The sequence below is a fragment of the Aricia agestis genome, chromosome 7 (assembly GCF_905147365.1).
Source record: "Aricia agestis chromosome 7, ilAriAges1.1, whole genome shotgun sequence".
NCBI classification, from domain to species: domain Eukaryota; kingdom Metazoa; phylum Arthropoda; class Insecta; order Lepidoptera; family Lycaenidae; genus Aricia; species Aricia agestis.
This window is the reverse complement of record NC_056412.1, coordinates 11,577,222-11,721,400: the sequence shown is the minus strand read 5'-3', so window position 1 is coordinate 11,721,400 and position 144,179 is coordinate 11,577,222. Positions and strand designations below refer to the sequence as shown.

At 36.5% G+C, this 144,179-nt stretch overlaps 9 protein-coding genes and 2 long non-coding RNA genes across 15 annotated transcripts; 6 read left to right on the top strand and 5 right to left on the bottom strand.

Moving 5' to 3' along the window:
* Nucleotides 1-16,019: 16,019 nt before the first annotated feature.
* On the top strand, nt 16,020-23,026 carry LOC121728531 (uncharacterized oxidoreductase YrbE-like). The gene is made up of 7 exons (XM_042116680.1): nt 16,020-16,061; nt 16,292-16,393; nt 20,887-21,138; nt 21,283-21,590; nt 22,188-22,427; nt 22,595-22,750; nt 22,846-23,026. Exons 2-7 carry the CDS (start codon nt 16,314-16,316, stop codon nt 22,983-22,985), a joined length of 1,176 nt encoding a protein of 391 aa, XP_041972614.1. The 5' UTR covers nt 16,020-16,061; nt 16,292-16,313; the 3' UTR covers nt 22,986-23,026.
* A 35,429-nt stretch (nt 23,027-58,455) lies between these two features.
* Nucleotides 58,456-59,296, bottom strand: LOC121728834 (RNA polymerase II subunit A C-terminal domain phosphatase SSU72). Its single transcript, XM_042117141.1, has one exon. The coding sequence runs from the start codon at nt 59,086-59,088 to the stop codon at nt 58,510-58,512; it is 579 nt and encodes a 192-aa protein (XP_041973075.1). The 5' UTR covers nt 59,089-59,296; the 3' UTR covers nt 58,456-58,509.
* A 2,105-nt stretch (nt 59,297-61,401) lies between these two features.
* On the top strand, nt 61,402-61,852 carry LOC121728838. The gene is made up of 3 exons (XR_006035874.1): nt 61,402-61,437; nt 61,552-61,710; nt 61,796-61,852. It is a non-coding gene; the product is annotated as an uncharacterized LOC121728838 (long non-coding RNA).
* A 2,199-nt stretch (nt 61,853-64,051) lies between these two features.
* Nucleotides 64,052-65,621, top strand: LOC121728832. The gene is made up of 2 exons (XM_042117139.1): nt 64,052-65,181; nt 65,287-65,621. Exons 1-2 carry the CDS (start codon nt 64,138-64,140, stop codon nt 65,557-65,559), a joined length of 1,317 nt encoding a protein of 438 aa, XP_041973073.1. The 5' UTR covers nt 64,052-64,137; the 3' UTR covers nt 65,560-65,621.
* Nucleotides 65,622-65,718: 97 nt separating this feature from the next.
* LOC121728831 (coiled-coil domain-containing protein 22 homolog) lies at nt 65,719-69,674 on the bottom strand. The gene is made up of 8 exons (XM_042117138.1): nt 69,606-69,674; nt 69,197-69,368; nt 68,824-69,082; nt 68,499-68,755; nt 68,081-68,302; nt 67,823-67,962; nt 67,480-67,645; nt 65,719-65,970 (listed from the first exon to the last, which is right to left on the bottom strand). Exons 1-8 carry the CDS (start codon nt 69,653-69,655, stop codon nt 65,743-65,745), a joined length of 1,494 nt encoding a protein of 497 aa, XP_041973072.1. The 5' UTR covers nt 69,656-69,674; the 3' UTR covers nt 65,719-65,742.
* A 3,517-nt stretch (nt 69,675-73,191) lies between these two features.
* On the bottom strand, nt 73,192-74,359 carry LOC121728836. Of its 2 annotated transcripts, none has more exons than XR_006035872.1 (2): nt 73,710-74,359; nt 73,192-73,397 (listed from the first exon to the last, which is right to left on the bottom strand). It is a non-coding gene; the product is annotated as an uncharacterized LOC121728836 (long non-coding RNA). The 2 variants fall into 2 exon arrangements; XR_006035873.1 differs by having other exon boundaries at nt 73,874-74,359.
* A 4,675-nt stretch (nt 74,360-79,034) lies between these two features.
* On the bottom strand, nt 79,035-80,421 carry LOC121729074. The gene is made up of 2 exons (XM_042117462.1): nt 79,444-80,421; nt 79,035-79,043 (listed from the first exon to the last, which is right to left on the bottom strand). Exons 1-2 carry the CDS (start codon nt 80,419-80,421, stop codon nt 79,035-79,037), a joined length of 987 nt encoding a protein of 328 aa, XP_041973396.1.
* An 11,939-nt stretch (nt 80,422-92,360) lies between these two features.
* LOC121728833 (ethanolamine kinase) lies at nt 92,361-110,090 on the top strand. Its single transcript, XM_042117140.1, has 7 exons — nt 92,361-92,643; nt 92,725-92,846; nt 92,928-93,111; nt 93,765-93,853; nt 95,352-95,578; nt 108,523-108,748; nt 109,870-110,090. The coding sequence occupies exons 1-7, from the start codon at nt 92,509-92,511 to the stop codon at nt 109,937-109,939; spliced, it is 1,053 nt and encodes a 350-aa protein (XP_041973074.1). The 5' UTR covers nt 92,361-92,508; the 3' UTR covers nt 109,940-110,090.
* Nucleotides 110,091-110,388: 298 nt separating this feature from the next.
* On the top strand, nt 110,389-111,067 carry LOC121728835. Its single transcript, XM_042117142.1, has 2 exons — nt 110,389-110,612; nt 110,932-111,067. The coding sequence occupies exons 1-2, from the start codon at nt 110,459-110,461 to the stop codon at nt 111,039-111,041; spliced, it is 264 nt and encodes an 87-aa protein (XP_041973076.1). The 5' UTR covers nt 110,389-110,458; the 3' UTR covers nt 111,042-111,067.
* Nucleotides 111,068-121,967: 10,900 nt separating this feature from the next.
* Nucleotides 121,968-132,329, bottom strand: LOC121728830 (heat shock 70 kDa protein 4). 2 transcript variants are annotated; one of them, XM_042117134.1, is made up of 16 exons: nt 131,996-132,329; nt 131,482-131,722; nt 131,255-131,396; nt 130,887-131,023; nt 130,595-130,749; nt 130,125-130,327; nt 129,762-129,880; nt 129,389-129,535; nt 129,026-129,143; nt 128,601-128,920; nt 127,903-128,016; nt 126,809-127,018; nt 126,223-126,365; nt 124,538-124,706; nt 123,892-124,069; nt 121,968-123,549 (listed from the first exon to the last, which is right to left on the bottom strand). In XM_042117134.1, exons 1-15 carry the CDS (start codon nt 132,109-132,111, stop codon nt 123,938-123,940), a joined length of 2,466 nt encoding a protein of 821 aa, XP_041973068.1. In that variant the 5' UTR covers nt 132,112-132,329; the 3' UTR covers nt 121,968-123,549; nt 123,892-123,937. The 2 variants fall into 2 exon arrangements, with proteins under 2 accessions (XP_041973068.1, XP_041973071.1); XM_042117137.1 differs by having other exon boundaries at nt 121,968-123,550; nt 123,897-124,069; nt 127,903-128,034; nt 128,673-128,920.
* A 1,232-nt stretch (nt 132,330-133,561) lies between these two features.
* Nucleotides 133,562-136,807, top strand: LOC121728865 (probable transaldolase). 3 transcript variants are annotated; one of them, XM_042117185.1, is made up of 8 exons: nt 133,562-133,580; nt 133,872-133,992; nt 134,335-134,458; nt 134,820-134,927; nt 135,009-135,140; nt 135,637-135,762; nt 136,110-136,335; nt 136,615-136,807. In XM_042117185.1, exons 2-8 carry the CDS (start codon nt 133,896-133,898, stop codon nt 136,798-136,800), a joined length of 999 nt encoding a protein of 332 aa, XP_041973119.1. In that variant the 5' UTR covers nt 133,562-133,580; nt 133,872-133,895; the 3' UTR covers nt 136,801-136,807. The 3 variants fall into 3 exon arrangements, with proteins under 3 accessions (XP_041973119.1, XP_041973118.1, XP_041973117.1); XM_042117184.1 differs by lacking the exon at nt 133,562-133,580 and adding an exon at nt 133,586-133,643; XM_042117183.1 differs by lacking the exon at nt 133,562-133,580 and having other exon boundaries at nt 133,766-133,992.
* Nucleotides 136,808-144,179: the final 7,372 nt, after the last annotated feature.

Sequence of the window (144,179 nt, the reverse complement as noted above, 5' to 3'; positions counted from 1 at the left end):
CTTCAATTAGCCCATCACCCTCTCATCCTTAAATTACATACCCTCTCCCAACTTTTTCACTCTTCATCTTATTGGGCTCATAAAGACTCTCCATGTCTTCTTAAAAGTTTTCAAAAATGTACAAGTTTGCCTTGTCCTGTGTACCAAAGTAAGTTGCTGCCAATTTATGAAGTCCCTTATAAATCCTTGGTTAAATTTCCATGTATTACCCTTGATTCCGGCATTCTCAAAAGCTCCTATGCTGCAAACAGTCAATTTAAGGATATGCTCAATTCAATATATAAAAACTGGTATCATATTTTTACTGATGCTTCTAAACTGGATTGTGAAGGTTGTGTTGGCTCAGCGGTATGGATACCAAAAGTAAATGTAGTATTAAATTTTAAATTACCTGCTAAGTCCTCAGTATTCACCGGGGAAGCTATTGCAATCCTTGAGGCTCTATCTTTTATTGAATCACATCGCCTTAACAACTCTGTTATTTTTTCGGACTCACAAAGCTGCCTCCAGGCCATTTTGGCCAACCCTTTTCGATCAAAATTCAAATATCCTTTTATAACTAAAATTAGACATATTTTATTTAAATGCTTTTTGCAAAATATCCGGGTTGAGCTAGTTTGGATTCCCAGCCATTGTGGTATAATAGGCAATGAGAGCGCTGATTTTTATGCAAAACAAGCCATTAACACAGGTGGTCCTGGTTACTCCAAACTTATCCCATTGTAACCATGCACATGACGTCAGTCAATTGAGCTCTTTTAAAATTTTACATCTGTATTTGGAAGCTTTATATACGATTTTATAATAATAGTTAAAATTTAATGGTATTTTCTTCATAAGCCAAATTGAGAAAGGTCCGCCGACACAGGCGTTTGCAGGCTCCTGAAATCTTAATTACTGCCAGCGGCTAAATGCAATATGAATCGTTACTTCGCTAGTTAACCCGTTTAACGCTTTCATAATTATTCCAAGGATTTCGCGTATAAATACATACCACGTTACGTGCAATTAATAAAAGTGGGGGACTATTAAACTCATTTAATGTTCGACTTAAGTTGGCAGTTAGTAAGAAAATAGGTCGTTTGAGAAGGACCAACTTGCGACTACTCCAAAGTTTAGACATGCAGTTAAGTACGTAGGTTTCATTAAATCATCGCATTCCTAACTCGTGTATAGTAAGAATATTGAAATTGTAGCCGTTGCTTTTGGCGAATTTGTAATACTAATTATTAAATAAATAAAAATGAATAAAATAAAAGACATTTTATTTTATTCATTTTTATTTATTTAATACAAAATTGACCGTCTCCATGATGATGTTAGAGCAAGTAATAATATTCCAGTTACAATATTAAAGAAGATAAAATAAACTAGCCTTATAAAATGTACCAAAACATTTCAAGTATTTTCGTATAGTTCTAAATCGAAATACGTCAATCCACTTTTCGTTTTATCAGTTTGTAGTATTGTGAATTGTTTTAGCAGTACATTTCACCATACTAACTGTAATAACGTTTGTTCAAGAAATTCAAACGTGAAACTATGCGTCTTCAGGAGTTAGGGAATTGCGAATTCCACTTTTCCTTGTGCTTTGTTTTGATACTAACTTATTATTTCGATTGCTAGATTTTTAGGGTTCCGTAAACAAAGGGTAAAAACGGAACCCTATTACTAAGACTTCGATGTCTGTCTGTCCGTCTGTCTGTCAGCAGGCTGTATCTCAAGAACCGCTATAGCTAGATTTCTAAAATTTTCACAGATTGTGTATATCTGTTGCCACTATAACTTGTTGTTATAGTGGCAACTAAAACTACTAAAAGCAAAATAAATGAAATTCCCATACAACAAACGTAATTTATGCTCGATATCAATAATGGCAAATTGAAATGTTCACAAAATACTCAGTTGTATTTATACTTTAATAATTAATAATAAAATAAATAATTAAGGTGGGCTTCCATACAAAAAAAAAAACACATTACCTTATTTTGCTTTTCAATGGTACGGAACCCTTCGTGCTCGAGTCCAACTCGCACTTGGCCGATTTTTTCAATTTGAACAAATGAATAAAACATGAGAGTGGCTCATGACTCGGACTATTAGTTGGGGAGGGGAAGAGGGGATTTCGGGAGAAGCTCGAGCGTGTCAGATTAAGCTTGTATAGGCTTCTGAAATGTGTCTAGTTATCATGGTATAGAAATCAGATTTCTTACGTGGTGGATTATTTTTTTATATTGAAATCATTAAATTGTCATCGGATCTGTCAGATTAAGATAGGGGATGTTTAGTATACCCCAAAGAAGCTTCCATACAAGGGCGTCGCCAGCCGATGGCACAGGTGGGGGGGCAAGTTGACTTTACCTACTACAATTCATACTTTTCTCATTCTCTATGAATGAGAAAAGTAGGTATGAATTGTAGGTAAAGTCGACAGCACATGAAGCTTTTCACTTGTACTACGAGCCTTACATCTACAGCGATTGTAATAACAACAGTATGTTAGTACTATATACATAGGTATATATTCTGTGACAGTACAGAGTCCAATGTGTAAAGCTACACGAGCACGAGCTCTTGACTATGCAATAAAAAACTTGTAAATAAGTTATAATAACATAATATATATATATTTGGCAACTTTTTTAGAATCTCTGGGGGGGGGCAGCTGCCCCTCCCTGCCCCCCCCCCCCTGGCGACGCCCATTTACCATTTCAATTCTGATTACACAATGTTGGCTTTCATCCCTCGTGCAAGTCGCACTCCGGAAATCTTTTGTGATTCGGCGTTCGGTTATTGTGCCGGCATACTAATATGACGTATCTCGAAGGTGACGCGGCTAAAATTTTGACACGCGCGGACCGCGGGAAAACTCAATCATAAATTCGGTTAACCGAAATGTTGATTGGGTTGGCACTGGCCAGTGGATATGGCGGGAAATATTAATGAGACAGTTTAAGGGTTCCATATGTTAAAGTAGTTTTTGTTATTTTAAGTCTACCACGGTCCACGGTAAATGTTTTACGTTACACGGTAAATATAACGAAAGTAAAGGTAATAAAATGACAAATACTACAACGAAATAAAATAAGAGGAAAAAGAATCATGTATTTGGACGATTTATCATGAAGTCAGTGTAAGAACCCTTCAGAGCATCATGATGCTAATAAAAAAAAGATCGTAGGCTGTGGGATTTGTTCGAGTACGTTGAATCTCGCCCGGCGTGTTTCAGTTTTGATAAGAGCGTGAGGGTATAAAATAAAAGTTCACATCGCGGGGGAAACGTCGGGAATAATATTTGGGATCCGTTTTATTTGACTGCAGACCCTCGGCGAATGGAGACAGAGATTTCCCGAGATAGCCCTATCAAACATTTATACAGTACCTCTATAAAAGGACAACACTTAAGAACACTTTCAATAAGTGTCCGACATAATAGAGCCCCATCTGTACACTATTGTGACGTGTTTCACTTTGAATTTATACTTCACGTATTCTCAAAATTATCGTACCTTATTTTGTGTCGGTAAGCATTTTAAGATTATTTGGCAGTAGGGCTCAATTAATTATCATGAGGCTATACCATATTTTATTGTACTAAAAAAAAATAGCATTTTTTATTGCCCAATTACACTTAAAAAACTAAGAAAGATTAAAGAAATACCTTTACTAGCTCTTTTTTTTTTTTTTATGAAAGAAGGGGGCAAACGAGCAAACGGGTCACCTGGTGGAAAGCAACTTCCGTCGCCCATGGACACTCGCAGCATCAGAAGAGCTGCAGGTGCGTTGCCGGCCTTTTAAGAGGGAATAGGGTAATAGGGGAGGGTAGGGATGGGAAGGGAAGGGAATAGGGGAGGGTAGGGAAGGGAATAGGGTAGGGGATTGGGCCTCCGGTAAACTCACTCACTCGGCGAAACACAGCGCAAGCGCTGTTTCACGCCGGTTTTCTGTGAGAACGTGGTATTTCTCCGGTCGAGCCGGCCCATTCGTGCCGAAGCATGGCTCTCCCACGTATATGCTGCGTATAGCTGCTCATAAAATTACTATCTATTATTTCTAGTCGTACCGAATAACTATTTTGTGGCAAATTTATATATCAATCAGTTCTCTCTTTCGTTCAGCTACTGATGATGATAAAACAGAACAGCGCATAGAAACCTCATTACAAGGAGCTCAAAGCAGATCGTTCGGATATTTAATATTTAATGTGGAAAACACTTTCTTTATCACATCGTTCATACAATATTTATAGATTGTACAAAAGATCACAAAGAAATTCCATTTTGGGGCAAATGCGCAAATAGTTCGACGTTTGAATTTCCCCTGTGTAAATAGTACGTGAGTGTTGCAGGCGAAACATTTCGCATTACGGCCGCCTGCGTTCGCTTTTGATGGCGCTTGTCGCCGTGTAACGTGTTATTGGAAGTGCGCACTAAATTACAACAATCATTGTTTAAGCCGCAGATGGAGACTCGAAAAAACTTCTTTGTATTATAAGAATCACTCGCGATCTTAAAACAGGCCATTTAGCCGAAACTTTTTCGTTTTCGCTTCGTTATAGAATCGCCGATCAAAATGTATGGAATTGACATCAGACGAATCGAACGTCTACGTCATATTAACGAACGCTTATGTCAATTCCATACACTTTCATCGGCGATTCTATAACAAAGCAAAAACGAAAAGATTTTGGCTCACCCCCCAGGGCTATTTGTTGTAGCGATTACAGGTACCATATTCATCTATAACGCTTTTAAAATATCTGTGATTATGGAGCTGTATCTACCGCAGCTAGACTGAGTAGCTAGACTAATGTCTAGCTACTCTGTCTAGCTGCGGTGTAATGACCAAATTTTGCGCCCAATTTGAGAACAAATGTTTTAGCGCACAAATTATGTTTATGGTTTAAATTTAAAATGCATCCAGATGAAATAAATCACCCCCCAAGCATCTGCACAACACTCCCATTTTTTTCTGGGTCCTACACCGCCCCTCTTCAGACCTCCAGCGTCCACAAGGTGGCGTTATCGGTCACTTTGGGAAAGACTGCATTAGACCGTAGAAGAGTGAAGACTGGACACATAAAAGCTGTTTCATATTTGGCATTTGTAAAATATTTACGACTAAGCCGTTGCAATATAATATCGCAGACGGGAGAATATCTTAAGGACGTCACCTCGGAAAGTGTCCGGCCACGTCGGCGGCGGCCGAGTGTACATTATGTAGATGAGGCACAGGTGCCAGTTATGTGAGCGCACCGTCTACAAAAACTTCGCTGAACCAAACGATCTTTACTGTTTCTATTTTATAATTTTCTTATTTATTAGCCGCTATCTGCAGTTGTATTTTCAGTACGTACATAGAAATGAAATGTTTTTGGTCTAGCGACAACGGAATCCTCGTGTTGCAATATCTTAAAAAAATTGAGATACTATCGTATCGTACGGAGTAAATATTGATATACTAGCTAAAAGCCGAGCTTTGTGAGGGCTCGCGTCGTCACACCTTGACTGACTGATAATAACATATTATCTACATATAAATAAAAATAACTATCAAGAGGCATGATATTTTTTCCGTAAAGTCAAAAAAGTGCTCAGGTCGTGGTACACTTTACGGAATAGGTACTAGGTTGGCTTAGTAGTAGGTAGGCTTCACTCGCCCTGATTATATTATATTGTTTTGAGGATTAAATTAATCGATCTACAATCATGAAATTAATCATACTGTAGTAAATAAAAACTGTTCAATAAAATTGAAGCGTGATATTGCACAATACAAATGATCGTCTAGACGCCGCGCCGGCTAAGGTATTGTAGTGGTTTAGGCTCTGGCTAAACAGTAAACATGCTACTTTTTATCTCCAAAAGTTAATAATAAATAAAGTTGCCTCAATTAAATTTAAAATACTTAAGGCTAATATAATATATACTTTTTCGCGCCTCGACCGGCGGACGCGCAACACGCACTTTTGTGTGCTCCCGTAATTTAAAATAATTTTACAGTGAAAAAAAACAATTATTTGACTTTTATAATACGATTAACCTCACAATTGATGAATATAGTTAATAATAATGTGTTAAAATTACATGAACTACAGTGTTTATTTTAAATTTGTGTAAAAGTGAAAAGGACGCCTAAAAGAAGCAACGCGCCATTTTGTGATTTGAAACTTTTTACGAGTGTTAATTATTTACGGTGCCGTATTTGAACTACAGCGATTTGCAGCTGGAAATACCAATATTGTGGATGTCTAAACCCTAATACCTAATGATCTTATAAATACCTCGTACTTCCGACTTCATGTCCTAACAGTTTTTCCAAGCTTTTCTTCTTTTAACCATTTTTTACAAACACACTGAATTTAAATTATATCAAGATGGATAACATACAGAAAACCATAGATGACCTAGCAAAAGTATTCAAGGTTGGCATGGACGGTTTCCAGAAAGACCTAGCCCGAGCCAGCACTGCTACAGTAGTCACCTCCGCAACCTCCCACATCGCTGCTGAGTTTGAGTCCTTTAGGGCTTTCATTTTGACAGCGATTGAAAATCTTCAGTCTCAAGTTGCTCTTCTTGCAAGGCTCCATGACCAAGAACAGATGCGCAGCCGAAAGAAAATGCTTCTTCTCCATGGAATACCAGAAACAGGCAAAGAAGACCCTTCAGCAGTTGTGTTATCCACTGTCTCCTCACATCTTGGTATTCCTGCATTTGACTCCTCCTGTATAAAGCGCTGCCACAGAATAGGGAGAGCTAAAGAAGGTATTCCCCGTCCAATACTCGTGAAATTCCAAGACATGGAATCGAAAGACACCCTGTGGTTTGCCAAAACACACCTAAAAGGCACAGGTATTACCATGTCGGAATTCCTAAACAAAAGCAGGCATAATGTATTTACTGAAGCAAGAAAAATATTTGGTGTTACAAATTGTTGGACCCGTAATGGTATTATAGTTATATCTGCCCCTGATGGTAAGCGGCATAAAATTACAACCCAAGAAGAGCTCCAGAAAATCTCTCCTGTTATAGAAGCTAGTGTTCTGCCACAGTCCCCTGAACCTAACGGAATATCAAATCAGAATGATGCCTCCGCTGGTGCAACAGGAGTAATTAATAGGCCAAAACGAACCATCAAGAAATATACTTGGTTATTAAAATAGAGATTATTTATCTCTATTTTAATAACCAAGTATATTTCTACTCCTATGCTAACATAAGCTTATCCTGTGTGTTTGTTTCGAAGTTGAACAATTTAACTGGGTTGCTCTAAAATAAGTTAATTATTAATACTATACATATTATGTAAGTGTGTTTATTTTCAATTTTACTTCTGATTAGTAAAGTTTATCTTGATAATGTTTTACTTCTAAATAGCCAAGAATGTTTAGTATTTAAATCCAATAAGAGTTGTGAGTTTTCAATTATTACTGAAATTTGTATTTCATATTTTTACTATCCTATGTTTAGATTAGATGTCTCGCCATACAGACCAATTGAAAAGTCTAATTATACCTAATAATATGCTAACTATTATACCTAAAAATAGAATTTATTTAAAATTCTATGTTTTTTATGATAACAATGTCTATAGCAACATCAATAATCCTAGCCAAATGTCAATCTGAGCTTTTTATGTAAGTAATGATGTACTTTTCTTTAGTCCAACTCATACTTTGCACTTTTCTCATTAACCATATCTTTAATGTATATCTAGCTAAATTTGTATTAATTAACGTAAATTGTAACAAAGTGTTTAAAGTTAAGTAAAGTTTAAAATTGTAAAAGTAAGAACGTAGCTCGCTGACATTGACAATTGCACTCCTCCTTTTTTTGGGTCGGTTTTTTTTTTTTTTTTATATTAGCCAACTCAGTCTATGGTTTGTTTATTTTTAGTTTAGTGGTTAACCGTATTGTTAGTTGTTAGATACACCTTTGTTATATATTTTATAAAGATATTAAGTATGTATGTATAAATACTTTTGAAGTTGGTTTCTTTCTGACGATTGTATGTGATTCAGTTTGTGAAACTAACAGTAATGAGCAGTTGTAGGCCATTTAATTTAGTTTGTCGTCATACCTTGCTTTCTTAGTCAGAATTAACTGTAATGACTGTAGCTTCTTTTATAGTAAACGAAGTCGATAGGTACGTAAGAAAAAAAGAGTTTATATAAACTTTTATTATTATTTTATTTATTTATTATTATTATTTTATTTATTTATATACAGTTTATTTAAATATTGAAGTACATATACCTACACCATTTTTATTTTATTTTTTACATTGTAATAATACACTTCGAAACCTTTACGGGTTTTATGTCACCGTCAAATCTATCGCTTGATGATAGTTTCTTCTCTTGCTCTGAGTCAGATAGCGGCGATGAAAGCTTTTACAGTACCTCTTCTAATACATTGCTTTCTACCCTTACTTCTCACCTCTCTATGAAACAGAATAACTTCAATTTAATCCATATAAATGCTCAAAGTATTCCTGCACACTACTCCGAACTCCTTAATTACTTTGATTCTCAAACCTTTTTACATGCTATCCTTGTTTCTGAATCCTGGCTTAAACCGTGTCTGTCCTCTACATCCTACTCCTTACCTGGCTATCAACTTATCAGGAACGATCGAATTGGTAGACCTGGTGGCGGTGTAGCTATATACCTCCGATCTAATATCGGCTATAAAATTCTTAAATCTTCTACACAACCACCACCTGCTGATGAGACGGAACATCTTCTTTTAGAAGTGACAAATGGTTTTTCAAAATTACTTTTAGGAGTTTTTTGTAGCCTAATCTTTCCGTAAATTACTTCCTTTCTTTCGACAACATCCTTGACGAATTTTCTCCTTTATACGACCATGTTATCTTAATGGGAGACTTTAACACATGTCTTCTTAAAAACGACAACCGGTCAAAAAAACTAACTTCTCTAGTAAACTCTTTTAACCTTAATATCCTTCCCTTACAAGCCACTCATCACTATCCCCATTCCTCACCCTCTCTCCTAGATCTGATGATTGTGTCGTCTCCTCACCTTGTTGACACGCATGGCCAGCACCCAGCAGAAGGTTTTTCCTATCACGATTGTATCTTTCTATCGTACAAATGGCGAACACCTAAAGCTAAACCCAAGGTTATTATGCAAAGAGCATTTAAAAATATGAATTTAGATCATCTTCGCGCGGATGCAAACAATGTAGATTGGTCTGAGATTTTCAATGCCCAGTCGATTGATAACAAAGTAAATATTTTCAATAACATTATAACAGAACTCTTTGACCACCACGCCTCCTTGCGACCAATTAAAATCAAACACTTACCTGCACCCTGGCTAACGGAAGAAATCAGAACACTAATTAATAAAAAAAACAGAGCCAAAGTTAAATTTAAAAAATCGAAATCAGATTCTGATAAGTTACTTTACAATAAACTACGAAATCGTTGTAACACTGCTTGCAGGGATGCGCAAAGGCGCTATATTCATTCTTCTGTAGATAACGCTGACCAGGCCAAAGTTTGGAAATTTTTAAAATCGTTGGGTGTTGGGAAGAACGCAAAAGCATCGGTTCCTTCTAATTTAAATCTAGAACACTTAAATTCCCATTTTGCTAATACACCACGAATCTTCGATGCTCACAAAAAGGCTCAAACCTTACACAATCTGACCACCTTACCTTCTCCCGATAATGCTCCTTTCTCCTTCAGAGAGCTGTCTACTACAGAAGTTAAAAGAGCTGTTATGTCAATCACATCCAGGGCTGTGGGCAGTGATTGCATAGGTCGAAACATGATTGTTCCCTTGTTAGACATTTTAGCTCCGGTCCTGGTCCATATCGTCAATTACTCACTTTCTACTGGTTCCTTTCCCTCCTCCTGGAAAAACGCTAATATAATTCCTCTCCCCAAAAAACGGAGTCCTAAAAGTTTCTCTGACTATCGTCCGATCTCTATTCTACCTTTCCTTTCTAAAATCTCAGAACGTTCTGTACAACATCAACTTCAGACCTTCCTTAACTTGCATAATTTATTAAACCCGCTACAATCTGGATTTCGTTTCGGACATAGTACCTCCACAGCCCTGGTGAAAATCACAGATGACATTCGTCTGGGGATGGATAGTCATCATTTAACTATACTCACGCTCTTAGACTTTAGCAATGCCTTCAACTCCGTAGATCACGATATACTATTACTTCTTCTCAGCTCACTCAACCTATCTCCTATCGTGCTCAACTGGTTCCGTAGTTTCCTTCAGGGACGCCGGCAGCGTATCAAAATTGACAACACATCGTCAACTTGGTGCGATATTTTCGCCGGTGTCCCTCAAGGCAGTGTCTTATCTCCTCTCTTGTTTTCAATTTTCATTAATTCTATTTCTCGCCATATTTCCTCTTCCTATCATTTATTTGCTGACGACTTACAGATCTATATCCATGTCCTACTTCCCTTACTATCCAACGGTATTGCTCAAACAAATGCTGATTTGAATGAAATTTTGAGGTGGAGCAATGCCTATGGCTTAGTCCTAAATCCTAACAAAACACAATGTATAATCATTGGCAGCCGACAGCTAATTGCGAAGGTGGACTGGAATACCTTGCCCAATATTGTCCTTGATGGGATTACCATTTCCTACGGCTCCTCAGTGCGTAATCTTGGAGTCTATTTTGACCGCACTCTCTCTTGGAATATCCAGATCCAACAACTCCGCAAAAAGATGAACGCTGCCACAGCTTCCCTTAGACGACTGAGCAACTTTTTGCCAATCGCAACAAAAATAAAACTTGCTACTACTTTACTTTTCCCTATTCTCGACTACGCTGATGTCTGCTACTGTGACATAAACGAAAATCTTCTTTCTTCCCTTCAACGCCTTCAAAACTTATGTATTCGTTTTATTTTTGGCCTTCGAAAGTTTGACCATGTTTCTAATTATCGATCTCAGCTCGAATGGCTCCCGATCAAGTTGCGTCGAAACTCTCACATACTTCACTTACTGTATAACATCCTTTTTAGTCCTTCTACTCCTAACTACCTCAAAGTAAAATTCAATTTCCTCGGTCATGACAATCCTATACTTCGCTCTGCAAACAAACTGACTCTTGCGTTTCCTTCTCACAATACTTCATTCTACGATTCTTCTTTCACCATCTCCGCTATTCGTCTCTGGAATTCCTTGCCCGATTTTATAAAAAAATCGGAATCAATTAACATCTTTAAGAAACGTTTGAAAGCACACTACCTAGATCAGGCTCAGTCCTTGTAAAACTCTTGGTGTTTTTTGTACAATTATTTTAATGTTCCTTTATTTTTTATAATGTAGGTTTTTAATGTAATGTAGGTAATTATATCAACATGTCTTTTTTAACCTTATTATATCTGTGTAAATTTGTGTAGTTCATTTGGCTATTTTATTATGTGTAATATATTGTATTTAGTGTATGTGTATATATGTGTGTATATGTATGTATGTATGTGTGTATTTTTTTTTCTTTGTTTAAGTTTAGCACTTTAACATTATTTTCTGCCACCATATTTTGGTTGCCTGGAAGAAACCGCTGAAAGCGGTAAGGCCGCCTATTTGCTATGTTCCTTGCCTAATGTTGTTTTTGTTATTTTATATAGTTTATAATGCAAATAAAGAATTTATAAATAAATAAATAAATAAATATTTATGAATATCACTTGAGGATTAGGTCGATAAGAGCGTCATTATGAAACGAATGAGGAATGAGAGTCAGAGAACACTTAAGAGGGCGTAGGAAGCAAAAGTAACGATTTTATAATTCATTTTTATACTTGACTAGCTGTCCCGGTGAACTTCGTATCACTTTAAAACCTTTCCTGGACTTCTACGAATATTTTAAGACTAAAATCAGCCCAATCCGTTCAGCCGTTTTCGAGTTTTAACGCGACTAACACATTTGAAAATCCATTTTTATATATAAGATGATAAACCACGAATTGTTTTATTTTTAAAATATACAATGTACATGCGCATGGAAATCTTCAATAATTGTTGTAATCACGAAAAGACCCGAATTTATGAAACGTAAGAGCCCCAAACAATGCACTTGCATTTTGCGCGGCGTTACCATGGTAACGTCCAAGCAACGTCAGGCGCCGCTACGTCGCTGCAAAGCGCTGTTTTTCTTAAAGTTAAGTTTAAAACAGCGCTTGCAGCGACGTCTTTGACGATCGGGAAATACGACCGTTGCCGAAAAATTACGAAAATCCTATGCGCATATATAGAAGAGAACCGCAAAGATGTATAAAATTTTCAGCATTCATGAGAGTCATTTTAATTCCTAATGTATAATAATTCTATAACCGAAGGACATCGTCCTTCTCTCTTCACACTCACGCCCGTCTTTCATATGCCAGGTGAAAAAGGACGACGCGGATTCATCGTCAAATTAGTTTTTTCTCAATAACTCGATGAAGATACAACATTTTAAAAATCCGCTAGGTCGGTTTCTCAATGATATAATCTTATACAATGTGTTAAAATATTAACTTAGTTCAATGCACGCTTATGGCAATAAATGAAAAATTCGTGAAAATTAGATGCATTTTTGTGATTTTTTTCTATCGAGAAAATTATAAGATATCGTGTTTTTGCTCAGATCTAATTTCTGGAAATATAATGTAGTATCTAATTTTAGAAAATGGAACAATTCGGGGCTTATTTTCAAATATAAAAACGAATTATAAAATCAAACATTTTGGGTTAGTCGCCCCCTTAAGAGGATACACCAGGGGCGAGAGAAATTGAAAATAGGTATTTAAAAATGTATTGCTGTCTCACCAATCTCAAGTCTCCCACCGCAGAGCGCGATAGAGACAACACGACAAAAGTTCTAATAAAAGAACAGAAAATCTTCGATTCGTTGTCCGCTGATTGCTTCTCCAAAACTTAACCGATTTAAGTACTTTTTTCATTAAGAATTAAAGCAAGGCTTGAGCTGTGTTCCTATGTTTTATTTTTTTGTATATTTTAGCCAGTTTTGTTTTCTGGGTGTTTGAACACAGAGGAAAATCTTGCAATTTTTTTGGGTTTTTGGACGTTCTTATCTTTTTTAATAATAAAATTATGAAAAAAAAACAGGGACATTGTATTAGTGGCCGTAAATATTCAGGAAAAAAATTATAACTCTACTAGCATTATCCAGGGAGGAAACAGGGGACAGCGTTTGTATAGAAAAACGACGGTGTGGACTCCTCTTAAACGAGAACTCTACGTCGCGCGTCGGGTGCTTCTACTATTCGGTACGGGGCGGTTTACCTCCGCCGGGGTGCGACTGACGTGTGTTTTATCCCATTAATTAGATACACAATTTAAAGGCTAATTACGTGTAAAATATACACATAATAAATGGGAACGTTTTAGAGTGTACGGTGACAAATATCTCTATTATAAACACGTGTTACAAGTAATATAAAATTTATTAAGCCAAATGCTCCATGCTTTATCATTGTTTTCAGCGAAAAGTATAGTAATATTCGATAACACAACGTGGGGTTAATGCCGATAGAGATATCGTTTAATTAGTTATTTTGTCAAAAAGAAAATAACATAATAATTATCTCTGACGTACGTTGATTAACGGCCGTTCCCAATATTTGATCTATCTCTGGTTTTGCCCCACTAGAGATAGGAATAGCTCACATTAGACATTAGAGACATATATTTTATGTCAATTGTGAGCTATTCCTATCTCTAGCAGGGCAAAAGTCAAAACCAGAGATAGATCAAATATTGGGAACGGCCGTAAGAGATATTTGATTATCTTCATGTCAATCTATTTATTGTAATGGGTATATCCCACCAAAACATTAAATGTAAAAAGGAGCCAAGCAAAATATTGCATAGCCATGCAATATATCTATCGTAAAAAGTTTTTAGATCACATTCAAGCCAAGCCTTCAACTTATTTTGTAATTTAAATCAACATTAAGTGAATTTATCAATAGTTTTCTTTATTTTATAATTATTATAGTGGCTCGGCAACGAGCACAAGAAAAACAAATATAAAACTTCATATTTCGTTTAGTTCATACTTACACAAACGGCGTGTTTTTTAGTATGTAACGAGTCGTTAACTAACGACGCATGTGGACGATGGTACCCAACAAATCCAATCAGTCGCTGATTATTTCTCTAGTGCTCATTGCCAAGCCACTATAATAATTATAAAATAAAGAAAACTGTTGATAAATTCACTGAATGTTGATTTAAATTACAAAATAAGTTGAAGGCTTGGCTTGAATGTGATCTAAAAACTTTTTACGATAGATATATTGCATGGCCATGCAATATTTTGCTTGGCTCCTTTTTACATTTAATGTTTTGGTGGGATTTCATTTCTTTTTTTAAGGTTTCTTTTCTTTTCAGGTCACGTTAAAACTTTTCTGTATTTAGCTTAGCACCCATTCTCTATCTCTAGGTATATAATATTGTAGGTCGTAAAATTAATTTATTGATAATAACAGGTAGGTACTTATACAAACTACTAATTCCATGACGATAGCCCAACAACTTTTGAACTTTGAGGTTATTCGTGCACCGATGTTACTTTCTATTGAGTATTACGACCTATCCCCTTCGATCACTAAGTGATCGAAGCCTATCCCGGATTTTTTTAAACCATAATAATTATACTCCGCAAACAAGCGATACCGCGATATAAAGGGAGTGCTACACCATCTATCGAGCGAGTATGGAGTGTACATCGTAATTCGCAGTTCTGATTTCATTTATATTTTAATCTAATTTATTTATCATAGTTTCAGTGTTAACTTTGTTAACACTATTTTTCCTTTTGTACGTAAAATAATGATTATGAAGTTGAAACTCATTTTTAATGTTCTTGCAAAGCCACAAACATAAAAATCTTTTCTTTTATTTAATAAAGTTAAGTATATTATACTTTTCAGTATTTAGGTTTTCTTGTCCAAAGTATGAAATCGGGAGCCTATTCCTAATGAGTCTAGACTTCGCTGTCTGTCTGTCGTCCGTCCGTGTGTCACGAGGCTAGATCTCGAGAACCGCAATAGCTAGATATTTTAATTTTTTACAAATTATGTACTTTTGTTGTCGCTATAAAAGCTAATAGTCCAACTAAAATAAAATAAATGATTAATCGGGGGTCTCTATATATCGAATACAACAAACACGTTTTTTTGCCCTTTTTTGCTCTATATCCATAATGGTAAAAAAGTTTGAAAATTTCAGAAAATACTTAATTGTATTTCAACTTTAATAATAAGTAATAAAAAGTACATAAACTTGCGATTTAAGGGGGGCTCCCATACAAATTTACGGTACGGAACCCTATGTACGCCAGTCCGACTCGCACTTGGCCAGTTTCATAATTTTTCCTTTCATTGTGGATAACGACCTACCTTGTTTACCGCCAAATTTCAAGGTTCTAAGTCTTGTAGAAGTACCTTAGAATTTTGATGATCTGTCAGTCAGTGAGTGATAAAATGTAGTAACTTTGATCATCCGTAACTATTAAACTATTTATCGAAATGTTATGTAATTTGGAGGTTAAGCTAGTTTTAATACTTGCTCCTAGTCACCGAAATTCTAAATCCCTAGCTTTGTCAACATCGAAGATAAAGGGGGTGTGAAAAAGCCGCGAACCGCTTCGAGAAAAGTATGCTACGGCCGTGCCTTTGCTAAAAAGCTTGGCTGGAGCACTGCCGTGCTCCCAGATTCCGAAAGAGGCACTTCGGAGGCACCAACTACTAAAGAGTAAGAATTATTTATTACTTTTTAGATAATAATTTGGCTATGTTCTAGGTATTATTTAGTTAAGTAGTATACTAGAGTACGGAACCCTACACTAATAAATATACTATTACGTACTTATTATTATTTTACAACTGACCTGTGATAGATAACGTTATCTGGTTATGTATTGTTTTATAATTCATGTTTTGAACTACATAAGTAGGTATACTGAATGGAGATAACGCGAAGATATCTAAGTATATAAATAAAGCCGAAGAGGAGATTTATTTACCAGTCTCCCTGCAACTAGAAGGTAGGCTATTGCTATAAAATATCGTTAATAGTATTATCTTCTAATATTAAATTAGCGAAAAATACCAAAACAAACACGATTTTTTTAATTCAATTTCTTCATTCGCAAAATTTTTGTTGGTAACGATATTACTAAGTTAATATTAAATTGTCTAATTAAACAGGAAATTACATTTGCCCGAAGAGTAACTATGTTAGTATTATAATATATTATTACATGTATCTGTTCAGTGTTCAGGTTGAAAAGCAAACAATGGCGACCAAGAAGTTTGCTGGACCATCCCCTTACAAGCTGGAGGTTACGTATCCCGAAGTCGACTTCCGACACACCGAGTGAGTAGTTCAACTAAACAGTTTTCCTAATTGAAAAATCAAGAGGAAAAAATATAAAATAAGTATTTTATTATCATGCTTATTAAAATTTTTACTTATTTAAATTTTTTCGACTTTCTTACGCCGGTTCTTCTCACAAGGTAGTTCCCGAACCGGTGGTAGGTTAAGAGCGGGCTGTCAAAAATATCAAAGAACGCTAGCCCCGCCTACACACCATTCATACATTCCAGAATCGTGCCCCCGGACATTGTGCTTTGCGCTGCAGCTAATAGTGAACAATATCGCGTTACAACGGTTTCCGCTTTATAGCACGAAAGTAAAGGTCGCAAGTCCCAAAAATGTTTTTGATGATTACTTAAAAATTAAATACAATACTAATTATTTCCTGTAGCCATTATTTTATAAAGTGTGTGATTTTTTTTTTTTTTTTTTTTTTTTTTTTATGAAATAAGGGGGCAAGCGAGCAAACGGGTCACCCGATGGAAAGCAACTTCCGTCGCCCATGGACACTCGCAGCATCAGAAGAGCTGCAGGTGCGTTGCCGGCCTTTTAAGAGGGAATAGGGTAATAGGGGAGGGTAGAGATGGGAAGGGAAGGGAATAGGGGAGGGTAGGGAAGGGAATAGGGTAGGGGATTGGGCCTCCGGTAAACTCACTCACTCGGCGAAACACAGCGTAAGCGCTGTTTCACGCCGGTTTTCTGTGAGAACGTGGTATTTCTCCGGTCGAGCCGGCCCATTCGTGCCGAAGCATGGCTCTCCCACGTATATGATTGTAGTAGTGCAAGTTATTTAAGGCCCTGTATTCCCAGAAGCGGACGATTTTCAAGATTTAAAAGTGACACACACACAGGTTCGGCTGGTACGCTTTCAGTCACACACTTTGCGCCTGCTATTTTATAGTTTTTTGATCGTCGTTTTTTTATACATCAATTAAATCGAGTCAAAAAAACGAATCGCTCTAGATATATTCTTTGTCTTTAATTCAGTGCAAAAATTATCTGAAAATTCCAAATAATTTGGACACAGTATGGACATTTCGTTAAAAGCAGAAGTGGGTTTGGGATTTTTTTCTATCGAGTGGAATTCATGATATTGTGTAATGGAATATAAATTCCACTGTGTTAGATCCTTAACTAATACATATATTTTTTTCAGAATTTAAATTACTATATTTTTGTGTCTACTGTCACTTTTAAATCTTGAAAATCGTCCGTTTCTGGGAATACAGGGCCTTAATGATAGTAACTCAATAAGTGTAACAGATATTTGTTGAAAAGCCCAGAAAGAATCATAATTTCGAAAAATACAGTGTGTTTGTGTAAACACCGTTATCCTTGAAACCATCAAAATATGAGCTCGTCAAAACGAACAACTTTTTCTATGAGAACAATGCAGGGAACTCAAAAAAATCTGTCTTCATAGCCTAGTAAACGAATGCCCAAAATGGGGGTCTGCTTGGAAAAGTCGAAAGCAGAAATTTTAAATTTGGTACTTTGTTTAGAGTAGTTAGGAGATAAACATACTAAAAGTCCTGACCCCTCCGAGGTGAGCCCGAGGGAGGGGGGGGGGGGGGGGGGCAAAGAAGGTCCCGTTTTTGGTTTTTTGCTTACTCATCAAAAACGGTGCTTCGTACGAAATTCTCTTCTATGACATAATAAAAGCTAATAAAATTCTCTACAACTTCGTCCTTTACACTTTGTATCTATCTTGTATATTATATATATATATATATATATATATATATATATATATATATATATATATATATATATATATATATATATATATATATATATATATATATATATAATATTGGCCGATTTTCAAAAGTGAGTTTTTTAGGGTTTCGTACCCAAAGGGTAAAAACGGGACCCTATTACTGAGACTTTGATGTCGGTCCGTCTTCCTGACCATCTGTCCATCTGTCTGTCCGTCTGTTTATCCGTCTGTCTGTCCGTCTGTCTGTCCTTCTGTATGTCCGTCTGTCTGTCTCGAGGCTGTAACTCAAGAACGATAATAGCTAGAGAGTTGAAATTTTCAGAGATTATGTATTTCTTTTGCCGCTATAACAATAAATACTTAAAACAAAAAAAAAATATTGTAGGGGGGCTCTCATACAACAAACTTGATTTTTCTCATAAAAAAAAACAACAAAATGTTGAATATCGAACCTTTGCCTAATTTTTTCGTTTAATATCACTTAGGAGAAATTGTTTATAATTAGCAAAACTAGCGTATGGTGCAATAATAAAGGGTATTTTTTTATTTTTTAGGAAAAATAAAACACCCTGTATTAATGCACCATTTGCTAGTATTGCTTATTATAAACAAATTCTCCAAGGTAACGATGTACGGTTAAATCCAGGAAAGGTTAGATTTTTAATGTTTTATTATTTTTCCATACATTTCTTAAAAATATGATACAATCTACGAATAATAAAAACTAAGGAAAAGTAGTAATAATATACACTTTTCATGCACTTTTTCCACTTTTATTATTACTGTGAAACATGAATTTCCACCAAGAAGTTACGGTACATTCAATATCATATATAAGGAAAAGTAACTCAGTCAAAAAACATGCTCCACAATACTTGTCAAAAAAGTGTACCTTAGGTACACATTTAAATACATTTGCAATATTTAGATGACCTTGAGCGGTACTAGGCTGACGTTACATGACAGATCAAAAGGAACCAAATTTAAAAACGGTAATAGTATGGGAGTTACGATTCCTTAGTTTTTATTATTCGTAGGATACAATATACTAAAATACAACACTTTTCTCAAGTTTGCCATATACAATTACTTTCCAGAAGTCATTCCTTACCAGCAACACTATAAATTGATGCAATAATATAGGGTGTTTTTATGTGATTTTTTCTTACCTTTATTTTTTTCTCCCATGGCTTAGAGATTTTTTGTCATACAATAAAATGTTCAACTTTTCAAGACCTTTCATTTGGTGTATGTCTCAAAGTGCTACATTAGTTTGGATGATATGCCCCTCCTTCTTTAAAAATTAATTATTAATTATTTATTTTATTTAAATTTTATTTTTAATTTTTAAAGTATAAATATAACTAAGTATTTTGTAATGATTTCAGCCTACCTTATGCCATGATAGATATCGAGCAAAAATTGCAAAAAAAATCAAGTTTGTTGTATGAGAGCCACCTTAAAATATTAAATTTCTTTTGTATTTAGTATTTATTGTTATAGCGGCAATAGAAATACATAATCTCTGAAAATTTCAACTCTCTAGCTATTATCGTTCTTGAGCTATAGCCGGAGACAGACAGACGGACAGACAGAAGGACAGACAGACGGACAAACAGACGGACAAATAGAAGGACAGACAGATGGACAGACAGAAGGTCAGGAAGACGGACATACATTAATGTCTCAGTATAGGGTCTCGTTTTTACCCTTTGGGTACGAAACCCTAAAAAACACACTCGGCCAATTTTAGAAGCTCATAGCGAGGCAATAATTAGAGATAGATACAAAGTGTAAAGGACAAAGTTGTAGAGAATTTAATTAACTTTTTTTATGTAGTACGAAGCACCGTTTATGATGAGTAAGCAAAAAACCAAAAAACGGGACCTTCTTTGCCCCCCCCCCCCCCCCCCTCATCGGGCTCACCTCGGAGGGGTCAGGACTTTTTGTATGTTTATCTTCTAACTAGTCTAAACAAGGTACCAAAGTCAAAATTTCTGCTTTCGACCGACAGTATATATTAAGTCTATAGTCACAATAGTAATTCTGTCTACTCTGGTACAGTGCTCGATAAACAAAGGAGAATGAAGTAAAGTGGTCCAAATTTCCACCACTAACGAGACCCATACTGACTTATTGTCCATTAAATATAGAGTAACATTCATTATGAGACAAATTAAAAATAAGCTGTGTGTAAAAAGTTATGACCATATGAAAAATTATTTTGTGAGTGAAAATATTGATATTGGTATTCATCTATTTCAGTGAAAACCTAAAAAGAAATGCCAAGCGGCTTGACATAACATAGATTTAGTAGCTGTTAAAAAGTGCAATGGATCACAATTAACACTATTTTATCGAATAAAATGGTAGAAAATTTTTTCATTCCGTCATAACTTTTTACTTACAGGATATATTTTTTGGTTGCGGTCCAGTTATGATGGTTCCGTGTTTAGCAGACCATTACGTAAATGTTATTGGTTGTGGACATACATAATGTTAAAAAACATGACTTTTCATTCAGCCATAACTTTTCACTGACAGGGTATTTTTGATTGCGGTCTGGTTATAATTATTGAGTATTTAGTAGACAATTTTACCATATAGGTCTCGTTAGTGGTGGAAATTTGGACCAGACTCCATACATTTAAAAACATACTCCTTTCTATGGGAACATAACTATGTTCCCATAGAAATTAGTTTATCGCGCACTGTACGTACGGGGCCAACATTTAGTTTACAAATATTTATCAATACTAATATATTTTACTAGGTACCTGAACAATGTCAACACAAAAACAATGGGTAGGGCCAAAAAAGCACCAGTCGTTGGTGCCATGTTCGGGCTCGGTCGCGCCGGCTCCATCCATTTGGCGAGCATCATCAACAACCCTCGCATCACACTTAAGTACATCGTCGACGACCGCAAGGAGAGGTTTGCGGACCTCAAGTCCTACTGGAACCTCAGCGATGACGTCACCTTTCTGACGTCTAAGGAGAGCGATCGCGTCTTCAAGGACAAAGCGTGAGTATACCGACTTTGATCTTGTCATTTCATTTTTACCATTGCCTTTTTCGAATCTCTATATTCTATCGATAAGATATTTTGATACAACATTACTACAAACGGGTTGTTCCATACAATTAAGTGTAATTAAATTGATTTCAGCGTCAACGCCGTGTTCGTTGGCTCCCCGACATTCACACACCACGATATCGTCGTCAACGCGATCGCTAACAACAAAGATGTTTTCTGTGAGAAACCCATCGCTGAAAGTATCGAAAATACGAAAAAGTGTTACGACACAGCCAAGGCTAAGGAACGAGTCCTGTTTACCGCCTTCAACCGCAGGTTCGACCCGGCATACAGATCTCTGAAGGAACAAGTCAGGAAGGGAGCCGTTGGTCACGTCCAAGTTCTCAAAGTTACAGCAAGAGATTCTCCATTGCCTTCTCTTGAATACTTGAAGAATTCAGGTAATTGAGTTAATAAAAAATGTTGCTGTAGTTTTTTGTTGTTGTGTAAATTACATGTAATTCTTTATGCTAAAAGATTCTTCTAGCTGCGTTATAGTCAGGGAGCCCTAGAACATATATTTTTGATTACTATCAAGCTAATTTTTTGTGAGTAGCCGTTTTAGCCGGTTCTGTAATCAACAAAACTTGGTTGAATACAGTAACCTAAAACGGAACCCTAACCAGCAGATTTTTTGTATATTGGTAGGTTAATAGTATAATTTAAGAGTAACATTGTCCTACAAATAGAACAATCCATATTTTAGGAACATCAAATCTAAGTATAAAATCCTTTCTATCTCTGTTAGCTACCACTTTCAAGATTTTTCGCGGATAAAATTAATGTTGTTTGTCTTATCAAAATGAAGCTACTCACAAAAAATTGGCTTGATAGTAATAAAAAAAAAGTTTTAGGGCTCCCTGACTATTGTCGTTCCGAACCGCTGCCACACTAGTGTCTGTAATTTTCTCTTCTTCTTTTTTCTGTTGTAGCCTTTGAAAAATACACTTCCTGTGTTTTTACTTAAAAAAAAAACAACTTGGAATTATTACTTGCAGGTGGCGTTTTCCACGACTGCTTGGTGCACGATATCGATATGTCGTGCTGGGTTTTGGGAGAGTTGCCTGTCCGCGTGCAAGCGACGGCCTCGGCTTTGATTCCGGAAATCAAGGCCATCGATGACTTCGACACCATTGCCTTCCTCCTGACCTTCCCGTCTGGCGCTGTAGCCATCGGAGACAACAGCAGATTCAGTGCCTACGGGTACGACCAAAGACTCGAAGTCTTCGGAAACAAAGGTTCGGACGAGTAAAATGATGAATTACAATATTATTGACTAAGTATAATGTAACCGAATGCAACAGTCAATAAGTATAAATAAAAAAAAGAGCTAGTGCTATTTTTTATCACTTCATTGCATTAGACAACATTTATACAGAATTAAAACTGGATGTATGTATTACAGGTATGATCAAGGTTGAAAACGAGAGACCAGCTCACTCCACGGAAACGGTCATTGGACAAGAAGGCATTAAGCTGAACCCCATTTACTACTCCTACCCCTCGCGCTACAAGATCGCGTACCAAAACGAACTTGAACATTTCTTGGATGTTGTTCAGTGTACGTATAAATTTTTAGACTATTTTAAGTCATATTATTATGCTACTTGACTGACGTTTTATAATAATATTTTACGATTTTTTATCTACTTTTAGATGGTGAACCTATGAACGTCACCAGCTGGCAAACCCTGGCCGTGAGCAAGATCGCCACGGCTATTGAGCAGAGCGCCCGCACCGGCAAGACTGTAGAACTCGACTGGACCAAAGACGACATTCCCGCCATTTACTCTTAAAAGATAATAAAAAAGGAACTCGAAATATATTTTTATTTTATTTTATTTCTTTTTATTGAGCTCTGAATCTTAGGTACTCCACTTTGACCCTCAGTCCCATACTAATATCTCAATCTACTTGTTAGTTGTTTACATAATATAGCCAAATGATAAGTGATAATATAAGTCAAAAGTTACATATATATGTTCAAGTTTATGTTTACGTCCAGAACAGCAATTAAAATGATATCTTTTTACTGTAAACACGCTTTCCGTTGAATGAATATAAATAGGTACCTAAATAGTGCGGGCTATATTTTGTTTGCACAGAAATTTGATTTTCGCCAAAACTGTGCTAAATGGAATTAAAGTTTCTTTCTTTTGAAGACGACCCTTTTGCAATTTATTTATTGGCATATTAAAAACAATATAAAATAGTTTTCATCCAATAACCAGCTCGGTAAAAGTCGACCTATGGCGCTATCTCATACTGAAAGACTGGAAGAGTTAATCCAGTGTGCGTGACACAAAAGTTTCTCATGAAATCCAGTCCAATTAAATAAGTTTTCGTTTGGCTACTACCAATTTAGTTAAATTTGATTATTATTAGTAAAGTCATATCAAAAATAAAACGAGTTGGTTGGTAAAGCACTGTGGAGCTTACTACGGTTATACTATCTAATATTGTGGCCCTACCCATTGGTCTAATTTTGCTGATTTTCCATTAAAACGTTTATAAGTTCGTAAAAATTATAGCTACAGTAATGACCTGGCTATGTTCATGGGACATATTATGTTAACCCATCAAGCCCCGTAAGGACACCGGTAACCGCGACAACAATATAGAATACTTAATTTCTAGTATTCTATATTGTTGTCGCGGTTACCGGTGTCCTTACTTTGCGGAAATCCATAGCTCATTTAGTTTGTTATTATTTTTAGCAATATTCCGCTATAAATAAACCTCAACCAACCAACAACTAAATGAGTGAGTGTACGCATAGGCATGCGTACAGCACCTCCCTCCTCTCCCACACTGCCTATGCGTACACTCGCATGCAAGAACCTGCAAATACCACCACCACACAAGCAATATATAATGTTCGCAAATCCGTGCAAGGCCCCTCACCACCATGCAGGTTGAAAACCTCGACGCGCGTTTCGCCCCAACACCGGAGCATCCTCAGGATGTGGACTCTACTGTTACGTAGTATACAATTACATTCTCTTTGGACTCTACGAACAACGTCCGTCAAGTGCCGCCACCGGCCAAAACACCGCCTTTTATACCCTATCGAGCCCCGCTACTACTACTATCCCCACTATCCCTACTACCCTCACTAGTACCCCCGAACATATTAATAAGCGGTGACGTAGCCAAGCAAGTTTGGTAATTCAACAATGCAAAATATGTTATTTTTCTTTTCTTTTATGATCTCTAGTTGTTCCAACACGCTCAGCCGAAAGCCTTTATCGCATTTATGTAAACAACAACAATATATTTAGAATACAATAGCATTTCCAAGAATCCCCGATCGAAGGATTGAACAGTACTTTGTGGAATTGCTTAATGGTTTTTTAATGTTGTTGTTTATTAATGAAATAAGTAGGTATAATTAAAATGTATATTCAGAGTATTGACATCACAGTTTGGGGTGATAGGGCAAAAGAAAAGTCTTCTTTACACAATCACACCACTAATTTTATTAAACGTGTTCAGTATTCCGTGCAACAGTTCTAAATTGGTACATTACAATTCACAAAAGTCCACAAAAGTTGTTAACGTACTTGTTTCACTAATCACTTTCAAAATCTGTAACGACTGTCTATGTGTATCATTATTATTGTTGTGTGACGCCAAGCCAAGACGTGACGCCAAGCGTGGCAGTATTGCCAACATAATAATTGCAGATGGCCAACATTAAACAAATTATCTAGTGTTGCTATCTATAATTAATCTATACATTATAAAACTTAAACTACAGTTGCGACAGAGTCGCCACACCACCCCCCCACGGAGAAAGGTAACCCGACGAAATTGAAAGGTTACTATTAATAACTAAGCATAATAATCGTCGAACTTTTTAAAACGTACACGTCTGCCAGACCTTGTGGTGTACGGCTGTTTAGGCTGATCTGGAGATGGTGCTAATTTATTTGTGGAAGATGTAGGAACAGAAACTGCTGTGTTTGGAGATGGTTGCTGAGATATCGGAGAAGTCGGTGGTGAAGAATCTAAAGTTGGAGAATTGTCGATATAGGCTGGTTTGAGTCTGTCGACGCTGACAACAACGGTCCTGCCCTTAACATCAATGGTGATAGTTTTGCCGTCAGTGGCCCGTTCAAGGACTTGATAAGGACCATTGTAAGGGGGCTGTAAGGGGCGACGGACAGTATCGTCTCGCAAAAATACGTGCGAAGAAGTAGCCAAGTCTTTAAAAATAAACGTAGATGGAACCGAGTGTCGTGAAGCTGGAACGGGTCGGATGGATGCCATGTGGCTCCGGAGTTTCACCACAAAGTCGGCAGGGTCCTCGAATTTGTTCGATTCAGCCACTGGAACCAGTATTTCTGCAGGAAGACGAAGGGTTTCACCGTAAACCAATTCAGCAGCTGTGGCCTTCAAGTCTTCTTTGAAAGCCGAGCGTATTCCAAGTAAGACGAGCGGAAGAGCCTTGATCCAGGAATTGCCATGGCACATTAGGGATGCCTTTAATTGGCGGTGGACGCGCTCTATCATTCCGTTGGCGCTCGGATGGAAGGCCGTTGTACGAATGCGTTTCGCAGCGAAATTCTGCAAGAGACGACAGAACAGGTCGGACTCAAACTGAGTACCGCGATCCGTGGTTATAATCGACGGAATGCCGAAACGAGGTATCCACTCCCTTGTAAAAGTGTCAACAACTTCTTCGGCTGTGATGGTACGCATAGGCCAGACTTCAGGCCACCTAGTAACCCGATCGATTGCTGTAAGGCAGTAGCGATACTCAGAGCAAATCGGTAACGGTCCAATAATATCCATATGGATGTGAGAGAACCGACCGGATGGAGTGTCGAAGGTGCCTAAGGGAGCAGAAACATGTCTAGATATCTTACAACGCTGACAAGCTTCGCAAGTGCGGGCCCACTCTCTACAATCTTTGTTTATGGAGGGCCACACGTAACGGTCAGCTACGAGACGAGCTGAGCCCCTAATGCTAGGATGACTCAGGTTATGTAGTTTGTTGAATATCGTGCGACGCAAGTCACGGGGTACATACGGCCGAGGCTTGCCGGTCGCAAGATCGCAAAACAGGGAGTAGCCTGTGCCAGGTACGCGTAATTTTACCAAATTAAGACTGGAATTGCCAAGTAATTGGGTCAACTCCTCGTCTGCTCCTTGGGAAGCGGCAAGAGCCTCATATTCTTGCTCTAAGGAAATGGCTTCTACCCGAGACATTGCGTCAGCGACAATATTGTCCTCGCCTCGTATATATTTAATGTCCGTCGTAAACTGACTAATAAAAGACAGTTGGTTAAGTTGTGGTGGGGGAAGCTTCTCGCGACGTTGTACGAAAGCGTACAGCAATGGCTTGTGGTCAGTGAAAATTGTCACATGTTGGACTTCCACAACGTGTCGAAAATGCTGTACACTTTCGTACACGGCCAAAAGTTCGCGGTAATAAGCCGGCCACTCACACTGTTTAGGGGTCAACTTCTTGCTAAAGAAAGCAAGTGGGACCCAATTTCCGTTAACCAACTGTTGGAGGCAAGCACCGACATGAAGGCTTGATGCATCGGTAAACAAACCTAAGGGTGCATCAGCAACAGGATGGTGAAGGATTGTCGCGTCTGAAAGGCTTTTCTTACAGTCCTCGAAATTCTTCAGCAGTTCAGGCGTCCAGGGATATGGTTTGGAACCCTTACTCTTGGTAGCGGCCAAAGTCTCGATAAGCGGAGCCTGAAATTTTGCGGCGTCAGGGATAAAACGCCTGTAGTAATTGAGCATGCCAAGAAACCTGCGCATTCCTTGGGCATCCTCAGGAGGCTTAAAATCTATCAGGGCCTGAATACGGTCCTGGGGTGGGCGCGTGCCATCGGCGCATATGGAATAGCCGAGGAACACTACCTCGCTGGCGCCAAGGACGCACTTGGACGGGTTTAAAATCACTCCATATTCTTGGAGGCGTCCAAACAGAGTGCGTAGGTGCTTCTTGTGAGTATCCTCGTCTGGTGAAAAGACCAAAATATCATCGATGTATGGAAAACAGAAATCGAGACCCCGTGTGACCTCATCGATAAATCTCTGAAAGGTCTGACCAGCATTACGAAGACCAAAGGTCATGTAAGGAAATTCGAAGAGGCCAAACGGAGTCACGATGGCCGTCTTCGGAATATCGTCCTTGAAGACGGGGATCTGATGGTAGGCTTTCACCAGGTCGAGGGTACTGAAAATTTTGGCACCAGAAAGATTGTGCGTAAAATCATTGATGTGACGAACCGGATACTTGTCCGGGACAGTCCTGGCATTCAAGCCCCGGTAGTCGCCACAAGGTCGCCACAAGCCATCCTTCTTGAGCACCATCTGCAAAGGAGCGGCCCAGTCACATTTAGATGGCCTTGCGATCCCGCATTTCATCATGTCCTCAAACTCCTTTTTGGCAGAAATAAGTTTGTGTGGAGCCAAACGGCGAGGACGATACGATACAGGAGGACCATCAGTAGTTTGGATGAAATGGACGGTGTTGTGCTTCACAACTCGGGGTAAGCCAGGAGGACGTGTGATCTCAGGAAACTCAGCGAGCACCTGTGTAAAAACTGAGTCGTTGCAGGCTACAGCCTTGACACTGTCCTGTGAAACCTGAGCCGTGACAGCAGATACAAATAATTTAGAATTCCCGTCGACAAGACGCTTGAGTCGGCAATCTGGCAAAAGGTTATAGTAACTAAGAAAGTCAGAACCAATGAAAGGAGTACTAACGTCAGCGATGACAAAATTCCAATGGAAGTCGCGACGAAGGCCCAAGTTCAGATGCATGGAAATACTTCCGTACGTCTTGATTGAGCTACCGTTCGCAGCGCTGAGGTTGTACTCATTATCAGTAAACCGACCTTTAAAAAGCCGCCGAGGGAAACAGCAGAGGTCTGAGCCAGTGTCGATGAGGTACTGGTGCTTAGACTTCTGATCAGTGACAAAGAGTCTAGTCTGGCGGCTGGGTTGGTAACAATCAGTGGCCGCCTCTACTGACTGTTGCTGCCATTTCCCTGCGGCGCTGACCAGCTGCAAGGTTGGATGCATTTGGCTGCCTTGGTGTTGAATTTTTTATGGTACCAACACATTTTTACGGGAGCACCAGGTGTCGAAGTGCGAGAGCGATGACCAGCAGATGCGTTGCGGCTGCGTGAACGTCCAGGCCTCTGGTGAGTTAAGGAAGCAACCTGCTTACTTAGCTCGTCAACCCTTGCCAGAAGTGTGTCGAACACAGTAGAAGAAAATGACGAGGCCGGCGAAGAGCAAGAAAAAACTTTGCTTGGCCCGGCAATCTCAATGACCTTGTCGGCCAGGTCTGCCAGTTTCTCTAGAGTCAGGTCAGTCTGTGAGACTAAAATAGCCTGTACTTGCTGGGGTAGGCGTCTCATCCACAACTGTCTCAGAATGCTCTCGTCTGTGAGGGCATTGTTCGAGAGGGAGCGGAGGTGCCGAAGAAACTGAGAGGGTTTTCTGTCGCCTAGTTCTTCCTCTCCGACAAGTTGGCGTACCCGTTGTTCTTCGGACATTGAAAGACGTCGGATTAATTCCTCCTTCAGTTTCAAGTACTTGGTACCGTCGGTTGGAGGAGCAGTGATAATATCATCCACCTCTCCAGCTAATTTCTGGTCGAGCTGCGAAATGATGTAATTGAACATCGTGGTATCGGATTTGATTCCAGAGAGCTCAAATTGAGCCTCTACTTGAGCAAACCAAACTTTAGGCTTGTTCGGCCAAAATGGAGGGAGCTTCACGGAGACTTTGCAAATTTCCGGTTTGTTTTGGCGTTCTAGCCGTTGCTGTAGAGCTGCCTTCTCGGCCTCCAAACGAAGAATGATATCTTGAGGAGTTTCAGCCATTGTTAGTAACTATTAGAAACCACAACCAAAGATCACAGACATGCAGTGCAGAAAAACAAAACCAAATAAACCCGAAATTAGTTTTTAAAAAATTTGGTGTGGCAACGCTGATACAAAAATATAGTTAGTAAGTAAGTATAAGTAACTATAAGTTACACCAATAAACAATTTTTCAAAAAAGAGTAACACCTTTGGAAAAAAAAAATAAGTTTTACAATTAGGTTTACCAAATTATGTTAAAAAAAATAATAATAATATCCAAAACCACTGGCAAACTTGCCTGTTAATATAGTTAGCAGGTAAGGCAAACAAAATGTAATATTTACAGCGAAACAGTGTAAAAACAAAACTTATGTTTGTAAAATATCCTAAAACCAAAACATAATATAAATCAGGCAAAAACCACGAAAACACACAACAAATTAAGGTAGAAAGCGTACCCTCACCGAAAAGCGGCAAATAATGAGGAAAAATATGAGTACGGTATAACGTTAGAAAACAAAAGTTAGTTTCGAGCTATAACAACTCCGATAATAATTCGTTAAATAAGTAAAATATCAAAAAAGCTTACCGAAATAATGTTGTTGTAACTTAAAACTGAATACTCACTGTAATTTCCTAAAAAAAAAACATAATTAAAAGTGAAAACAGAAGTCGAAAAACACTTTGCACTTTTTCACGAGTGTTTGTTTACGTTTTCGAGTCTTTGACAGATGTCAGACGTCAGATAGGATGACAGACGTCAGATATGATGACAAACGTCAGATAGGATGACAGACGTCAGATAGGATGACAGACGTACCGATGCCGTCGATTGCCGAGGAGAAAGTTTAAATAGACACCGAAAGATGGCGCGACAAGTCTGGAACTTCCTGAATGCTTCACAGATTTTTTTCCAAATTCTGCTGAGAATGACTGGATTGATGTGTTTCAGCTGGGAAAACGTAGAACTTTGCAGGAAATTAATTCTTGAGTCAAATGTCTTGGAAATTCCGGTGAAATGGTCCTGTTTGCGTCGGCGAAAATTGGCTTCGCCCGCACGTTTTACAGCTAACGCCGAGGCACGGAGTGTAGCGGGCAGGTGTAGTTCCTGTTCCCGAAGTCCGAATGGAAGCGTCGTGTAGCAAATGAGCCAGGAGTTAGGTATACCCAGTGCCGGAAAAGTAGGCTTGACTAAACGAAGGCGGTCACCACTTTGGGGTGATCACGTCGGGGTCACCACTTTGGGGTGATAGGGCAAAAGAAAAGTCTTCTTTACACAATCACACCACTAATTTTATTAAACGTGTTCGGTATTCCGTGCAACAGTTCTAAATTGGTACATTACAATTCACAAAAGTCCACAAAAGTTGTTAACGTACTTGTTTCACTAATCACTTTCAAAATCTGTAACGACTGTCTATGTGTATCATTATTATTGTTGTGTGACGCCAAGCCAAGACGTGACGCCAAGCGTGGCAGTATTGCCAACATAATAATTGCAGATGGCCAACATTAAGATAAGATAAGATAAGATAAATATTTATTTCTCAGTACAATACAATATAGAGCTGTTTAACAGTAGATACAATCTTGTCCTTAGTAGTTAAGTACATTCTTATTCCCAAATATTATATTGTACGAGTCTGGTGCCTAAGCTAGGCTGGGCCTGTGTTTCAGGTCACCAGGCTCCTCATCCTCGCAATTTTTATTACTTAACTAATAAGATATACTTTTCCAAAAACCAATTAAGTACATACATTATTATGGCCAAAGCTGATTCTATATACTTCTATAAATATATATATATACACACATACATATATATACATATATACACATATATATATATATATATATATATATATATATATATATATATATATATATATATATATATATATATATATATATATATATATATATATATATATATATATATATATATATATATATATATATATATATATATATATATATATATATATATATATATATATATATATTTAAATCGCCGAAGACTTGTTGCGTCTTTTCAAAGTCGAACCCTATGGCGTCTACCATTTCCAATGACTTTTTAATTGTTATTCGTGCGAATATAGTTACATTGCTGTCATGTGAATTCTATTGTCGACGAGAAATTTTGTTTACGTACGAAGATTAAATATTCAATTTGAAATAATTCTCGCTGGTTTTTTGCGTCCGTTCGCGATGGAAATCATGTGACACATTGTATATTTTTGTATTCGTTCCATGCATTTAATCGTTTTTCCTACATCCATTTAAATGTATGGATATATTGATACCGTATATTGTACTATATTAATTCCATGCATTCTACTAATTAAATGACTCCTTACTATATTTGAGATTATATCGGTACCGTATATTATTTTTGTATGTACGCCATAAACTGTTGAGTTTGTTGCTTCCTCCTAACCTTATATGTTATATCGATACATACATAGGTACCTATATAATAGATCCCAATAAATTCATTGCGTGATGTGGTCTCTGTCTACCCCAATGAGGAGTGACGATATGTATGTATGAATAGAGAATCATCCCTCTTTATGAAGTCGATTAAAATGAATTACTTATTTCTATAACTTGGAGTACATAACAGACATTAAAAACAAGTTATCCCTATATTACATAGATTAATTAAATTTTAAATTATAATTAGGTAAGTCCGCTAGGCTAACTAAAAAATATTAAGGATAATTATGATAGATATGATGTGGGAGCATTTTATTTATGTGAGCGTGTTTCTTCTGAACTTAAGTATGAACACAAAATAAAAAAATTGTTTCGGTAGTAGGTATTTTTAAGTTTTATTGTTTAAAATCAAGTAGGTACAACAATAAACCCATGGTCATAATAATCAAAGTGTCGGACAAATCAAATACACCGAAATAGGAATATAAAAGTAATTTAAGAAATTAACAATTTTAAGAACGACCAGTTGAGAGGGGCGATTCCGCTAGAGACGACCCTCAACACGAATTTTTAAAGTATAGCATTTGTTACGTTTTTTTATTGAATTATAAATAAAAAGATGTATATTTACTAGCAAAGAACTTTTATGAGTAAAAATTGTAATTTGAATGATTTAGAGCATTTTGAAGTGATATCATCTAACGGCGCGAGAAAAACTGCTTATGCCACACATGATCATTTTTACTCTAAATCACTATCTCGAAGTTAAATTTTAATACATAATATTGACTGTATAATATAAGTTTCTATTTCGTTGCAAATACTATAGTAATGCGTACAACAATTTTGAAATAGTTTTCAAACATTATTAAAGGAAAATTGCCATGGTTGCACCCGCGATAAAAAAGGCACAAAAGTTTAGTTTTCTCGCTAAAATATGTTGTTAATAATTTAAAACTTTGTGAAAGTAAGGAGAAATGTGAGGGAAATTAGAATTAATCATTGTAACAAACTATTTTATTATTTTTAATACAAAAACAGAACCTTTAAAGTGGTTGCGCCCGCGATCGAAGCAGTACAATTGGAAATGCAACAAATTATTTTTTGACTATTCTAGTGATTTTCGTCTTATTTTATATCATTTAGGTAAACAATAACGTTAGATTATATTTGTTATTATTACTTTACATGTAATTACAAGATTTATAAAAATTTGAATGGAGTCACATCGTGTTTTATATTTTTCTAAATATTTCATGTAATACTTAACAGATGTTTCAAAATCATGATTTATATTCTTTTATTTTTAAATATTTTAGAAGAAATGCTACAAATGATAGGAAAAATAATTAATATTTAATATTGTTCTTTGAAAAAAATATTTTTACTTATAATTCGCCCATATTCTTTTAAATTATAAATATTAATTTTGAATTAACCGAAATACAGCACACCTGTGCTGTAGTTCGGTTTTATAACAATACATCGAAAAAGGTTTGCTTAAGTTACATTATTTAATTGTTTTTTTCGATAAATGACTGATAATTAAAAAATAAGAAAATTTTAAATAGTATTATTACAATTTACTAATAATATTATGTATTGCATATCAAAAATGTAGAAATTAGTGGCAGACTTATGAATAAATTCAATTTCTTTAGACTCGTTGCGCCCGCGATATTCTGATGTTGCACCCGCGATCGTGAAAATTGTTAATAATTCCTAGTACTAATTACTCAAATTAATTGTATCTAGTTAAATAATTTCTTTGTCTTATACACTTTTGAAATATGGGTTAATAAATTACTAAAAGTTCCACAATTAGCAGTATTCTCAAATGAACCCGTCCGAGTTCTTAATAGAGGACCAATTTAGTTGCACCCGCGATAGCACTTCAAACATGTTTTGTGGCTTTTCTTAGATTTAATTTTAGTTTTCATTTACAATTTATGATTGAACTAGTTAAAATGTATACCTTCAAAAGATAGTTTATTAATAAATGTGTTTTATTTTGTCAATAGGATGCTTTAAGTGCGTCAAAATGTTGCACCCGCGATAATGGAATCGCCCAGAGGCTAATTTACTGTGACATTGACTATAATTAACTTGTGTATGTAAGCAATACTAGTTTTCAATTTTGGCTCTGCCCACGTGACAAGTTGATAAAATTTAACAAATTGAAATTCGTTATTAGCCGTTTAGGCGTTAAAAAAATAAAACAAAAATGCTTAGAAAAATATTAACCTGAAGAATCACATATCAGACATACCTATCAGTACAAAGTCTCAAAAAAGGCCCTTTAGGCGTCGAAAAGAAAAATAAAAACGCTTAAAAAATTATTAACGTACCTATCAAAAATAAGATAAATCAGTCCAAAATCTCAAAAAATTACACAACTACACAAAAATTACACAACAATACTTTGTTTGTAAATTTAAATTATGGTTATTATCTATAATAGTACCTATTATTTCTGTTTATTTGTTTTGTACAAAAAGAGGACGGTATTTGATTATAATACAAGTTCACAATAATAATAAATTTTTTCGTAAGTAGTAGCTTAACGCGCGCGCGTAAACAAACACGACGCGACGTTGCGTTCTGTGCTGTGATAGTCATAGTCAATCATGGTTGTCGTGATTGATGTAGATCGTTTCGATCGTTTTTTGTACCTTTTGTTTATTGTATCAAGTTTGATTAATTTTAAACATTGATTTGATTTGTTATCTAATTTTAATTGCCTGAAATGTAAAATCAGCGATATGCGATCAGTAGTTGGGAAAGGGTCCGGTGGCTTTAACACAGTTTATACTGTAACCTAGCTAAGCTGCCGGTTGCGATCTTAACATTCTAATATAAAAAACCATTGAAAATAAAATAATTTGCATGTTATAATTGTCTAGCTTAAGGTTTTTATGTTATCGAGCTGAATAAAAGTACATTATAATTATTATAAGTATGCCATCACAGTTACTATAAATCTTGTCAAGGGTGTCGATTTATAAATGAAGGAAGTCACCAAGTCAACATTTAAAAAAAATCTCAGAACACTGTACAGTGTACAGCCTAGCTCATGACCCGGTAACCACTTGACGTTGAGTTTCGATGCACTTGTTTGGGCTATTTCACTTCTCATTACCGTGGCTTTCTAATAGCGAAAGAATTATTTAAATTGGTTCAGTAGTCTCGTAACTCGTAAGTTAAATAGTAATAAGCAAACGATTAAATATTTCGTCTCTACAATATTAGTAAGTATAGATATTTAAAAATACATTAGTCCCAACCCAATTCGCAGTCTAAACTCAGTCACTGATGGGCTTTTGTTTAAAATATACAATAGGTAAGTACTTATCAAAGAAAATCATATACGTAGGTATGTAGTTAATACAATCGATCCAAAATACTTTTAGACAGGTAAGTATCTATATAAACAGTTCAACAACAAACAGGACACTCGACGTCAGGATAATGATCGTAAATTGCATATTTACAAATGCTGCACCAGAAAAATGAAGATTTGTAAAACGATTTTATGTTCTTTCGTTTCATAGGTAGAACAAAATGATTTATAATAATATTGATATTATTCTTGGTCGTTGCACCACAATTAAAACATTTTTTTTGTATTACAAAATGGGTCGACGGCCATTTTATTTGTCTTTAAAATAGTTTTTAAAATCACTTCTTTTAAAAAAACGATCTACATCAATCACGACAACCATGATTGACTATGACTATCACAGCACATAACGCAACGTCGCGTCGTGTTTGTTTACGCGCGCGCGTTAACCTACTACTTACGAAAAAATTTATTATTATTGTGAACTTGTATTATAATCAAATACCGTCCTCTTTTTGTACAAAACAAATAAACAGAAATAATAGGTACTATTATAGATAATAACCAAAATTTAAATTTACAAACCAAGTATAAATTAAAACCTACTAGGTACTTACCTACTCATTATTTTTAATATACTTAATGGGATACTTACTTACTAATGAGAGTATCCTAGCACTTCTTTTTATTGTGCCTGTTATTTTACTTCCACTGGGTGAATCTACTCAAAATGTTATTTTAGGCCAAAAATTGTGTTTTTAAAAAAAACCCTTAAATATTGCTCTGAATGTTTCTGGTGTTAAAAGACACCGAAATAGAATTCCCTTTCTGTAAGAGTCACGAAAAAAATTTAAATAATTTAAGAGATATTTAATATTAAGTAAAAACTGTTGTTCATGACAATGACAAAATTTGTGGAAAATGACGTGTTTACTTAGAATAATGACAATTTGTTGAGAATAATGATTATTTAAAAAATCTTATCCATATTCGTGCTGATTATATTATTATTATAAACGCCTCCGTTGTCCAGTGGTCCAGAGCGTGACTCTTGACTCAGAGGTTTGATTCCCGCGTTGGAAACATATTTTTAATTGTTATTTCCAAGTTTAGTAAGGACGTAGGATATTGCAAGCTGATCACCTGATTGTCTGACACTCAGAACAGGAAAATAAGGTCTGACAAGTAAGATGATCCATGCGTCGGATCACGGATGGGCATGTAAAAGTCGGTCCTGCGCATCTCTCGCCAGTCGTGTCGGTCGTCCGTCCCACTGGGTTATGAGAGTTAAAAGGAATAGAGAGTGCTCATGTGTACTGCGCACACACTTGGGCACTATAAAATTACTCCTGCGTAACTGGCCTGGTTTCAATGAAACCAGCCACCGTCACTGAAACCGGTGTGGGGGTTATTATTATTATAAGTAAAAAATAGGATTTTCAATAAAACTTGTATGTTAGTAAAAGTGTTGATTTATTATAAAAATGTATTTCCTAAAATATAGCTAATACCAAAATCTGCCTTTAAAAAAATATATTCTACCTTTTCGAGTCACCTGCAATAAAAAATGTGCACCTGTTAAATAATAATAATTCTGATACCTATTTATTATTTCTCAAATAATATTTTATTATCAAACGTTCCGCGCGGCTTCGCTCGCGTAAATTAGATATTTCACAGACAAATTAGGGCACAAAAAATAGCCTACGATCCTTCACGTGGTCAATTTCTTAATTCTTATCAGTTATCTGTACCAAATAACAGAAAAATTGCTCCAGTAGCTCGTGAGATAAGCCCCTTCAAATAATTTCCCCCGTTTTTTCCTCTATTTCTTAGCTTCTATTAGTCTTAGCGTAAAAAAATATAGCATATGAACTTCCTCGATAAATGGGCTATCTAACACTGAAAGAATCTTTCAAATCGGACCAGTAGTTCCTGAGATTAGTGTGTTCAAATAAGCCCTCTTTCAAATAATTTCCCCCGGTTTTTTCCACATTTTCCTCTATTTCTTCGCTCCTATTATTCTTGGCGTGATAAAATATTCCTTATAGCCTTCCTCGATAAATGGGCTATCTAACACTGAAAGAATTTTTCAAATCGGACCAGTAGTTCCTGAGATAAGCGCGTTCAAATAAGCCCTTTCAAATAATTTCCCTCCGTTTTTTTCCACATTTTCCTCTATTTCTTCGCTCCTATTATTCTTAGCGTGATAAAATATTGCTTATAGCCTTTCTCGATAAACGGGCTATCTAACACTGAAATAATTTTTCAAATCGGACTAGTAGTTCCTGAGATTAACGCGTTCAAACAAACAAACAACCTCTCCTGCTTTATAATATTGAAGTGTAGATAACATTTTTACTACTTTTCTTACTATTCTACTACTATTTTTCGAAAATGTGTCAAATAACTACCTAATTGTAATATCGACATTGCATCGATTCGATATATTTGTCCCTGTTTTCCTGAAATACAGTTACAGATTTGATCATTATTCTGAATGATCGTCATTATGTTTTTAGGGCTATTCAGGAAAAAGACGTTCAGGAAAATGAGGAATTCACTAAATTCGTTTATAATTAAGTAGTGATATAAAGAAAACTAAGAAAATTATTAAGAACTTAGAAATGTTGCGGGCCTTTATAACTTGGTATAAAAAAAAGTAGTGAAAAACAGACAAATGTTGGCACACATCGAGAAATGTAAATGACGTCTTATTTGGAATTTTTTTTAGAACGTATTTCAAAGACTCATCTGCATAAAACGAAGACCTCTATCGACACCAAAGCACTGCGATCAAATAAAGTGAGCCAGCAGATTTTATCGCAAAATAGGTTTCAACCCGTCACGTTGAGTATATCGGCAAGGCATTCAAAACAAACAATGCGCAGGACAATGACGCGAATTTTATGAACATTTTAAAAATATAATTTTTAGTTATTTAATGTAAGTTGATGTGTTATTTGTTGGTATCGGATAGTTTATTAGTTCTTTATCTTCAAATTAACATTAAATTTTTAATCCTTTCTAGCTCATTTTTTTTATAAATAATAAATTGTAAGCGGCAGTAACAAAACGACACGCAAAAATTTCATAATTTGGTACTTTTTTTTATAATAACTTTTGAAATATTAACTCTACTTTCAAATAGTCTTAGCAGCATTTTCGTAAGTTAATTAGACATTGAAATGTGTAATGTTACATCAAATTTACGAAGGCGTTTTGAACCCAACTACGAAGACATGAATTTAGTCTCTCTCAAATATTCGCCCCATTACACAATATTTATACCACAAGCGTCATTACGTCCGCGCTGGCCGGCAAAAAATATAAACAAAAACATGCCCTTGCATGTCGCGTGCGAACTCCGCCCCCTCGCCTCTGTCACCCCCGCGTCTCCTCTGGGACGATGTCGTTTTGTGGGACGTAATTAAATCACACATTAGAATTGATAAAAACTTTATTATATACAGGAATCCACATTATCGGCGTGTTATACGTAAACAAAGTATCGAATATACGCCACTGATATACGGCGCACAGTAGCGACCTCCAAAATTCGCGCGCCAAATAGCGGAACTAAGAAATACGCCGAAAAGCACTCCGGTGACAAAACAACGTCCATGCCAATATTTCACCCAGCCATTGTACTAACCTTAACACTACTTCTGGCTGAATTTGAGAGATGGTCAATCTTGCGTCCGTATACAGGATGCAACAAGTCAGTCGGACGCAATATCAACTACGGGGTGGAAATATATATATATATATATATATATATATATATATATATATATATATATATATATATATATATATATATATATATATATATATATATATATATATATATATATATATATATATATATATACATACATACACATATATATATATATATACATATATATATATATATACAAGAAATATATATATACACATACATATATATATATATATATATATATAGATATTGTGTGTGTGTGTGTGTGTTTAGGTGTGCGTGAGTGGGTGTGCTAGTTAAGGGTGTTTTCATATTATGCTGGTAAGTATAATTTCAGTGTCATCATAGCTTAATCCTAGTAACCAGTTTGTCAGCGTATTTTTACATTCATATTTTGTCAGATGAAATATATTTAGTAGCCTGTGTGTTTTATTGTAAAGATAGCCACCTAGATATCCAAAGAATCGTTTAGAAAAAGAGGTTTTGTAGCAATTAGAAGGACGTTGAACAGGGTTGTATCTTCTTTTACCTTTAGAGAGTAGAGGATCATATATTAAAGCAGAGTGTTGTTTTAATATCGTGTGCAGTATGAATAGCTGCCGTACGGTAAGTACAGAACTTTCTTTATATAGCTGCCTAGTGGGATATCTAAAAGAACGGAAAGACATGACTTTTAAGATAGCTCTTTGGGTTCTTTCTAATTCTAGTAGGTTTGTCTTTGGTACTCCTCCCCATGTTGTTATACAGTAACACAACAAAGACTGCGCTAGGGCAAAGTACACTGTTTTTAGAGTTTCTTTATCGACTGCATTTCTAAGACTTTTAAATACGTATATGAGCTTTCTTAATCTGTTACTGAGAGTGTTTATATGATCTTGAAATTTCAGGTTATTGTCGATAATTATGCCAAGGTACTTCACTTTTTCAGTTTTCATCAAAGTTACACAATCACATCCTCTTACAAGAGGGTCCGAACAAACATGTGCTATAATGGTGTGAGGTGATGTTGTTTTTGTGATGGAAAATTGCATGTATTGTGTTTTAGTGGTATTCAGTGTCAGTAAATTATCCTGTAGCCACTTGTAAACTTTATTGAATCCCAATTGTGCCAAATAGTAAACATCGTCCCAAGATTTTGCGCTGAACAAGAGTGCAGTATCGTCAGCGAAACTTACAATCTTGCCGTTAATAAGATTTAGCAATCCGAGGTCATTGATGTAGATCAAGAATAGAGTAGGACCGAGAACTGATCCTTGAGGAGTTCCATAGGTAAGTACTTGATCCTCACTAGTGAAGTCATCAATTTTAACCTTTTGTGTGCGATCACTTAGGTAGTCTCTAAAAAGGTCCAACGGAAGACCTCTGATTCCTAGGCATTCCATCTTATGTACAAGTATATTGACAGAAACTGTGTCGAAGGCTTTTGCCAGATCCAAAAATATGCCTAAGACTTTATCCCCACTATTCATTTTGTTAACTATGTAGTCAGTGAGCTCATGTACGGCATCATTAGTTGACTTACCCGAACGAAACCCAAATTGTGTTGGTGCAAACATATTATTGCTTTCTAGATAGTCAACCAGTCTTTTATTCATCACGCGTTCTAATATTTTGGAGAATGCTGTTAGGACGGCAATTGGTCGATAGTTGTGTTGACAACTATCGACCAATTGCGACAGTTTCTGTCACCACTCTTATGGATCGGATGGATTAGGGCTTTTTTAAATGCGCGTGGAAACTTACCCGTGGAAATGGCGAGATTACAAACGTAAGTTAACGGAGGAACAATTGCACTCTCATGTCTTTTAAGTAGGGCACTGGATATACCATCCCATCCCACAGCACAGTCACTACGAAGTGATTTTAATATATTTCTTATCTCTATTTCGTCTGTAGGCAGTAATACCATTGATTTTGACGTCCTAGGAATAACAGTATTTAATATCGATTGTTGTTGGCTCTGAATACTTTTAGCAAGATTTTCCCCTATTTTGGCAAAGTAGTTATTTACATGGTTAACGGACTCCTGTGGTGTGTCCAATGTGGTAAGTAAGTGAGATGACGTGTTAATTTTCTTGTTCCTTCCTGCTATTTCATTAATAGCCGACCAGATTAATTTAGGGTTTTTACCGGCTTTTTTGATTTCATTCTTTTCAAATTGCATTTTAATGTCTCTTAATAATTTGTTGCAATAGTTTCTGTACCTAGTAAAAGAAACTTTTAGGACTTCATTATTTGGAGCTTGTTTAATTTGTTTGTGTAATGAATCTCGATGACGCATACACCTAAGCAAACCCGGAGTTATCCAAGGTTTCATTATTCTTTTACGATTAGCGAGTTTCGTTACTTTAGTGTTATTATTTATTACGTATCTAATTTGGTTTATCAATATTTCTGCAGCCTTATTAGGGTCTTGGGTGAGGTATACTCCGCTAAAATCTATTTTTCTTAAGTCTTCATCAATTTGTACATGATTAATGCGAACGGAGTGTTTCTTTACACTGCTCTTAGTCATCTGTTTCGATAGAAACAGGATAACTGTATCATGATCGGTTAAAGCTGAATGTGCGACTTGAGTAGAGGCTGGTAGGCGTGTTTTCAATATTACGTGATCCAAGCATGCATCTAGTCTTGTAGGTAATGTGTGAGCAGGTAATAGGCCATGTGCTGCAAGTAGATTTAAATATGTACTCTTCATATTATCTTGTGATTGTTCGTGTATGTTAATGTTAATGTCGCCAATCATGATTATATTGTTGTAATGAGACAGATCATTCAAGTTAGTATTTAGCGAATTTAGGAAATTATCAAGATTTCTGTATCCCGGTGGACGGTAAATTGCTAAAAGGACTGTAGTTGAATCAATTTTTATTTGTAGACAATTAGCATCTAATATTGACGGTTCTTCCACACATACCGGAAGCTTTTTATGTACATATATTACTGTACCTTCATTTTGCGTTCGATTATTTTTCGTTTCAAAATGATTATAATTCGTGAGTTCAGGAATACAGTGTGTACTTGGGAGCCAGCATTCAGTCAGAATTATGATGTCCCAGTCGTAGCGTGTTCTCTCAAGTATAGTTGTAAAACCTGAAAAATTTTTGTTTATACTCCTTATATTCTGAGTCATAATTTTAAGTGAGTGAGTTGTTGAAAGATTAGAAGGAGTACAGTTTTCTAGGTCACATTTACGCGACTCCGACACTGAAACTGCTTCCAGGTTACTTATATTATGTTGTGTGTTTTTGAAGCTATCCATTTTACGTATTTTTAATAGTCAAGTTACGTAGTTTAGTTTGTAAGAAGTGTAAATTATGTATTGTGTTATAGTATGTAAGTAAAGCTAAGGCAGCACTTAAGTGTAAGATCACCCACATAGAATAAATAGTGTTTTTATGTACTAGTTTTATATGATATGTGATTACATTACAAATGAGAGCCGCCATAAAATATTTAACACACAAATTAATTTTAGCCCTATGGTAATAACATAATGTTTTAAAGAAATTTAAAATTAACAAGCATGCAAAACTTATTATAAAGGTTAGTCATATTATGTTACTGTTTAACTTTAGTAGATCAGATTCATTTTCAATTTTTATTGGTATAGAGTTTATTTCTTTCTTGATGTAGATTCTTCCAAATGATGTCCAAGTGCTAGCATAGTTATTTTTCTTTTTTAATTCACGTGCCAGATAGAACAGATGTCTAGACTTCGATGTTAGAAACTCCGTTACGTATATTTGTTTGGGCGGTCCTTCAATGTTGAGATGTTGAGTACAGAGCGGTTGGCTTTTATTTGTTTTATTAAAAACTCTAGATGCTTTAATAAGTAAGTTTTTGGTAAAAGTGGAAGTAAAATCAACCACAATTGGCCCAGAGTTTTGCTTGTTTGATCTTTGTCTGTATATGTCTCGGATGCTTTTATCATCAATAGGATAATTAATAACTTCGCCTAATGTTTTAACCGTTTTTATGAGCGAGGCAGTATTTTCGCCTTGACTTTTTGTTATGCCCTTTACTTCAATGGTTGTATTTCGTGTCGACTTCTCAACATGCTCTAATTTGGATTCTAAGACCTCGATACGGTTTTTAATCGTCTCATTTTCTTTGCGTAGTGCAGCCACTTCATTAATAAATTTATCATATTGAGCCGACATAAATTCTATAGATTTTTTTATGTCAGAGTTTTGAGTTTTTATCGAGTTCATTGTCGCCTCAAGAGTGTTAAATCTGGCTTCCTGCTGCGTTTTAAATTCATTAAGCATTTGCTGCATAATTTCCATGTCGTCAGTGTGTTTTCGTTTATTTTGTCTATTTGTCATATTTAGGGACGGATCTGAACCGTATTTGTTACTTCCTGGTGGAGATCGTTGGATAGACATACTGTTTGGCCAAGACGAAATTTTATACGAAATAATAAATTGAAAAAAGACACCTCCAACTAGGCTCGAACCTGGAGTTATTGGGCAGTTGTTTAGCGCGCTCCTGACTCTACCAGTAGGGCAGTGACGTAGATTCGTAATTTGATGTACAGCTTTGACAGTTCTTCAGATAAAATATTAGTTAGGTGAGGGTAGTGTGACTTATTGTCGTTTGTTTACATCAACATTTGCGAATTCACATCTATATTCACTTGAATATTTATCACCACAACTTAGTTTTGTCCAGTTTTTGTTGAAAATACTAAAGCCACTGCACTAACCTTATGTTATTATTCACTCTTTTACAAAAATAATCGGTTTTTAGTTCTAATTTTAATTTTTCACGGGAGCTAACTTAAACACGTCTGATTGCTGTCACTGTGCGAGTGAGGAACATTAAACAAATTATCTAGTGTTGCTATCTATAATTAATCTATACATTATAAAACTTAAACTACAGTTGCGACAGAGTCGCCACAACAGGATCAAACTTAATTTTTAGAGTTCAGTATTAGCTTCAAGTTACCTTTATAATCTTGCGTAAGTTCGTCCGCATTTGGTAAAAATGCAATGATATTCTATGTTACTAACGTATAAAAATGTTATCTAAGTTTTTAAGATCATTCGGCTGGTAATTGGCATGTCATCTTCGGACCAGTGTTACCAGTGCGAGCGCTCTCCTCACAGGTAGGCGGTGGCGATTTTCTTACAGCAAGGGGTTGCCAGCTATTCACATCCATTGTATGATGTATCGCCGCCGTATTAGTTTTTATTTTTAACCGACTTCTTTTATTTTAGGCATAGATAAGCTGTGCCCGTAAACTCGAGCGCGCAAAATAAAATTCTGTAGGGAATGTGCCCTTTTTCGGGATATAAAGTAGCCTACATCTATATCTATACTTAATCTATATCTATACTAATATTATAATTGGGAAGAGTTTGTTTGGTTGTTTGTTTGAACGCGCTAATCTCTCGAAGGCTATAGGCTATATTTTATCACGCTAATACTAATAGAAGCGAAGAAATAGAGGAAAGTGTGGAAAAAACGGGGGGAAATTATTTGAAAGGGCTTATTTGAACGCGCTAATCTCAGGAACTAATGGTCCGATTTGAAAAAATCTTTCATTGTTAGATAGTCCATTTATTGAGAAAGGCTATAGGCTATATTTTATTACGCTAAAACTAATAGGAGCGAAGAAATAGAGAAAAATGTGGAAAAAACGGGGGAAATTATTTGAAAGGGCTTATTTGAACGCGCTAATCTCAGAAACTACTGGTTTAATTTGAAAAATTATTTCATTGTTAGATAGCCCATTTATCGAAAAAGGCTATAGGCTATATTTTATCACGCTTAGGCTAATAGGAGCGAAGAAATAGAGGAAAATGTGAAAAAAAACGGAGGAAATTATTTGAAAGGGCTCATCTCACGAACTTCTGGAGCAATTTTTCTGTTAATTAGCACAGATAAGAAGTAGACCACGTGAAGGATCATAGGCTATTTTTTGTGGACTAATTTGTCTGTGAAATATCTATTTTACGCGAGCGAAGCCGCGCGGTCACCACATCACGCGTAAAAAATGGCTGGACCCATTTTGCTGAAATTTGGTACTTATAAAGATACTTTGAGTCCCGAAAAAGAACATAGGATACATTTTGTCCCGAAAAAATGTACGGTTACTGCACAATTTACTTTTACGATTTGCGCGTAAACTATTCAATCTATTTTGATGGAATTTGGTATGGAGATACTTTGAGTCTCGGGAAAGGACAAGGAATACTAATTTTGTCCCGGAAAATGGACGGTTCCCGCACAATAAACTTTTATGATTACCGCCTAAATTATTTAATATATTTTGATGAAATTTGGCAAGGAGATTGCAGATACTAATTTGAATCTGGGACAAGGAATGTTTTTTGTCCCGGAAAAATGTTCGTTTCCCACACAATATACTTTTCTGATTTGCGCGTAAACGATTCAATCGATGTACGGGAACAACTATAAACTAAAGTCCACGCGGACGAAGTCGCGGGCAACAGCTAGTTAATATTATAAAGCGGAAGAGTTTGTTAGTTTGTTTGTTTGTTTGAATGCGCTAATCTCAGGAACTACGGACCCGATTTAAAAAATTATTTCAGTGTTAGATAGTCCATTTATCGAGGAAGGCTATAGACTATATAGTGTTACGGTACATGGTATACGGACACGTGGTGCGCAAGTACATACTCGAACCTTCTAAAAAGGTCCAATGTTTGTTTACGTGTTTACCCTTTATTTGTTAGCGTGTTTGAATTTAGACCTTATGACTGAGTCCATAAGGTCTAAATTAAATTCAACTTACTGCACTTATCGCAAGGACGGCAGTTTTATTGTGGTACATGCCCGAGCCTCCGAGAAATTTCCCACGGTTGTTTACTTGTTTACGTGAATCGGGAAATTTCTGGAATTCGTCTCGCCATATAAAAAGAGCCGCAGGCAGGCCCGGCAAGTCAGTTCAATCTGAGCGATCTTCGAGGCGATTTCGGAGTGATCAATAGTGAGTGAACCAGTGAAACCTGCGACTTGGCTACGACCTAGGACAGTGATAGTGCTTAGTGATTGGACCTAGTGATTTGTGTTTGGACTTAGTGCTAAGTGTTGTGACCTAGTGTTTAGTGCAGTGTTAATAAAGTCTTCAAGAGAGTCACCAGGTCTTTCTCTCCAAATCCTCGAACCCTAGCACGTAACAACTGGTGTCAGAAGTGGGATTTGGAGATGCCATTGACTCCGAGAGAGGACTTCAAGGGGAGTGTCAGGACAAGGGCGCAGCGAGCTGCTGCCATTGACTCCGAGAGAGGAGTTGCGGAGGCCACACCCACTGGGGACCAAGCTCCGCCCACTGAGGGACAGGCCCCACCTACTGGCCCCGCCCACATGGCTCCGCCCACTGGCCACGCCTACCAGGATCCGCCCACTTTGGATGAAGCCACGCCCACTGGCTCCGCCCACCGGGACACGCCCACTGGCCACGCCCCTCTGGCTCCGCCCACTTTGGACATGGCCACGCCCACTGGCTCCGCCCACCAGGCCACGCCCACTCAGGCCACGCCCACTGGCCCCGCTCACCAGGCCCCACCCGTAGCTCCTACAGCCCCCCAAGTGGCCCTTCATTTAGAAAGTTTAATTGAATTAATGGAGCTGCAAAGGGCTGAAATCAGAGCGATTCGAGAGGCACAAGACCGCAAGTTCGGCGCTTTGCAGGAGTCACAAGACCGCAAGCTCGGCGCTTTGCAGGAGTCACAAGACCGCAAGCTCGGCGCTTTGCAGGAGTCTCAAGAGCAACAAAAGGACCTCCAAGAGAAAGCGCTTCTGGCCATAAAGGATGTCAGTGACACGGTGACTAAGCTTCGTAAAGATGTCGACGTAATGAAAGAACGAGTTACTGGGTTAGAGACGGTTGTGGAAAATTTGAAAACCGGATTCACAGAACTACAGAAGAGAGTAGTGCGCCTAGAAACAACGGGAGTTGCGGTGTCTAGTGGAGTCACTGGTGTGGCGCAAGGACCAAGAGTAAAGGTGCCACCGTACGACGGCACTACTTCTTGGAACGCTTATCGTCGGCAATTTCAGACTGTTGCTACCGTAAACGGATGGACGGAGGAGCAATGCTTGACCGCTCTCACTGTTGCACTCAGAGGGCAAGCTGTGTCGGTTCTGGAGGCACTGCCACATACGGGAAATGGTTTCCAAGACCTGATGGAGGCACTGGAATCCAGATACGGGGAGCGACACCTGGAGCACGTGTTCCGTGCCCAACTGCGTGACAGAGTCCAACGTTCAGGAGAAGGACTTCAACAATGGGCGTTGGAAATTGAAAAACTCGTCAGGAAGGCATATCCAGGAGCCGACACCAAGATGGTCGACACAAATATTGTTCAAGGATTTGTCGACGGAATCAAAGACTTGGAGGTCAGGGCTGCAATAAGACTTGGTCACCATACCTCGCTAAAGGAAGCATTAGCGCATGCTTTGGAAGTCGAGGCTGTGCGCCATGACATACGGCAGACCCATAAGATCCACAAGGTCTCTGAAGAAGTCAAGGAAGTTAAGGCTTCTACGAGGAAAAGACTTGAAGCCATGTGCTATAAGTGTGGTGAGAGGGGCCATCTTCAGCTAAACTGTCCGCAGAAGAAGACCCAGATGGCAAGGATAAAAAGGCTCGAGGAACAAATGGAGGAGCTGAAGAAGCAAGCAAGGGCTTCGTCCCCTGCCCGGGAGCAGGGAAACGAATAAAAGCCAGGACTAAGGGGCGAGTGCTGGCTGACACGGAGGAAGCCCCAATAACGGTTGTCTCCCAAGCAAGCAGCGGGAATAGTCTGGTGATTCAGGGGACTATTAACGGTACGGATTGCAAAATGACTCTAGACACAGGAGCCTCTAGAACAATAGTGAACCCAAATTTGATAAAAGCCGCAAGGAGGCACAAGAGGAGAATTAACTGTCGGCTTCTTACCGCCTCCGGTCAGCCAATACCCGTCCTGGGAGAAATGTCAGTTACGATTAATGTAGGGGGAACCTCATACCCTCATGACGTTATCGTGGCTGAGATTATGGATGATTGCATCTTGGGTTTGGATTTCATGAAGAAGCATAACTGCAGAATTAATGTCGCTGACGGAGTTTTCAAGTGTGGTGAAGAAGAAATTTTCATCCTTGGAGGCGCCTGCGGGAAAGTTGAATGTGTAAAGAAAGTCATAATACCTGGACGTGCGGAAGCTCGGGTGCTGGTGAAACTACCGCCAGCTGGAAAGAAGAAGTTGAATAGATGCGTGTTGATCGAAGACACACCTACCAAGACATCAGCGCAAAAACTGATGACGGCGAGAACCCTTGTTAGTGGAAGCAGTAACGCTGTGGTCAGGGTTCTGAATCTTGCTGATCGCGAGATCTGCTTGAACAAAGGTGACGTCATTGGAAAGTGCGAGGAAGTTGTCTGGATGAGAAAGTGTAGTTCGATCACAGGCTCAGACTCAGCAAACACCAGCAACTATGGAATAGTGACTGAGCTACTCGATGACTGCAAGAGTAATCTGACTTATTCGCAGGGCATGAAAGCTAAGAAGTTTTTACAACGCCACGCGAATATCTTCTCCAGTCAGGAAGGCGACCTTGGAAGAACGTCGATGGTTCAGCACAGGATAGATACCGGAAGCGAGAACCCAATTCGTCAACGAGCAAGACGGATACCCATTGCAAAGGAAAAAGAAGTTGAAGGCCTTTTGGAGGACATGAGAAGGCATAAGATCATTGAACCGTCTGCAAGTCCGTGGTGCTCACCGGTTGTATTAGTGAAGAAGAAAGATGGCAGTACAAGATTTTGTGTGGACTACAGACGTCTCAATGATGTCACCAAGAAGGACAGTTATCCATTACCTCGAATTGACGACACTCTGGATACCTTGAGTGGCATGAAATGGTTCTCGACCCTGGACCTGAAATCTGGATACTGGCAGGTGGAAATTCATCCAAAAGACAAAGAGAAGACAGCTTTCTCCACCGGTAAAGGTTTATGGCAGTTTAACGTCATGCCCTTTGGATTGTGCAACGCACCTGCCACATTTGAGCGACTCATGGAGTGTGTACTGGCAGGTTTAGTTGGAGAGGCTTGCTTAGTCTACTTGGACGACGTCATCATTGTTGGCCGCGACTTCGAAGACCATTTGCGAAACTTAGAACGAGTTTTCGCCAAAATAGAGGGAGCCAAATTAAAGTTGAATCCGAAAAAGTGTCGTTTATTCAGGAGTAAGGTGAACTATCTCGGCCATGTTATCTCCAGTGATGGAATTCAGACGGACCCGGAGAAACTAGAAGCAGTCCAAAATTGGCCAACCCCTAAGAACAAAACCGAAGTGCGGGCATTTCTCGGCCTATGCTCCTACTACAGGCGTTTTGTTAAGGGATTCTCAGAGATAGCCAAGCCATTACATCGGCTGACAGAAGATAAACGACAGTTTATTTGGGACGAGACTTCCGAAGATTCTTTTCAGAAACTAAAGAAACATCTGTGTGAAACACCAATCCTGGGGTATCCACAACCTGAAGGTCAGTTTATAGTCGACACGGACGCAAGCAACACGGCCATTGGGGGGGTGTTATCTCAAAAACAGGGTGAAAGAGAAGTTGTAATTGCATATTTCAGCAAATCTTTATCTAAGCCAGAGAGAAACTACTGTGTGACAAGAAGAGAACTCTTGGCTGTCGTAAAGACGCTACAACATTTCAGCAAGTATCTCATCGGCAGACAGTTTCTACTGCGAACTGATCACGCAGCCTTGAAGTGGCTACTACAATTCAAGAACCCAGAAGGCCAAGTAGCTCGATGGATAGAACAACTCCAGGAGTATGACTTCAAGACGGAACACCGCAGCGGAAAGTCGCATGGGAATGCCGACGCACTCTCACGAAGGCCGTGTTCAGAAGACTGCAAACATTGTGTTAAGCAGGAATCTAATGAAGTAACATTGAAGTTAACGAAAACAAGTCCTTTGGGTCCATGGGAGAATGATGGTATGAGAGAGGCTCAAGAAAGAGATGACGACCTTCGACACATCATCACATGGAAGAAACGGGATGACGTAAAGCCAATCTGGAGTGAGGTTGCACCCACTGGCGCTGTCACTAAGGCGTACTGGGCGCAATGGGACAGTCTGATTCTTCAAAACGGAATACTTTACCGGAAATGGGAGAAGACCAACGGCAGAGAGTTCCATCTTCAGATAGTTGTCCCAAGAACGAGAGTACCGGATGTTCTCCGTGAAATGCATGATGGCGTATCAGGAGGTCATCTAGGAGTAAAGAGGACGTTAACGAAAGTGCGAGAACGATTCTACTGGTTGCATTGTCGAGACGATGTACAGGATTGGTGCCGCAAATGCACTACTTGCGCTGCAGTGAAGGGACCACAGACAAGGAGCCGTGGGAGCCTGCGCTTGTATAACGTTGGCGCACCGTGGGAACGAATAGCAGTTGACGTAGCTGGGCCATTTCCTGTAACGGAATCAGGAAACAAGTATTTCATGGTTGTCATGGATTACTTCACCAAATGGCCCGAAGTGTTCGCCATACCAAACCAGGAAGCTACAACAGTTGCTTCTAAGCTAGTCGAAGAAGTAATATCTCGCTTTGGTGTGCCTCTAGAAATCCATTCCGATCAGGGCAGGAATTTCGAATCGCAGGTCTTCCAGGAAGTGTGCAGAATTTTGGGAATGCATAAAACAAGGACCACCGCGTACCATCCACAGTCTGATGGAATGGTTGAGAGATTTAACCAAACCCTTGAGAGGCATTTAGCGAAATTGGTAGATGACAAACAAAAGGACTGGGACAAGTATATACCGCTCTTCCTTCTGTCGTACCGTACCGCCGAGCATGAGAGCATAAAAGCTACCCCGGCGTATGTCAATTACGGTAGAGAACTACGAGTACCAGTAGACCTTTTGACAGGAGGATCACCGGAAGAACCAAAGACCGTACCAGATTATGTCTGCGATTTAAGGGAAAAGATGCGTTATATACACGCCATGGTTCGGGAAAATGGGTTACAGTCAAGTGAGAACATGAAGATCAGATACGACCGGAAATCGAATACAAGCGGCTTCGAAGAAGGGTCACTGGTGTGGCTGCATAACCCAACTCGCCGAAAAGGCAAATCTCCAAAGTTGCAGACCAAGTGGGACGGCCCATACAAAGTGGTTACCCGATTGAATGACGTGACTTACAGGATTCAAAAGCAACCAAGAGGGACATTCAAAGTGGTACACATAGACCGTCTGGCGCGTTACCATGGCAGTAACAATGATGCTCGGGACGAGCATCTCTAAGAGGGGAGTAGTGTTACGGTACATGGTATACGGACACGTGGTGCGCAAGTACATACTCGAACCTTCTAAAAAGGTCCAATGTTTGTTTACGTGTTTACCCTTTATTTGTTAGCGTGTTTGAATTTAGACCTTATGACTGAGTCCATAAGGTCTAAATTAAATTCAACTTACTGCACTTATCGCAAGGACGGCAGTTTTATTGTGGTACATGCCCGAGCCTCCGAGAAATTTCCCACGGTTGTTTACTTGTTTACGTGAATCGGGAAATTTCTGGAATTCGTCTCGCCATATAAAAAGAGCCGCAGGCAGGCCCGGCAAGTCAGTTCAATCTGAGCGATCTTCGAGGCGATTTCGGAGTGATCAATAGTGAGTGAACCAGTGAAACCTGCGACTTGGCTACGACCTAGGACAGTGATAGTGCTTAGTGATTGGACCTAGTGATTTGTGTTTGGACTTAGTGCTAAGTGTTGTGACCTAGTGTTTAGTGCAGTGTTAATAAAGTCTTCAAGAGAGTCACCAGGTCTTTCTCTCCAAATCCTCGAACCCTAGCACGTAACAATATTATCACGCTAAGACTAATAGGAGCGAAGAAATAGAGGAAAAGGTGGAAAAAACGGGAGGAAATATATTTGTAAGGGCTTATTTGAACACGCTAATCTCAGGAACTACTGGTCCGATTTGAAAAATTCTTTCAGTGCTAGATAGTCCATTTATCGAGAAAGGCTATAGGTTATATTTAATCATGCTAAAACTAATAAGAGCGAAGAAATAGGGAATAACGTGGAAAAAACGGGAGAAATTATTTGAAAGAGCTTATTTGAACGCGCTAATCTCAGGAACTACTGGTCCGATTTGAAAAATTCTTGCAGTGGTAGATAGCCCATTTATCGAGGAAGGCTATAGGCTATATTTTATCAAGCTAAAACTAATAGAAGCGAAGGAATAGAGAAAAATGACAACACTGCTGACTGCTGTAACATGTTGTCGATAGTCTGACTTTAACGCTGAGCTGGTCGAGAATAGATTTGTTAATAATCCTTTTGGCTGTCCACGGTATGCGAAGCATTCTTCTCCAACACCACATTTCAAATGCGTCGATCTTTTTGCGGTCTTCTGCCCGGATGGTCCATGACTCAGAAGCGTAGAGAAATATAGAGAAAACCAATGTTTGGACGAGTCTTTTCTTCGTATTTGTTGATATTCTACGGTTTTGCTATAAACGTGTTAGTCGGCTCATAGCTGATTTGGCCATTTGCGTCCTTCTTTTGATTTCTCCATCGCTACCGCCCTGGCTCGAGAGCAATGATTCAAGGCAAATGAACTCATTAATAAACTCTAAACCTGCAAGTTCTCTCCCGTTCTAGAGTATTGACCAGTTCTGTCAATGAGCATTACCTTGGTTTTGTTTTGGTTGATGGTAAGTCCAACTAGTCTACTCTCATGAAGTCTCACTCTTCTAAAGAGTTCAGCAAGTTCCGCTTCTGTTGACTCAAAGAGAGTTGTGTCGTCCGCATATCTCAGGTTACTTATTTTAACGCCTCCGATAGAGATTCCACCACCCCATTCTGATAAGGCCTTTCTCATATGTATATTATCAGAAAAGGTTGTTCAGGGAAGTAGCTAACGGAGTTTTAACACAGCTGAAGCTACATGAGTCATGACTTCATGAGTCATGACTGATTTGGTCATCAGTTCTTAGTCGGGTAGTAGTAGTAGATCTATGAGTAAACAAACAAACAAAGTTTACCTCTTTATAATATTGGTTTAGATTAAAAACTCATTTATTCAGTGAGTGACATTGGCTATATATTTTTTACCCGTGCGAAGCCGGGGCGGGTCGCTTGTAGAAAATAAAGATTAAACGTAATAATTACACTTTCATAAATCAACCGCAAAACTGATGTTTTTAATATTTTAATAACACAAACAAGGAACACCTGTCTGAGTTGGCTTTTTTAGTTTAAAACAGATTTTTTTTCTCTCTCTTTTACTCGCTTAGTCGCCGTGTTGTAGCTTCATCTATCCAAGAATATATGAACTACGCCTAATACTGTTTTATGGACGTACTCATCATGGAGCTCGGCGTTATAGTTTTCTTGTTATTAGTTACAGTCTCTCTTCCCCCCGCGTCCCTCTTACCCCACCTGACCTTACATTAATAACTAAATTCGCGGAATCCGAATGCAGTGGACGCACCCCATCGGCATTTCGTAAAATATGACGACGCTCCGTACGCTCCGATTCCGATGCAGTGGACGCGCAGCTATAGACGCGACTGCGGATGATGTCATCGGCGTAAATTCCGGTATCAGGCGCAGAAATGCCGATCCAGTGCACGCAGTACCATACAAATCAATACAAAGCAACAAATCCGTACGCTCCGATTCCGATCCAGTGCACGCGCAGCTTAAGCTGCGCGTCCACTGCATCGGAATCGGAGCGTACGAAGCGTCGTCATTTACGAAATGCCGATGGGGTGCGTCCACTGCATTCGGATTCCGCATCGGCAATTTAGTTATTAATGTATACAGTGTGTAACAAAAATAAGTGATAATACTTTATGGTGTGTACGTGTTCCTTATAGAGAGTTCACTGTGAAAGTAGCAGCTCTGAAAGACGAAATATTTTTTTTCACTTTTGTATGGGCAACGTCACGAGTTTCCCCATACAAAAGTAAAAAAATTTTTGGTCCTCCAGCGCTGCTACTTAAACAGTGAACTCCCAACAACTACCTTCGCTGGCCAACCATGCAGAGTACTGAAATCAGACACCAAAACGATAATAGTATTCGAATGGGACGCGCAAACAGCCTTTGAACGGGCATGTTCGTCTTTGAAGGAGTTGGGAGCAATGGGGATAAGACACAGTACCACCCCACGCATAATCAGCGTAGACGCAATGTCACTGGGACAGGACAAAGGCAGGGCTGCAAATTACTATGGAATAGTAAAAGCCTCAGAACATCATGAGATAATCGTCTACGAGAACCGAGGGGATGACCTAAGCTTCCTCAAAAGGAATCGTGATGATCAGCCAGCAGCGTCCCAACCCAGTAATAAGGCGAACTCATTTCATCGTGAAAGAATGATCGAGGATAAAAACACCCTTTCTCGGATCAAGGCTTCGTCACAAACAAATCGGCAGGCTTTAGCAATGGAGGCTTTTTTGAGGGAACCATCTACACAAACACCGGCAAATAAAAACAAAAGATATAGGGCCGATCTCGGGCAAGTGCTCCCGCCAAAACTCAGACTGGCCCAGAGCCTCGAAGATCATATAATAAATGCCTTCCTCGAGTTCCAGGCAATAATAAGAGCAAACAAGACCATAAAGCTCTTGACCTGCAATAAGATCATGCAGGCCTATCAGTGGAGAAATCAAAAGCTGTTAGAAGTGAGACTCGAGGATGCAAAAGCTGCCATATACGACAATGTCACCTCCACAATAATTGCCGGGGCGATGACAGGGCAGTATATGGCGGCATTAAGTGCCGACTGCGGATTCGTGGTTCTGGACGAGGATGAGACAAAACGCACGGGAACACTCAAATTTATTACAAAATCTGAGGATCCAATAGTGGTAATAGCGGAATGTACCAGAATAATGCTGGAAGACAGGATACTAGAAATGGCAGAAGTCCTATCTGGGGACCCCGAATCTAGCATGGACTGGGACATATTCGCGAAACTTATCAACTACTCGTGGGTCAATGGGGTTCCTGGATGTGGGAAGACAACTTGGATCATTAATAACTTCAATGAGGAAACAGACGTTATAATAACAACTACAATCGAAGCAGACGAGGATCTAAAGCAAAGGCTATCGCTACGAACTGGCAACAAAGTTAAAGATAAAGTTCGTACCATGGCCTCTTTGCTGGTAAATGGGACAAAAGGAACCTACAAAAGGGTGATAGTTGACGAGGCCCTCATGAACCATTTCGGCTCAATCGTCATGGCGAATCAGTTAACAGGCGCCAACGATGTCATCCTCATTGGAGATACGAGTATTAACCAACTTCCGTTTATAGAGCGTGAAAACCTCTTTAAACTTAATTACACTCGTCCAAACCTGGTAACCAGCATCACCCAGTAGTTGTCTTGCACACACAGGAGCCCTATGGATGTGGCATACGCCTTAAACATGGTCTATAATAACATCTATTCATCGAAGGAAATTGTGCGGTCCCTAAAGCTAATGAAGTATACAGGAGCGAGAATACCTAAAACCGATCTAAATACCCTGTATCTTGTCCACACACAAGAGGAGAAAGCAGCCCTCACTAATACAGGCTATGGATCGGGAACGGACTCTCGCGTCCTCACAATCCATGAAGCTCAGGGATTAACGAGTCCTTCGGTGATCATCATACAGACCAAGTCCCGAAAGCTGGCAATCCATGACAGCGTTCCTCATGCAGTTGTAGCTATATCCCGGCACACTAACACCTGTGTCTATTACACTGACACTGATGGAGACGCCGTGGCAAGCTTCATAAAAAGAGCCACGGAGGTGTCAACCGAACACATAAAAGATTATAATATAAAAATGGCTATAAAAGACAGGAAAGATAAAGTCCTAAGCCACATGGCGGGTAGATTCGACACAGAACGATATCTTTTTAACAACCTAGAAACTCCACCCAGCTTGAGTGACCCCTCTCCACCAAGCCAATGTCACAACATCTAAAGGCAAAGGGTGGAGCAGCATAAAATCTAAGGAAATCGGAAAATGTCGGATCTACTGGCCGCCACACCGACTGGGACCTCACCGTTCAAAACATTAATATTATTATTATGCAATTTATAAAACAATAAATGTATATATTTATTTATTATATGTATAACATATTATACTCTATTCTATTAAATATATATATACACATAAAAAAAAAAAGAAAAAAAAAAAGTGTCCATGGCGTGATGGACCACAATTAATTAAAATTCATAATATTATTTCAATTATCCTTGGTGCGAAAAATCTAAATAATAAAATAACAAAAAAAGGATATGGACGAACAGTCTATAGACGGCCCCAATTTTATAATAAAAAAAAAAAAAACTCTCTACAAGGAATACATACACACCCTAAAGTATTATCACTTATTTTTGTTACACCCTGTATATTTTTTCACTTTTGTATGGGGAAACTCGTGGCGCTCGGGCCTTTGCCCATACAAAAGTGAAAAAAAATTTCGTCTTTCAGCGCTGCTACTTTCACAGTGAACTCTCTACAAGGAACACGTACACACCCTAAAGTATTATCACTTATTTTTGTTACACACTGTATAAATTGACCCATAGATGCTGCGGCTGCGGATGACGTCATCGGCATAAATTCCGGTCTCAGGCGCAGAAATGCCGATCCAGTGCACGCAGTACCATAGTAAATCAATACAAAGTAGGGTTGTTGAGGAAGTGATTATGAGGAAGAGGAGGAGGAAGAGGAATTGTCACGCCCAAATTTAGAGGATGCGGATGAGGAAGAGGATATTTTTTGAGGAAGAGGAAGCGGATGAGGAATGGGATAATAGGAAATTATAAATACTAGTGGATCCAAACCAAAAGCCTTTGTCCAGTCTGTACATAACTAGGTACATACATTACACAAAAAAATAATTAAAAGGGCATTTTCCAGTGGACCAAACTATGAATCTAAACCATTCTCAAAACACACACAATAAAGAATCATCAAAATCGGTCCAGCAGTTAAGGAGGAGCTCAGTAACATACACAACACACGCACGCAAAAATAATCGGCCAAGTGCGAGTCGGACTCGTGTACGAAAGGTTCCGTACCGTTGATAATCGTAATGAGTGAATGATACAATTCTCGCGCTCTAGCGTGTGCGTTGCCATGATTAGATACGCGACGAGCATGCGCAGTGAAATTCCTCATAAATTCCTCTTAAATTTTGAGGAAGCGATAGCGGAAGAGGATTTTTTTATTTTTATTTATGAGGATGCGGTAACGGTTGAGGAACCCAAAATATTGCGGAACTTCCTCATTATGAGGAAGCGGAAGAGGAATCCTCAGCAACCCTAATACAAAGCAACAAATCCGTACGCTCCGATTCCGATCCAGTGCACGCGCAGCTTTAAGTACGTACACGTATACGTAGGTAAGATTTATAAGATCAACCAGCTACTATCCAGAAATTTCAGTCGCGGACCGCGGTTACTTTGGGTGGTATCCATAATCCAGTTCTGAAGGTCTAAGTACCTAACGCCTTAACTAAAGTATTCGAATCAAACTCGAATACGTCTGGGTGTCTGGCAGTGTGAAACAACTCTCAAATGTTATGTCCGGCAGTGGATTATAAGATTCCTACTGTTATCCAGAAGATAAAAGGTTAATAAAAATCGGCCAAGTGCGAGTCGGACTCGCGCACGAAGGGTTCCGTACCGATACAGAGCAAAAATGGGCTGAAAATTGTGTTTTTTTGTATGGGAGCCCCCCTTAAATTTTTATTTTATTTTAATTTAAATATTAAAGTACTTACACATATAAAAAAAGAATTTGTGAAAAAAGTGCCTACCTCTTGCGATTATTGATATAGAGCGAAAAAGGCCGAGAAAATCACGTTTGTTGTATGGGAGCCCCCCTTAAATATTAATTTTATTTTGTTTTTTGTGTTTGTTGTTATAGCGGCAACAGATATACACAATCTGTGAAAATTTCAGAGGTCTAGCTATAGCGGTTCTTGAGATACAGCGTGGAGACAGACAGACGGACAGACAACGAAGTCTTAGTAATAGTAGTTTTTACCCTTTGGGTACCCTAAAAATCGAGCTTTATACTTAAGGTTAGGTGACCTTCAAAAGTGGATCTCTCCCAAAAAGCAACCACGATCGAAACTCCATAGTTGCTGGTTGTTCTTACCTCTATAGGAGTGAGCACACAGAGACGGGCCGTGCCGGGGCTCATCGCAAAAATCCGCCCCCATACAATTTGTATGGAAGCGGATGCGCGTATCGCACACTGTGTCGGGGCACAGCGGATTTCCGCTTCCATACAAATTGTATGGAGGCGGATTTTTGCGATGAGCCCTGGCACGTTGAGCCCCGGCACGGCCCGTCTCAGTGTGCTCACTCCTTAAAGGGGTCATAAATTAGGAAAACTTTTGGCTTTCATAAAATGAAGAAGGTCTGGCTGTCGCTGGCTCTTACTCTATAAAAAATACATATAAAGTTTGGGATCACTTCAATGAAACTAAATAATTATTGACATGTCACTATATATTTAAAATATAAAAGTATGAATGTATGTCTGTATGTACAAAAATTTCATTTTAGAGAAATCAACATGTCAACAGTGTTTATTATGCTTAATGCTTAAATTTCACAGAAGCGCAAATATAATATTGTCAAAATTCATCTTGAAGTACCTATATTATAATAATTATGTTCAGCTTGAAGTAAATCACTAAAATATTTAAAATAGAAGTAACAGTAAACTGCTATGTTCTACTTAAATATTACAGTAATTAAAACTTATAATAGCTAGTTTATGCACTTCAGTTTTTATTGCATCAGATGTAACTAAAGTTATACACATCTTTTTGTGTAATAAATGGAGGTTTTTTTTTAAACTATTTGTTCACTAGAGTTAAATTCAATTTAAAATATAAGTCGAATTACATAAACCGGCTGTATTTTTTACAGAAAATGTTATTTTATTTATAATGCTGTGTCAGTAGAACATTATACAGTTTAAAATTGGCCTATGGCATTTTTCTTCAAAATCATGCAATAGTTCATCAATGTCATTGTCAAGATCTTCACTTTGAGCCATTTTCGTCACCATATCACTTATCAGAAATGCTCCTATTGTAGCTTCTTCGTGGTTGTCTTGTATATCAATGTTAACAACATGAACTGGTTGATTATGAATTGACCGTTTTGATCCAAACCATTCTATAACTTGATCGTAAACTCTCTCCTCGCAAGTTATAATGACGTCAAATCTCTCCAAGCTCACTTGGAATTTTTCCGGACACTGTTTTATGCGGCGATTTCTATCGAGCATATGCAAAAGCCCATTTTGAGTGTAATACGATTTATCTTTCTCCAGCAAATCATTGTAAATATCATCGTATGGAACTCCAAACTCGTAGCAATTGGGTCGGTCAGCCGAAGCGCCAGGTAACTTCACTTTCTCTCCGGTGCCGAAAGATTTAACTTTGAATCCCTTCTTCGCTAAAAACGCGTGCGCTTCCATACTCCTATTCATGTTAGATGAGCATACGACGGCCACGTATAAGCTATCCATTTTACAAACAAATGGTGGTCTGGAGATCGCTAACAATCTTCAAAAACTTAAATAATTTGTTAACGTGCAAAATCATCTGTAGGATAAGACGCCAAATTCAGTTACCACACATATTATCATTTTAAGACCCTCGTGTTGTTTCCAAATAAGTAAAGCTTAATAACAATGTTTTTAATGTTTTCTTTTAATAACCATCGACTTTTAAGTTTTATCAAGTGTTAAAACGTGAAACTATGTTACTGTGCGTGAATTGTGAAATCAAAATTATCAAAAAAACAACTGACATTAGCGACTGCTGTCAAGTGTCAGCTATCACATGGCTGTCTTTTTAAAAAAAATCTTCTTATTATGACACTTCGGCTATTTAACCATGGCCAGTAGAGCCCGATGACTCATGAAGTCATGACCACATCTACTATAAAAAAAATCTTGTACGAGACGACCATAGATAAAGTTTTATAGTATATAGATGTAGTCTTAGCCCGTCATCGCGTGGCCATTTTGTGCTTATTTTCATACAAGTAGTGTGCGTTTATTCTATTTGTCGATTGTTTCGAAGGACATCATAATACAGGAAAGAAAGTCAATTAGTTCATGATATCGATTAACTATAGTTCAAGTGATGAGAATCCGTAAACACACGTAAATAGCTATGCAATTTTTATAGCCAAATTATTAATTGATGTGACATTTTTAGCACTAATGCCTTATATAGCACGAATAAGGGATTAATGAACTTACAAATTATCTTTTTAGCTTACAAAAATACCGATTGAAAAGCTCAAAAAACGTTGTTCAAAACTTACGTATTTAATGTGTAATTCACGTGTTTGAGGCATTCTTTGACCATTCTTATGGTTTATTATTTAGCGGAACTACAAAACTCAACAATATCTAGCATTAAATGTTCACTAAAAACCTTTATTACATGAATTATGCAAACTGATTCCTTTGTTATGTCCTAGTAAGTAGGACATAACATTACACGCTTTTGACGCTTATACACCGATATAAGGCTCTCTCCAGTCTATAGTACCTCAATGGAGACGACCTTCCTCATTCCTGCTACCCATACGCCATCTAGTTACTAAAATGGAAACTGTTTGACAATCAAATTAAAAAAATAGGAAAATGCCTCATAATACTTGTGATTCGCGTGATACTAGAAACTAGAATCATGTTAATGTCGCAGCCGACTGGTTTAAATAGCCATTCAATAAAACAGCTAGCCCTTTGACTGAACAACGCCATTCAATCACACGGCTATACGTCGTTTAGCCGACTTGTTGACTACAACGTTCAACACTACAACTAGACGACGCTTAGCCAACTGGTTTGTTTTTGTTTTGGCGGGGGGCTGCGCCTCCCGAGCGTCCGAGCGACCCTTATTTGATGGCGGTCGCCGGCTGCTGCCGCAGCACGCTCGCTCGGATCCCTCTGTGTTGTGGTCTAAGTTCTAACCTAACCTAACCAACTTTTGAACTTTCTAGATTGTGTTTGTCCATTCTTGTTTCTGAATTGTGGCACAGCCCCCCGAACCCCCCTTTCCGGTGGGCTGCGTCCATCCATTTCATAAGCCCGTAATTTCTCCTCGAATATTTGTTGAAATTTTGATTCACTCGTATGTGCCTCTACAATTTTTGTCTCTTTAATAACACTTGTAACTTTTATTAACTACTTTCTTTCCGAAAAACAACCACAAACACCAACAAACACCTGCTAGTTGACGCCATATTGTAAATAAAACGCACCTAGCGCCGCAGCGGTGCGCGCTGAACTACTTCAATTAGACGGCGGCTTTTGAATCAGCTGTAGTGTTGAACGTTTTGAGCGACTAAAATATTCAATATAAAAGCTAAACGTGTGATTGAATAGCGTTGTTCAGTCAAAGGGCTAGCTGTTTGATTAACGGCTATTTAAACCAGTCGGCTGCGACATTAATACTGACGCGTGTAATAACCATAAAGTTAATATACCTAGCGCAATAGAGCAACAATCTCGAGCTGTCAAACGAAACCAAAATTGGTTTTCATCTGTGTGAAAAATATGTGTACATATACACTTACACAAGCATGATTGAACATGAATTCTTAAGAGAATAAATTGTCAACGTGCGGCACGTGCCAACTGGACATCAAAAAAAGAGTGCTGCTGTCATGTATCACAATGAGGAGCCAAACTAAAAGCTCGAAGCAGATGGCGCCACCAGTGACTGGCCTTTGTGCTTACAAGTGTCAAATGAGTGGTTGCGATTTTCTATGTTTTCTTTGTGTTAACGATTTTAAAATATATTCTTTGTTTACTGCGAGCGAGCTGAAAAGTGAGCTTCGTAAGAGAAATGCGTCAGTGGTGAGCAAAAAGCCGATCTGACCGAAAGGTAAACATAGTAATATTTTTAGGTTATATTTCTTATTTCACAATTTGTTTAAATATGTTATCCTCATAAGGAGTTTTTATTTCAAGATTGGAGGCGTATGATCGGAACCAAAACTTTGACGATGGTTTGGGCGATCAAAAGGACAATTCTCTTATCTATCCACACCCTAATACATTCAGAGACATGAACGCCGATTAACTTGTTCCAAGCATCAGCAAGCAGGAAATAATAGAATATCTGTAAAGGTATGTGTATATATTACATTATTAACATTTGTTTACTATCACAGATAAACGTGAAAAATCTAGATATTATTCCATCTTTTTACAGATTGAACACGGAACCAACGGCTAACTTTTATACAAATCTAGACATCTTCTGACCGCCTGTTACTCATGGGACACTATACATTTCGTAAGAAGAATATGCAAAGCTTGCAAAAGTGATGTATTTAGTAGACATTAAAGTCTCTCATCAAGAAGGAGGTGTAGACGTGTAGACTGTAGAGGAATGCTATTGTGAATGTGCTGCAGGAAATGGTGCATTTGCTAAGTACAAACAATATGTCTGTGTCATGGTCATTCATGGCTTACATCCACTATCTTGAACCAGCAGTTTTTGAAAAATAATTGTATAAAAATTATTTAAATAAAACCAAACAATCATTGATATCAGCTTTTATTTATTTTTCATAATACATTCTCTAAAGTTACAACACATGAAACATAAGAAATATTTTACTTGCTATTGGTTAATCGAGGGTTAAATCCTATAATCTTCTCAGTATGAACACATTTTAGTACTTGCTGCAACTGCGGTGCAACAAGCTGCGGAATCCTTAAAGTAACTTTTCTATTAGCAAACATGTCTTGAATTTGCTTCGACTCTTGGTCAATGAGTTTCTAAAATACTAGAGTAGCAATGTCTTACAAAAGATTCTCAGAAATGCGTAACCACTTTTTTGTTCAAAAGACAATGTCAAGTCATATATTCGTTGTCATTATGTATGTGAGATATGCCTGCAGGCATCTTCGAAGTGGCAACGCGTTGCTACCGTAAACTTCCAATCTAGTTACGTTAGTAACATAGGGTGATAAGATACCGTAGCCTATTCCCATTATTTGTCAATCACATATATGATATAGATCTTGCATAATTATGCTAATAAACAGTAAGACCACAGAAGCTCTGTATGTATTTCTTAAAAATGTTTCTTATGGCTCAGCATCTGAAAATATTTGTTATTGGTTTGTTTGTAAGAGGCATGCCTAGGAAATAATAAGTTTGGCTTAGGCTAGACATCATAATTTTACAACTTGCCTGTGTATTTACTTCTTTCAAAATAATCATCTCATCACATCAGTGAAATGAAGTGAACTTAAGCGTGCCATATTCTTTCATTGAAATTCTTTATTCACAAGGCATTTCCCCACTTTTTCTTCACTTTGGGTCTTTGGGAAATATTATATGAACTGTCCAGTTTTTAAAACTCAAAGGACAACATTGAGACATTTTTACGAAAATGGATAAATAATGTCAATTTACGGTCAGTCGACGATGCGACGCCTGTCGGGATAAAAAGGCAGTTTTGCTCCTCATTCACACGTCTCTTTTTACCACGCAGTGTTACTGATAGTGACATCTTATCGTTTTCTACACTTCATAGTAAATTTAATATAGTTAGCTGTAAGCCACCCAAATATGATAAAATCTATCTATACTAATATTATAAATGCGAAAGTATCTCTGTCTGTCTGTCTGTCCCGCTTTCACGCCAAAACTACCGAACCGATTGTAATGAAATTTTGTACACAGATAGTCTAAAGCCTGAGAAAGGACATAGGCTACTTTTTAACTGGAAAAAAGGGTTGTAAGGGGGTGAAAATGCGTAAATTTGTTCAAATTAAGTTAGTTCCAAAAATCCATAATAGATGGCGCCATGCCGTCTCCTACATCGGACTGACGCTTGCTCAAAAGTCTTTCTATAAGAGGTGGTATCACCTTACATTTAGGTTTCGATTTTTTTCGATTGTTATTTCTATTCTACGTTAATAAATAACTCAGTATTTTATCTATGTAGTGAGCAGTGACGTTACCTATCAATGATAAATAGTTTATGGGTAAAGTTGTGTAATGGTAATATACTTATTTATATAATATAATAAATATACTTATATAATAAATATACTTTAAAATTTGGCATAAATAAAGTTTAATTTAAAAAAATGAAACAAGTTATACAGTGCACACTGCACAGCTGTTATTGGGTGTTTTGATTTAAGGGGTACCAGGGTTTTTTTATAAAAGCTTTTGACACCAATTTTGTTGACATCGCGCGCTATAAACTGAAGTCCACGCGGACGAAGTCGCGGGCAACAGCTAGTAAAATAAAATAAAATCTCGCTTGCTCAGGCCTTTGTTTCTCTATTCCGCTAGGTGTGTTAACTTTATGGTAATAACTAATACCTGCCAATGCCAAAATTGCAGACACAAAAAATGATATCTTAAAAAAACCATTGTCAATGTCAAAAATTATCAAATGTCAAATTAGCAGGAAGAAGAAGAAAAATTATAGTATTCTAATTTATAATTTTATAAATAGGTAATTAATTTCAGCGATAATCAGGTTTTTTACATTACTGTTTAAACATTCTACATAAAGCTCTGTTAACATGCTTCGTAACATACGGTCATATCATATCTTTCGTAAATTTTCTATTACCGCATGTTTACCAGCGCAAACATTTCTAACCAATGAATATAAGTGTGCAGAAGCTTGGAATACACAAACTTCTTCTTCATTCATATCTAAAGTAAATCTTAATGATTTTTATAATATATTAGAACAAAGCTACGCATCTAAAGGCGTTCTAAGCGCTATTGACGTGGATATATTCGCCAATGCCGTTAAAGACCCTACGTACTTGGACGAACTAAGAGATCTCCTGCATAAACTGAGACTCACTGCTGAAACGCAGAATACATTGGAATCAACACACCATGCTACTATAAGAAATTACCTTGAATATGGAAATTTATCAGACTTGGTAAACATGTTATGTGATCCATTGAATTTTGGAGTATTTTTAGATTTTTATACAGCTAATATGTTGTTAGATAAATTATTAAGCACCGAACAATATGAGCTTGCTGCTCAAGTGGCATCAACAGTTATGTTACAAGAAGATTATTCTCATGCTATAACTAACAGCCTATGCAAATATGCATGCTACAAGTATTTACTACAACCAAAGCAGGATAGTCCTCCTGTTGAAGATACTAACAAGAAAGTGGAAGAAAAAAAGATAAGAATAAAATTTTTGAGGAATCCATTCTTTGATGATCATTTTGATCTCAAAGATTTACACCTGTTAAGTGGTAAGACATTAGCTTGGATGTCCAGAAAAGACACAGACAATGTTAATAATAATTTACAAATAATTGGTTGGCTTTTTTATAAAAAGTTTGATAAATTTTCATCAACTGTGGAAGAATTGTGTAAAATATCTACATTCAAGTTATATCAAGAAGTATTAGAGCTTGTCAATACACAGTTACAAACTTTAAATGATGATGATAAAAACTTAATACAAACAAGTGTTGAACTGCTCAATTCAGCTTCTGTAGCTGAAGTCAAACTAGAAGATTCAATGAAAAAAGAAATTGAAAATGCTATCAACAGATTACAAAATAAAGATATTTCCTCACAAAAAGAGGTAGGTTTATTTTTTTTAAATAATGACTTGATTATATGTAAGTAGGTACCTATATTTAAATAATTATATTTCAGTTTACCTTTAAAAAATTATATCTCATTACAGCTATTTGGAACATGGGTCAAAATCAGAGAAGAAAGATTAGAAGAACAAGCAAAACGTTTAGATAGAGCTAAAAGAGTTAAGGATATTGAAGAAAAACAGAAAACAATAGTGGTAGAAGAGCAAAAGTTATGGTTCTTTGAAAATGAAGAAAAAATTGACTTACAGATTGAGGAAAAAGAAGAAAAGAGCCAGATAACAACTTCCAAAACCACAAAGGAAAAGAATGATGAAAATTATATTCCACCTGAAATATTACCTAAAAAGAGATCTTAAAGCATTTAGTGAACACAATTAGAAATATATATGTGTAGTAAATAATTGAAGTAATTTGCATACATACATTTTTATTTCTTTCATAATTTTACATATTTATTTTATAGAAAGACTTATTTACTGACCATAAATGCTTAAATAATAATATAAATTGCTTATTTTTAAGAATATTCATTTTAAAAATTATTGATTTGACATCTCATTTTGTAACTGAGCCAAGTCTATTTTAATTTTTTGTAACACATCTTCGGTTCTCTTGGACTTTTCTGTTTTGATATTGTCCTCTAAATCTACTATGTCTCTAGACAATGTCCCAGTTTCATTGACTAGGGAAACAATTGTGTTGCATTCAGAATGCAGAAGGGCCAACAACTTGTAAGCTTTCTTGGCTTGATCATCTTTCTTTGCATCCTGGAATATAAAAATAATGTGAATTATGATAAAAATTTAGATTTTACTGACAGTCACAACAGTTGCAAATTGCAAATATTACACTCTTGGATTTTAAGAGTGAATCTCTTTTTAAAGGTTTCCGGGTCATAATTCTCTTGTGCCCAGTTAATGACTTTTTTGACAAGAATTTATCTATTCACTATCACTTTTGCAATCAAAATAATTGCCAATACCAAGCCAATGCTAGCATGTAAAAACTTAATAATCAACAATGCTATACTGTGTGTATTATAGGGGTTAGTGTATACTGTACTCGGCGAAACATGGCGGTTGCAGTCATTGACTCCCTGTCAAAAACTTCTCATTTTCTATATAAACAACTAGCTGTTGCCCGCGACTTCGTCCGCGTGGACTTCAGTTTATAGCGCGCGGTGTCAATAAAATTGGTGTCAAAAGCTTTTTCGAAACCCTGGTACCCCTTAAATCAAAATACCCAAAACAGCCGTGTAGTGTGCACATAATATTTTTTTTTTAATTAAACTTTTTTATACCAAGCTTATTTAGCGTTACACAACTTCGCTGCATTATACAACTTGAGCTTTGCCCAATACCCATAAACTATTTAGTATTTATTATCGGTTGACTGTTGTTTCTGATATCTATGTTGGTACGTGAGTTATTTAATAACATACTATAACAATCGAAAGAATCTAAATATTAACTCGACATGTTTCCACCTCCTCTTATAGAAATACATATGAGCAAGCGATAGCGCGATCTAGGCGACTCTTGGCGCCATCTGTTCTAGTTTTTGGAACTAACTTAATTTGAACAAATTTACGCATAAACACCCCCTTACAACCCTTTTTCCAGTAAGAAGTAGCCTATGTCCTTTCTCAGGCTTTAGACTATCTGTGTACAACATTTCATTACAATGGGTTCAGTAGTTTTGGCGCTGTTGTTTTTGAATTTGATATCTAAGTTAGTAGGTGAGTTAATAGTTAGTAACGTGTATAACAATCGAAAGAATCGAAAAGAATAACTCAACATGGTACCACCTCTTATAGAAATACGCATGAGCAAGCAATAGCGCGATCTAGGGGACTCTTGGCGCCATCTGTTTTGAGTTTTTGGAACTAACTTAATTTGACCAAATTTACGCATTTTCACACCCTTACAACCCCTTTTTCCAGTTAAAAAGTAGCCTATGTCCTTTCTCAGGCTTTAGACTATCTGTGTACAAAATTTCATTACAATCGGTTCAGTAGTTTTGGCGTGAAAGCGAGACAGACAGACAGACAGACAGAGATACTTTCGCATTTATAATATTAGTATAGATGAAGTGTCAGATGTTGTCAATTGCGATTTAAATAGAAAATGACAAGTTTTTTGACAGGGACCTACTGCCATGTTTTGCCGAGTACAGTATAGTAAAAATATAAACTCCTGTGTATTTTCTACCCGACTGCCAGGAGTTATTATTATTTTGTTTATTATTATTATTAATTATGTTTGTAATTAACTTACTTTGAATAAGGTTTCGTCAGCAACAGCAAAACACCTCTCTAACTGGCCTTCTAATGTGTTAATCTCCTTTTGAAGTTGTCTTGTGTCTTCCAAAATTTTTTTTATTTCTGCATTTTGCTTGTCAACATTACCAATTATCTCTATAATTCGTTTGGTATAGATATTCCTACAAAATATGCAAGAATGGCAAATAAGCTGACTCTATAACATCAATGTTTCATCTTTAACATAATTTATACTAACCTGTGTACGCTGGTTCCAAAACTAATTGCAATGACTTAGCATTGCTTTAAAACAGTGCAATTAAAAAAACACAACAAATAGCAAACAACTTTAAACAAACCTTTTATTTCCGGATTTTAGTTTTTCATATCTTTGTTTTAGTTGGTTTCTTAATTCTTCTTTCTTCTCACATTCTTCTTTCATACTTTTAGCAGTTTCTTTTACTGATATCAGTATTTTCTTGCATTTGTTTCTATCAGACTGCATTAAAAATATTATAAGACAGTAAATATTTTAATGAAGTAAGTCTAATGTATTATTACGGTATTAAAGTTGGTGGAAAAAATAAGTAAGCTAAAGAAACAGCTTCGATACTTACATCATTCAATGATTTGGCATTTTCAATTTTTTCAATTTCCAATTTAAGTGACATGTTCTTAGAAGTTATTTCTTCACTTTGTCTATGTAGAACAGCAATGTGTTCATTTGCTTCTTCCATCAGATTTTCTGACACCGAATCTGTGTCTGTTACACCTATACTCATTAAAGTATTTTGTATGTTTTGCAAATCAGCTTCTGATCTTTCACACATTTTGAGAGCCTGAAAATTCCACATGCTAATTAATAACTTTTTTATTTAGTCAAAAAAGAAGACAAACGAGTTTTATTTCTAGGAAAGTGTTACAAACACTATAAAAATATAACATAAAAAATAAAATAATCATAGGATTTTATTACATTCTATAACTTTACTTAATAAAATATAAACTCTTGTTACCTATATAAACAAAAAATACCTGTGAATATTCCATGTCCATAACATTTTTTTCACTTTCTAGTAAATCCAATTTTTGTCTCAAAAATATTGTGTTTTCCTTTAGCTCTTTAAGAGTTTGTTTTGGTTCATTTGTCTCTTCTTCTTGAACTTTTCTTTCCTCTACTTTCCAATCTTCATTGTCAACATTAACTGTCTCATCTTTTATTTTTTTAACATTCTTAAGTTCATTTATTCTGGCCAAAATATTAATGATTTCAGAAGATTTATCTGCATGATCTAAAAATTATGACAATGCTTTATTTCAACTCAAATAATCGTCAGGAACTGATGATTAGAAAACTTACCATTTTTTACACAAAATTTTTTATAATTTTTATTGTTTGATTTACAGCATGGTGGTATCCATATTGAATTTAGGTCTTCACCTATTTTATTGCTAATTTCTCGAAAAAGCGAAGGTTTTGCTTCTCTTGTTACTGCCTTTGATATTTTCTTGTCTTCTCTTGGTAGTTTTTCAATAAGAAACATAAAAACTTGTCTTAAATCGTTTTCATTATGATAAAGGAAAGTTTGATAACCAACATCATTTTTATATCCCAAATCCTAAAAATTTTTTTAAGGTATCAAACTTTTTCCATACATTAGGATTATATTTACAATTAGTGCTAGTTTTATTTACAGTTCTGTCAGTCTGAGGTTTCAATTGATATATTTTACCTTACATATAGCTGCTACATGAGATGCAACTTCTATTCTTTGAGAAACACCTGGAGGCAGTTTAAGGGGCACCTTTAAATTAGGATCAATGGCTGAAATACATTTTGAGGCAGATTCTATTATTGTTTCTTCCGTGAGCGTGCAGATGTTGGTGACGTCGTCTTTTATTTCACTGAAACAGTATGAAGGGTAAGTATAAAAAAATAAAATTTCTATATTTTTCAAAATAACTATACAATAACTAGCTGTCCCGGCAAAATAATTTTAGGTATGAAAAATAGATGTTGGCCGATTCTCAGACCTACTCAATATGCTCACAAAATTTCATGAGAATCGGTCAAGCCGTTTCGGAGGAGTATGGCAACGAAAACTGTGACGCGAGAATTTTATATATTAGATTTATACTTACATATTTAATTGACGCAAGAAATGTAAAATTATTGAATCAACTTCCTCCATAGTGTATACTAGTATAGCCTTACAGTAATATGTTATAATTTTTATACTAAAATTTCTATGTAAATTTTATTTATTGTTTATAATAAAATAAATATTAATAAAATATCGTCAAAAGGCAAACCAAACAATATCAAACTTCAAAGCTGTTGCAATGTCAAACCATTGATTTTTTTTTTTTTTTTAATTTATTGGGAGCTGGAAACGAGTCCTTTGCTCCAAAAAAAATACAATAAAAATACAAAATACAACAGATTAAAATTAAAAAAAAGGAATGTCTTTCTTCTATGTTGGTTCTCACCACAGGCTCTCACCAATGTTCACACTAAGCACTATTTACAAAAAAAAAAAACAAAACACTACGGTACCTATTTACAATTATTTTTAAACTTTTTCCATCGTTGAGCATATATAACGGTATAAACATTTGAAGAAATTGTAATTAGACAGTAAATCTTCTGGGCGGCGGGGTACACTTATATCTTCATCTACAAATTTTATCTATTTCAGAGCAGAGTAAAATTCTGTCCAGACCTAGTGCTTTGCAATCAAAGATTATAGGTTTGAGGTCAGCATCATTTTCTAAGCATTTGGGGCATTTTGCATCATCTAAAATTCTTAATTTATGGAGGTGGGAGGGGACCAAGCAATGTCCAAATCTCATCCTTGTTATTACTGATATGAATTTTCTTGATTCAAACTGTACAGTGTAATACCATGGGATTGAAAAATCTTTCTTTATGTCACTGTACCATTTACCCTTATTAACCTTTACTATATTCCAGATTCTTTTCCATAGCTCAAACATTTCATCTTTGACAGTCAAAAAGAGGTCTGTAAATGGCACTTTTATGATGTCCTTATGATCCTCATCTGGTGGTCCTCTAGAGGCTGTATCCACCCTCTCATTTCCAGCAATTCCTCTGTGGGAGGGAACCCATAGAAATTCAATATTAATGTTATTACTGACTAATTCATGTAGAATGTTTTTGATCTTAAAAATTAAATAATTACTTTTGAAACTTAAATTACTATTATCTAGAGCTACTAACACACTTTTACTATCTGATATTACAAGAAAATTATTTACATATGACAAAGTTTTTATATATTGTAATGCCATATAAACAGCATAACATTCGGCTGTGTAGATAGAACACATATTACTGATTATAAAACATTTGGTAACATCCAGAAATTCATCATAATAAGCCGATTTAACCTCATCTATAGTTTTCGACCCATCTGTATAGATTTTGTAAAAGTCTGTTTTCTTTTCTATAAAACTGAGAAAGTCGGTCTTACCATAGATGTCTCCAGTTGTTACCAAATATTTTTTCTCTAGAGAACCTTCAAAGTTGTCATAAATTGGCCATAGACCACTAGAATAAATGTCATTTGTCATATTTAAAACCAACTAAAAAGCGCGGGAATCTTCGAAAAGGGCGGTCGTGTTTTCTGGAAATTTTTAATTTTTGTTTTATTTATTGTAAATATCTTCGTTAGTTAGTTTTCTTTTTATCTTATTATTAGTTTCTTTTAGTTTTTATTTTTATTTGTGCATACTATTTGGTAAGTTTTTTGTATATATTCTGTAAATATGGATGAGGACCCAGGGGGGCTGGAAGGCCCCCCTGTTGGCCAATTTATTACTATTCATACTACTGAAAATGTAAATGACTCAAGTATGGACACAGATTCGTCCGTTAATAATAAATCTACAAACCGCAAACGCCCTGCCTCATCTAGGCGAGTATGCAGAAAATGCAATAAAAAGATTAGGAAAAATCCTGACAAAACAAAACCTGACATCAACTGTATGTGCTTGAGTGACACGGAAAATAAAGAAAACCTGAATAATATCCAAGAAGTACATACAGCTGGCGTCATTGAAAAACATCAGGGCTTGGTGAATCCTCGTGTTAGTCGTTTGTTGTACACGGACACTGACTCTACACCTTATGTAGTACATGTGCAAAAAGAAATATCATCTCCTAATGGAAACTGCACTTTACATCCCGTCGAATTTGGTCGCTTCCTTAAAAACCATAATATTAAGAATATAGAAAACGGTAGCCTTAAGAGAATTGGCAGGAATAGATTGTCATTATCTTTCTCTGTATTTTCTGATGCAAATAATTTTATTACTAATGAGAATCTAAAACAGAACAACTATAAAGTTTTTCTTCCATCTTTTCAAGTTAGTCGTGTTGGCTTGGTTAGAGGTATTCCAGCCGATTGGTCTGATGATGACATTTTGGCCAATATTACTTTACCATATGGTTGTGGGGACATTTTGAAAGTAAGACGCTTAAAGAAAAAAAACATTGTAAATAATACTGTACAGTTTGTAAATACAGAATCAGTTGTTTTTACATTTGATGGCCAAGTATTACCAAAAAGAATTTTTATGTGTTATAACTCCTTGCCTGTTGACTTGTACATCTATCCCACCATACAGTGTTACAATTGCTGCAGGTATGGGCATGTTAAGTCACAGTGCAGATCAACCCCCAGATGTTTCCGTTGTGGTCAGAGTCATTCTGGTGAGAAATGTTCTGTAAATATAGATTCTATTTTCTGTTGCCTTTGCCAAGCTTCCCATATAGCCACAAGTAAGAATTGCCCTGAGTTCCAACGACAAAAGTTAATTAAAGAGTCCATGGCTCACAAAAACTTATCCTATGCCGAAGCATCAAAACTCCACCCTCCTATTTCTAAATTATACTCAACAGTTTTAACCTCTTCTAGTCCATCCCCTTCATTTATAGACTCTCAAAAACATTTCTCATCGGTCACCAAAAACTCTGCAAAGAGGACAACCACAGAGTCATATAAAAAAACAGTCTTCCGACAACCTAGAACACCACCAAAGTCAGTAGGTGGGTATGATAAAACTGCTCATTTTAACTTAATTAAAGATTACAGTCCCCCATCGGGTTCAAATGGCACTGCTTTGCCTTCAAATGGTGATAATAATAATATTTCTGTGCCCGAATTAATTACAGCTATAATTAATTACCTTACTCAGTCAAATATTTTACCGTCATCAGTTTCACCGTCCAACGTAGCCTCTGTAAGTAACTCACCTGAAATTAACTCCCACTATGGATTATCTAATCCAGTGGAATTGTCGCAGTGCAGTCAGCAAAAAAAATGAAGTCATTTATTTAATAAACAAATATCACCCTCTTATCTTTGCTCTCCAAGAAACATGGCTTAAGCCAGAATCTCTTTTTAAGATTCCTGGCTATGCTTGTTTAAGAGAGGACAGATCTGATGGGTATGGCGGTGCTGCCTTACTCATCAATCATCGTCATTCATTTGTACATATTTCTCTTCCATCACATAATCCAAATATTTCTATAATAGCAGCATCTGTAAATAACATCTGTTTTGTCTCATTGTATATTCCACATCCATCCTATTCAATATTTTTAGAAATTAAGAACATAATTAGTCTTTTGCCAAATCCTTTTGTAATACTTGGGGATTTTAATGCCCAACATTTGTCGTGGGGTAGTAGTAATAACAATCAGTGGGGTTTTGAAGTACTAGATTTATTAGATTTCCATAAGTTATGTATTCTCAACACAGGGTTCCCAACACGGCAAACTGCACCTAATGAGGGTTATAGTGCCCCTGATTTGTCTGTTTGTACTTCAAATTTATCTTCTCTTTTACACTGGTCAGTTCTATCATCTAGTCACGGTAGTGATCACTTCCCTATTCTTCTGTCTCTCCCCTGTAAAAATAAAAAGCAAAATCATCCTACTAATTCATCATCATTAAAATATAACTTAAAAAATGCAGAATGGGAAAAGTTTTATCATACACTAAAAAATAAACTACCCAATCTTCCTAGTATATCACCAGGTAATGAATCTGTTTGCGCTGATGCTCTAGCATCTGCTTTGATTGAATCAGCTGATGAAACTCTTCCTATTAAGAAAACACCTAAATGCTACATTCCATCACCTCCTTGGTGGGATAATGACTGTTCATTCGCTATACATAAAAGAAAACAGGCTGAAAGAGAATATAATAATAATTCTACCTTTGAAAACTACGATATTTATTGTAAGTCTGTTAACGATGCAAAAAAAATATTTAAGAAAAAGAAGTCTGCAAGCTGGAAAAAGTTTTGTGAATCTATCTGTCCGGACACACACGCCTCTATAGTTTGGAATAATATTAAAAGGTACAGGTCAGCATATAAACCTCCTTTTCATCCTATGCCAGACTCTTTAGCCAACGATTTTTTAAATAGATTAGCACCTCCTTCTGTATCATTTCTCCGTCCATCACCTTTAGGTGAAGTTAGCCTTAAAGATCTTAACTCGCTTTTTACTCTTCAAGAGTTAAAAGGTGTTGTGACAAATTTAAAAGACTCGGCTCCGGGCATCGATGGTATCCCATACTCTTTTTTTAAACACGCTTCAGATGAAATTTTAAATTATTATTTGGATTTGGTTAATTTAATGTTAATAACGGGTAATATTCCAAATTCATGGAAAACACAAAAGGTTATTCCCATTTTAAAACCTGGAAAACCTCCGTCTTCAGCTTCTTCCTATCGCCCCATAGTCTTATCATCAGTGTTATTAAAGATTGCAGAGCATCTCGTAAAGAACCGTCTGGAGTGGCATATTGAAAAATATAAACTTCTTGCCAAAAGTCAATATGGATTCCGTAAAGGAAAAGGTACTATAGATAATTTAGCTCTTTTTATCACTGACGTTCGTATTGCTTTTTCAGAAAATAAATCAGTTTTAGCAGCTTTTTTGGACATAAACGCAGCATATGATAATGTAAGGATAGATATTCTCAAACGAAAGTTAGATTTATTAGGTGTTCCGGAAATTATAAGTAATTTTATTATAAACATTTTATTGGAAAGATTTATTGCTCTGCCTTTACAAGATACAACGTCGACGGAGGTGCGGGTTGTTGATAAAGGGCTGCCCCAAGGCTCAGTGATAAGTCCTCCTTTGTATAATATTTATTCGTCAGATATAGAGGATGTAGTGTCTAGCGTGACTTCAGATTTGGAATCATATATGTTAACAGATATAGATGGTGAATTGTATCTTCTGCAATACGCCGATGATTTAACAATTTATGTAATAGATCAATCTATTGAAAGGGCCTCCATTAGACTGTCGCGAGCCCTAGCACGTCTAAAGGTATGGTTAGATGAGAATGGATTAGATCTTTCAGTTAAGAAGAGTTCCGCTGTACTTTTTACCCGTATGCGCTTTCCTCCTCCAGTGGTGGTAAAATATAATGGATTACAAATTCCAGTTGACAAGGAGGTCAAATTTTTAGGCGTAATTTTAGATTCGAAACTTAATGGTAATGCCCATAATGAGTATATTGCGTCGAAGTGTGAACGTACGTTAAACATAATTAGATGTTTATCTGGAGTGTGGTGGGGATCTCACCCGTTTAATCTAAAATTGCTGTATAACGCTTTAATAAGAAGTGTTTTAGACTATGGTACATTCCTTTTAGAACCTTGTAACGTAGCTGGTTTTAAACAGTTGGATAAGATACAGGCAAAATCTATGAGGATAATTTGTGGAGCCATGGCATCATCGCCAATAAATGCATTGCAGGTAGAATGCGGTGAACCACCGCTCTATCTAAGGCGGCAATATCTGGCTGACAAGTTTTTTATTCGTTGTTTGCAATTTTCAAACCATCCCCTTATTCCGAAATTAAAAAAACTGTTAGATTTAGTAAATAATAATCAATTTTGGTTGCACAAATCTCGCCCTTGCTTAGTTAATAGCTATATTCGTTATTTGTCGCTTGATGCCCCTACACATAGATTACCTGTTTTCCCGCTTTTTAACTCATCCTTTGAATCCCTTGTTTTAAATCCTGATATCCGTTTTGATATAGGAATTAAAAAATCTGATAAATATTATGCAAAGCCTTTTTTTAATTATTTAACAACGAATAATTGGCATGGTTGGCATCACATTTACACGGATGCCTCTAAAATATCAGTAGATAATAATAATTGTGTTGGAGTAGGTATTTACCATCTCCAATACAATATAGTTCAAAAAGTTAAATTTCCTCCACAAACTTCAGTATTTACTGGTGAATGCTTTGGTCTTTTTAAAGCAGTTGACTACATATTACTAGCAAAGCTTAAAAACACTGTAATTTTTACTGACTCTTTGAGTGCCCTGCAAGCATTGAGTAGATTTACGTTTAGATCAAAATGTTTTCCCATAATCATAGAAATCAGAAACCTTTTGCACAGGTGTATTGTCAGTAATTTGTCTGTTACATTTGTTTGGATTCCAAGTCATTGCGGCATTCTTGGAAATGAGGAGGCAGATAGACTGGCCAAAGATGCGGTTTCTTGTGGAGATGTGTTTCCGTATGTGAATTATTGTCACGACTTGCCGTCTCTTGCCAAGAACTTTCTCCAACTGGATTGGAGTAAGGACTGGGCAGTAAGTAGTCAAAGAAAAGGTGTTCATTATAAATATATACAACCTGAGATTCAGTTTAAGCCTTGGTTCTTCAAAATAAAGCTATCAAAAAGTACAACTTCATCTATAATTAGAATGAGGTTGGGACATGTCATCACACCGGCGCACTTAAAAAGAATTCGGATTCGCAACGATGATGCATGCGATTGCGGTTTGGAAGTGGGTGATTTAAATCATATTATTCTTTCCTGTCCTCTGTATGATCACTCCTGTCTATATGATAACCTCTCCTCTATATCTATACCCTTTCCGACTTCTGTTCCAATATTATTAAATTCATGTAATAAATTAGTTTATTCTTTTTTATCTCAATATTTACGTCACAATTTAATAAATATTTAATATATTTTATTATGAAACTTTCTAACTAGATCCAAAATCCTAAATTCCGTACTTACTTTGTTTTTCCACCGCCTATTCCCTACCTTTGTTTATGGCAAAGTACACCCCAGTGTCAGTGCCAATTTCCAAAAAAAAAAAAAAAAAAAAAAAAAACCAACTGTAACAAAGTCGGCATCTGTGGCAAAATCCTTGTAGAAATAATTTGTGATGTTATTACAGAAGAATCTAATAAACTAGTTATTTCCTCAGATACTTTAAGTTTTCTTACAGGAAGTGAGGACTTAATTGCAATCATCTTAACAAAGTATTTCTTAGCTAACATGAGTCGTCTCAAGAATAAAGGAGGAATATAAGTTTCAACTTCCATTGAGTTTATAGGGGTGGATTTCATCGCACCAGTTATAATGCGCAGTGCTTGATTTTGAATGATATCTAACTTTTTTAGAAGACTAGCGCTAGCATTAATATATGCTAAGCAACTATAGTCAAAGTGGCTCCTAACTAAACTTTTATACAACATTGAGAGAATTTTTGGATCAGCACCCCAAAAAACTCCTGCTAAACATCTCAATATATTGAGTCGCTTGTAAGCTTTATTACATATATAATCTATATGTACATTAAATTTAAGTTTGTTATCTAAAACTATACCTAGAAATTTATGTTCATTTACTAGTGAGATGATTTCATTATTACATTTAACTTGAACATTACATTGACTTTTACCAAAAGTCATAACTGAGCTTTTTGAAGAATTAATATTTAGTTTTAGTTTGTTATTATAATAATTTAACAGTTGCTTAAGAGCTAAATTAATATTATAATTGGCCGAGCGTAGTAGACGATTAATACAATAGATAACTATATCATCAGCATATTGTAGAACATTAACACCTAATACTTTTACATATTTACAAATTTGTGATGTATATAAATTATACAGGATTGGAGACAATATCGCTCCTTGCATTAAGCCTTTATGTGCAAATTTTGGACCATGTAGTATATCATTAAATTTCACATAGACAAGACGGTGATTTAAGAATCTATATATCCAATTTAAAAACCTACCAGGAATCCCCAATTCACTTAAAACCTTAATAAGTACAGACAAATTAACATTATCATATGCACCTTGCACATCTAAAAATACACAAATTGCATTTGAATGAGCCATTATAGAATTCTTAATATCATTTATAAATGAAACAAAGCCATCAACTGTACTTTTTCCTTTACGGAAACCTAACTGAAAATCTGGTAATATTGAATTAGTTTCTGTAAAATAGTCTAACCTAACTTTTATCATATTTTCAAAAACTTTTCCAATGCATGAAGTGAGTGATATTGGACGGTAAGAATTATGATCATGGATTGGCTTATCTTTTTTCAGAATGGGCAAAACACACTGAGTTTTCCACTCGTCGGGAATAACTTGTTTGGACCATAGGTGATTGTAGATATTAAGAAGAACTGCTTGTGCATTTTTGTGTAAGTTTTTAATCATTAAATATGGAAAATTATCCAGTCCAGGAGTAGAATCTCTTCTTGACATTAAGGAACTATAAAATTCATCCCAGCTAAAATCTTTCATAAAGAAGTTGAAATATTCACTATCATTATTACTTTTAAATATATCTTCTAATGAACTTTCACATTCTTCATAATTTGTAAATTTGTCTAAAAATTCTGGTACAAAACTATCACATTTACTATGTATGCTAGAATCTACACGCTTATATTTTTTGATAAAATTCCAAATATTCGTGACTGGGGTGTATCTATTAAATGTAGAGCATAAATTTTGCCAACTTTTTCTCTTTTCCTCTTTTATAATCCTTTTTTTGAGTGCATCTAATCTCTTATAATTTATATAATTTTCCATACTTAAATTACTTCTATATTTTTCCAAAGCTTCTCTACAATCCTTTACAGCCCTATCACAAATATCATTCCACCACGGAGCAGGTACCTTTTTTTTAAATTTTTTAGATGAATTAGTTATTATAATTTTTGGAACACATTCATCTCTTAAAGTGTTTAGTAGATCACAGAAATGATTATAACTTTCTAAAGGATTTTGTAAATTATATTCAAAATCTTGAAATAGATCTTTTGACATATTAAAGAACTTATCCCAGTTAGCTTTTTTGAATAAATACTTATTTACATTTTTATTTATGTCATATTGCATAGGAGAAGTATTAAGTTTTGTAAAAGTTGGAAAGTGATAACTTCCCAACGGATCGTCACCGACATGCCATTCACAATAGGGAGCCAACTCTGGACTCACTAGTGTAACATCAATTGCAGAAGTGTTATTGTTTGGTCTGCCTACTGTAGTAGCACAACCTGTATTTAAAATACATAAATTATATTCATCTATAACTTCATACAAGTCTCGTCCTCTTGTATTATTTATTGTACAACCAAAAGCTATGTGATGGGCGTTACAATCACCCGATATGATAATAGGTTTAGGAAGATTATTAATTATTCTTTTTAATTTTGTTTTATTAATTTTGTTTCTAGGTGGACTGTAAATGCAAAGGATTGTAATGGAACCTATACCTGTTTCTATGGTTATGGCAATAGTCTGTATATCTTGATAATTTGGAGTCGGATGCTGCACATACTTTATAGAATTCCTAATAATTATTGCCACTCCTCCGTGTTCATTTGTAGCATTTTTATAAATGAAATTATACCCAGGGAAATGAACCCGAGGACTTGAAGTTTTAAGCCATGTTTCATTTAATAAAGCTATATCTATTTCTTTATCTATTAAGAGTGATTGAAGTAAAGGTTTTTTATTATTTAAACTCTGGATGTTATGCTGTACAATATTAATACTATCCATTACTTATTAAAGTTTTTAATGAATGTTTCTTTAATATGTGTTGTAGTCTTAATCTCATTAGAATTTCCTATACTTACAATAGTGCTTATTATGGCTTCTAAAATTTTTTGATTATTAATAATGTCCTGGGCTGATATCTTTTCTGGAACAATTTTAACATTTTGAGGATTAGCTTTTGTAAGAGGTGGGAAAGGTGTTAAATTATTTGTTATGTCCGCATAAGTAGAATTATTAACTCTCAAAGATATGTTTTTCTTAATTTTAGAAGCCTTAATTGGGCACTCCTTAGAAATAGCTAGGTGATTACCTCCACAGTTTTTACATTTTAAAACTTCTGATGTGCATTCTTTATAAGAATGATTCTCTGCACATTTAGAACATGCTTGTTCATTAAAACAATATTTTGCAGAGTGATTGAAAAGTAAGCATTTAAAACATTGTAAAACTGGAGGTATATAATTATGAACCTTATATCTCCATCCATCTAAGAAAATGCATTGTGGTAATACAGTGCCAGAAAAAGTAACAGTAATAGTATTTAACGGAACAAATGTATTATTTTCTTTTTTCATAAACCTACGTACACCAATAATATCAAGATCACTACTTATTTTTTCAAATAACTCCCTATTGCTAATTTCTTTAGGAATGTACCTGACTACCCCAACCCTTTCCACAGAGGCAGCTGGGATATATGCTCTTAAGTTATTCTCTTGTATAAATTGGGCATTGAGGAAATCATTTGCTAGTGCCGCTTGTTTGAATATTATTTTTATTTTGCGGGCGCTTATTCTAGATCTTTCATGGACCCCTTTAGCATTTTTGAAAATTTTTGATAAATTTAGGGGGTTCATATTCCCTATTTTGGTGTCTTTATTGCAATGCTCTACGAAGACTATGAATTCTCCATTGGAGGTAGTATCGGGATATTTTCTTGTGTAAGAAGGCTTTTGAAATGGTTTATACTTATCGCCTGGGCTGTCGAAAATTTTTCTTTTCTTTGATGAAGACGATTTGTAACTACTTGCATCATCTCCATCGCTTTCATCTTGCATTTTGTTTGTTTTTCCTTTTATTTTATGTAAGAAAACTAGCAAATAAAAATTTTAACAAATTTTTGTTCAAAAAAGGCGCCTTCCTCTTCCCGCCAAAAAGAGCAAGTCTCAAACCATTGAGGTACTAGTAGTGTTGCCAGCAGCCAGAGCTGTATGTTCGAAAGTTACATAATGTCATGCGAAAAGTAACATTTTGAGGGGAAAAGTAACATTTCGTATTACTTATATATTTATACTTATAATATTTTAAATGCCAGAGGGGGGGGGGGGGTATCCAGAATGCAGGAAAACATACTATACATATAGAGATATAGAGATGAAGTGATTTTTTGGATTCCGTATAATTATTTATATACCTATTAAAATGAAAATATAATTACATAAGCTCTTATACAAAAAAAAAAACACAATTTTTGGCCTATTTTTGCTCTATCACGATTCACGGTACGGAATCCTTTAAGAGCGAGTCAGACTCGTGGGCGGGGGCGCTGCTGATAAAGGAGAACTGTCAAAAATTTGTTTTTGTCATAAACCTATAATGCTAGTTTTTGTATGATGGCAGCGTTTGTTGCTTTTTTCGCCACGTTCATTCAAAGCATTGTCAGCTGTAACGACAAAACTCAATAAAACTAAGTGTGTTTCGTTTACGCATTTTTGGTTTCAAACATCTTTTTTTTTCAATTACCAAAAGTAACGTAAAAGTAACATGTGTAGTCATGTCACATGAATGTAACATGCAAGGGTCAAAAGTAACGTAAAATGTTACAAAAGTAACATTCTGGCAACGCTGGGTACTACGACAGTATAAAGTCTATGGTACCATGTACTAGTTAAACCATAGATAAACTATAATACTTAATCTATGTGTCAAACAGTCAAATGAACTTAAATGTCTTATAATGTCTTCTAAATTTTTTTTTCTTGTTATGGCGCTCGGCTTTTAAACCATGGTCAGTGTCAACTGTCAACAACACAGATTGGGTAAAATACGAGTCTTTAGAATTTTTCACTACAGAGACACATAATTCCACTTTGATCGTAAAAATAAAAGTTTGTGGTTCTTATACGACGTAAATAGTAATGGAATTAAAGGAGCATTCATGCTACAAAAAAAAATAAGAGTATTTTTTATCTAAGTATTTTTTGTACATATTCTTATTAACCATAAACTTATAATGCATATTATAAGTGAATCGATGATTTCTAAAACAACATAACTAACATTTTTGCCGAAATCGAGTTTATAGCGATTTTGGATTTAGTCTATGGCCATTAATAAATTGTGCATTAAAACAACACAATTGCTTTGCGTTTTCTATGTAAATTGGACGTAGTTAAGCAGAAAGGACTTAACCCACAAAATGGGCAAAATTGAGTTAAGTATGCCATCGTACTGCTGAGGGTCGAATCTATCATGTAGTGAAAACCCCATTTTTAAAATATACACGGAAACTACTTTTTTTACCCCCCCGACTCAACCCACAGTATGAAGAGAACTCTAAATAAATTAGCTGAACGAACTCAGTCCACTTGAGTTGTTTCTGTGTAATGGTATTTCTAGGAGTATTGCCTTAAAGTTGATTAATCAGAATGGACTCAAACCGTTTGGATCATTTCTAAATATTTAGATTCGATTGGAAATGTCATTCTATCAAATAACTAAAACGACTCAAACAGGTTCAATACTTAACAGCCACCCAAATCTCAAAACAATTACTTTCAAATATTTAGAGTCCGGTCATTCTTTTTTGCCAAATGACACTGATTTTAGTAAAATTAAATGTGTACGTAAGCATCACGAGCGAATGTAGAAAAGTATATTAAACCCATGAAAATCGCTAAAAAGAAAAACCGTTTCACGTTACGAGAATGACGACTCAAGATTTTTTGAGTACAAAGAAAATAGAAAAAAAAATAGTGAACCGCAAAATATGTACAAACAAAGATAAAGTGAATTGGCTTAAAACTAAAAATATTTTATTAAAAAAAGAAGAACCATTTTTAATAACGATGATATCAGAAACTGGAGATAGTCAAAAGCTAGATTTGACGAAAAAAAACAAGGGTGCTATAATGCACTTTGCCGAAGAAGATTTTGAAATTCTTTGGCCCCATGGTAAACTAATTCCTCAGGCAAAACTTGACGACCTCCAATCAATGTTCAGTTTAATACCTGAAGATAGCCATGCATTCTATAGTAATCTCAAGGGACACACCAATATCAAAGAGGATGCTGATGGTTATGGACCCACCCTCGATTTTGACTTAGACGATGACGCAAATAATTAATTTGCGTGCAATAAATTGAAGACGTGAGTGGAAAAATCGAACAAGTAACATTTCGTAACATACGGACAATACCTCATTTTTTCCCTAATTATTTTAATAAAACTTGTAACTTATCTACTTCATATCCTAGCTAATATATCTGGCTACACATATCTTCATAGTTTTTCTATTTCAAATAATTTTTCCGGCCCTAATGCCTTCATTTAAGCAAAAAAACGGGAAGTTTTTTCATGTTACCTTATTCTTTCACTCACGTCTTGAATTCTTGCGTGGTTTTTAATGTTTTTAATTTTAATAAGGTTTCTTTTGTGTGTGTTTAAAAGTTTAATTATCAAGGTTGATAAATACATAACTTTTTATTAATTTAACTTTTTTTATTTTCTTTTATCACTTATTTTTCAGTCGAAGGGTACTTATGAGTCCTTTCTGAGAAATAAATAAAAAATACCTGTCCCTACAAAGTTGAGAATATTAGTAAGGACTCAACCCACATTTCACTTAATATCTTGAAATTTATTGCAAAATATACAAAAAATAATTGACAGACCAATAAAGTGTGAACCATTCTTTAAATTAAGCAATTACTTTTTTTGTTAATGTAACTTTTTGATAAAGAAATTCAAGCTGAAACTTCAAACGCCAATATCTCAAAAGTGACTTTGTGTGGGTTGAGTCCTTTCAGCTTAACTACGTCCAATTGAACTACTGAAAATACCGCTTAGTGTTAGAACAACATAACTGACTGACATTTCTCTTCGGTGATTGTTAGAACAACACAAGTGCATACTTACAATGGGGATTGTCCATTTTTTTTAATTTTGCTCATTACAAAAACATTTCGAGGAATAAGGTCAGTGATCGTTTTTCTGTATTTAAACGAAAAAAATACCCATTAGTTACTTATATTTTTGAACAAATACGTTTAACCTTTGTTTGACCTTCAATGGCGTAAATCAGCAATAAATTCGACCAACATTACGTTTCGAACTTTTGGTACTTACCAATAAATATAAAAAAAAATTAAGATATCAAAAACTTAATTTCCTATGTCCCTGATACCTTTAAAGACTTCTATGATGAAATTTTGGAGTGGCCAACCACAACAGTAGAAACTGAAGATGAAGTGGGAGATGATGCATAACTATAAAAGTAAGCATAGGCAATAGCAACATTATGTTATGATTTTAAGATTAATAAAGTTGAATAAATATGAGTATTTGAGTTATTATTTTATGTTACAGTAGTTTCTTGGGTATCAAAACAACACAAGTAACAGATTTAATGTCAAAAGCACATAAGTGAAAAACTTTATTATCCATTTATTTATAAGTACTAAAATAAAATAAAAAGATGTATAAAAAAACATTATTAGGAGCTATATATACAGAAATATAAAATATAATATACATAATTATATATTACTTGCATTATCAAAAATTATCCAGGTTTTTGTGTCTCCTAAAAATTTTACTTTTAGTTACTTATGTTGTTTTAGAAATCATTGATTCAAGTATAAGTTATTAACCATTTATAGTGTCTGACCGAAGGTCTATTTTTGGCCGAAGCAGAAGCCGATTAATCGGCAATCGCCACAACCTTCGGCCGAAGCCGAAGCCGAAGGTTTATAATCTTAATCTCGACTCTCAGTAATTAATTTTGTTTAAAATGGTCTATAAGCTACAATGAATATTAAAATTATTTCAAAACTTTTTCATAATATAGAAGTTGATTTAGAGATAGTAATATAATAAAAGCTTGTGATTTTGTGATTTATTTATTAATTAATTGTAGTCTGGTTAAGGAATGACTCAAAGGAGGGTATTGAGTGCGTGAGCTGGAACTTATTCAGGGTGCTTAGGAACAAAACATACTAAAAGTCCTGACGTCTAGGAGGTGAGCCGGAGGGAAGGGAGGGTGACAAAAGTCTCAATTTTTGGGTTTTTGGCTAATACCTTAAAAACCAATGAGTTTCTAAAATACTAGAGTAGCAATGTCTTACAAAAGATTCTCAGAAATGCGTAACCACTTTATTGTTCAAAAGACAATGTCAAGTCATATATTCGTTATGTCATTATGTATGTGAGATATGCCTGCAGGCATCTTCGAAGTGGCAACGCGTTGCTACCGTAAACTTCCAATCTAGTTACGTTAGTAACATAGAATATCATTGTTAAAAACCATTAAAAACGATGCATGTGGCAATAAAGTTCTATAACGAAATAAAAGCTTATTCAATTCTCTATAACTATGTGATTCTATATAGTTTTTCCAAATTCTCATCCGTTTTTTTAACTACACGCTCTGGAAGTTTCAGAATTGCTCTCAGGCCATTACAGACATTAGCCTCTGATACAATCCCTGGTGCAGTGACAAAATATATTATTGTTTTAGTGAAGCCTCAGGCGCTGGCAAGTCGCCTATTGTCCTTGGCGTCAAGAAATTACCTACATTTTTCCACCCCCACTCTTGAGGGGTCAGCTCATTCCCGAATGTTTTTTATACATTTAACTAAGCGGCTAACAATTAGTGTATGCTCCAAATGATAGAAGCTGGTTACCGTAATGCCTTGCGTCGTCTGCAACACCAGGGGTGCTACTGGTGCGTTGCCTTGTCAAGGGGTGTAATGAGGGGATGGGGGGATGTGTCTACAGCCCTCTCACTTACTGAACGCTGCATAGAAGCGGTAAAGCTACTATTCCATCAGAACTAGAAAGGAATATAAAAAAATAAAACACTTTTTATTTTCACTTTTCCTGAGCGTGTAGTATATATGTAGTTTTCCTGAGTGTGTGTAGAAATCGGATGAAAATTCGGAAAGTGTGTAGAATCAAAATTATAGAGAATTTAATAAAAATTTTTTCAATGTAGAACATTTTTGCTACAACGCATCGTATTTTAGTTATTAGCCAAAAACCAAAAATTTAGACTTTTGTCACCCCCCCCTCACTCCTGCTCACCTCCTAGACTTAAGGACTTTTAGTATGTTTTATTCCTAAGCACGCTGAATAAGTTCCAGTCAGTGTTCCCAACTTAGGGGTTTTCCCCCCAAATTTAGGGGTTAAATAAGTGAGATCGGATTTTTTTAGGGGTCTGAAATTTTTAGGGGTATTTTCAGGGATTTTTTTACTTTTTAATATTTTTAAATTGTTGATATTAATATTAATTATTTCTTGACCTAGCGACTTCTAGCGACATCTATTACGTAATTCTATGACCACTCTGTGGTGACTGGTGGCAATACTGATGGTCCGATTTACATTAAATCGTAATGATGTCACTTGTGCAACATTTAATCCAACAAATAAAATGTTGAATTTATTCAATAATAAGTTTCTATTATAAGAATTTATTAAATCAATTATTATAATAGAAATATTTTAAAACATATATCAGTATATTATTTCTAAACTACATTTATATATATATATATATATATATATATATATATATATATATATATATATATATATATATATATATATATATATATATATATATATATATATATATATATATATATATATATATATATATATATATGCATATATATATGCATATTTTAGGGGGAAACCAGAAAAATTAAGGCGATTTTAGGGGTTTTTGACACCAATTTAGGGATAAATATTTTTGAGAGTTGGTAACACTGGTTCCAGTAGAAATCTCTTAGGTTCCCGCTCAGGCGCTCACGCATTCTACAACTACTTTATTGACTGTACTATTGTAAAAAATATTTTTTTTTTTATTATTTCACAAATAACAATAATTAGACCAATCGATCAGTCTTTGTTTAATTCGACTAGACCGAAACTAGACTAAAAAATAAAATAAACAAACACTAACTTCTTAACAAAAAAATTAAATGATTTATTAAGAAGTTAGTGTTTGTTTATTGTATTTGACAGTGACTCCCAGTGGCCTCCGCATACATGACCGGTCCGTCGCTCTCTCACGACTCACTCAGTCTTTCGTTCAATTTCGACGGTTGCTCGGACCTTCGGCAAAGCTTCGGCTTCGGCCGGAATTCAGGCCGAAGCCGAAGGTTTCGCCGAAGGTGGTTTTTTGGCGGAAGGCTTTGGCCACCGAAGCCGAAGCCGAAGCCGAAGCTTCGGTCGGACACTAACCATTTATCTTACTTAAAGGTTTTTTGGCCTGTCCTACTACTGGTATTGTAAAAGTGCTGAAAAACAGTTATTGGACGTTATTAGATAAAATAATATTGAGCTACTTGATGTATAGTCTGTCAAGAAAGTGAAGAAATTAAAAAGTGGCAACATCGTCGTGTCGTCCCTTTCAAATTAATCTAAGAAAAAAGGGATGACACTACGATGTTGCCACTTTTTAATTTCTTCATTTTCTTGACAGACTGTATATATTCGAAAGATGAGAGATCAATACGAGTACGAAAGTTAATTTACAGCTGACTTGTGTGTTCTGAATACTTCAAGAACCTATTTGTTGCCGTTATTTGTATGGAATGAATAAAGGAACGTAACGCAATTTGGAGGCCTTTTAAAATGCTACGGTGCGTTGCACAAGGGCTGATATTTAAACAACGCGTTATTTTTTTTTTTCGTTTAGAGGAATTAGAATTTTCAAAATCAGCTACCCTTTTTATTTATATTTTATTAGGAAATCCCTGGATTGTGTAATACGTTCCTATTACTTATGTCGCCGAAGTAGGCAAATGGCAAGTCTTTAGTTTATATATTTTCATGAAACCCCTTGACTTTGTGTATAATCAAACTAAACAAATGCCATACAATTTTGCTACCCATCAGTATAATCCAAACTCAAAAACATGTACAACATGTGGAATCTATTTTACATCCTAAAATATAATATTGTTAGCACACAATCGCTACATGCATGGCATGACAAGCCCAACTCCCTCCTATAAATAGTAGGGTACGGCCACAGCGACAGGCAAATGAGCTGCTCTGCATTGTGCTCCAAATATAAATATTGTCTGAGTATGCCGATTGGCTCGATGAGGACAATCTATTTCAAAATATATTTTGAGTTACGTTTTACCTGAATAATGTAATATAAAGACATACAGATAAAGAAACAGACGGACATCCTTTCACATCTATAATATTAATAGATGACGGCCGTAACTCCATTGCATCAAAGTCCATTTATCGAGTGGATACAATTTTTCCTTTACCGGAACTGAAAGGGTCTCCATACCAAATGTAACTGGCATGTATCGGACGATAACTCACTGTCCGATCACTGTTACATTAGGTTTGATATACATGACAGTATGCCTGGGAAACAGGTAACTTATAGGAATCCAAAGGCCACAAACTGGAGTGTATTCAGAGAGGAATTACAGATAAACCTCGCAGCAGTCAACAAAGCTGTCAAGACCGTAGAACAACTGGAACTAGCCGTGGGAGAGCTGGAGCATAGCTTGAATGATGCTTACCTCAGAAGCTGTCCTGTTAAGAAAACGTCAAATAAACGTAACGTACCTTGGTGGAACGGTACTCTGGCGCAACTCAGGAAAGAGACCCGAGCTCTGTTTAGCAGAGCCAAAAGAGACGGGAACTGGGACGCACACAGAACCGCCCTGACGACGTTTAATTGAGAGCTAAGGAAGGCCAAAAGACGCTCTTGGGCAAGGTTCTGTGAGGAAGTGAATAACACCTCACAAACCTCCAGACTATATAAAGTCATATCTAAGGCCCCTAGCTCTCATCCCAGCACTCTGAAAAGGCCAGATGGTACTTATACTAAAACGGCGGAAGAAACACTAAGATTACTAGCCAACGTCCACTTCCCCAACAGTATCCATCTCATACGATTATTAAAACGAGACCATCAGTTGACGATTGGAGAAGAGCTTCCGTGATCTTTAAGCCTGACCGAGTCACTTGGGCAATTGACAGTTTCAAGCCTTACAAAACCGGCGGCGAGGATAATATATTTCCGGCCCTCCTACAGCAGGGCAAGGATATTATCCTTCCTATGCTACTGAAAATATTCAGAGCAAGTTTTGCGTGGGGCTACATCCCATTGGTATGGACAAAGGTAAGGGTGTCCTACATACCCAAAAGTGGGGACAGAGACAAAGCTCTACCAAAGTCATACAGATCAATTATCCTCACTTCTTTCATGCTTAAAACAATGGAGAAGGTGGTCAACCTACATATAAGGGACACCTAACTCACTAAAATGCCGCTGCATGAAAGACAACATGCCTACCAAAAAGGCAAATCTACCGAGACGGCCCTAATGGACTTGGTAGATCGGATTGATGGAGCAATTGAAGATAAAGAGATTGCGTTATGTGTCTTCCTCGATATTGAAGGCGCATTCGACAACACTTCAACCAGCTCTATCACAAATGGCCTGGCTTCAAAGAATATAGATCCAACAACTAGCAAAGCCACGCTCAATAATAGGGTAGCCTCATCTGCTATTATGGACCTGACACTCAAAATCAGGCTGACACAAGGTTGCCCACAAGAAGGTGTGCTGCCACCCCTGGAATGGTCCCTGGTAGTGGATGAGCTACTAAGGGAACTGAACCTCATAGGTTACTACGCTCAAGGGTACGCTGACGACCTGGCGATTATGGTGGTGGGAAAATGCGCATCGGTGGTCGCTGGGTTGATGCAGTCAGCACTAAGTGTCGTCGAGGATTGGTGCCAAAGGGTCAAGCTAACAGTAAACGCTGATAAGACGGTCTTGATACCTTTCACCAAAAAGATGAAGTTGGAGGGACTAAGACCCCCAACACTCTTCGGGAAAACTATTAAGTTTGCGGGTGATGTCAAATATCTAGGAGTAATCCTAGACAAAGGAATTACTTGGAATAAGTACATCGAGTATATTACGAAAAAGGCTAGAAGTGCTCTGGGTTCCTGTTGGAAGCTTGTCAGCTCTAAATGGGGTATTCGGCCGAAGGCAATGCTATGGCTATACAGGGTGCAATTAAACCTACCTGCCAATTTTTTTTGGGGCTTAGGTATCATTAGGTGAGTTCATTAAACCAATAAAAATAGGGTGTTAATTTTTTTACAATAACATATTTTATCCCAAAAAAAAATCGATGCACAATGGTCACTTCATAAGTTCGTAAAAATTACGATTACCGCTAGTACGTCGCGCGGTGCGCCGAACATATGCCATCACGCCATCAGATGCCATGAGCAAGGCGTATAGCTTTTCGAAGCAGTAGTCCAGTCCTCCCTGGAAGGTTTTCATACCTTCCAGGGAGGACTGGGAAAGAAAAATCCCAATCGATGTCCGCCCTAGCTACATAGTTTGGTTCACGGATGGATCAAGGAAAGACAACCGTGCGGGAGCCGGATTCTACGGGGGCAGGCCACCAAAAGGCAAATACGCCTGTTTGGGGGAGTTTGCGACCGTGTTTCAGGCTGAAGTCTTCGCTATCCTCGGTTATTCACTAGAAAGCCTGGAGATGGCCCTAGTTAATAAAAACGTTTTTATCTTCTCCGATAGTCAAGCTGCACTTAAAGCACTGACTGCCGCAGAAGTCTCGTCCAAATTAGTTCTGGAATGCGTTGAGACGTTAAACATGCTAGGAAGGAACAACAACATCCGCCTAGTATGGGTCCCGGACCACAGCAACGTCCCCGGCAATGAAACCGCTGACGAACTGGCTAGGCTTGGGGCCGAGAGTCTCATATATGGTCCAGAACCAGTCTGTGGTATAACTCCCAGTACCACAACTCAAGTGCTCAAGGAATGGGAACACAGACTATGCAGGAAGCAATGGGCTGAGACCCCTGGCCTTGAACACTCCAAGGCACTAATTCCTGACTTCAACAAGAAACAATCAGAATTAGTGCTCACCTTGGGTAGGAACTAATTAAGAATCCTTACCAGAAGCCTAACTGGGCACTGCAAACTCAACAAACACCTAAACAGAATGGGTATTTGTAGCATAACGACTTGCAGATTCTGTGAGGAGGAGGATGAAACACCTATTCACCTTCTCCTCGACTGCCTTGTTCTACTACAGAGCAGGAACAGGCACCTTGGTCGCCACAAATACTCGTCCACAGAGGAAATTCGTGGCACCAACCCCAACCATATCGTTTAATTTATGAGCAGTATTGGGTTGGGGATGATGCTCTAGTGCGAATGAGTCACAATAGATCCGCATGGGTCGCAGTGACGTCAGGGTTACAGCGACCTGCCTTTAAAAAAAATACTAAATTTATGCAAAATCCGTTCAGTGGTTTGAGTGTAAAGAAGTAATTGATAGACAGACAGACGAACAGACTTTCATACTTATAATATTAGTATGGAATATGGATATGTTACAATATGATAGTACTATTTTAATATTGGTAAGAATTTTAATTTTTTGAAGTCGGTTTTTGTTAAATACTCAACAAAACTACCTTATTTTGCAATAAATTATAAAAATATATGTGTAAACAACAATTATTTATAATGTTTCTTACTTACAATACCAATTTTAACCAAATTTCCAATGATATTCTATGTTACTAACGTAACTAGATTGGAAGTTTACGGTGGTAGCAACGCGTTGCCACTTCGAAGATGCCTGCAGGCATATCTCACATACATAATGACATAACGAATATATGACTTGACATTGTCTTTTGAACAAAAAAGTGGTTACGCATTTCTGAGAATCTTTTGTAAGACATTGCTACTCTAGTATTTTAGAAACTCATTGCAAATTTCAATCAAACTTTGCTTGTCCAACTATTGGTTTTGGGTGTCCCAACTACTGTAACTCCGTCCCATGACTATGTTTTACCATTTAGTTTTTATCAAAAATCAATATTATTACCATTCAGTTTTTACCAAAAAATAATATTGCATATCGTTAGATAATTTATGAACACAAATATAATATCTATTTCTATTTGATGCGAAGTATTTTATATTTTATAACTATTTCTGTAAAAAAAATCCTTAGCTGTCCAATGACTGGTAGTTTACGGTATCCAGGTGCTTTAATCATAGACTTAATATAACTAGCAATATAGGTTTATGGCTTTAATAGAATTTTGACATCCCGGTATTCGAGAGGTCATTATTGACATGTGTTTGACAGTTCTCCTTTACCAGCAGCGCTCCCGTCAATGTCACCCACGTTCAGTGTTGCCAGAAGGTTACTTTTGTAACCTTTTAGGTGATTTTTAAACTACATTGGTTACTTTTAGGTTACACTAATGAAAAGGTTACTTTTAGGTGATTTTTCGTAATTTGTAGAATTAACTTATAATTTCTTACATAAAAGCAACGTGAAACGGAACGCTCGTTTTAGACTTTTTTATGTTGGTAACTTGTTGGTAAGCTTCAAGCAGTAGAACCAACCTCGCCCGATCAGTCGGAACTCGGAAGTCGGATCGGAATCGGATTTGTTCGTTTGCCGTCGTGTCGTGCCGTTTATTGTATCAATTTACAAACTTTAATATAGAAATGTTAAATTGTACACTTACAATATAACTAATATAGTTACTATTCTATCAACATTTAATACCTTTCCAGTTTCCAGTAAAAAAATATAAAAGGTTACTTTTTATACAAAAAGGTTACTTTTTTTATATTTCAGGTAATTTCTGACAAGACCCGACTGGCAACACTGCCCACGTTCATTTAAAGCCTTGATAAATATTAGAATGGACGTAAAATGTAGTAAAATATGAATTGATATTTGTATTTTGTATAGAGCACTCGCTTGAGATTATTAAAATTGCCTAAAGTTTTTCAAAACTGTTGCTTTTCTATCTATGTGTGTGAATTACGAATTTCAGTTTAAAACTTCTGAAAAATCGATGAAACATGTCTTTGCATTGTGACCCTGGCCATCATAAATTTGTTGCTGTTCAAATTGAAGAAAATGATATTAATACGGGCCTTTATAAAGTTCTCAAAGTTCTGCGACCAAATTGGTCTGTCCCCAATATCAAGTTTAAGGTATTTAACACACTATTTTGCATGATTTTCTATTAAAATAATAATATTATTATTTCAACTGATTTTCACTCTACTTTCAAGGTTTTTACCGATGGTATTACAAATAAATTAGTAGCTTGCCAAGCAGATGGTGAAGATATAGTTTTGATTCGCATTTATGGTAATAAAACAGATCTCCTTATTGATAGAAATGCAGAAGTAAGGTTAGTGTCCACTCCTCATAAATAGCAAATAATTTTGTTTATTGTATTAAAACATTAACTTGATATTATTTGTTATTTCAGAAATATTACTAATCTACATAAAATAGGTTTGGCCCCAGAGATATATGGAGTATTTAAAAATGGACTTGCTTATCAATACTATCCTGGTGTAACTCTGACTCCGGAATCAGTAGTTGATGAAAAAATATGGAAACTTATAGCCAAACAGATGGCTATTATGCATAAAGTTCAAATCGAACCTGAGGTAATTTATATTAATTATTTTCTCTCCTCTTTTATTTTTCTTTCTTTTCTTAAATCTTTAACAAAATATGTGATTCTAAATATTTATATTAAGTAAAACATTTTTAAAATATTATATTATATCATAATCACGTTAATCCATAATATATTTTTATGAAAAGACTATCAGCTGCACAAATACTAAATTTTGTACATTTTTAAAATTTTCTTTTGTATGTAGAACATTGTGGTTAGCAATTATTAATACATACTTTACAACATAATATATTAAAACAAATTGACAGTATTAACCTAAGATAACTTATATTTTTGTTTTGAAATGTACAGAAAATAAGATAAACAATAATTTATTATTTTTATATATTTAGATTATAAGAATAATTTTGTGTCATTCAAATTAGAGCAGGACCTAGAGGTAAGTGAGTATACATAATCAGAGTGCCAAAATTTGTAAAGAAATTTAGTAAAGGAAAGATAAAAGTTAAGAATGTGGATCTAGCCAGTCAAATGTTTAGTCTAATGTTAGGTCTCAGCTAAATCCGGTCATAGTTGATGTCACTCAGATATTGCATACTCGACTACCTCTAGTGTCTCCACTAATTTAAAAAATATTAATTGATATTCCATATTAGCAAATCATTATAATTTTAACAGATTAATAGAGAACCAGCAGTTTGGGATAAAACAGAACAATTTTTATCATTAATACCAGAGCAATTTTCCAATCCGAATAAGCAAAAAAAGTAAGTATTACTAATGTTTGAGGAATTGGTATTACATTGTAAAAAATTAGTATCATATTTTATAAATAATAATCATTTTAACGAGGCCTGTTTGTTAACCTGATGTCCTACATTGATTGCAGCTAAGTGTTTCAATGACCAACCAATTTATCTAATAGAATGTTGAATATTCTGACCTCATTTCATATCAATACTTATTTGGGCAGAGTTCTTCAAAGTAATAAATATAATAGTCTCTATGTTTTACTTTCTGTACTTGTTTTAATAAAACAATGTTTCGTATTTTCATGTATTTATAATGTACATGTGTTATGTGATGGTAAAAATGTCTAATTCTAAAAACCATACTTAGAGGCAAATTTTTATGTAAGCCCTACACATTAACTGTAAAGTTCTTGTTAACATTAAGTTTATTACACTGATGATTAATTAGTAATATATTATGTCTCTGAGACTGGCGGTAACTGGTAGACTTTCGCCTGTGTGGTTTTCACCTGCATGTTTTCTTTCTTCTCGTATTATTCAGAAGAAAATAAATATTTTGTGCCCTCTAAGTTAAACAAACTTTAAAAGCATTGCAAATAACATTTGTTGATGATGCAGTGCAAGGCTATCGCTTCATATCAGGCGATCCACTTGTTCGTTGGTCTTTAAATTTTTCAAGTACTTCTTTTAATATACATACTAGCTATTTGACCGAGCTTTGCTCGGTATTCGATAAAACACGAATAAAATGACATTTACTAAAAATGATTCCTAGCTAGATCGATTTATCGCCCCCGAAACCCCCTATATACTAAATTTCATAAAAATCGTTGGAGCCGATTCCGAGATTCCAATTATATAGATATATATATCCAAGAATTGCTTGTTTAAAGATATAAGATTTGCTGTTGTTTGTGTTTGTCGACGCCTCGTCGTGATGTTAATCGTCCGCGTGACAATCTCTTTATCTATTTGGTTGTTATGATGTGTCGTTGGCTGTAAACATAACTTTATCCTATCATAATATTACAAAATTGTAAGCAAGATTTTTTTGTAATAATCTCGTTTTCTTTAAGGTTTTCTTCAATATGATATGTAACTTATCTTTTCAGTCAGTTTATAGATTCATCTTGGCCTTTGCTCATTCTAAAGATAATAATTATTCATTGCCATTGAATTATAAATTATTGCAATTTACTAATACCCAATATAAAAATTTTATAGTAGGTATTGGAAGTAAAAAATTCTATAAATATATTATAAAATGTTTATAGAATTTTTAATTAAGTATTAAAATAATTAGCGAGCGCTGGAATGTCTAAACTAGTAAGTAATACAGAATTATTATTGATATTTAGTACATGTACTTACTAATTATTCCAAAAAAATATTTTTGAAATTTGCTTTGCTCTGTCTTGATTCCTTCACATTCTAGCATTCGCGACTGTCCTAATGTTTAGTTGTGTTTTATGTGTGTATTGTATAACCGCAGTGCTTTTATCGACTGTTGTAGATTTGCGAATAGCTTTGGGTCAATAACGAGACTAAGGATAGAGTTTGAGCGTCTAAAGTCGAAATTAACAAAAACTGACAGCCCGATTGTGTTTGCTCACAATGATTTGCTTCTAGGAAACGTGATCTACAATGAAATTAGTGGGACTGTTAAGTTCATAGACTATGAGTACGCCGCGTATAATTACCAAGCGTACGATATTGCGAATCACTTCAATGAGTTTGTCGGTAAGTGTTTATACATAATTATGTCGAATGGTAGCGGCGCGGCGAGGCGAGCACTTTTAGGAAGATCGCAGACGACAGATTTTTTGTGCGATCTCCCTTAGAGTCATATGATTTTAAACATTATCTTCATTATTGTAATACATATATCGCTTGAGACTTCTACGGCCGCCCGTGGCCGCTCGTGGTATATAATGTGGTCATGTATTATAATCACGGAGCTAATACTAAGAGGAGGTGTTGTAATCAAGTTTCCTTATGAAACGACGCGTGACAGTTTGCGGGGTGAAGGGGTGTCAAGCTCCGCCCACTTCTCAATATTTCATCTATCGGCTAAAAGCAAAACTACTAGCTTAGGTCGATGTTGATGTTACTACGTAGTTCAACTATCTTACACTAGATGTCGTTTTGTCTTGAATATTATGGGACGTACTACGGCCTTGGATATTTTTTACGTTTCAAATAGTTATCATAGGTGACGACAGATGGCGGTTTATAAGTAATAAAATAATAAAAGCTATATAATCACGGTTTAGCTATTAAATGTGTTTAAGACTAAGTGTATAAATGTTTTCAGTATTCAAGTATTATTATTGTAATAAACTTATGCAAAATTATACGCATTTACGTCTGTATTATCTTCAAAGGTTTGGCCACCTAGTGTCAAGTAGTATAATTAACGCTGAAAGCTGAAATGTTCTAGAACTTTTTAAATTACATTTAAAATTATTTCCAAATGAAATGTGATAGTATTTATATTATCAGAACGTCTGTCTGAGTGTTTTCGACATTGTAAAACATAATACTTCAATCCTTTCCTTGTTAAATACGCAGAAAACACCAATTTATTGGGAGTCTCGTTACGTGTGCACCTGACAAACGCTGAAAGTGTACTGACTTAAGCCCCGCCCACAATGATGACGTCAGGACCTAGTTGAAAATCACAGTGCACAGTTGCTTAGGCCAGCTCCTCTTCGTATGAGCTCCGTGATTACAATACACTAGCTATTTGACTTAGCTTTGCTCGGTATTCGATAAAACACGAATAAAATGACATTTTCTAAAAATGATTCCTAACTAGATCGATTTATCGCCCCCGAAACCCCCTATATACTAAATTTCATGAAAATCGTTGGAGCCGATTCCGAGATTCCAATTATATATATACAAGAATTGCTCGTTTAAAGATATTAGATAATAAGATAATGAAGATAATGTTTAAAATCATATGGCGCTAAAAGTGCTCGCCTCACCGCTGTCATTCTGGTGTGGCGCGGCCCTTATTGATTCAGTGGCGTTGCTAGCATTGGGGCCATATAAAACATCAAATATGTGTCTGATGGCTCTAATATGCCTTTAATATGGCTATTAAACGTTTAATATGGTCCCAATGCTAGTGGCCTAGTAAATATTTTTTACTATGCTCACTGTATGTTTGTGACTCATGTAGTGCGAAACTTTCGGTCTTCCCGCTAAAACGGCTGAACCAATTTTGATAAAATTTGGTGTAGAGTGTAGACACACTTTCAGAGACAGAAAGGATAGTTTTTGTTGCGAAAAAATGTACAGTTTCTGTACGATAACGAATTTCGGTACAGCATTAGTAGTTAATATGTCTATTATTTTTATAGTAGCTGCTTTATTTTAAACCAAGTCACAAAATTTCACAAAATTTTAACATGAACTTTGTGGCTCGTCCGCTTGGACCATATAGCTACCGACAACACCTTAAACAGACATTGATAAACAACCTTCGTGCGAGGCTGACTCGCAAAGCGCGTATTAAATACTTATTTGCAGTTGTTTAGCTCCATTCGCGTTCTAATCCATAACTGGCGTCTGGCTGTTGCCGCTTCACGCCCAAACCGCTGAACCGATTTTGTTGACATTTCTTATCGAGCAACGATATCAAAATACTTCTAATTCTATGGTATGGAGATACTTTGAGTCCCGGGAAAAGACCATAATTTTTTATCCCGGAAGAATGTTCTGCTCCCTCTGGATCGTATCCAACGAAGGGCTGCTCGAATTGTTGACTGCCATAGTGTTTCAAACAGCTTCGACCCCCTGGAATTACGCCGAGATGTAGCTTCACTCTGCATCCTCTATCGGTTGTATCACGGGGAGTGCTCTGAGGAATTGTTCGGATTCATACCACCTGCAACTTTTCGCTATCGTCCCACGCGAAAAACATACCATCCTCATCACCTTGATGAGTGGCAGTCTTCCACAGTACGTTTTTCGCGTAACTTTCTGCCGCGCACTGTAAAACTCTGGAATGAACTGTCACCAGCAATATTTCCAGACCGATACGACCTGCAAACCTTCAAGAAAAGAGCGTATTCCCTATTAAAAGGCCGGCAACGCACCTGCAGCTCTTCTGATGTTGCGAGTGTCCATGGGCGACGGTAGTTGCTTACCATCAGGTGACCCGTTTGCCCCCTTATTTAATAAATTTAAAAAAAATGTACGATTCCCGCGCGATAAATACATTTTGGCGTAACGGACTTTTCGGGCGTCATCTTAGGTTACATGTCTTTTAAAAGTAATAATTTACGTAGTTTAGTTACTACTTGGCAAAATAATAAGGCTGAGTCTAAAATAAATGATGATGTCATTTTTATTAAAATACAAAATACAAGAGTTAAGTATATAGATAATCTATACTATCTATACTAATATCATAAAGAGGTAAACTTTGTTTGTATAATTGTAATGAATAGGCTCAAAAACTACTGGACCGATTTTTAAAATTCTTACACCATTCGATAGCTACATTATCCATGAGTAACATAGGCTAAATTTTATTTAGGAAAAAATAGGTTTCCGTAAGATATTTGGGTTTTTCGGAGACAAGGTGTAAAAAATCAACCAGAAAAGTTACTTATTTTGCGTACGCTGCCTAAACTATAAAATATAGAACCATAAAATGTTCTAATCAATTGTAGATCTTATAAATATCTACAAAAAAGTCCGCGACACACTATACCTATCTATGTCAAGTAAGGCACAACAATTTTTTTATTTAAAAAATCTTGAATTTTTTTGGACTAAACGCGTTTATTTTACTCATGCTGTTAATCATTATCAAAATAAATTATTTAATCACTAAGTACAGTTTATGTAGATAATATTTGGTCTTTAATGACTAAAATTGGACGTTTGGTTTTGAAATTATGGCGAAATTAAAATATGTATTACGATTTCTACTGCACGGCCCGTTGCGAAGTGGGCGTCATCAAGGCGGGAGTCGTGTGCGAGAGGGGAATTTAGGGCCGGTATAAATAGTCAGTACTTAAGATGCGACCCGGTCTCAAGACGCGGTTCGGCTCTGTGATTGGTCCAAATTTTGACAGCCAACCAATCACAGAGCCTGAACCGTGTCTTGAGACCGAGATGCATCTTGAGTACTGACTATTTATACCGGCCTTAATGTATTAGTTCTTTTCAGAGTTAGAATATTACACGCTATTAACATTTTCTTAAATATTTGAAAATGCCTAAGAGAGCCAGGTCTCTTATATTACTATATATATATGACTAATAATGTCAAATATATGACAAATATATGACTAATAAGTCACTTCAATAAAATAATATGGGCCAAACAACGTTTGCCGGGACAGCTAGTATAGATAGGGGAAGTACGTACAAAACGACATAGTGTTTTCATTTTTAATCATAACTCTTTATTTTAAAAAGCTACAATCATCCTCCATACAAAACAATCATCATTGGTTCATTAACATAATGTTTATGCATCTTATTATCAAATAGGAACGATAGAAAAAATAATATTGAGATCAATCAAAACATCTAGCAAAAACCATTTTGTCCATACTGTCAGGACAAAATGACATACACAATACGGACATTATGACATACATAAAATTATAAGCACAGTTCACAAACAAAGTTCTTTGTTTTCTTCGGAACATCAGCGCATGATGCATGAGCCCAACGAGAACACTCAAGACACCTCAGCCAACACTCGCCGGGCTTAGATCGTGAATAAAGATCATTGCAATAAATACACGGACAGTCATCATCATCATCTACATCTGATAACAAAGCATTTTCATGAGAGCTTTCATCATCACTGTCAATTTTTTTCTCTACTTTTTTCTTTTTTCTGATAGACTTTTTCGCTTTCATTTCTTGCTTGCCTGAGGTAGATGGTATTTCAAAAAGAGTCTTTTTTACTTTCCTTTTCTTTTCTTTAGGTGGAGCTTTTGGTGTGTTTGCATCTTTGAGTTCTATTATGTTAGGAGTGGATGTTAAATGCCAGTGGTGTTTTCGGGGTTTCTGTTTTCGTATACCTTGGCCCTGAATGTACGGCCCTTGTGGCGCTGGTGAAATGGTCTCCACGGGAAATAGCAATGAACCTTTAGCTTTTTGCTCCATAGAAGAATCAGGTCTCTCGTCGGGTGCTGCCTCTGCATTTACCGTATTTGGCTCCATAGAAGAACCAGGTCTATTGTCATTATCAGTTGCTTCTCCATCCATCTCCAAGATTGAAGGACTGGGGGTCGCCTCTGCATTTATGACATGTTGTTCTATCGAAGAATCAGGTATTTGCCCATCATCAGTTGCATCTTCTTCATGCATTTGGAGCGCCGAAGGAGGAGCATTTGCAAGAGTTTGAGCAACGTCAGTTTGATTATTCAACGGAATATTAGTTGTTTCTGCTGGTGCAAACATATAATCTGGAAAAATTTCTGGATTTATGGGCCATAGTCCTGTTTTTTTAAATCCATTTGTAGCGTTCTGTATCGTTGCACTTTTACCGTAAGCTTCAGTAAACAGCTGTCCAATTTGTAAGTGAGTGACTACTCGCCCTGGATGATTCTTTAACCATTTAGATATTTCTTGATGAAAATAGGTTTTGAGAGGTCCATAAATACTCACGTCTAATGGCTGCATCCGGTGTGTGCAATGCGGTGGCAGACAGAGCATTGCAATACCATTCTCTTTAGCATAGGTCACTGCTTCGAAACTTTTGTGACTAGCATGACCATCACACACAAGTAGGACTGGATCGTCAATACTGGATTTTGTATGTTTTTGAAAATGCTTCAACCATTTCACAAATAGCTCAGCATTCATCCATCCACTCTCTTGTGCTAGTCCTAGTGTGCTAGTAGGAGCTTCGTCCACTAGTTCGTTCTTCATGTTTTTACGAGGGAAAATCATACAAGGCGGTATGAACGAGCCAATTGCATTTGTACAACAGACCACTGTTACATTCGAACCTCTCTCGGCACTCGTAAGGCTGCCGACTTGCTTTCTACCTTTAGTGGCAATAATTTTTTGTGGTTTTTGTACTGTAGTCAGGCCTGATTCGTCTACATTGTAGATGCGATGTGGTGGAAAATTGTAATCATTTACAAGTTTTTGATACTCTTGAAAAAACTTTGCCACCTGTGGTTTATTAAATGCTTGAGCTCTAGCTGCTGAAGTAGCTTCAGGGGTACGCAGAGAAATGTCCTGGTTCCTTTTAAGAAAGCCATCAAGCCATTCTTGCCCAGCACGTTTTTTTTCTTTGTTGAAATTATGCTTTATCCCATTCATCTCCGCCAAATTAAAAGCAAGTTCTTGAACTGCTTTTCGCGTTAATCCAAAAAGTCTAGTTTCCAGGAACTTTATGTGGTCAACCAATTCCCTTTCAATTTCAGGAGTAAAGATACACTTAAAACTTCCTAAGCCTTTAGTATTAGGCAGTATAGTTTTGTTCGCATTTAATGCATGTCTTCTAAGCGTAGCTTGTGGAACACCAAAAGTTTTTGATGCTGCCAGCCATCCCATCCTATTTGCTTGAACTGCTTCAATTGCTTTTTTCATAGATTCTTGACTCCAAGCCTGACGGTTGGTTGTTCTCTTATAGTCACGTGGCATTGTACCTGAGTAATATTAATAATTTATTAAAAAACATTATCTGTTAGAATATCGAGAACGGACAAAATGACATACTATGTCATTTTGTCCGATTTGTGGGTATGTCATTTTGTCCTACAGACCTTGAAAACAAAAACAAATTCACGATTTCTCGAAAACACAGATTCTCGTATTAAAACCTACTGATATTACAAGCCAATATACTAATGCTACGAACTGAGTAATATCCTTCATGAAACTATGCACAAAACTTACCAGGAACAAGCAGAAATCCATGTAAACAAAAAACTTTTACGACCGTCAAACACTTGTTGCTCCACTGCAATGGCGCGACTGGACCAATAGCGCTTGAAGTCTCGCAGGTTTCCAAACATGGCGGCCGTCACGTGCAGTAATGTCAAACACCGCGCTACAGCGCGCCAATTTTGAATAAAGCCCGATGTGTCATTTTGTCCATATATGTCATTTTGTACGTATTTCCCCTATATAGCCCGCAACATACCTAGTTTGCGAAGAAATTAGATTTTTTCCGTGTACATTGTACACTAGAGCAGATCATATTATAGGTATACCGTTCGGTGCCTTTTAAACGTCAAAGTAGGTATGTAATAAAACAACTTAGGAATTATAGTTCGTTACATAATAAATTACGTACATTGTAGTAAAAACTTCTTTAATATTATCTTAAATATTTCTTGCTTCACATCAAGGTTATCTCAATTCTCAAAGCATTTGTGGTGAATATGTTTGACGGTTATTATCATGTAGGCACTAAATACTAATATACATAATAACTAAAAAATCGGCCAAGTGCGAGTTGGACTCGCGCATGAAGGGTTCCGTACCACCGTTGAAATTTTCACAGTTGTTGCCACTATAACAACAAATACTAAAAACAAAATAAAATTAATATTTAAGAGGGGCTCCCATACAACAAACGTGATTTTTTTACCTTTTGGCTTTTTTGCTCTTTATTATCAATAAAAGAAATTGAGGTAGGTACTTGAATTTTTCACACAATTCTTAGTTCTATGTGTACTTTAATATTTAATAATAATATTAATATTTAATAAAAAATTAAGAGGGGCTCCCATACAGAAAACACAAATTTTGGCCTAATTTTGCTCTATAATGGCACGGAACCCTTCGTGCGCGAGTCCGACTCGCACTTGGCTGATTATTTATATGTGGTACGGGCCGTAGTTAATAGTTAACTTACAAACTGCTCTTATATATTTTGGCTGATACGCTCTCAGCGCCTTAAGGCCAGGTAGTCGCTAATTTTCATGGCTTTGAATAAATAATATTAACAAATAAATAGTGGCGTTTTACCTACCAATAAAACGCATATTAATTTACTTACCTTATTCGAAGCTTATTTAATTGAGATAGGCACTACGTTTCCCGCCATTATATCCATACTATTGACTTCCGGTTACTTCCACTTTCGTCCCACCATGGTGAAGAGGTAGGGAGAGTTTATAAAAGCGAGCTAACTCGTCTGCCAGTTTATTGCGTCTATACTCACCAGGCAGAATTTAAACTATAAGCTTCGAATAAGGTAAGTAAATTAATATGCGTTTTATTGGTAGGTTAAACGCCACTATTAATTCCCTGTACCGTTATTCGAAGCTTATTTAATTGAGAATTGTTTGTTATCGCCTGGTGGTAACGAAAATTTACGGAATGTAAACTAGACGCCAAGGTGAAAGATACAAAATTATAATATAAATCAAAAATCAAATAGTTTATTTTTAACAACCAGTAGTACCAACTACTATGGGAACGCCAGTTTATATAAATATATAAATATCTTATATTGGACAATTGACCACCCAATTTTTCAATGCAACTGCTGATCAAATACTTCCCGGCGTAGCAGTTATACCCACATCTTTGAAAAGGGATTCGATCCACCCTGAAATAATGGTCCTTTAGGCAGGTTTAATCCGACCTCTGCAAGTAATAATAAATTATGTGAAATGGTTGTATTCCGCCTAGAACCGAGTACCTCAATAGTTCTTTAGTAGGTCCAGATTGCCTGTAATCAGAAAAGTCAGTTTTTGAACCAAAAGATGGCCAAAATATTATTTCATTAGCATTTTGTATACAATGGTCATTATCAATCTTTAGCAGGGTTAGAACATGAATTATTGTTCTACCAGAACATAAGAGCAGTAAAAACGGCTGTATGTCTTTGTACTTGAAAAGGGTTGTCATGTTCTAAAGCGTAATTGCTTAGATATGATGCCAAACTATCTATATTCCATATTGCTGGTTTTGAGCTTGTAGGTTTTTGTAAAGCTATGGATTTTAACATTTACTCAACTATATTATAAGAACTAATTTCTCCAGCCGAATTCGGGTTACAAAGAGTTGAAACAACCGACTTGTGAAGGTCTGATAAAAACCTGGCTACATCTTCGATTCGATTTGACACACACGCATCAGCTTAATGGCTGCTAGTGTGGTTACACAATAATAATAATAATCTTCACCCTGTGGATTACATGAATCGACTTGATTTTGGTTTGACCAGTGTAGCCATCGTTTCCAAGCAACATTATAAGCTTTTTTGTGTAGAATTACGAGATGAATGCCATGACATACATAGAAGATCTACTTACAGTTTGCTCCAGGTTCTTATGCACTGACTCCACCTCCTCATTTCGGATTTCTAAACTACCAGTGTCATCTTGTGGACCCCGGGTGATGGCAGACCCGTCGACACCTCGATGAGGAACTTGTCCAGGCGTGGAATTGTGTATGGGGCGGCAGTCGCTCGGGCTTTCAGATCTGATCACTACCAGCAAGTATATTCCCTGTGCGTGATTGAGATGATTCAAAACTTTGGGTATTAGACATTGTGGCGGAAATATCCACGCTAACAGGAAAATCCACTGCAGTAAAAAGGAGTCTAGAAAATGTTGTTCGTTACCACATGCACCAGACTGAAAGCAAAGAACTCGATCACTGGAATGCCCTATCTGCTGAAAATTGTATTTGTCCATTCGGACGTCAGATACCACTCTGGTTTCCGACAAAGCTTTGACAAATGTTCGCCGTGGCTGTTGTAAATCCCTGAAATGTGAAAAAACTAAGGTGTATTTGATATCGTTCTAAAATTTTGTAACAAAGTTTTTGAGATTTGGTGCCGCCTTCGTGACGAAGGTATGCGATTACAGTTTTATTGTCGCTTTGTAATAAAACTGTACATTCTTTCATTATTTTATGATGACTTTGAAAAACTTTTAACATAGCTAATATTTCTTTCTGATAACAATGGAGCATGATTTTGTCTTGCGACCAAAAACAGGGTAGACTAAAATTATTAAGACGAGCGCCCCATGCGATGTCAGAAGCATCAGTTTCTTCTCGAGCCACCAATCCAAAATGTTCCTGGCGTCTGCCGGAATCGTACCTCATCTGGTGTCCGATTTTAACATTCTGTTGAGCAGCATCAAAAGCGCGCGAAAATTGAGCTGACCTGTGGGTACAGTAAAACTAACAAAGTTTAATAGACTGACTAAGCTCTGTATCTCTTTAAGGGATACACGTTGCTTTTTATGAATTTCACAAATTTTTGGTTTTTAGAATTTGTAATTTCTCTATAGGAACTCGCTTTATATTAGTAGTAGGATTCCACTCGATTCCTAAATAAACTATTACTTAAATGGAAGAAGAATCGCTTTTTCCTTGTTAATAATCCATCCTAAAAATTCTAAGGTTTGTACGGCAACATGAACATATTATGTCTCCTTAACTCATTTGATCTTGACTGACATAATATTACTATATTAAAGCACAAATCAATAGGCGTGTTAGTTTTTCCGTAAAGTGTACCACAAAATGTACAGGTTGTGGGATATTCCAGGACTCGCTTTGCTCGCCCTGATAAACCATGATACGAATACCTTTTTTTTTGCGAAGAACTTGAGCCACCTAATTGGTTATTGTCGCGAAAGCTCTTGGAGCAGTACTCAGTCAATGGTAGACACGTCATTTCCCAAAGTTGCTTTTGATATATTAAGCGTTAGAATCTACGAGACTCGAACGTGAAAGCATACCTGTGTCAGATTCACTTTGCAGAGCCAGTCTCCCGGCTGTAGAAAATCTGGAACCCAAAACATGTTCAGAAGTTTGAACTTCGTTGTTTTGATGTAGTAATTCAGAGCCCTTAAGTTGAAGACAGGCTGTGCAGTACCGTCCGTTTTGCGTACTAAAAACATTGACGATGTGCTTGGAGATGGATTGCATAGCTCCAAGACGCCTTCGCTTATTTTGTGGATAGTGGCAGTCATGTCGCGAGAATGAGGAATTTGTACTGTTCTTTTTTGCATCCCCACGTAAATAAGGGCAGGCTTTTTGCAAAAAGGTATACGATACCTAGAATTTTCAGTATTGTTTCTGGTGCTCCCAACTGCCTCCATCAATCCACATATTGAGCGAGACGGCCGGCCTGATATTTCGTGTCAAAAACGACGTCGCTTAACATCACCGGTGTTGTGGGCATGCGAGGTGGCATGTTTATGTCCAGATCCTCTGTTTGCCTGTTTAAAGTGGTTACGTGATGTGCCACGTCCACGAAATGACCCACGATTACTCGGTAGGACTGAATGAGAGCTGTGGTGACTGCTAGCTTGCGTTGGCAGATCGTTTGGGTAACAACCACAACAACCCTGTAAGGGTTTTTTTTATGAGATGAGGCTTTTTACCCTCTGCCTGCAAGGTGACCGCACGCGATTTCCTCAGAGGTCAAAACACTTCCGACTACCAGCTTACCTTACCACGCTTCGTCTACTGTAGACGTATTTATCGTTGGATCGCGAACTTGTTTTGTTATAACCTCACGTCGGTGACCACATATATTATGCAACGTATCTGAGGAGATTCTCTGATAGAGTACCTTCAGAAAAAAAGTTCAGCGGAGCTAAAATGGTCGCATTTCACAATTCCTCTAAAATCAATTCAGAAACTGAATCGTCAAAACCGTCAAACTGACGAATGTCAAATTAGTACAAATTACTAGACATGAATTGCAAGCAGACTGCAGAGTGACCATTTTGTGATTTAATAAATAAACAAATAAAAATCATATTATGATTCATAATATGATTCTCCAAGGCGACCATTTTAGCCCCGCTGATAATTTGTTATTAACACCTGTATAATCCGGATTTTCCTCCTTAAACCATTTTGTGACGTCAGTGAGTGGTTTTATGACGCACATAGTAAGCGCTCCAAAAGCCTTATCATGGCCAGAGGATTGGAGATTTAGAACTACTTCATTAGTCTCCAAGCTCGTGAATCTTGGAGATGATAGATAAGTTTTTTGAGCCTCTGCATACCTTATATCACTTCCAAGAGGCGTCGTCTAGATGTTGGAGATTTCATAAAGGCTTTAATGATTTTCTGAGGATTTAGGAACCGATGGTTCCTAAAATTAAGCATTAATAATCTTTTTCTGGAATATCGTCATATAGGTTGCGGCTAACATTAAAAAACAACATATAATATTGTCTTTTACCTTATTTAAATACTGAGTATTATTCTGATGCGGCTGCAACTATAATGTCACTAATTTCTTTGTACATCCGTTTGTATTACGGTCTGAGTGACACCTGCGTTTGCCCCCTCCTTTTTTTTACTACGGTGCTTAGCCGAGTCTGAAGAGCTAGTGGATGAGCTGTCACTATCGGAGCTAGAAATTAGAAAGTACATCGCGGTGCAGATGGATCTGGTATCAACCATTTTCACATATTTTATTAGCATTTCCATTCGTCCTAAAAATAAAATGCTGAAAAGCAAGTCATTAAATTAATAATTTCATTATGTTAAACTAAAATTGTTTATAAACTTGTAAGTGATAAATAAAATTTGTAAATGATAATTAATTTTATTTGAGCGGAAAACCGTTAAAGAAAACTAAGATGAAAATATTAAATATTTTATACTTTTTTCATCGATAGTAATAATTAATTAAAATTATACTTAATTAAAAACAGTTGTCATTATGTTAACAAAATAAATTATTAAATTAGTACTCTTTTCATATTTTTTATTTCTCATATTATATTAAATATATTTAAGGAATTTAATTAATATTAAAAGAATATAACATACCTATATTTTTACATATTCATTTATTATTATTCCTATATTAATTATACCTGTGTAATTCCTTGAAACAAATTGCACTTATACCTGTGTAATTCCTTGAAATAAATTGCACTTATACCTGTGTACAAAAATACTACCGTATCGGGCGGGAAACAAGACGCCAATGAACTGGCAGACGAGTTAGCTCGCTTTTATAAACTCTCCCTACCTCTTCACCATGGTGGGACGAAAGTGGAAGTAACCGGAAGTCAATAGTATGGATATAATGGCGGGAAACGTAGTGCCTATCTCAATTAAATAAAATTCGAATAACGGTACAGGGAATTAATAGAGTCCTTTACGTCGATATTCGTACTGAAAGCCATCGAGCTGCTAATTTTAGGGACTACTTGGCCTTAAGATGGCATTTAATTAATATTATATGATTCATATCAAGATCTTGTAGTAGTGTAAAGGTTTGACCACACCTATGAAACAGCCTCTCAAGCAGCAGTTTGAGACCACGGTTGAAAGCAGAGTTTCATTTAGTTAATACGCTCATTCAATCACTTCATTTAGTTAATACGCCAGTCGCCACACATAGTATTACGTACGGTACAGTCCATCTACTAATTCAAACAGCATCTCAAAAATGATTTTGATTAATCTCAGCGATAAGAGTGGTTTTAATGCGTAGTGATATACATAAAGTACAACTAGCTATTTGACCGAGCTTTGCTCGGTATTCCATGAAAATGACATTTTCTAAAAATGATTCCTAGCTAGATCGATTTATCGCCCCCGAAACCCCCTATATACTAAATTTCATGAAAATCGTTGGAGCCGATTCCGAGATTCCAATTATATATATATATATATATATATATACACAAGAATTGCTCGTTTAAAGATATAAGATTTATGTTAACTAATTTTACAATTTTTCATTTCAGGTCTGTCGATCGAAGATATTGATTATCAAAAGTATCCAAGCAAAGAGTTTCAGTGTTCATGGATACGAACTTACCTGGCTGAGTTTTTGGACTCTGCTCCTTCGACAGAGGAGATAGAAAAAGTCTATAGAGAAGTCCAGTGTCTGTCCCTTGCCTCACACTTTCTGTGGGGAGTTTGGTCGTTGGTACAATATGAGCTGTCGGACATCGATTTTGATTTTGGAAGGTAATCTGTTGTTTTAATATTAAATAGGTACTATTTGACTCCGATTGAACAAGACCTTGACGAATCAACGTTTACCAATATCCAGCCCCGGATTTATAAAAAATAAAAAAGCCTTTATACTACGCCACGGTGTACGGGCGGCAGCGTCCTAGGAGGGCGGCACCGCCCATAGAGGCTCTACAGATTTCGTACGTGGGCGGCGGAAATAAAGTGGCCTACACTCACAAAAAATATAAATTCGGCACTGCCAATGATAAGCGATAATGCGATAAGTTTTCGTGTCTGAGCCGTACAGCATTGTGAATCAGGCTCCAGTTTTCCAATGCGCTGATTCTAAATACCTTTTTTTAGTAAAACAAGAAAAAGAATCCAACTGGCTCCGTAACTTTTATGTAACGAGCGTTACACTCATACTCGTAGCTGAGGCCGGTATAAATAGTCAGTACTCAAGATGCATCTCGGTCTCAAGACACGGTTCAGGCTCTGTGATTGGTTGGCTGTCAAAATTTGGACCAATCACGAAGCCCAATCGCGTCTTGAGACCGGGTCTATAGTAAAAGGAGGGGAAGTAAGTTATCTTCATACAAAGGCACCGCGCGCGGCTTGTCAGGTCAACTCAAAATCTCGGCGGTACCAGCTGCAGCCTCTAAAACTCGCCGAGATTTTGTTATGTGCCGTACGTGGCGACGCATTGATACTATACACATACAAGCCGCGCGCGTCTCCTTTGTATGAAGATAACTTACTTCCCCTCCCTTTTACTATGCCGGGTCGCATCTTAAGTACTGACTATTTATACAGGCCTAAGACTGAGATTGTATCATACACTTGAAAAGCTTCCTCCTTCTGGCGCAGTAATATTACAAAAAAGGAAAAAGTGAAGAAGATTAATTATAATTTCGATGGTAACAGCCATATCTGACGTAAATTTTGAAATTTACCTAATGCTAGGATAAATATTATCTAAGATAACATTTATCTCGGCGTGCAATTACGGCCCTCTTATGACCGCTGCATTATAAAATAATTCCACGCACAGCGATAAGGAATATTAGCATAATAAATACTGTATATTATTTTGTAAGCATTATTAACCTGTTAACATCACTGTTCTGTTTCAGATATGCGGAGATTCGTCTTAACAGATATTTTGAGCTAAAGGATCTCGTATTCAAAGAAAGTTTGTTATAACATTGGATATCAACATTTCATAGTAAATTTTTTGTCTTATGTATTATTTGTACATAATCTTTGTATTTAGCTTATGCCAAAGTGTATCTAACCTAAGATTTTCAATAAGTGTTAAGTACTTATTATAAAATATCATATTTAATTTAATAATCATTATTAAGGCTCATTTCAAATTATAGTTTCGAATTGGCAAAGTATTGTTAACCAAAGTAATAGAAATTTTATTGAAAATTTATGTTTTGTCTCTGATGCTGAATCCCCAACCCTTATTATAAGCCTTATTTTACCCCGGTTTTCTGTGTCTAAAGTCTTAACACATTAGGCCGCAAAAGCGCGGCCGAATTTCGGCATGATTACGCCAATGAAAACTTTTTATAAAAGTTCTCAAAAAAACCCTTTTGACGTTTTGGTCTTGACAAGATTTTGCACAATTTTGCAGCCATAAAACAAACTCGCACACCCTCAATCATAGAGAAAAACATACATCTCAATTTTACAAAACTTGAATTCGTTTAAAGTATGTGCCACAAACATTTCGGTAACTTGGCTGTTATTCGCGGCATAGTATATTATCGACTGTCTCCACATGAGCTGAAACCTTTCGCTCATGCTTCCCAAGGCCTACGCAACTTCGTACCGCGGACCACAGCAAGGATTTACACTTGGCTACCTAGTAAGTGATGTAAAAATATGATAAACGCCGCAACTCGGTTGCGCCGAAGTTAGTAGGTATATTGCGCAAAAACCGTACATTTTTTCGCAAAAATAATTCTATGGTAAATCCATAGCATAATTTGTCTACATCGGTTCAGACGTTTAAGCGGGAACGTATCCTTTGGGACTAAAATATATACATATAAATATTCCATAAAATCATAACCGGTTCAGCGGTTAATTACCTACGTGTAGAGAAACAGACAGACATACAAACAGACACTTACTTATTTATAATGTAAGTATGCTGTATGAATAAAAAAAATACTTTGTTACAGCATTGATAGGCACCGTAGCCGTGTACTTTGGAGTGGAGGAAAGCTATCGTCAGAAACTTCGCAAAAATCCTTTAGATTATGTTAATGAAATTGATCCCAATACTGAATAAATACTGAAAAAAATACGTCCTGAATAAATTCCGGCTTTAATATTACAATAAGGCTTTAATATTTTTACCCATCTAGGTATATAGTATAGCAGCTGCCCCCCCTGGATCATGTTGACGTCCCTACTAAGTATAATATTATCTAGTACTTTTATCTATAAAAATCAAAAATTAAGAAAACGAATTTTTGCCATTTGTTTGCAATAGATACTTACAATATTTTTATTACAACTAAACATTATAATTTTTTTATTATTTATAAACACCTAGCTTATAAAAAAAAATCTGACTCCCCCCCCCCCCCCAACGTTTGCGTTTCCAACGCAGAAATTGAACCCACGACCTCCAAGTCAAGAGCCACGCTCTAAGCCAACTGGACCATGATGAAGGCGTTGTTAATAACCTAGTTCAACTGCAGGCCGCGCGCTATTTACACGAACCGTTTCGACGCACTTTTGACCCCCTGTATCTCAGTGCTTATTGCGAGAGCAAAGATAAAATTATACTTACGTAATTACTAATTATATATAAGTACAGCAGTACTTATACACAATTTCATAGATATAGGTTCGGTAGATTCTGAAATATGTCCCTGTAAAAATAGATAATTTTGGCACTCACTTACTGACCGGTACTCAAAACCTCTAGGCCACTTCCAATAATAATTGTCCTAGCGTTATGAAATTTGGCACGCAGGTCGTGTTTTTTATATTAAGTAGAATAACAAAAAATATTATTTTTTTTAAATCGGTCAAGCGTGAGTCGGTTCATCTACGAACTACAGCCGGAACCATAATACTTCCCTTTGAACTTGGCAGTATAAATTCTATAAAATATAATTATTATCTAATATAGCACAAAAACTTGCCAAGTTTAAAGGAGGGGCATTTTGTACCCACAGCCCACTAATGTAGCACTTTGAGACATATTATACCAAATGATTTTATTGACAAGACGAAAAATCTCTAAACCGTGGGAGAAAAAAGTTAATGAGGGTAGAAGGTAAGAAAAAAATCGCAAATAAACACCTGTATTATTACATCAATTTATAGTTTTGCTGGTAAGGAATCATTTCTGGGAAGTATATAAAATTGTCAACAGGAAAAATTAGTCAATAGGAACTAGTAGGGGAGGTCAGCTCAAAGTGGCCACTTTCAATTTGAATAAAAAGACGAAATATTATATATTTCAAAATAAAAAATGTGCTACTAGATAGTGCATTTATTATATTTCTGCTATGTGTGATTCATATTGACCCAAATCTTAAAATTAGCTCATGATTCACATATTACGACAACCTGTCAAAAAACCGCTTTGCCCGAGGGCCCGCCTAAAGCTGCCATAGGGGTAAGGGCAACGTGGCCAGCCCAAACGTTCTGTTACAACGCACAAGGGTTTTGGCTTTTTAAATAAAACAATTTTGGATTTTTGATGCACACGTCTAGCGCGGATGGATACTGGATGGAGAGTATGGGACTTTATAGCGCGCGATGTCAACAAAATTGGTGTCAAAAGCTTTTATAAAAAACACCCTGGTACCCCTTAAATCAAAACAGCTGTGCAGTGCGCACATAATATTTCATTTTTTTAAATTAAACTTTATATATTATGCCAAATTTTAAAGCTTATTTAGCCCCCCAATTACACAACTTTACCCATAAACTATTTATCATTGATAGGTTTAAGGTTACGTCACTGTATATAATAATTATAAAGTACTTACTGACTTATTAAATAACGTAAAAAAGAAATAACAATCGACAAAAATCGAAACTCGAATATATGATGATACCACCTCTTATAGAAAGATGTTGGGCAAGCGTTAGCGCGATGTAAGAGACGCACGGCGCCATCTAGTATGAATTTTTGGAACTAACTTAATTTGAACAAATTTTCGTATTTTCACCCCCTTACAACCCTTTTATCCAGTAAAAAAGTAGCCTATGTCCTTTCTCAGGATTTAGACTATCTGTATACAAAATTTCATTACAATCGGTTCGGTAGTTTTGGCGTGAAAGCGAGACAGACAGACAGAGATACTTTCGCTTTTATAATATTAGTATAGATTACAAAATAAGTACACATTAAAATTAACATTATAATTAAAACAATTGAATAATGGGTCCCATATTTTATTATTGGTTGCTGATTTAAAATCTCATCTGTTTCTTTCAATAAGGAATTAAATTTAGAATTGGAGTCTGATGTAAGAATGTCTAAATCAATATTTTTAAGTTTAATAGGGGACTCATCACGGACTTTAGGGATCTTATCTAGAACACAGCAAGGATCCTTAATTATATTAAAAGTAGGGTGAAAAACTGTAACATTAAGTTTAACATCAGCGTATCTAGGTATTAATTTTGTATTTTTACAGAATGCTACACAATTTTGCGGCACCTTCAAGATGCCTGTACCAATTACATCTAGCTCTATGATCTTTTGATCAATACAGTCTAAATACACTTTAATGTTTTCGGATTGTACATATATCCAATTATTATCGGAAATCGGTTTCCATACGTTGAGTGTTCCACTAATAGAATCGGTTTGACACTGCACTGGTAATACACTGATAACTTTTGACATTAACTCACTTTCACAGCTGGGGTTAGCACTTGTTGGGGAGACGGTCATCACATTGCAGATGTAGTCGTCGACGTTGATTGCCAGACAGTCCGTGAGTGAATCGAGTTTACAATATTCTGATTTATCTCTGGTCATTGCGATAAATTTACTACTGGGCCTAATAAGACTAAAAGTGTCTGGTTTAACATCATCGTGCGGCGTTGGTAATGCTATATTATGGTATAGATCATACAGTTTAGGGGATACCAAAGGTAATCTTATTACAAATACTATCTTAGTATTTAGGCTAAAACAACTTATACTAGATACATTTAATAGTTTATAAATGTTTCTTAATTCTAAACTTACAGGTAATGTAACATCAGCTGGTAGGTGCCTATAGTTGTCGACGAGCTCTTTATACTCGTACAACTGTTTTGGAGGCAAAATAGCTGGATGTAAAATGTTTCGGCTACCAAAAAGAATGGCATTTGTTATATCTTCCATTTGGAAAGACAGTGTTAGTAATGATGCTTCCAGATTAGTTAGTATAGAATCAATGCTAGTTTTAAAGTTTAACTCCATAGAGTTTTTCGAAATATTTTTCATCTTTAGTGAGAGGTCGTCGACAGCCTCAGTAAGACTAATTTCATTGAGCTTTATTTTAAAAAGTGTATCGTTAAATTTAGATAAAACTGAAGTTGTAACCAATATGTTTTCTTTTATCAATAAACTTAGTCTTTTTTCGTTTTCGTTATAGCGTCATCTTCATTTAAAGTTCCAAATATTGTTTTAGACAAAGATCCTACGGCACCTATCCAAGCACGTTTAAATCTCTTATTACTAATAAGATGTGAAATGGAAGAATATTCCGAAACAACATCATTGTATTTAACTTTTTAATCGGGACTTAACGCGACTTATTTAAGTAATGCTACTACGAGTACATACTTTTTCTCGACGTTACTCCATTAAGACTGTGTATACTCCGTTACGTAAAATATCACAAGTACTTCGGTCACCAAAGGATTCCTTACCTTTCCAAACTCCTGGGGTTTATAAAATAGATTGTAGCTGTGGTAGTTCGTACATTGGCCAAACGAAACGGACTATTGGCGAAAGAGTGAAAGAGCACGTAGCCGCAGTGAAAAATCGCCAGACAAATAAATCCGCGGTAGCAGAACATCTGCTTGATATGGGGACTAATCACTGGATGGAGCTACACGACCCTAAAATCCTCTCTACGGATCGTCATTACCACACGAGAGTAATACGTGAAGCAATTGAAATTAAAAAGTACAAAAATTTCAATCGTGAGGACGGATTTAAATTGTCGCCCGCCTGGAATCCAGTGATCAATAAGTGCAAACCGCGTGTGTCACCTCTGTCTATAAGTGTAAACCCGGATACAGTTAGTGTTGTGTGTCGCAGTGAACCTACTGACTTTCAGTGTATTGGAACACAAATATTGGGCAACTCGAGGGTAGTCGTAGAACCGACCGCCCGGTGCAAACGAAGACGTCGCGCTCCTGCAGCCCCCTCGTGACCACGGCCGTTGCAACACGGCCGAAACGTCGAGAAAAAGTATGTACTCGTAGTAGCATTACTACTTAAATAAGTCGCGTTAAGTCCCGATTAAAAAGTTTAATTATAATGCAACGCGAAAGTTTAAAATGTTAACATCATTGTATCTTACACTCAGTGGCTCCAGAATATTATGGCATTCCAGGTCTTTTATTGTTTCAATTTGAACTTGATTACATAAAAACCGTACTGTACCTAAGATTGAGTTAATGGTCTTAATGTTCGGTTCCATATATGATAAATCATAAGGTGTAATAAGATCCAAGCGGCCAACATTGATCTTGAGTTCGCCAATTGGATCAAAATATATGCCCGGACTCGCGTCGATTCGACGAGTAAATTCCTGAAGAGCGTGAGCCAGTATGCTGTAAGGGAAGATGATTGCTTCCGTTAGGTATTTCCTTATCGACTAAGGTAAGTATATGTAGGTATAATGTATAATAGGTAAGTAAAATAATATATTGTATAATTTTGTATAAAGTGTAAATTAAATATGTAAATAGTGTAACCCTTTTCTTTTTCAGGTTTTCAGGTTGGAGCATCTCCTTGGATCTCTGCAAGTTTTACCTCGTCATAATGGTGTTTAACATGACGTCTGTTAATAAGTAGCGACAATGTGTGATTGCCGTGTATTTTAACTACTTTGTACGGCCCTTTCCAAACAGGTGATAGGGCTTTTCTTAGTCTTAAATGATTTTTGAGATACACTAAATCTCCAACTTTGTACTCTACTGGGCGAGTATGTGAATCATAGTGATCTTTTGATGTTTGTTTATAAAGATTTTCTAATATGTTTTAAAGCATTTTCATGAGAAAATTTTAAACGGTGTTGCAACATTCTAACGTATTCTGGGTAGGTCGTGGATGATGTATCATCGTATACTGATGTCGGGATGTGGGGTTTGTGTCCAAATAATAATTCATAAGGTGAGTAATGCGTAGTGGAATGTATGGCGGTATTATATGATAATATAGCTGTATATACGTAGCGAGCCCAATTGTCCTGATTTTCGTTAATATATGATTTAAGATATTCTTTTAAGGTGGAGTGCGATCTCTCCAAAGCACCTTGAGTTTGGGGATGATAAGGAGACGAGAAAAGATGTTTGATTTTGAAAAGTTCACATGTTTTACTAAATAACTCTGCAGTGAAATTCGTGCCCATCTGTGAGTATGCGCTTGGGAATTCCAAATAATGAAATGCAGTGTAGGTACGAGACACTCACTGGTTTCTTCAGCGGTGATGCTCCGTATCGGATATGCTAAGCTAAATTTTGTAAGGTCGTCTTGCATCGTTAAAATGTAGGTATTTCAATTTTGCAGGGCCGCATTCGGGAAGAGGTCCTACAATATCTATTGCCAACCTTTCGAAAGGATATGTTGAGGTAGACGTAATAACCATGGGTGCGCGATTAATTTTTCTTAAGGCCTTATTTGTTTGGCATGATGAACAATTTTTTACATAATTTTCGATATCGCTACGCATGTTTGTCCAGAAATACTTTTCTTTAATGCGACTAAGCATTCTGTTCTGCCCTAAATGTCCAGCTATAGGAATATCATGATTTTCTTTAAGAATTTTTTGGATTTCAGATGGAACAGGATAAATCAAGCTATTATGGTAAATGTGGATGGAAATATTTGTTCCGTCGAAAATATGACCAAGTATATTATAGATTTTTACAAATGATATCCTATCAAAAGGGTTTCGGAAGTCTGTTATACTAATATCGTTTATGGTTGGGTGATTCATCATTATTAGATCTCTTATAGTTTTAAGCGATTTGAATATGTCCGGATACGTGCAAGAATCGAAATGGTGCACTTTTGTGAATAGGAAAATGTATACTTTATTATTGTATTCGAGTGACAAGTGTTCAAATTGCAGGACAATTGTTGATAACTTCTTGGACGTAAGGTATATTTTCGTCCATGTCTATTGAAGTTGGTATAATTATGATTTTATAATTGCTTTTCAGGATGCTACTATTATGTTCTAAAATTCGGGTAAAAAGATCTAGAAGGTGATTTAAGGAAATCATTGTAGGTTTCATCCGGTGTTGTTGACCGTTCTTGAGGTGCAGAAGGCTGTTCCGACTGATCGGTTGGTACCAAGGAAGCGTGACTAATTACAGGGTTATCGATTTCGGGTTGTACAGTAGCTTGTCTGCTGGTTGAAGGTTGTGGATCAAAATATGTCGAATTCAAGTCAGGATTAAGATTGTCAGTTACAGGATTTTGAGAATGCTGATTTAGAGGATCGGATTCAACCGGGGTAGGAGGATTCAGTGGTGAGAAGTCTAAGTCTTTTTCGTCTATTGGGCTAAACGTTATTGTGGTCCATTCATTATCGTCGAAAACGTCAGAATGGAGCTCTGTACTCGTAAGGGGTATAGGGTTGTTAATTTCAGTTGGTGTAAGATTTTCAGGATATATAGGATTCACTGGATATCTTGATAGGGCGTCCGCTGCTGAATTTAGCTTTCCTTTCCTATACACTATTTCATAGTCGTATTCTTCAAGCTTGAGACGCCATCTCTGTAACTTGCTGGACAGATCTTTATGGTTGAAAAGCCATTTTAAAAGCCTGTGATCAGTGACTATCTGAAATTTTTGTCCATACAGATACGGTCTAAACTGTTTACAACCAAATAAGATGGCTAGCAACTCCTTCTCTGTTGTACTATAATTACTCTCGCTTCTGTTAAGAGTTCGAGAGGCATAGGCTATGGGGCGTTCTTGACCTAACGGGCCTTGAGAAAGGACAGCTCCGAGAGCGTAGTTTGAAACGTCTGTTGTCAGTATAAAAGGTTTGGTAAAGTCAGGATAACATAGGACGGGTGCAGAGGTAAGTTTATTTTTAAGTGCTTCTAGAGCTAGTTGTTGTTGGTTTTCCCAAATGAAGGGCTGATCCTTCTTTAAAAGGTTGGTTAGAGGTTTAGCTAATTTTGAAAAATCTGGGATAAATCTTCGGTAATAGGATACTAAGCCGAGGAAGGATTTGATATCTTTAGGACTTTGCGGGATAGGAAATTCAACAACAGATTCGATTTTATCCGGGTTTGGCTTAACGCCATCTTCTGTGATAATGTGGCCTAAATATGAAACTTCACGACGCAGGAATTCGCACTTATCGGGTTGCAATTTCAGGTTAAATTTTCTTAGTCTTTGGAAAATGAGTTCTAAATTTTTAATATGTGATATCAAATCGTGAGAATAACAGATAATATCGTCTAAATAAATAAAGCAACGTAAGCCTTGCAATCCAGAAAGTGCGTTATTCATTAGTCTTTGGAAGGTCGCCGGTGCGTTTTGCAGTCCAAACGGCATCCTTAGAAATTGATATAATGACCTTCTGGTATAGTGAATGCAGTTTTGGATTTATCTTCTTCATTTAAAAGGATCTGATGGAAACCTGATGCTAAATCTAATGTGGAAAAGTAAGTACTTTGACCCAGTTGGTCCAAGATTTCAGTAATTTGAGGGATAGGATATGTGTCACCAATAGTCACGTCGTTTAGCTTCCTGTAGTCTATTACAACTCTCCACTTTTGAACGTTTGACGCGTCTAACTTCTTTGGTACCACCCAAATCGGGGAAGACCAAGATGAATTAGATGGTTCAATTATATTTTGATCCAGCATCTTATTGATCTGGTTACGGACTTCTGCTTTATGTACCTCAGGAAACCGGTAAGTTTTCGTGTGGATCGGGACGTCGGTAGTAGTTTTAATTTCATGTTTAAGAGCATTTGTATACGTAAGATTTTCATCGGGTAAGTGAAATATGTCTGAATAATCGGAACAAAGCTCTATTAATGCATTAGCCTCTTCTTCGTTAAGGTGTGCAATACGTAATTGTTGTAGAACTTTTTCAGTGCATTTTGTGAAGTTAGGAGGTGAGCTCTTCTTAAATGATTTACAGAAGCAGTGTGACAGTAGTTTAGATCATTAGATTCCATAGGTATTATTTTTAAATTAAGGTTTGAATTTAAAGTAACTTTTCCTTCTGAGATATTAACGACGGATAAATTTATTCTATTATTTTGCTTTACCCGAACAACACAGAATGCTATTAATAAAGAATCTGAAAGTTTTTGATCCAAAATTAAACCTTCCTTTATTTCAGGATTTGATACTGAGCACTCGATAATTTGTTCGGTCCTGGGTGGAATTAGATATGCCGGTTCATTGAAATTTAGTTTTAGTGATGATTCTCCTATATAAAGTAGGTCTTTGTTATAATCTATGTTACAGTTAAGAGCATTCAGCAAATCTGACCCGATAATACCATCATAAGGTAAATGGATTTTATCAGCAACGTGAAATATGTGTGATACGGAGGATTTTTGGAGTTTTAGCTTAAGTTCAAAATGTCCGTTAGTGAGAATAGGATTTTCTGAGGAGTCAATGCCTTTGAGTTGGATAATATTATATAAATTTTTAAGGGATGGATGAATTTGTAGGCAGGAATGTTTAATTAGGCTTACGGATGAACCTGAATCTACAAGCAAGGATATAGGAAGTTTGGATATAGAAGTTTCGACGAGTACATAAGGTAAGAGCATAATGCTTGGGTCGCTAGTAATTTCGAATGTTGACAATATTTTATTTTTTTGATTCAGCGAATTATCAGTAATAAAGGAGACTTCAGTTTGGGGCTGGTTACCCTGTCGCGTGTCTCTAGAGGGTACAGTGGATGATTTACTAGTTAAAGAGTCTCCGGTTTGGGGCTGGTTACCCTGTTGTGTGACTCTTGAGGAAACAGTGAATAGTTTTTTATTTTTATCATTTAAGGAGTCTTCAGTTTGGGGCTGGTTACCCTGTTGCGTGACTCTAGAGGAAACAGTGTATAATTTTGTGCCGGTTTGAGGTTTTTTAGGTCCCGTACGGCAACAGGACGAGACGCTTATGCGTTTTTTGATCCGATATCGACGGTGTCGTAGCCTTCAGTCGGGTTAGTATCTTCGGCAGAATCGATTTCGGTAGGTTCAGATATAAAATTCACCCGTTGTGATCTAGGATTTTGATTGAGCCTAAATCTTTCATTATTAAATTGACGCTTCCTACATTCTTCAAGCGTGTGCCCGGGTGCCTTGCAGTATCTGCATATTACTTCTGACTCTGACCCACTGCTTGTTTGATTAGGTTGTGGCGATCGCGACTGCATATTATTACGACTGAATCTAAAGGCTGGTTGGTTACTAACAAAATTACCGGGGTTTGGCTTAATTATACGCGGTCTTTCCGGTCGCTGTTGCGATTGAGTATTTTTATAAATAAATTGTTGGAGTTGCTTATCATGTTGTTTAGGCTGGAGCTCGGCTTATCTCGATGTAGTCGTCAGGCTCGGCGGGTCGGGTTACTTCGGCGAAATGCACGATGAACTTGTACGATTAAAGTTCGAATATTTACTAGACTTATAGTGTGCAAAATTAAGAAAATAATTTTCGACTTGTGGTTGATTGGAATTAGCACTTTCACGAAACACTTCTCACTGGATATAGGAGATTTAGGATACTGAGGATTTAGAAGAGTTTTCGGAAGACGTTTTCCGGGGACCTTTAAGATCCCACCGCTGCCACCAATGTTACAACGCACAAGGATTTTGGCTTTTTAAAAAAAACAATTTTGGATTTTTGATGCACACGTCTAGCGCGGATGGATACTGGATGGAGAGTATGGGACTGGGAATGCAACCGAAGCTGCTAGACAAAGGAAATGCTGGATAGGTAGGAAAGGGGCTGACTAAGGGATGTTACATACATACCAAAGCTATAACAGTTCACACGAAATTATATTTTTTTTCTATTAAATAAATATATTTTTTATAAAATGAATGCCAAAAAAGTTCAAAAATAGGTATTTATCACAAACAATTCTGTAAACTGCTACTTATATCGCTTCTGCCCGGTTTCTGAGGTTTCTTGACAGGAGTTTATCTTCCAACAATCACAATATATTTTTTTTAAATAATCAACTCTTCTAAAATAAAAACAGTCAAAATATATAGTCATAATATAGTAAAACTTTGTTTTATCAATATATTCCTGTTTTTAAATGTCTCCTTAAAGTATGACCATGTTTGTTTTCTACTAATTTGACTGAACCCCGATTTTGTTGAACATATTTAATAGCTCGCGCCATCGTAGTATCTTCCCATGGATAGTTTTCTTTTGATAAGTTTGTTCACCATCTAATAATAGTTTAAAGTAATTATCATATAAAAACTATCATTTAGCTTAGCGGCCTATTGGCCGCTTTGCCCGGTCCGCTTTGCCCTTTGGCAACCGTTCTGTTCTAAACATAATTTTCTTTCGCATTTGTTATCATACTCCAGAATAAAAACAACACAGATAAAACTAAATAGATAAGCAACGACGCCGGGAAAATAGAAGCATTCAAATATACAAGAAAATAATTAAAACAGGAACAATTTACCTTGCATTTTTTTAATAAAACGTGCAATTCCAATATTTTTGGCACTACAAGCTCGCGCCTTCCCCAACTGCTACCGCATCATGGAGCGGGGCTGGGCGGTATATTCACTATGCGCCAGAGCAGCAACGTTGCTCTGCCTTTATAAACAACCGAAATATTAAGGGTGGCCGCTTTGCCTCCTATGGCCGCTTTGAGCTGGGCTCCCCTAGGCCCTATTAACATGTATGTTTTTGGTGGGATTATGACTGTTAACAATATTTTTAAATACTTAAAGGAAAATATTAGCTAGACTCTGGTATCGGTAAAAATATAGGATTTGAGAAATGAAACGAATGTGTAATTAGTTAAATCATAATTTTTACTAAGCTTTAACATCACGAATGCACATCTAAAATTAAAATGGTTTAACCATAGAATTTAATAATAGTAGTGTTCCGCGCGAATGTAGAGACGGACGTATCATGTACTATGTACTATAGACTACTAATTATTAACTTCATGTGCTGACATCATAGAAATTGGTATTAATTCGTTATTCGATCGGTATAAAGCTATACCATAAAACACAGTTGAAACAGTATGAATTGATAAATAAAACAATACCACAAAAAGCTATAAGATCGTTTAGTGTATAACATTATGCTTTCGAGCACAGGTACTTGCAAATGTTGAAACAGCTACAATAACTTTTTATTTAGCACTCGCGAATTTGCAATGGAATGTTCCTAAATTAAATTTTTAACGAGTGATCAACGACAGTAAAACACAACGTGAATTATGAAAGATTAACAGATTATTATGATTAATTTGTAGGAACTGCACACTTTAGTAGGTGCGATCGGTTACAAGTGCGCGATGAGATTGTTGTTATGAAGCCACATCATTGCACGAGTTAAGTCGTTTACACGAACATTAATTTGTATTAATAAAAATCATCAATAATTTAATATAGTGTTACAATTTATTTAGTATAATTTTAAACATGCAACAAAATAATGTTTGTGTAAAACTAAGGCTTAGTCTACAGGCTAAATGCGGTCTACTTTCGTAAACTTTTGCTATATATTTTGTTAATTAAAAACTTTGTTTCCAGTTCCTTATTCTAATTTATTATTTAAATACACTAGCGATAAAATACCACGACATAACACGATATACTCCAAAAAGAAAATAAATTCCAATCCAACAAAATTTTGTTTAATTTTTTGCGAGCCATAAAAATGTAGCCACCATAAAAAAATATGTAATAAAATTTTAATAAGTGAGCGCTAATATCTACATTGCATTCGGTGTACAAAAGAAAGGCGCGTTATAATATATAAAATAGTGTGTAAAACGCTATAAAAATTACAAAACAAAATAAAAGCATATTCGCCATTAACAAAAAATATTGAGTTGTAGCCGGCAAACCACCAGTAAGCATATAATATGTAATCTATTATAGCTGTATTGTAACATGCTATCTACCCAATTCACTAAATAATACTATGGGTGAAAGTATTTAAATGCGGATTATTTCGACAACATCAGTGTAGCTTGAATACAAAATACTCGTATGTATTAAGTACAACTTAACGAGATTTAAAAAATTATAATCCGAGAACAAACTTTTACGTTATTTTCAAGTTTTTCTTAAATTGGGCTTCATTAGAGTCACCACCTAGATCCTAAAGCACCGATCTTAAATACCATATTATCAAATGAATTTATATGAATGGATATTAGTGGACCATACTTAAAATTAATACAATAAAAAAATTTCTCGATTGATGATGTGGCCTGTTTCAATAAAAATTCAATCAAATCCAGCCTATAATTCAGTACAATCACAAAAAATACGTGGTTGACAAAAATTTCGTAGTGTGCTTATCACAATTTTCCGTTAGGTGACCGTTGTTGCCCGGTGCAGAATTTAGTATGTATCACACAGACATAGATCAAGATAGATACCGCATGTCCCCCCATATTTTGTATTAACCTCTTTGAACGTTGAACGAATGGTTGAACGAGCGTGCCACTTTTTTCCTACGTACGGATGATAAAAAAATTACCATTATCTAGATTCTAGGCTAACGTTTTTATTCGAGCTTCCACAGCTCAATTAGGCATTTAGGCATTTTTAAAATTCCGATTGAGGTTAACGGTGGAGCGCAGACTAAAGAACCGACTTTCGAAAGACGAGCATTGCTCGTCGTTTCGGAACGCGATATGGCACGCGAAGTACATACACATGCAGATCTATCCTGATCTATGTCTGTGATGTATCAGCAGTATGGGCGTGTGTGTGTGTGGATGTTACTGTAGTGTTCACTCCACATCCATCTGGTCGGCGGGCGGCTGTCCGTCGGCGGGCGCGGGCGCGGGGGCGGGGGCGGGCGGCGGCGTCTTCTCCTTGGGCTTGGGTTTGTTGAGGATCGGGTTCACAATGTTCTCGAAGTTCTGAAAAAATACATAAAATGACGTGAACAGATTGATCATATTACTTATAAAAAAATAAATGCTCCGCGTCAAAATCCGTAAGTGCCAGTCCACACGGCGTATTGCGTCGACGCAGCGCTGCCCTTTGACGCATAGCCGGCCACACGGCGGCTTCGTCATCGCAGCGTTATTACGAAGCAGTCTTAACCTCAACACCCCCTCCCGCTTCGTCTCGGGGGCTGCTGTCCGTCATGTGTGCTTTGCGACCTTGGTTATTTGTATGTAAAACAGCGCAACGGCAGCGTTGCGTCGACACAACGCTGACGCAACGCGCTCTTTGGACTGGCTCTAATATAAGTTATTTATAAATTATAAACGAGTGACGTACTCGAAAGTATGTCCTGCTGCCTTTGTATCAAAAATTGTTTTAAAATGTTTAAGCGTCAGTAGAAGACCATAGACACGGTTATTCACAAGCACGCCCTGTACCTGTCTCTCCTGGCGCAGCTGTTGCGCGGTGTGCGGTGGGGGCAGGTGTAGGGGCGCGTGCGCGAGCGCCTGCCGCGCGCTCTCCAGCCAGCTTAGCGCCGATGAAGCCGCGTCGCACACAGCACGGATGTCCGCCTCGGTGAGATGGCTGTACTTTGCGTCGCCGGATCTAGGTAATTAAAAAAAATACACGTTAAAACTTTTATTTCCTCCATTGTTAAAAAAAAAACTCATTTTTTTTAATTGGGGTACTGTTTTAGACAGGTGATTTGCACACTACCAAATTAATAATGCGCATGCAAAACTTGCTTCGCTGCTAAGCTGTGTTTTTCTTAAAGTTAAGTTTAAAAACAGCGCTTGCAGCGACGTCTTCCGACGTTTAGGAAATACGACCGTTGCCGAAAAATTACGAAAATTTCTATGTGCATTATCACTTTGGGAGCTGTACTTGAGTAGTACCTAGCTAACACCCACGGAGCTAATACTAAGAGGAGGTGTTGTAATCAAGTTTCCTTATGAAACGACGCGTGACAATTTGCGGGGTGAGGGGGTGTCAAGCTCCGCTCACTTCTCAATATTTCATCTATCGGCTAAAAGCAAAACTACTAGCTTAGGTCGATGTTGATGTTACTACGTAGTTCAACTATCTTACACTAGATGTCGTTTTGTCTTGAATATTATGGGACGTACTACGGCCTTGGATATTTTTTACGTTTCAAATAGTTATCATAGGTGACGACAGATGGCGGTTTATAAGTAATAAAATAATAAAAGCTATATAATCACGGTTTTAGCTATTAAATGTGTTTAAGACTAAGTGTATAACGGCTTTCAGTATTCAAGTATGATTATTGTAATAAACTTATGCAAAATTATACGCATTTACGTCTGTATTATCTTTCAAAGGTTTGGCCACCTAGTGTCAAGTAGTATAATTAACGCTGAAAGCTGAAATGTTCTACAACTTTTATATTTAAATTACATTTAAAATTATTTCCAAATGAAATGTTATGGTATTTATATTATCAGAACGTCTGTCTGAGTGTTTTCGACATTGTAAAACATAATACTTCATCATAAAACACCAATTTATTGGGAGTCTCGTTACGTGTGCACCTGACAAACGCTGAAAGTGTACTGACTTAAGCCCCGCCCACAATGATGACGTCAGGACCTAGTTGAAAATCACAGTGCACAGTTGCTTAGGCCAGCTCCTCTTCGTATGAGCTCCGTGCTAACACCAGATCAAATAAGTCTAGTGTTGTAGTAGTATTTAGTAATTATCAAGATTTTCAAAATATTTTAAAAAGATACAACCAACTTCAAAATTGTACGTAATTAAGAATAATTAAAACTCCCTATCTTCAAAACTACTAAACCAATTTTGATGAAACTTGCACTATTCCCTAAGTTGAACAATACCTAGCACAACAAAAAAAGAATTTCTGAAATCGGTATGGTAGTTCCAGAGATATGCGAACACAAACATAAAAACATACATATATACACTTTTGAAATTTGGCACATTTGTTCAGACGCTGATATAGACTAACATAATATACGAAAGATGGGCAGTTCTGGAAATATTACATACCTACATACGTGTCAAATTGATAACCTCCTTTTTTTGAAGTCGTTTAAAATTTTATAGATAATAACAGTAAAGCAGTCAATTGAAAACTTACTTATACTGATCTACAGCCTTATTACACAATTGGATAGTAAGTGAGAATTCGTCTAGTGCACCAGGACGCAGTTCAAATTCCAGACGGCGCTGTTTGATTGGTTCTCCCTCTGTCCTCAATTCAGCTAGTTTATCACAGTAAATCTGAAAAATAAAATTTTAGGTTTGAGTAACATCATATTCCTTTACATTAAAAAAAATACTTATTTCACAATATCTCCAGAGGAAAAAAATAAGTCTTAAAATTAAATAGGAAACTAAATGCTTAAATGTCATTCAACAGTGAAGAAGCAACATACAATAGACAGTGTTTGCTGTCTATTGTATGTTGCTACATTTACGTTAAATCATCATCATAGTCAAAGTAAAATATTATAGTCTCTGAACCAGAGACCTGATCATGACTTGACTTGTATGTTCATTACGGATATAGTATTCACCATTTAGGCTTAACTCACACTGGGGCAGAGTTGAAGCGTGATGTTTTTAATATTCATCTCCGTTGTTCTATTAATTATGTAAAAAGTTCTGCTATGAAATATGGTAGCGCACCTAACCATCGGTGTATAATAAGTAATTGTAGATACCTGTCTATTTTGATCTTCACCCTCGTCGTAGAGCCACTGTTCCAAGCCATCCAGATGGTTGACAAGTTTGTTCCGCTGGTCCTCAGCAACAAAGTCATGCAACATTTCACCTTCGGACAGCTTCCCCCGCAGCTCGTACACATACTCTTCGAGAGCGTTACGAGCGTCCGCGCGCTCCTTCTCCTGACGATCTTGGGCTTGCATTTTGCCCTGAATTTAGAAACGAAGGTATGGAAAATTTAAGATGACATTTGTCACAATTTAAACGAGATATTCATACTTCCATACTAATATTATAAATACGAAAGTGTGTCTGTCTGTCTGTTACCACTTCACGCTTAAACCGCTGAACCGATTTTGCTGAAATTTGGTATGGATATACTTTGAGCCCCGGGAAAGGACATAGGATACTTTTTATCCCGGGAAGATGTACGGTTCTCGCGCGACAAACGATTTTTGGCGCAACGGAGTTGCGGGCGTCATCTAGTGACTAGGAGATAATAATTTGTATTATTCCAGGCTTACTTTACAAAAGTTTGAGCTTATTTACGCCTTATTTTTTTTCGGTTTTCTAGGTATTAATTCAGTTATCTAGGTACTCATAGATTTGTTGACTGGTACTATTATGTGGAATAAGTCACACACAAACACACAACATTTTAAAGCAAAAGTGTACACGAATTGAGGTGGTAGCGGTCATTGACCCTCTTTAAAAAAAAAACATTTTTCGTCGTTTTCAGGACTGGTCAACAAAGTGACGGATTTACCATCATAGGCAGTTGACGGACCTACGGGATTTAGTCGGCTTATTTCAATTCTATGTTTGCTGTGATCGGTCGGATGGATTTGACGTAACGCGACTAAATTACTTAGGTCCTTCATCTGCCTAGGAATCAACTTCTCTGATAGTATAGTCATACCTAGTCAGGCAGCCCCTAAACCTAAACCTACAATAAAATTGCAAAATATTTTATTGTACAATTTATTTGACATTAAGATTGAAAGGCGCGCTATGTTTAATATTAACCCTAAACCTTCAATAACACACATACATAAAAAATTGTGTTTTCAAAAAAGTATTATAAAAAAATTACCTCTTGCTCCATGTATCCATTAAGTTCATGCTGCGAGAATCCATGAGTTTTCGCATCAATAGGCAGCTCAATAGTTTTCACCAAAACCTTTTTAGACTTGTCCTTGGACTTATCCTTTTTATCGTCACCCTCCTGAAAATAAGGCGAAAGGGTTCAAAACTTATGGGGATGGAGCCCCACCATTACACCATTTGGGATATGCAATATAAAATGTTAATCCCAAATAATGTAATGACCCATTTGCACAAAAAATACCTATCAACAATAAAAAAAACATTATTACATCATATACACATAATATTACAAGAAAATAAAAAGCTTGCAGGGTAAACAAAAACATGCGTGGACACAGAGTATACTTCAAAATCACTTAAGTATCTTCATAAGGTTTAAAGCCTCTGAAAAGTACCGTGCAAATGGGACCTCAAACTGAGAGTGGGGGAAAATGTCAACACTGTGGCGTCTGCTGCCGCTCTCAAACAATTCACATAAAATACCAATCTATGACAGCAAACACCACATACAACTGCAAAGGTAAGAAAGCCCCTTTCAAATCAGAATTTACTTGCACTTTTAATTCTACCAGATTGACTACCCCTTATGTGCAAAACAAAGTGAGTCATCTATTTAGTCACAGTGCTAATAAAGGCCTTCTTTCCTTTCTAGCATACACTTCACAAGGCACTACCGACACGTACCCCGCTGAACCACTGGCCTACTCTCTGTGTCCACGATTGTTTTTGTTGACCATCCCCTTCGTCTTCTCTCACCTCTTGGTTTTCAGGACCGTTCGGTTCCTGAGAACCACCGTTGGTCTCCATTGGGGCGTCCTGATTTTGGGCATTTTCGTTGGTGTTCTCCATTTCTACGTTCTCGTTTTGAGTGGAATCCTGTTTCTTCTCAACTAGAGAAGCGGACGCGACGGTGATTATGCCGTGAATGTTGACGCGCACTTTCAGTTTCACTTTCTGGGACTCGCCCTCAGCGGTAGGTTGTACGTCTTTGATGTTCCACTGACCTATCGTAGAAATACAACTTTAAATGTATCCTTTTTAGTGTGCCAGTGATTTTACCAAATATTTAAATTCGTAACCAACCTCTATAATATTAAAAGTTGACTTACCAATGAAGTTGTCCGGGTACGGAATTTGATCAGAATAATAAGCACTGACAGTGAATGGTTCTTTTCTGTAGAAAGTAAGCATTTTCGAGAATGGTGCAGCATGGAAAGCTGGGAACACCTGGATAAAAAGTAATATCTCTATAAATAATTAAGTACACAAGTTAAATTTTATTGAATTCTATTTAGTGTAACGGTTGGTTAAGTGGAAGCGTGCTGAAAACTTATAACTGGCTGCGATTTGATAGGCTCCTGATATTGCATACAGCTCTGGGCTGCCATTATAAGAGCACGTCAAATTTTCTCTCCGATGATAAACAAAAGACTCACTAAGGAGTCATTTTAAAAGAAGAAAAGTAACCATACCTCCATATCACCGTCCTCGCCACGTGCGGCGTCCCAGGCGAGGCGCACGGGGTAGGGCTGCACGTCCACCACGCTAAACTCACGAACACGCACCGCCGGGCTTAACATAGCGCACTGCAACGCGCAGCCACGCGACACCGCCTCGTCCTACAAAAGATTGACTATGCTCACGCTTACGACGTAATAAAAAAAGCCCAAAGGAGGATCATTACAAAATCTCACAAAAAATCCAAAATATGGTATAGTACCCATAATATTATCATGATATGCTTTTTCAAAATACAAATAAATTATGCAAGCAAACCAAAAATTTTGTAACTGTACTTATTTTTGACTATAAAAATATTCAAAACATATTATGCTTATAACATACCTGGTTAAGTGTGGTTGAAGCAGTTTTGCCAAACACTTGTTCGATAAGTGTCTTCACCATTGGAATCCTAGTAGAACCACCCACAATTTCAACTGCACTTATATCTTCGGGTCTCAGTTCTGAAATTTTAATTATATAATGCATTTTTAAAGCAACTCAGTATTAACGCTTCAACTCTAATCTAATACTCTAATTAGGAAATATACTTAGAAAAATAAATATTTTTTTTTGTTATTTGGTAAGAAAAACAGAAGTGATGTGGCAAATTAAATTCTTAACAGTTATGAAATACAAGCCCACATTAATTACTTTTGTATATTTAATAAAAAAGTAATAATATTTATATTCCAGTCATTAACTTACTAGCATTATGTAAAATAGCTTTTAAAGTTTTTTCAACTCTGGAAAAGGTATCACTGCAAATCTGTTCCATCTGCGACCTCTGCATGTCTCCTGATACGTCACGGTCCTCCATAAAGCACTCAATGTTCAGAGGCAGCTTCGTACTGTTTGCAGACATCTGCTTCTTCAGTTTTTCAACTTCTTGTAGCAGACGAAGAAAAGCTCTGGAAGTAAAAGAACATCCATTTATAATCTTAAGGAACAAAACATTTTAAACACCATAAGAGTACAACATAATAAGATTAGCTATAGAGATGTGGATATCTGTTCTGTGTGTACTGTGTAAACACAGAGCAGATATCCACATTTCTGCCATAAACACTTTAAATGTAATTTGAAAAAAAAAAGTAAGCATTTGCACTTTTACAACTTTTTAAGCATTGTCAAATGGCATAATATTAGTAGGACTAAAGAAGGTACTTATATCTTACCGTTGATTCTTTTTAGCATCTAATTTATATCTAGCCTGGATGTCTTGACAGAAGTGTTCGGCCAGGGCAAAATCAATATCTCTCCCGCCACAGAAGGGGTCAGTGGAAGTGGCCAGCACCCGTAATTTTCCCTTATTAAATGCACATGCGGAAACCTGAAAATATTTTTTATGTTTTACTTTAATATTTTACCTCATTTAAATTGTTTTGATAATTTTTGGATGAATATTATTGTGAAAATAAATCTGGATTTCTAATAATACATTTGAAATACTCTATAATTTTTAAATACCTGAAGTGAACCATGACCAAAATCAACAAAGACGACATTCCGAGGCTTTTCCTCTGTAGCAGGTAGATCTTGTTTGTAGATACCATAAGCTAAAGCAGTGGCAGTTGTTTCATTCATTAGACGAAGAACATTTAATCCTGAAATATCAAAATAAGAGTTGTAGCCTTAAGAAAGGGTTTCTTGAAAAAAGGTATCATTAAATTCATCAAGCCCTATACGGTCACTGGTGACCGAGACACAATAGAAATTCTATTGTGTCTCGTTATCAACAATCAAAGGGTTAATTATTGAATGAGATTTATAATCTACTTTTAAGTAAGTACATTAAATTATTATTGTTTAGCAAATATAAATAAATGTATGTATACCTGCTATGGCAGCAGCATCTAAGAGTGCATTTCTTTCTGCATTTGTAAAATAACTTGGAACAGACACCACACAGTCATTGATTTGTGTCTGTAAAGCTGTAGCGGCAATATCTTTTAACTTTGTTAACAGCATTGCTGTTATCTGTAACAAGTAACATTAGAAATAAAATTGCTCATTTAATTAACGATAATCATCATGAACAATAACAGTCAATACAAAAACTAACCTGTTCAGGGCTAAAAACATTATCTTCTCCGAGATAGTTAACCCTAATACCAATTCCTCCATCGGGCCTTTGCTCAACCTTGAATGGAAGGTGTTTTAATTCTTTTTGAACATGTGGATCAGAAAATTTTCTTCCTAACAACCTTTTGAAGCCAAAAACGGTGTTTTTCATATTCGTGACCATCTGATTTTTTGCAGCAACTCCCAGTATACGATTCTTTTGTGAAAATGCAACACATGCTCTGTGAAGGATTGAGTAACGTTAAAAGAATGAAATCTATCATACAAATCACCAAGGTATTAGCTATACATCTACAATAACATCTACGAAAAGTAGTTCAAAGACATCAAAATTGTTAATGTTTCACTTCAAGAAAACTACTGTCATGTGTAACATTGGTTAGAAATATTTCAAGATGTGGTCGAGATTATGAAAACCTATAAATCAAAGAGCTTAATTTGCACTAATTGGATTCTTTTTCTATTAATGAATACCATAATTGGAAAATACTTACGGAGTACCTCGAAGACTGTAATCGTTAGCTATTGTTTCTATGCCACCTGCTTTAGCAACAGCAATATAGCAAGATTCATTACCGAAATCGATACCAATTACGGACATTGCGGCCATTCTAGTGTAAAAAACACAATTTTTCGGCGCTTATAAACCGTCTGAGCAATATAACTTCAATCGCACAAAACACGTTGTTTCAGTCAGAAAAAGATATTCACTAGGCTGACAAATTAATCAGTCAATCGCAAGTCAATCGCAAAGAACGCCGGTTTTACACTGGTGTGTAATCGACCTAATAGAATTTCTCACTGAACCCGAATTTTCTAGAACGTCCAATTTCCAAAGACAAGAACATGACTTTTAAAAATTGACAAGTGACAAATGACAATCAACTGACAGCTGACACATATAGCCACAGATTCATTATTTTCGAATGAAATACAGACTAAATATGAACTATATTTACTATTTCTTAGTTTTTTTGCCCAGTCCCAAAATCTTCAATATTAAAAAAAGCAATAATCGCGACTTGCGATCCACAGAGCTGAGAGCCGTTGAGTCATGACTCATGAGTGGAGATTAGAGAGTCGCAACTCGCATTTCACAACTCACAACTTGCGTCTTTTTTTTTCTAAAGGGCGTCAATAAACCGTTAACATGCCGTTAACCTACTTAAATACTAAAGTGCGACAAGGCTATAAATGAACGCCACGTTCATTTAAGGGGGTATTACATTATCATTTATATATGATCATTTCTATGATCATATATAGGATCCAATATACTATATGATAGTATATGATCATTTGATCATATCTGCATATTACATTATCATATTATTTCATTGATCTAATTTTACGTCATATGTGGTTTAAATAGCCAATGGAGAGCGCTAACGCTGACAGGTATTGACGTCAGGGTTACTAGATCTCAGAGAATTCGATTTGTCAAAAGACATCGTCATTTTTAATATGGCTTGTTTTTTGTTATTTCAGCAAGATTATCCAAGTATATAATTAGAAAAATAATTACATTACATTATTTGAAACATATAAAACGAACAAGAAATTAAAAACTCTTTTTTATATTAAATAACTGGCAACACCTATTTCTATGACCATATTGGATCCAATCTCTCAGCAAATGTCAAAAATCTATGATCAAGGAAGAAATGAATCATATGTCTATAATACATTATCCAATAACATTGACTCAATGATCTCGGATCCAATATATATGATAATCTAATATCCCCCTAAAGCCTTGTCGAGCTGTAACTTGTAAGTTGTAACCAAATACCTTATCTATAAAAAAAAGTGTCATTGTCTTTTGTCAAAAATCAAAATGTGACTGGTGGCAGCTGACAACGCAAATTCGAGTGTGTTCTTATACTATATCAGCTTACTGACTCTAGTCAGCTATTGGTCAGCTCTAATCAGCTATTGCAACTTCACGCAATTTGATTGGTCAACGAGACCTCATATATCACTGTTCAATAGCTGTATAAAGTTTAGAAACGCATTACACACCTTGTATGTAATTATTTAGTGTCGATTTACGATTATTCTTTGAAAAATTTTATTTAGGTATTTAATTTTTTAGCCCTAGTACAAATTAAAAGTTTTTAACTTTTGTAAGCCTTTTATCAAGTATGTATTGTCTTTCATAACGCTGTGCTCGTAGCCAATATTTTATTTCATTTCCCTCACAAAAACATCGCCAATCTAATTTATTTTGCTATTGTAAATTGTAATTTATGATTAAAGGTTATCTTCGACGTGACGGTTGCGTTTTGTACACGAGGTCACCTTCAAGTGATTCAAGTTAGACAGTAACTTTATAGTTGTGCTAGTACTTTCATTAAATTTTTGTTACAGTCGATTGCAGAATAATTAGTCAGTATGAGTTCGGAACCGCAAGCGAAAAGAACCAAAATGAGTGTCTTAGATCAGCTGAAACAATATTCAACTGTAGTGGCAGATACCGGCGATTTCAAAGGTAATTTGTAGTGAAGAAGTTTTTAAGTCTAAAGGGGTTCATTGTTGTATTTAACTCAAATATTGAAATTATCTGATTGGATAATTTGTTATTCTATATTACCTCGATCGTGGAAAAACTAGACACAATACCTTATTCTATTGTTATCACGGCCAAAGTAAAACAAGGCAAATAAATGTAACACTCCTAATAGGGATGTTTTTAACCTACTCAAGGCCCTGGGCATGTGATAAAAGGGCACTATGACTTTTACAAATGAAGTAGATAAACATTCCTATTGATTGCAGGGCACTTGCCCAAAGTTTCCACTGGAAAAAACTCCATAATAATGTTTCCTTGCAGCTATGAAAGCTTACAAGCCAACAGATGCTACTACAAATCCAAGCCTCATTTTATCTGCAGCTGGAATGGAGCAGTACCAACATTTGTTGGATAAAGCAATAAAATTTGGAACAGAGAGTGGAGGGTGAGTATTACAGTTTGATTTTTTTTGTATAAAATTAAAATTTTTAAATTACATTATTCTAAGTCTATCATGTAGTGCAAAGTAATTTAAGTAGGAACTCATTAGCACATTACACACTAAGTTGCATTGCTATTAGATAATGATGTAAGAGATGCGGCTACATAATACAATGGTTTTGTTACAAGTTTAATTGATTTTTAGATTTGAAATTTGTTTGATGTACTTACAGTTTGATTAATTGCACGCAATACATATTTTTTTTTATAAAAACTATCCTATCTCTTGCCATGATCTCAAAGTTTCATCATATCAAATTTCTAAGAAAATGAGATATAGGAAAGTATATTTTATTTTTTTGCAGAAGCATTGAAGAGCAATTGAGTGAGACTTTAGATATGTTGAGTGTGCTGTTTGGTTGTGAAATTCTAAAAATAATTCCTGGACGGGTCTCTGTAGAAGTAGATGCAAGGTAATATTTGATTTACTAATAAAGTTGTATTCAAAGTCCACATTACTGTTATTAGTTTTTTATGTAGTATGTCCTTTCCAGACTGTCTTTTGACAAAGAAGCTAGCATGTCTAAAGCAATTAAACTGATAAATATGTTTGCGGAACATGGAATTAAAAAGGAAAGGATATTAATTAAATTAGCTTCTACATGGGAAGGAATTCAAGCAGCAAAGTAAGTATACTACATTTTTTATAATCATGTCATTTATTAATTTTTTTTTTATGAAATAAGGGGCCAAACGAGCAAACGGGTCACCTGATGGAAAGCAACTTCCGTCGCCCATGGACACTCGCAGCTTCAGAAGAGCTGCAAGTGCGTTGCCGGCCTTTTAAGAGGGAATAGGGCAGTAGGGGAGGGTAGGGAAGGGAAGGGAAGGGAATAGTTGAGGGCAGGGAAGGGAATAGGGTAGGGGTAAGGGGATTGGGCCTCCGGTAAACTCACTCACTCGGCGAAACACAGCGCAAGCGCTGTTTCACGCCGGTTTTCTGTGAGAACGTGGTATTTATCCGGTCGAGCCGGCCCATTCGTTCCGAAGCATTGCTCTCCCACGTATAAAAAATAATATTTAATTGAAAGTAATATTGAAATTCTTAAATGTTACACTCAACAGTTGATTAATTAACATACCTAATATTTCTTAGAATACCAAAACCTATATTTTTTTCAGGGAATTGGAAAAGAAACATGGTATTCATTGCAACCTAACCTTGCTGTTCTCTATCTACCAAGCGATTGCTTGTGCTGAGGCTAAGGTGACTTTGATATCACCTTTTGTTGGGAGAATTTTAGATTGGTATGTTCAAACTATAATGACTTTAGAATATGAACTTATTATTTATTTGATTTTAATGCCAAAACACTAAGCAAAGAATGTTTAAAATTCTGCTGACTTATTTTACAAGTTTATAAAACTATAAGATTCTATATTATAGTCATATTTGAATTATTTGTTGCTTATTAGGAAGAATACAATATCAGTAAGTTAACCGTAAAATAAGTAACAACCATACTAGCTTCTAAGTGTAGTTAGCAATGTGTCACTTAAATATAGTCAAGGCAACTCCTAAATATGATGTAATTAGATTCCAATAAGATCATAATGTGGTGTAACATTGTTTTGATGAGATCATGAATTTACAGGCACATTGAACATACAAAGAAAACGTTTGAACCCAAAGAAGATCCTGGAGTAATCTCTGTCACGCGCATTTACAACTACTATAAGAAGTTTGGCTACAAGACCCAAGTAATGGGTGCCTCCTTCCGTAACACCGGGGAGATCACTGAACTAGCTGGTTGTGATCTCCTCACTATAAGCCCTAAACTTTTGCAGGAGCTCGCCGACAGCGAAGATACTTTGAAAAAGGTGATTATGATCCTTATCAAGATAGCTGATAAAAAACTCTTTAATATAACTGTAAATCTGATAACAAATAGATAGACAAATGATTTAATGAAAGTGTAAATAATGATAGTGTTGTTTACATTACTTCTTTGATAAACTACATTATATTTTTTAAACATAAAATAAAGATTGAGTGAAGAAGGTGGTATTCTGTTTTAAATAAATTAGATAATGATATTATGGTAAAGGATTTTTTGTATCATAATGTTTGTCGAGTCTTAAACATCTAAATGCTTGCAGGCCCTTGACATTAACAGTGCTGCCGAGAGTGATATGGAGAAAATAACATTGAACGAAGCACAATTCCGTTGGCATCTGAATGAAGATCAGATGGCAACAGACAAAATCTCAGAGGGTATCAGAAAATTCGCAGCCGACACGAGAAAGTTAGAGTCTCTTATCAAGGGAATGCTCGCTAAGAAGTAAATATTTAGATATTTGTTGCATATATCTTTGATGTAATATATTGAGGAATTGTTACAAATAGTGTGGGATTTATGTATGGGATGTTTATTAATATTAACTGTCGTTATCCATTTTCCTATCTATATACAAATTCTTAGATATTAAGTAAAAAGTTTTACATGTTTAATTATTTTGTTACAAAAGGTCAGATAAAAATATATTAATTTATACATTCCTATATTGCCTTTATTGTGTATTAAGAATACAGTTGAAAGTTTTGTTACATCAATAAATTTTTATCTAATTTTATTTATTTTTTATTTATTTCATACGTGGGTAGTTATAGTTGAAAAAAATATAGGTTTTGGTATTCTAAGAAATATTAGGTATGTTAATTAATCAACTGTTGAGTGTAACATTTAAGTATTTCAATATTACTTTCAATTAAATATTATTTCTTATACGTGGGAGAGCCATGCTTCGGCACGAATGGGCCGGCTCGACCGGATAAATACCACGTTCTCAAAGAAAACCGGCGTGAAACAGCGCGTGCGCTGTGTTTCGCCGAGTGAGTTTACCGGAGGCCCAATCCCCTAACCACTACCCTATTCCCTTCCCTACCCTCAACTATTCCCTTCCCTTCCCTTCCCTTCCCTTCCCTTCCCTTCCCTTCCCTTCCCTTCCCTTCCCTTCCCTTCCCTTCCCTTCCCTTCCCTTCCCTTCCCTTCCCTTCCCTTCCCTTCCCTTCCCTACCCTACCCTCCCCTATTACCCTATTCCCTCTTAAAAGGCCGGCAACGCACTTGCAGCTCTTCTGATGCTGCGAGTGTCCATGGGCGACGGAAGTTGCTTTCCATCAGGTGACCCGTTTGCTCGTTTGCCCCCTTATTTCATTAAAAAAAAAATTAAAAGATCGGACACCGGTGTCGCGACACATTGAATATGGCGCGCTTCCATTTTTTGTGTGTGCCGGGTGGAGCATGATTTTAAATGTCCATATTGTTGCCCAAGCACATACGGAATTCTCGCAACATAGTCGCCCATCGTCCAGACTCCAGAGGAATGAGCTGAATGACAGAGCAGGAACGACTTACCATATGCGGGTTTCTTCACGACGTTCTTTTCACCGTACAAGCATCCGTATTATGTACTTGAGATATAAAAATGTTGGTTTATGACTCCACCCGGGATCGAACCTACACCATCTCAAGTACGAACCACAGGTCTACCCACAAGGCAGGGGCGTAGCTACCGCCGTATCAACCGTATCAATTATACGGGGCCCCCAACCTACGGGGCCCCCCAGGTGCGTAAGCAAAAATTAATAAAACTTCATAATTTTTTTTTCAATTTCAGAAATGAGAAAAATAAAAAAAGCAATAATTTCTTTTTTCCCGAGTAAGACCATGCGCGCACGGGCAACTTAGTTGCTCGGCGATTTATTTGTCTCTTCCGAAAAAATAATTGCCATGTCGTCGGGGTGCACGCACGAGAGCGACAGCAACCCGACTTTTTTCAGTTTTTTTCTTGACAGTCATCAACATGGATTTGGTCGAGACGGCTGCAGTGGTCGTTGCACTCGCTATAAAAAACCGAAGAAAGCGTCGAAAAATAGAATAATGGGTGCATCCACTATAAAGCGATCGGCTGACTCTCGGGAAATTTTATACTAGTTTTATGAAATTGAGAGCATACCCACAAAAAATTTTTAGTTACTTTAGACTGAGTGTTGAAAGTTTCGATGAACTGTGCAGAATCTTACTAGATTGGCAGTTTACGGCAGCAACGCGTTGCCACTTCGAAGATGTCTGCAGGCATATCTGACCTACATAATGACACAATAACAATATTATGAATTGACATTGTCTTTGAGCTATCAAGTGGTTACGCATTTCTGAGAATATTTTGTAAGACGTTGCTATTGCTACTCTAGTATTTTAGAAACTCATTGCTGCAAGTACACACAAACTCACGCAGCGGCAGTCGAGTGGCAACTGGCCGATCGGCAACTTTTTTGTTGCCCGTGCGCGCACTTGCATAGAAACCAATAGGGAAGGAGACAGTTGCGTCGCTACTCGCTACGTGCGCGCACTTTCATACTAGCTCCTAGACTTCATCAAGAGACAAATAAATCGCCGAGCAACTAAGTTGCCCGTGCGCGCATAGGTACCCTAAAGCGTGCGTTCAAATTTTAAGAACTTCTATGGGCCTGTCATACCTGTCACTATTGTCTAATGTCCATAGAGGCAGAAACTTAATAAAAACTAAAGTCATCATCAGCTATGAATGATATTAATGTTTACCGAAAAAAGGCAAGGAGACTGGAGTGTTAATATATTATTTAATTTGAATTGTTTTTAAAAATGTGACAGATAGATAATAATTATGATGAATAAATATTTATTTTAATTTTATGCAAACATTTTTTCTTTTTTGAGAAATCTATACCCTTCCTAAGGGCCCCCAAACAAATTTTTATACGGGGCCCCGCCAAGGTACGCTACGCCCCTGCCACAGGGCCATGAACGCTCTTTTAGTTTAAAATAACTTATAAGTAAGTTGAGTGTACTCTGAGTGCCCAAAGCTATTTGCAAATCTACAACAGTCGATAAAAGCACTGCGGTTATACAATACACACATAAAACATAACTAAACATTAGGACTAGGGTCGCCACCCGTACTTCATAATAAAGTATTGTAAGTACGTTATTTAACTAAAAGAAGAGACAAAGGATGAAAACGGGACCCTATTATTAATAGCTAATAAGTCTTTGCTGTCTGTCCGTCGTCCATCCGTATATCACCAGGCTTGACCTCGAGAACCGCAATAGCTAGATGGTTGCAATTTTCAAAAATTATGTATTTCTAGTGTCGTTATAAAAGCTAATATGTAGTCTAATATATAGTATTAAAATAAAATTCCAATTAAAAATTATTAATAGGGGGTCTCATACAACAAACACCATTTTTTCCCCTTTTTTGCTCTATAGCCATAATGGTAACAGTAAGGTTTTTGAAAATTTCAGAAAATACTCAACTGTATTTTAACTTTAATAATTAATAATAAAAATTAAATAAAAATATTATTTAAGGGGGGCTCCCATACAAATTTACGACCCTATGTATGCCAGTCCGACTCACACTTGGCCGGTTTCATAATTTTTACTTTCATTGTGAATAAAGACCTATCCGAGTACCAAATTTCAAGACAAGGTTCTAGTCTGCTTGAAGTACCTTAGAATTTTGATGATCTGTCAGTCAGTGAGTGACAAAATGATCTTTGACCATCCGTAACTATTAAACTATTTATTAAAATTTCATGTTATTTGGAGATTAAGCTAGTTTTAATACTTGCTCCTAGTGACCGAAATTCTAAATCCCTAGCTTTGTTAACATTGAAGATAAAGGGGGTGTGAAATCGCCGCGAGCCGCTTCGAGAAAAGTATGGTACGGCCGTGCCATAGTAAAAGGAAGGGAAGTAAGTTATCTTCATACAAAGGCACCGCGCGTGGCTTGTATGTGTGCGCCATAGTATCAATGCGTCGTCACGTACGGCACACAACAAAATCTCGGCCAGTTTTACTAGGCTGGTACCGCCGAGATTTTGTGCCGTGCCTTTGCTAAAAAGCTTGGCTGGGGCACTGCCGTGCCCCCAGATATACACAAGAAGATATTATTATTATATTGAATTGACAAACTTGTCGCTCGCTGTATTGGGCAGGCAAAGACATCCATCTTTGGGATAACTTAACTTTGGGATTTATGGGTTCCGTAGTCAACAAGTCCTCGTTGACTACGGAACCCTAAACAGCAGATTTTTTTGTATATTGATAGTTATATAATTTAACAGTAACATTGTCCTACAAAAAGAACAATCCATATTTTAGGAACATCAAATCGAAATATAAAAATTTGCTTGGATTGTAATCAGGTCAATAAAAGTTCGGGAACCTTTACCCGTGCTAGAAATAAAACAATTTTTTAAAAGAGGCTCTCAAGTCCCATACATACCTAGTTCTAATTCAGATATAATATTATAAGTCTTCAAATAAATTTTATATAAATATACAGGGTGCATGGGCGCCGACAGGGTGGTGCAGGTGGTGCACTTGCACCCCTTGGGAATCTCGGGATCAACAGGAATTATTGAAATAAAAAGCCGTCTGTAACCCTATTAACATGCCGTACAAAGATAGTTCGTAATGTTTCTGCACTAAATGTATTCTGTTGACGTAAATAGACAGTCACTGTTGTTCGTAAAAAGTACCTAAAAAGAAAAGAAACTAGAAACTGCACCCCTTGGAAATTATTTCTGCCGGCGCCCATGACAGGGTGTAACAAAGCTAAGTGATAATACTTTAGGGTGCGTATGAGTCCCGTGAAATGTGAATAGAGTTCACTGTAAAAGCGGCGCTGAAAAGGCATTTATTTCACTTTTGTATGGGAAAACTCGTGACGCAGGCCACTGGGGCGCTTGCCCATTACAAATCACAAAAAAAGGCCTTTCAGCGCTGCTACTTTCACAGTGAACTCTCTACAAGGAACACATACACACTCTAAATTATTATCATTTATCGGGCCTTACTCGTAGTTTCGTTACACCCCAGGGGCGTAGCTACCGCCGTATCTGCCGCATCAATTATACGAGGCCCCGGGGCCTTGGGGGCCCCCACGTGAGTATGCAAATATTAATACAAACTTTCCTAATATTTATTTCTTAAATTCACAAATGACAAAGTTAAAAAAGCATTACCTTTGTTACCCGCGTAAAAGTTTAGTTCCAAAGTTGACAACACCCCATGAGATTTTTTAAATATTTTGTGAGAAGTTTTAACTTTCCTAAGGGCCCCCAAATTTTGTTTAGGTATACAGGGCACGCTACGCTTCTGTAACACCCTGTATAGTCCATTGACATCCCGTCCGTACCGTTGTATCTTCACCTTTCGTCATTCGTGTACGCGTCCGACTCGGACTTCGCCAGATTTTGTAAGTAGATTTAAATACTCTTCAATCGATTAATCATAGACGATACAAATCAGCTCTCTTGTCGTTGGATGTGTCGGTTTGGTTGAACAGACACTTGAGTCGATATGCCACTGCCAGTAAGCAGCGTAGGTCTACACTCTACAGTTTACAGTCTAGGGCTAGGCGCATGAAGTGATTGCAACAAGTTGCTTCGTCATCATCAGCTCTTGTCCACTATATTAATTTTTCTGGTTTTTTTTTTAACTTTTGAATGCAAGCAGTCGTTGAACACCACAGCGCTCGAAATTATAGAACTCTTACAATAATTAAACGTGTGTTCTCATGTAGCAATTAAGTACATATTGTTACCTTATTGGTGATGGTTATATATACAGGGTGTAACAAAACTAAGTGATAAAACTTTAGGATGTGTAAGGGTCCCTAACAGAGTTCGCTGTAAAAGTAGCAGCGCTGAAAGACAAAAGTTTTTTGTGATTTGTATAGACTATAGCGCCCGAGCACTATCAGTTTTTTTTAAATGAAAGAAGGGGGCAAACGATCAAACGGGTCACCTGATGGAAAGCAACTTCCGTCGCCCATGGACACTCGCAGCATCAGAAGAGCTGCAGGTGCGTTGCCGGCCTTTTAAGAGGGAATAGGGTAATAGGGGAGGGTAAGGATGAGAAGGGAAGGGAATAGGGGAGGAAGGGGAAGGGAATTGGGCCTCCGATAAACTCACTCACTCGGCGAAACACAGCGCAAGCGCTGTTTCACGCCGGTTTTCTGGGAGAACGTGGTATTTCTCCGGTCGAGCCGGCCCATTCGTGCCGAAGCATGGCTCTCCCACGTATAAATGTAAGTTTTCCCATACATAAGTAAAAAATTAGCGGGCTGCCAAATTTTGGTGTGTTTTCTAAAAAGTATTCCCGGAAGTTGATTGACTTAAATGAAATTGAGATTTATTTTTAGTTTTTACTAGATGTCCCGCGCGGCTTCGCCCGCGTAAATTAGAAATTTTACAGAATCCGAAGGTACATTTTCCCATAAAAAATATTTCCCCCGTTTTTCCCACATTTTCCTGAGTTTCTTCTGTCGTATTAGTCTTAGAGTAATAATATAATATAACCTTCTCGATAAATGATGAGTCTTACTCGATAAATGATCTATCTAACACTGAGATAAGTTTTTAAATCGGACCTGTAGTTTCTGAGATTGACGCGTTCAAGCAAACATAATCTTCAGGTTTATAATATTAGGTAGATATAGATTTTTTTTAATTATCGCTTGACAAACTCGAGTCTCGATCTAAAAGACTATGATATGGTAGTGATGATGATGATGATGATGATGAAGAATGTAATTTGCATAGTAGCATATGCTTTCTGTTCTTAAAACAACGCCGAAACTCCCAAACTTGTATCTATAAAGAAACAGGAATTCTCTCAGCACCTTCCGAACCACAGTATACCAGGTATATCTCGGTGCAAAATCTTACTTGTTGGTAGCATATGCTTAGAATACTTCTCACGAAACCGAAGTCACCATATGTTTCCCTATAAGTTTTGAGGAGTTCCCTCGATTACTTATGGATCCTTCATCAGATCATCACTTTTCTGAATATAATACCAAATTGGGATGATACCCTATATACCAAAAGAAAAATTTTGAAAATCGGTTAACCAACGGCGGAGTAATCGTTGAATATAAGAAAACGAACATAACACCTCCCCCATTTTGAAAGTCGGTTAAAATTGTAGCCTATGTGTTATTTATTTAATATTTTAATCAGCACATGAATTGAATAACAAATTTTTTTTCAAATTAATCGTAGCACCATCTGTCAGGACAAACTAAAATTGAAATAGAATAATATTGAATGCGATGATAGCGTCGTCCGCCGGATCTAATGTAAAACATTCCAAAATCAACAACTCCTTATAAATAAGAAATTAATTGAAAAAACATTTTCCAGTAGACCAAACTGTAAATCTAAACCATTCTCGAATCTCCACGAACACACACAAAAAATTTCATCAAAATTGGCCAAGATAAGATAAATCCGTTCAGCCGTTCTCGAGTTTTAGCGAGACTAACGAACAGCAATTGATTTTTATATATATAGATTTATCTTTCGATTTCTATATAGTCTTATTAAAAAAATAATCGGACAGAGTAACAACTTAAGTTAGCTAAAATAAAAAAATAATCGGACAGAGTAACAACTGAAGTTAGCTAAAATTGTGTTTATTTATGTACTATGTATTTTGAGACTATGCAATTTTGTCGCGTTCGCGATTCACTTTCACTTTTGTTGAGTTTCAGAACGCGATATTAGGTCCTCCAACGCGCACGCGAATTTGAACTTTATGCAGCGGTAATAAATTACAAATTGACTCTCCATTTTATTTAGAAAACGTTTGTATGGGAAATAGAAAA

What these genes read in the sequence shown, in the direction of transcription:
- LOC121728865 (XM_042117185.1), top strand. Translation starts at nt 133,896, where the DNA reads ATGAGTTCGGAACCGCAAGCGAAAAGAACCAAAATGAGTGTCTTAGAT. An exon ending in AGATACCGGCGATTTCAAAG is followed by an intron (nt 133,993 to 134,334) that starts GTAATTTGTAGT and finishes GTTTCCTTGCAG; the next exon opens with CTATGAAAGCTTACAAGCCA. An exon ending in GTTGGGAGAATTTTAGATTG is followed by an intron (nt 135,763 to 136,109) that starts GTATGTTCAAAC and finishes ATGAATTTACAG; the next exon opens with GCACATTGAACATACAAAGA.
- LOC121728835 (XM_042117142.1), top strand. Translation starts at nt 110,459, where the DNA reads ATGTGCCACAAACATTTCGGTAACTTGGCTGTTATTCGCGGCATAGTA. An exon ending in GATTTACACTTGGCTACCTA is followed by an intron (nt 110,613 to 110,931) that starts GTAAGTGATGTA and finishes ACTTTGTTACAG; the next exon opens with CATTGATAGGCACCGTAGCC.
- LOC121728531 (XM_042116680.1), top strand. Translation starts at nt 16,314, where the DNA reads ATGGCGACCAAGAAGTTTGCTGGACCATCCCCTTACAAGCTGGAGGTT. An exon ending in CGCGTCTTCAAGGACAAAGC is followed by an intron (nt 21,139 to 21,282) that starts GTGAGTATACCG and finishes AATTGATTTCAG; the next exon opens with CGTCAACGCCGTGTTCGTTG. An exon ending in CGAAGTCTTCGGAAACAAAG is followed by an intron (nt 22,428 to 22,594) that starts GTTCGGACGAGT and finishes TATGTATTACAG; the next exon opens with GTATGATCAAGGTTGAAAAC.
- LOC121728832 (XM_042117139.1), top strand. Translation starts at nt 64,138, where the DNA reads ATGCTTCGTAACATACGGTCATATCATATCTTTCGTAAATTTTCTATT. An exon ending in ATATTTCCTCACAAAAAGAG is followed by an intron (nt 65,182 to 65,286) that starts GTAGGTTTATTT and finishes ATCTCATTACAG; the next exon opens with CTATTTGGAACATGGGTCAA.
- LOC121728831 (XM_042117138.1), bottom strand. Translation starts at nt 69,655, where the DNA reads ATGGAGGAAGTTGATTCAATAATTTTACATTTCTTGCGTCAATTAAAT. An exon ending in TTCTTGCGTCAATTAAATAT is followed by an intron (nt 69,369 to 69,605) that starts GTAAGTATAAAT and finishes ATACTGTTTCAG; the next exon opens with TGAAATAAAAGACGACGTCA. An exon ending in ATGCCAAATCATTGAATGAT is followed by an intron (nt 67,963 to 68,080) that starts GTAAGTATCGAA and finishes TTTTTAATGCAG; the next exon opens with TCTGATAGAAACAAATGCAA.
- LOC121729074 (XM_042117462.1), bottom strand. Translation starts at nt 80,421, where the DNA reads ATGCAAGATGAAAGCGATGGAGATGATGCAAGTAGTTACAAATCGTCT.
- LOC121728833 (XM_042117140.1), top strand. Translation starts at nt 92,509, where the DNA reads ATGTCTTTGCATTGTGACCCTGGCCATCATAAATTTGTTGCTGTTCAA. An exon ending in AAGTTCAAATCGAACCTGAG is followed by an intron (nt 93,112 to 93,764) that starts GTAATTTATATT and finishes TAATTTTAACAG; the next exon opens with ATTAATAGAGAACCAGCAGT. An exon ending in TCACTTCAATGAGTTTGTCG is followed by an intron (nt 95,579 to 108,522) that starts GTAAGTGTTTAT and finishes TTTTCATTTCAG; the next exon opens with GTCTGTCGATCGAAGATATT.
- LOC121728834 (XM_042117141.1), bottom strand. Translation starts at nt 59,088, where the DNA reads ATGGATAGCTTATACGTGGCCGTCGTATGCTCATCTAACATGAATAGG.
- LOC121728830 (XM_042117134.1), bottom strand. Translation starts at nt 132,111, where the DNA reads ATGGCCGCAATGTCCGTAATTGGTATCGATTTCGGTAATGAATCTTGC. An exon ending in TACAGTCTTCGAGGTACTCC is followed by an intron (nt 131,723 to 131,995) that starts GTAAGTATTTTC and finishes AATCCTTCACAG; the next exon opens with AGCATGTGTTGCATTTTCAC. An exon ending in GATGCTAAAAAGAATCAACG is followed by an intron (nt 130,328 to 130,594) that starts GTAAGATATAAG and finishes TTTTACTTCCAG; the next exon opens with AGCTTTTCTTCGTCTGCTAC.